Source organism: Euprymna scolopes, chromosome 15 (assembly GCF_053919585.1).
Source record: "Euprymna scolopes isolate OS-2025 chromosome 15, ASM5391958v1, whole genome shotgun sequence".
In the NCBI taxonomy this organism is placed as follows: domain Eukaryota; kingdom Metazoa; phylum Mollusca; class Cephalopoda; order Sepiida; family Sepiolidae; genus Euprymna; species Euprymna scolopes.
This window is the reverse complement of record NC_136496.1, coordinates 67,974,639-68,078,493: the sequence shown is the minus strand read 5'-3', so window position 1 is coordinate 68,078,493 and position 103,855 is coordinate 67,974,639. Positions and strand designations below refer to the sequence as shown.

The 103,855-nt window shown below is 32.6% G+C and overlaps 1 protein-coding gene across 1 annotated transcript; it reads right to left on the bottom strand.

Annotated features, from left to right (window-relative positions):
* Positions 1-15,838: 15,838 nt before the first annotated feature.
* On the bottom strand, positions 15,839-83,046 carry LOC145293865 (programmed cell death protein 10-like). Its single transcript, XM_080140604.1, has 8 exons — positions 82,987-83,046; positions 62,931-63,185; positions 41,660-41,713; positions 36,194-36,320; positions 31,431-31,557; positions 25,665-25,749; positions 20,579-20,661; positions 15,839-16,708 (listed from the first exon to the last, which is right to left on the bottom strand). Exons 2-8 carry the CDS (start codon positions 63,000-63,002, stop codon positions 16,627-16,629), a joined length of 630 nt encoding a protein of 209 aa, XP_079996730.1. The 5' UTR covers positions 63,003-63,185; positions 82,987-83,046; the 3' UTR covers positions 15,839-16,626.
* Positions 83,047-103,855: the final 20,809 nt, after the last annotated feature.

Here is a 103,855-nt window from a genome sequence, read left to right as displayed (position 1 = left end):
GTGTTTCTGTATTCTAGAAAACGCTCTTCTAATCCCAAAATTTAAACAAAATATATTTTCTGTACAAGCTGCCACAAAACAAAGTGCAAATATAAACTTTAGCCCCAATAAATCAAAACTGGTATACCCGAATGGAATTGTATTCGACATTAAAGAAAATGGAAGACTATATTATTTAAATAGCGCAGTCCCATCAAATACCGCCTGCCATGATCTACAGACATGGCATAAAATTCTTGGACACTGCAATATTCCTGATATCAAAAAGTTGCCGACTGTAGTTGATGGAATGCAAATACAAACATCAAAAACCTTCAACTGCGACGTCTGTACGCAAGGGAAAATGACAAACTATCAAAACAAGATACCAGACAAAAAGGCCAAAAAAATCCTATCAATGGTGCATTGTGACTTGAACGGTCCTGTAGAACCGATGGCCAGAGAACATTATAGATATGTGTTGAATTTCGTAGATGACCATTCAGGTTTAATAATGGTTTACTTTTTAAAGAACAAATCTAGCAACTAAGAAATATCTAGCCGACATGGCCCCCTACGGTGAAATCAAGTGTATTCGCTCTGACAACGGTACGGAATTCACCAATAAAGACTTTGAACTTTTACTAATTAACCATCATATCAGGCATGAAACATCAGCTCCTAGATCGCCACACCAAAACGGGACTGCTGAACGTGCGTGGCAGACACTTTTTGAAATGGCAAGATGCCTACTCCTTGAATCAAAACTCCCTAAAAACCTCTGGACGTATGCACTTATGGCGGCAGCCTATATACGCAACAGGTGCTTTAACAAAACACTAAAACTCCATATGAATCTTTCTGTGGTAAAAAAACAAATTTAAGCAGAATGCATACATTTGGTTCAACTTGCTTCGCATATATAGAGAAAAAGAGTAAATTGAATATTAAAGCCGACAGAGGTATATTTCTTGGATACGATAAAAACAGTCCAGCCAATTTAATATTTTTTCCAGAAAAAAATAAAATAAAAAGAATCCAGTGTGTAAAATTCACAGACACGTTTAATTTTACAGACGAAAACCCGTCATATGAAGAGGATGAAATTATATTACCTCAAATAATTAGAACAAATGAAAACAATAAAAATGACGGAGACGAGAGTGTCCATGATGATGATGATGATGATAAAGTCGAAAGATATCCCAAAAGAAATAGAAGGCGACCCGATTTTTTGTGGTCGACAATATAAAAGATTATCAAATCGACTATTGCTATTCAATAGAAAATGCGCCAAAAAGCTTCAACGAAGCAATTAATTAAGAACATTGTGATGAATGGAAAATTGCCATGAAAAAAGAAATAGATGCCTTAACCGAAAATAATACCTATACGGTAGTGCCTCTCCCAAGAGACAAACATGTTATTTCTACCAGATGGGTCTTTATAAAAAAGAGTGCAGCATCAGGCATAGAACAGTACAAAGCAAGATTTGTTGCTAAGGGGTACTCTCAGATTTACGTTAAAGAATACTTTTCTACGTTTTCACCGACCACAAACCTAACGACAATCAGAATTTTACTGCAAGTCACATCACAATATGACCTAAACATCCATCAAATGGACGTAAAAAATGCTTATTTGAATGCCCCAATAGACTGTGAAATTTATATTACCCCTCCAGAGGGATTTATAATGAAAAATAAAAATAGTGTGTGGCGACTTAACAAGTCATTATATGGTCTAAAGCAGTGTGCTCAGTGTTGGAACACAGTACTTCATGATTATATTATTAAACAACAATTTAGACAATGCGCTGTGAACCCCTGCTAATATACCCAACACAAAGACGATAAACTACTGATTTTGGTTTTGTGGGTCGATGATATTTTAATCGCATCAAATTGTGACATAATGTTCACTGATGGTGAAGAACAAATTAAGTAAAAGATTCAAAATGACCGATCTTGGCAAAATATCCTGGTTTCTGGGGATAGAATTTACTCAAAGCAAAGGACTTGTTACGATGACTCAATCGAGATACATCGACAAAATACTATTAAAATTTGGAATGGAAGAGTGCAAGAAACGCTCTACACCGGTCGAAAATGATATTAATAAAAATATATACACAGAATCTGAAATAATAAATGACACACAATATCGTGAAATTATAGGTAGTCTTATATATTTAATGACTGCAACCAGGCTCGACATATGCTATACAGTAACAAAACTGTCACAAAAATTATCACGACCGACAATGAAGGAGTTAAACAGAGCTAAACAAGTCCTACGTTATTTAAAAGGAACTAAAAAACAGAAGTTAGTATTTACAAAATCAAGAAATCCCCTAAAATTAGAAGGTTTTTCGGATTCAGACTGGGCAAACGACGAAGATCGCAAGAGTGTATCTGGATATTTTTTCAGACTCTCAGAAAATGGGCCTATTATTTCATGGAAATCTAAAAAGCAACAGATTGTATCTCTCTCTACGTGTGAAGCAGAATTTATCACGATCACACACACGACCCAGGAAGCACTCTATCTTAAAAATATCCTAAAGACTATTTTAGAGCCAGAATTAATTACAAGCCCTGTAGTAATTAATTGTGATAATCAAGCCAGTATAGTCTTAGCACAGAACACGATAATCAACCAAAGATCTAAGCATATAGATATAAAATACCATTTCATAAAAAACGAGATAAAAAAGGAATCCATTATTTTGAATTACATATCATCAGAACAAAATATCGCTGATGTATTTACGAAACCCGCAACAAGGATAAAACTACGTTTTTTCTCAAAACTTGTTGGTGAATTCGACTAAATATTTATTTTTTTTTCTCTGCCCTGTATGTATATAGATTTCTATATATCAAAAATACAGACCAGCGAAGTTCCACTTATGAGAAGGCTCTTACTTTTTTGCATGAATATCAGCGGAAAACCCTAGGGGTAATGCTCAGAGTATATAGATTTCTATATAGAAAAAAAAAAAAAAAAAAATAGTCCTGGACAAGACGTTAAACTGTATCCATTTTATTTGTATTAACACTTCAACCTACTAATGTGTAACTAATACTTTTGCTTAAAAAAAAAAACCAAAAAAAAACTTTGTAATTTTCCTTTTTGACATTTGGACACAATTAAAAATGGCGTCTTTTTAAATGCTAAAATTCTAAGATCCAAATGATTTCTAATTTTTGTTATGTCTAAGTGAATATAAAAATATATATTTATTTTTGAGCAGAACAAACACAAGGGACTTCCCCATTATAAAAAATAGGGAGGATGTTGCAATATTTTGGTTCTATAATGGGGTATGATCCCACACAGTCGGACGATTCTATTTATAAACGATGCTGCTAAGAACTGACAAATCAAATTAATTCACGTTCTTCTACCAACCAATCAGAAACCAGAATTGCTTCATAAATATTAAACCTTTTCTGGAGCTATTTCACAAGTTCTTTTCCGTCTCAACACGGTAAGAATATTTTGTTCTGTGGAACTGTCTACTACAAACAAGTCACCTCCCAGGACTTTTGTGTAACAGCGAACCATCTGAAACTGTTCTGAAACTCAAAATGGCTTAAAGGAATATATATATATTTATACATATACAAATTTACTTTTAATCATGAATCATAAAAGTCTTCCCTTCCTAATTGTAATATTTAAGTTTTGTATCCCTAAAAACATTAATATATATATATATATATATATATATATATATATATATATATATATATATATATATATATATATATATATCCATTCCCAAACTCTGTAAAACAAAACACTATATAACTCATTTACATATATACTTTTTAAAAAGTTTCTAATAAATTAATATTATGCATTTATAATTGATATTTACAAATATTATTTTATATGTACATGGAACAATTTCATCTATAGTATTATTGTTAGTATTATTAATACAATTAATTTAAGAGATTAAATTAAAAAACTGTAGCATTTTAAAAATATTTTTAACACTTTATTTTCAAAGATGAAAACGTACGTGAAAACTTCCGACCTCAAATGGTGTTTTGGATAACAGTTACTATAATTTAATCTTAGCTAAAAGGCCAAAGAGCCAAATATATATATATATATATATATACACACATACACACACGTGGACTTCTTTGAAGATCATTGGCTGGACTGAAATGTCAACTGCAACTCAAACACAAGGTTAAATAGACAAAGTTGTAAGAACCTCATACATCAAAATCGATGGGGGAGTCCATGGGGTGTGTGTGTGTATATATATATATATATATATATATATATATATATAGCACCTGTTTCATAGCAAAGAAACAATCATAATATATATATATATATAAGGAATGAAAAAATACCAGCGGTGGTTGACGTTATGTTCATAATATATATATATATATTAGACAAGCTGTCTAGGCTCGGAAGGTCTAGTCTATATATAAATAAATAAAGGAGATTGTCTGTCTGTCCACTTCAGTCCTAAAACATATTCTAAATCACTTTACGCAGAGATTTGTATATAGCTCTTTGTTGTAGCAGTGATGGATTTTCAATTGAAACATTGGATTCTAACTTTAGGAATAATCAAGTCTAAGGGAGATAATCTTTTAAAAACTTACTTCTTATAATCAAACATAAGATAAGGGAAAACTAAAACGATTTCATTTAGAAATTATTTTCCTGTAAGGCACGAACATTACGTTCTCAGACAACACTTGGTAAAGCAGGCTAGTTATTATCATTTATCAAAAATAAAAATACAATTATGCTTTGCCAGTGTTCACACCGAAATTCATATAAAATCATAGAATTCCATTCGTAATTTTTCACATAGAATTATCATTTTTGATATCCTAAAGAAAGAAAAATCTCCTACTGTTGACTTTTCTTTATGGCAGGGGATTTCTTTCTGAATTCATTTCAAGCCGTGGGGATTGTCTGACTTGCTATCTGCTTTCCAATGTAAGACTTTCTAATGTTTCTCCTTTTTTCATTTAACGTCATCTTTCCCTTTTCAGTGGTCAGATGTTTTCTGGTATTAAGCAAGGTTGTTCTCCAGTACTCATAATTCAGTTGGTCAGTTGTCTCCAAATTCATTTCTGTGTAGTCTTCTCTAATCATTTGTTTTGAAGTTTTCCTTGACCAGTCAACCTTCCTGTGATTTAAGGCATCCATGCTTCTGCAACGCTCTATCTAGAAGAACGAACACTCAACAGAACCATACTGTTCTTAAGATAACCTCGAAGCCATGGAAGTGTAGTGCTTTCAGCAAATCTTTATAAGTTGAGTTTGATCAGACTTCACACTGCAGATTCATCTAAGCGTAGATCTGTTATTGCACTGCAGTCAGGCAATAGAGGACTGGGTGAGCAATCACTGTCATATAATGACTTTCTTGACACATCTGCTATACAACTTAGCATTGTGAGCTATTCCTTTCTACATCCATACTGTAGTATTACAAACGTATGCTGTATTTTCGTGGACATCAGCAATACCTAATGTGCTTCAACAAGTCATATCTTTTTTACTTGTTGGTCAATTTTTAAAACTTAGCATTGTGAGCTATTCCTTTTTACATCCATACTAACAGAGGCAACAAATCACAAAATTACGCCCATGCTGCCTTCACGCTTGTGCCCGTGCAGATTTTACATCCACCAACCACACTTAGTTACCAAAAAGAGTCTACTACCTCCAGGAAATTGTCATCAAGTATCATCTCTTTGTAGGAACGACCCCCAATAGGATGCACTGCCCCATGCATCCCCTACACTAAAAGTCAGATTGTAAGCATGAGTTATACCCCTTACAAGTTTTTACTTTTAGGTGATTATTTAAAAATGTTTCGGGTTATATAAACATAAAAAACACAAGCCTGTATCTAATTTTACCCTTGTGGTGGGGAGGGCGAGTAAATAGAAATGAAGATACTTTCAGAGATTTGGTCAAAAATATAAAAACACAGAAAACAATCAATAAGTTGTAAAATCAAAATAAATCTCTTATTCGTATAGCAGTTGTAATCACAGTTGAAGGTGTCCACATGACATGCAATTGTGATACTATTGGCGTTCCCCTCTCCCACTGGTCATGAATGTGTATACTAAAACTTCAAATTTGTAAGAGAAAAAAAAATTAAACATTTAAAATGAAAGGCTATCCTTTAAACTCTTCAGCTTAACATTCATGGGCACCATGAGGTCATTGTGAACAGTATATAACTGTTATATATTAGGACCCTATGCCAGTAAGTAGAGATTATGTTAACTAGTATGAATTTTGGCAAGGGTTACGTAAGTACATGCCAGGATAACCTGGCAACAAATGGAAACAGACCAAGCTGTAGTTAGCATGATTAAGGTGGGGGTTTAAAAGTTAGCTCCTTTGACAACATGCACTAGAAAGTCAGGTGGCGAATGATATTATAAAAGAATGATGTTATGTGTTCAGGGAAGAGAACAAGTTTCTGGAAGCAAGAAAAGCGACATGAATTCTGAAAATGTAGAGAGAAACTAAATGAATGTCAACCCGATGATGCCGTTCTGCATTTCTCAATCCCCAAGTAGAAAGAAAAAAAAAAAAACGCGATGAGAATGAGATTGGTCTCTATTCTTATAAACAAACATTCTCTGAATAAAACCTTTGCAAAACAAAGTCTCCATCGTGTTTCCATGCAGGAACAGATTTGTCTGAAGTTAAACAGATCACAACCACAACAACCGCACATGGAAAAGGAACGATAAAAAGAATGAATGTTCAGCGACCGCGCATGTATGTAAAAAAGACCTTTATTCATTTTTTTGATTGATTACTAGTAAAACCCCACAAATGCGCATTTGTTGAAAATGATGTGTGAACGGTCCGTTTAATAGCTTGTTTAATATTTAAAAGGTTGCACAAGAAGTATTGTTTTTTTCTTGTAGAAAATAAAAACAGAAATCTGAAAATGTAGAACTGACATGAAATGAAGTTAAAAATTTCTAGCAATATTTTAATTTTTTTTTTACAACAGAAAAACAACAAAGCCAATCTTTTTTCTGAAATATTTATTTTTCAAATTTCAGATGAACTTATGTCTTATACTCCATTGTTTATTTCTTTATCAAAAAGAAAAAGGATTCTCCATTAAACATCGGAAAAGAGAAGGGGATTCTTTTCTTTATATATAAAATATACATTTTAACTGTGTAACAAGTGATAGTAATAGAACGAGGAGTGGGGGAGGAGATTTATCAAATTGTCATCATCATCATCATCACTAATTGCAACAGAAGAGTCAGGCAGGTAAGTTGCTTTCAGAGAAGAAATTCTTTTCTTTCATCATCAAAATGTGTATGAAAAAGAGATATATAAAATTTACTAATAAATAAAAGAGGCATACTTTTGATTTTTTTTGTTTTTTACTTAAAATATTTTAATCAATTAAAAAAAAAAAAATTAAGGGTTAAATTTTTTTCATTTTGTTTTCTTTTTTATAACTGAGCATGTTAATGATTTATTGCTAACAAATGCTAAAAAATTTTAATCTTTAAATTTCTTCTTTTTTTATTTAGTTAAATAATACAAAATGAAATAAAAAAAAATTAATTTGGAGGCAAAGAAACTAAATTATAATTATTATAAATACTAAAACATGAATACTGTGTGATTAGATTATTATCAAATAAAAAGTATTGACAGCAACATCTATGTTTGACGAGTTTACTTTCGAGAGACTCGTAACGCTCACTTCTCTTATTTTGTCCTTTACTTCTCACATTCCATGAGCGATGTTTCTGACAAAGGGGGAGAATTGCTTTTTTGGGGATCGGAATCTATCCATATAACACTTATCATTGACTAGTTTTTGACCTTGGAGTAGTACTTTCTTTTAGCTCCATCATCCATCAAGTGGCTTCATATCTTGTCTGGAGCGATTTCCCAAAAAAAAAGAAAAAGAAAGGCAGCAAGCCTGTCAAGCAAGTGCATATCAAAATTACATTTTTGTGAACGTTAATAACATTTTTATAAAAGAAAAAAAAAATGAAATTTGACGATGAAAAAATATTCATGTAAGAACTGCTTCGTACAAAATCACTCAACATAATTTTCCATTCAACAATTTTCATGTCTAAAAGAGAAATGGTTCATGCCTTTGATATACATCAGCTGCCGTTAGAATTGAAATTGTTGGTGCTTATTAAGATTAGCACTTATGGTGATAAACAAAAATGAAGAAAATGTCACAGAATGAAGATGGTATATTCCAAAAGTCACAAAAATTGATCAAGTAGTTTTTTTTGTTTGTTTTTTTTTTTTTTAATTTCAAAAAAATAAATTTGCTATTTAACTTATATAAAATGGCCCTTCTAAAATAATGTTTTCATTATTTGTAAATTTTATGTTCTGGAAAAAAAAAAAAAAAAATAATAAAAAATGCACGCTATGTTAATAAATTATTATTTGGCTTTAAATCTTATGTTCCGGTTGTCTTTCCGACATTATCCCCCCCCCCCCCAAAAAATTGAAATGAAAGTCGGTTGTCTGTCCTTAGTTCTTTCATGGACGCTGCCCCCCCCCCCATTGATGCTGAATAAAATTTGATTTTCTTGAATAAAAAAAAAAATTCTTGATCAAATTACATGATTTTTGGAATACTTCATCTTCATTCTGTGGCAGTACGTACATCATACAGACGTTTCTCTATTTTCTTTACTTTTATTGCCATCACATGTGCCAATCTGAATAAGCACCAAGTTGTCTTATGGTTTATTTTGTTGAAAGACAATCATGAAGCAATTTCAGTAACGCAAAGGAAAGACAATTGAAGGAAAGGAAACAGGACAAGAAAATGTTGGAAATGAAAGTGTCTATTTTATTAGAGTAACCCCCAACCCTATCCTACCCTAGATGTCACCCATGGAATCATTAATAAGCTTCACAATCCTCTTTGCAATCCAACCATATTTGGTCCAAATAAGTTCTAGTCTGTGCCTCACTTGTCCACTAAGTTGTAATTACATATGTTTTTTTTTTTTTTTTTTTTTTTACAAAGGCATCACCACATTATCAAGGCCCAGAGGCCACTCAAGGATAAGGGTTAAAGAGTGTACAGTAGAAGTTGGTCAATATAGTAATCATTAGTAATGAAAATTTGGTAAATTTAATAACTTATATGGAACGGCTCATCAAGAACTTATTTACTTTAGACTTGAACAAAACCATATTGTAGTCAGCCGGAAAGCAGGAAAACGGAAGACAATTCCACAGGCGTGCAGTTCTAAGAAAGAAGCTTTGTTCATGGAATCTACGTTTAGGTTTAGGCACAGATAAAGAGTGGGGGAAATTATTGATAGTGTTTACAGCTAGACGAGTGTTTCTTGTGAAAGTTTGGCGAGGGGGGACCATAGATTGAAGCTCAGTTGAACACTTTCCATGAAAATAACGATACATCAGAGACAAACTCGCAACATCTCTTCTGTGAGATAGAGGTTGCAAGGAGGAGAAAAGGACATCTCCTACGAGGCTACGAAGTCTATTTTGAACTCTATCAAGGCAGGACAAGTTCTTTCTAGCAGCTCCTGCCCAGATGTGGCAACAGTATTCCATCCTTGGACGTACCTGGCTCTTATATAGATAGAGAATAGCATCAGCAGTGAGATATCTACTGGATCGATAGAAAGATCCCACCATTTTTCCAGCGGCCTTGGCAACAGATTTGATATACGTGTTCCATTTAAGATCAGGAGTAATGGTCAAGCCCAGAAGCTTGTCAAAACTTGAGGCCTCCTGAAGACGAGAGCCATTCATTTCAATTGATGACAAATGTGGATTAGAATGTTGATGATGTAAAGAGAGAAGCTTGGTTTTAGATGCATTAAAAGTAACCAGCCACTCCTTTCCCCATTGTACTACGTGCTCAAGATCAGAGGAGAGAGAATTGGAGAGAACTTGCTCGTTTACTGTCTTAGATGTGGTACCATAAATGGTAGTGTCGTCAGCATAAATGTCCAACAACGTTTTGTTTTATTGCCATTCAAATGATATGCGTGGGATGCTTCGGTGATTGCTTCATCAGTAGATGTGGTCCTGAATGGGTTTTACACTCACCAAATCTTGAACCCTTCAGACTTTAATTTGTGAGGCTATTTCAAAGCATTCCCCAAACAGATAAGATGGCCATCACAGATCCATGCATCGACAATTTTGTATGTTGTTATCATTGAATGGCAATAAAACAAAGACTGTTGGGTATTCATGATTGAAACTTGGTGGGCAAGTCAGGGATAGGTCGAAGTGTGCTTGTACCAATTATGCAAAAAGAATTGTAAATTTTATTAATGATTCCATCGGAGAGATGGCACTTTTGAGTCATCCTGTATTTGAATTATTCAGAAGATTATTCTAATCTTAAGATTAAATAAATGGTTCAGTTCAAATTTCATACTTCTTGAAATAGACTATTTAAGCTTCTCACATTCAATGGGATGCACTTGGAAAAGGTTGGATGTTGCATCGTCTGAAACGTGAATATCACACCGCAATATGAGAATAGTAGTCGGAATAATCCAACATTAATTTTCATTTAAAAACATCTGAAACATTAAAATCTGCAATTATACTAAAACTATACAATGATGAAGTCGCTGCAATTTCTTGCAAAATACGGAATTAAAAAAAAAAAAAAAAAAAAATTGGGTGGAATTCAGTTTTTAAAGATATCCATCAGCCCCCCCCCCCACCTCCTCATTATTTCATCAGTATGACAATGCTATCCTATTGATATGAAAGACTTGCCCAAGATCTAAAAGCAGGTACCAAAAACCAGCCTAGTGTGAAAATGGATAGTGTGAAATTCCTTTCAATTTTAACTTGCAACATCTTATTTATTTTGGGGGTTATTTTGATAAAATTGGGATGTCAAACAAAATTTTACATTTCCTCTTTATAAAGTGTACAATTTTTTTTTTTTTTTTACCATATTAATGTTTTGCAAATTTGTAGGTGTGCATGATATTGTGTGTATCTATGCATAAAATAATCACGTCTTAAAAAGGAAATGGATCATTCGTCAATATGGTGGGGTTATATAGGGTTTTAAGTTGCCTTTCACAAAAATAAAAGGAAAATGTTCCTGAATTTTTTAGATAAGGATTGATTATTCATATTTGGATTCTTCAGACTACTGTTCTCATCTTGAGTGTTATTTTAACAATGTTTCAGTTGGTGCAACCTTCAACCTTTTTCAGGTGTATCTTTTTGAACTTGGGAATCTTGGCAAATTTTCTAATTTTGAACAAAATTCAAAATCATAATAGCAGTTCAAAGAATCCAAATAATACAACCATTGTTTATATTTTTGGAAAGTTTTTAAATATAATGCAAATAAAATTCTGGTTTGGGATAGCTACTAAAAGGTTATTTCTGTAAGAGCAAACCAATTATGTTGGAAAGGTTGATAAAAGATTTTTCATTTCGAACCATTTTGTTTCTCTTAATCTGTGCGTGATTAAAAATTACAATTGCTCACAGCATCTTTTTTTCTTTTAAATTTTAAACCAAGAAATTTCAACCAGTTTATCATATAGGATCAATTATTGACTTGAAAAAGCCTTCTTATAGAGCACCCAAGAGGAAATACAAATGGACAATAGCAGGCATTTTTACGTTTAGACAATGACAAATTAAAATGACATTTGCTAAAACAAGACAACTCAATTAAAAACAATTTTTTTAATAGATACTAGTAGGGCTACCCAGCATTTCTCAGGTCAAAAGTATAAACTATTTCAATTAAAACTTCTATTTCTCTACCTCTTTTGATCCATATATTTTTTCTCTTTCATTTCTCCTCTATCCAGCCCATTCTGCTCTAGCTGGACAAAAACACACACATACAACTCTTCTTTATATAATAGATTCCCCAAAGAATGGTACGATGAGTCAGCATTTTCTTTCCAATTTAGTACATAATTACACTGAAAAACCCGAGCCCTTTACTATATGTTAGATATTAATCGCCCATGGCAACGCCGATCAAGAATATACCAACTTTGTGGGTCTTAGTTTTGTAGTCTTTAACTTTTAGCTGGACATACATACATACATACATACAGACAACTTAACACAGCTGAATGGGAAAAGATAACAAAATATCAGGACTTAAAATATGATCTAAAACAACATGGTCTCTGAAAGAAATAAACATTTATACCAGTTGTGACGGGAGCAACTGGTCTAATAAAAAAAATCTTCAGAAATACTTAGAAGCAATATCAGGTAGACTAAGCTGTAATGAAATACAGATAGCAACCATAAAGGGAACAACATCTATTCTTAAAAGAGCCTTCGAATATAAATTTAAATCATAACGGAATCAAGTGTTAGCTCCAGGGGAAGTTAGCTCCCTTGATCTCTTAAAACTTACTGAAGTAAAAAAAAAAAAAAAAAAAAAAAAAAAAAAGAGGCAACTGCCCTTTATATAATAGATATTGAAACCAATTCTATATAATATTACGTTTGCTTATTTCTAACAAACACAAATACATTTATGAGTTCATGAAATGCAATCTAATGATTTTCATAGATATAAGTAAAGAAATATAAGTAAAATATAGAGCACTAACTGTACATCATCGCCATTGCTGGGGATACAGTGAAGACATTTTAGTTTTTAATTTGTTTGGACATTCAACTCCTATTATATTCTTCAATTTAAAATATACTGACTTATTTTTAGGTGATTATTCAAAAATATTTTATTTTAGCAGTTGACTGGGCCGGACTAAGTAATCAAAAAAAAAAAAAATAATAAATAAATAAATTGTAGCAAAGTATGTCATAATAACATGGCACAATAATAACAAATGAAAATTGGCTTCTAACAAGTAAAATGCTATTTGGATCTAATTTTGAAAATCTGACAAGATAATTGTTCATGTTAGATATTTGTCACCATTCTGACGTTACACCAATCTCAAACAAAGTGCGGGAAAATGGTCTCTGCTCATCTAGATATATACTATATGCAAACGATAACACTGTTGCAAAAAACAGGGTTCAAGATGGCGATCCCTGAGAAAAGACCAAGAGGATAGATGAAACAAAGGTAGTTCGACACCCTACACCTACAAGATCTTAAGACGAGAGCCGAGCTTCATTCTGACCAAACCGCTGACCTTGTACAAAGGAGAGGGAAATCCAGTGTGAACTCTACTCTACAGGACAAACCCAGAAGAAAATGATAGAAATTTGTATAATTAAAAAAAAGTAAGTATTTCACTGAAAACAAGATTATACTTATCTATAATCTATCAGTGTTGTTATTATTGGTGTTAGTAGTAGTAGTATAATTAAAAATAAATAATATTGAATATCAACACAAGCCCTATATTATTAAGTTTAAATAATACCATAGATTTAAAAGAAATTAATTTCCAATTTTTGTAGAATTTGCTCATTTTTTCAATAGCCATAATATGCATGTTTGAAAGTTGAACACGCATGTGATGAAGGGATATTTCTTAAATATAACATGGATCCTTCACCTGACCATACTAATGTGAATAAAAACACAATACATGTGTGTCTATACATATATATATATATATATATATATATATAGTATTAATAAAGGTGAATCTGCATAGCTAATTCCACCATTATATCTTAATTAGCTTCAGTTTGCGTCTATTAGTTACACCTCTACATTGTATTGCTTTCTATACATTTAAATTTCCTTTATATACACACTAAACAATGATTTAAGCAAACTACATTCATTTATTAGTAGTAGTAGTTATATATATATATATATACATACTGAATAATGTAGTAGTAATAGTATTAAGCAGTTAGAGTAGTAGTGATAACATGAAACTGATATAAATCTTTGGGTGAGTTTTCAGAATAACCAAAAAAAGCAAAACAAGAATGAAATAAAATTATATATATATATATATATAAATTAAATGTTATCAAAGGCAAACTAAGTTACTCTTCTGCCTGGATAAGGTTTTTTTTGTTCGTTTTAACTTATTTGAAAGTGTTATTTTACTTAAAAATAAAGCTAGTTCAAAACCTGTTGAGTCAGAATGAAAAAGAAAATGGTGGTCTTATTCAAGCCCTAGTCGACCCTCAATGATTGCTCAAAAATCAAAACAAATCACTGATAAGAACACATCCAATAAATATCACCAATCATGTAAAAATGCAATGTTTTACTAGTGTTTTGTTTTACTTTTTGAATGATTATAGAGCCCTGACTATTGCTCTAATGAGACCAACATTTTGTTTTTCGTTCTAACTCGACAGGCTTTGCACTAGCTTTTTCCTTAAAAAAAAAAAAAAAAAAACTTTAAAAATAAGTTAAAACACAAAAAAACTTATCCAGGCAGGTAGAAGAGTAATTTAACTTGCTTTTGGTAACATTTTTTGTATATATTATATATATATATATATATATATATATATATTTTTTTTTTTTAATTTCTTTTTTGCCTTATTGGCTAATCTGGAAAATACCAGTCTTTGTTCTAATATTTGGTGAAAGTCACAAATTTCACTGCATACTTATTGAGATTTAAATTGAGATTTTCTCAGCAGAATATATAAAAAAATTTGTAGGAATGGCATTTGTCTAGAACTCCACCCACCTACTCACTATGGAAAAACAAAATAAAAAATCTGTATGATGTACGTATCTGTGATGGAAAGTAAATATTGTACACAAAAAAAAATCATGTAAATCAATCAAATAGTTTCATTTTTAAACAAGAAAATCACATTTCTAAGCGAATTTGAGTTTTTCCATTACTCCCTTCTCCCTGTGTTAAGAATGGCTTTCTAAAATCTTCCAAGTTTGAATTATTGGATGTTATCCCCTTGTTTTTTCAGACTCTTTTCAAAATGGCCTTGTAAGACAGCCATTCTTTGTTTATAGCAATAAAATTTGATTTTCTTATTTAAAAATAAAACTACTTGATTAATTTAAATGATTTTTGGAATATATTTTCTTTCAGTCAACGATGCGTACATCATACAGAGTTTTATTTATTTTTTCATGGAGCGGGGGGTGAGTCTGGACAAGCACCAAATTTGCTATTCAACCCATTTTCATAAGTTACTTGGAGAACAATTTGTACAAATAAAACTTTACAAAAGTTTGCTAAATTTTACAATTTTAAGAAAATTCCAAATTCACACCATGAAAAAAAAAAAAGCATTGAAAAGAAAGATTTTCACAATGAAAAATTAATTTCTTTATAATGCTGTTTAAATGTTCATGATCTTTTTTTAATGTGCTGTGTGGAGTGGAGAGGTAGGGTGGGACTATAACTTATTAAATTTAGTAATTGAACAAAACAAAATGTGGGTGCTTATGTAGATTGGGGATTTGTTAAATTAACACATTTCAGGTTAAAACATTACATACTTATGTGTCATATCAAATTAGTATAAATTCCAAAAATTATGAAAAATGATCTAGTAGAAAAATAATTATGAGTAAAAATAGAATTTATCGAATTATCCAGTTTTATTGTATGTTTTAACGTGGAAGAGTTGTGCGACCAATTCAGCATAATAAACAAGAGAGATAACACTTGATTTAAATTAAGGGTCTGCCACATAATCTCAGAACATAATCATGGATGATTTTTTTCTTAAAAATAGATCTAGCACGTCTTCTACTGTATTATTATTTTGTAATTTTTGGAACTTATACTAATTTCGACATGACTTGTATGTAATGTTTTCACTTGAAATATGTTGGCTTAAAAGATTTCCAATCTACACAAACATTAAAAAATGAATTATATAAAGATGATCTGGGTTGGGTAAAAAAAACTAAATGATGTAAAAAAGAAAGAAAAAAAACGTTTTTAATGGAAAGAGAAAAAAACAATGGAAAACATAAAAATGGAATGTGTTCAGTGAAAAGCAATAATTCAAATTTGTGGTTAGAACAAAGAGAAAAAAACAACAAAAATAAAAACTATTTACAGTTAGACTTTTCTTTCTTTTGTTGATTCTTATCCAGAATTCAACCTAATTAAAAAAATCTTTATGATATACTCGCCATGCAACAAAAATATATTCCAAAAATCATGTAAATTGATCAAGTATTTTTTTTTTTTAATAAGAAAATCAAATTTTACGATTTTTAACAATTAATAATATTTTGCAGCCATTACAAGGCTGATTAAAACAAACAAAAAATTATTGTTGCTTCAATTGTCTCCTTTGATTTTCTAAAACATGGCAGATCCGTTTTGCTTTCTTATAAAATTTGATTTTTTTAGTTAAAAAGAACAAACAAAAATGTACTTGATCAATATACATTATTTTTGGAATATGACATTTTTATTCTGTGACAGATATGTACATCATAATGGTTCTCCTGTATTTTTGTTTCATTTTAATTAGGTTGAATTCTGGACACACACTCTTTTGTTAACATTGTTGACAGTTATTCACCGAGTAACTTGTCCGATATATAAAGATGGGAATTGAGTCTACAATTAGTGAAAATTGTGTCAAGATACGCGAACTGGAAGATGACAACGGTGGAGGCGATGGGATTGAATGCAAGAAGATCCATTCGTGAAAGCCAGTTTTGATATTCTATCCAAATTGTTGCAACTCTTAGTAAACAGCCTTGACCGCTTTCATGATCAGGTTGGTTTGATTGACAAGGTAATTGGCACTCAAAAATACATCCTTTTTTCTGAAAAGATTAAAAAGAAAAAGAAAAAAACATGAAAATGTATTTGCACAAAAATACTTTCAATGGAAAGTTAACAATTTTTGATCAGTTATGAAATCAAAATATGTTGGACTTCTCTCATTTAATAACCGGTACTACTTACCCTAAAAAATCCTGATATGCAGAGGTTAGTATAGCAAGATGGATGTGGATATGTAAAAATAATGTTAAACAGAATTTTTCATCTTGAAATTTAATTGAATAGAATTTGATTACAAGAACTACCCGCCCCAATGGAACATGTTTCTACAGAACTATAAAGCCCTATTTTTCAAGTCAATGTCAACAAATATTTGTCAAGTTGCCTTCTGAATTAATCGAATATTGTTTTCAATGCCATCATGGTACCATTTCTTGGTACTCTTGCATAATTTCATCCGGATCCTCGTAATTTTCCGTCAAGCCCAGATTGGGCGAGACCGGCAATCATTGGTGACAACCGAGCGGTGTAGCAGATGCAGGCTAAGGAAAAAAAGCAAAACAAAACGGGGGAAAAAATTCTTAAAATTTTCAAATAATGACAAGAAACCTACCTTTAAAAAAAACAAATATGTTTATTTAATTTATTGTAATATTTTTTTTTTATAATTATCAACAAGAAGTTTTTTTGTTTTTTTTAAATTTATCTGCAAAAAAAAAAAAAAAAAAAAAAAGGTTGATTACCGGTATGTACAATTTTTTGTTTCATTTTTTTTTTTTTTTTCTTTTTTGCATAATATTTATCAGCAACAAGTTTGTTTGTTTTTTTTTTAAATTTATCTGAAAAAAAAAAAAAAAAAAAAAAAAAAAAGGTTGTTCACCCGTATAATTGTTTGGTGTAAGTACAATTTTTTTTGTTTAATTATTAGTATTTTTTTTTTTTTTTAGTCGAAACGACTGTTGTACCCGGCAGAATATATTCTTTTATTATTGGAAGGAGGGTTTCAGCGTTTCGATTTGGCACGGTGACCAAAAAACCTTCCTAGGATTCTCCCAACGTTATGTTTTCTTCGGTTGAATAAGGATTCGTCAATTTTTACAGTGTGCCCCTAGGCCTCTTACCTGCCGGGGATTCCTCAGGAAATACTCCTGACAAATTTCCCTCAGAAAGTTCTTCCAATCCGTGTACGTGTGTTCAGATATAACACTGCATTCTCTCTTGATATTTTTTAGTGTCGCCATTTCGAAGACCCATAAATAGATTATTTTCACTATAGTTGCAATATCCAAATTGGAACGTGCAAAAAACGATCCTGTGCGCAATGACACCCACTGTCTACACTGACCACTGGTATACTGCCAGGAGAAGACATCCTTTACGCAATTTCTTTTTTTAGTAAACATTTATGATTACATTTGTTGCATCTCATTCTTTGAGAAAGTAATTTCTTTTCCCGACAAAAGGAAATTGTCTGCATCGGCGTTTCCATGTGTTTTTCAAGCATGCACAGATTTATTACCATGGCTGTCATTTTTTTTTTCAATAGTTACTTTCTTCCAATTCGATTGTCGTCTGTTTACAGTTACAAACTAAAGTCGGATTAGCATTTCAACATTTGAACAATGCTCGGCGGACGCCGATGATTGCCGGTCTCGCCCGATCCGGGCTTGACGGGAAATCACAAGAATCCGGGTCAAATTATGCAAGAGTACCCATTTCTTTATTCAACAACCTCCTTAACCCTTATCCCTGAGTGGATTTTGGCCTTGTTAAGTGGTGAACTATTAGTATAAAAAAAAAGTTAAGCAGAGCAGTGGAAAACGCAGCTCTTGTCCAGAATTCAACATATAAAAAAAAAAAAATCCAAAATGCAGAAAAATATTTATGAAGTATGTACCAGTCATAGAACGAAAATGTCATATTTCAAAAATCATACAAATTGATCAAGTAATTTTATTTTTAGCTAAGAAAATTTAATTTTATGAGTAACCAAAATTCGACTGCCTTGCGTCTCCATCTTGAAAAAAAAAAAAAAAAAACTAAAAAAACAAAACAAAAAACAAGGGTAGATAACTCTACAATACAAACTTGCAAGATCAGCCTTGTAATGCTAGCGATTTCACATTAATCGTTAAAAATCGTTTAAAATGATTTTCTTTATATATATATATATATATATATATATATATATATATATATATATAAAGATTATTTGATCAATTTATGTAATTTTTAGAATATGAAATTTTGTGACAGATACGTACACCATAAAGATTTTTATGTATTTTTCTTATTTTTGTATTTAGATTGAACTCTGGATTTGCACTGAAAATTCTATTAGGAATTAAAAAAATTGAATTAACGCTGCATGTCAGGATGCAACCTCATAGATAGTAAATCCTAAGTGAGTCATGTCACAGAAGATAGGCTGATTGGCTTTGGGTATCTTTTGTCCAAACTGTTTCATCTGCTCCTCCAGATGGAAAGCTTACATAATTCTTAGCTTTTGAGTGTTGCTAAAGAAGAAAATATCAATGACCATGAGCCATTGAGCGAGTAGTGGTTTTCCAACCAATGATTGCCATCGTTGAGAGCAACCTACTCTAAAATTCAAAAAAAAGCTTTTTAGTCTGTTCTGAACATCTGGCAAGATAAAACATTTCTATTTCTGTATAAATTTAAAAAACGTGCAAGAAAAGTACAAATTAAACACTAAACTGAATTGATAAAGATAATTAATAGAAAGCAATATTATGCAGAGATGTAATGGATAGACACAAACTGAAGCAAATGAAGACATAAAATGAATTTTGCAAATTCACCCTTTATCAACACTATAATTATTTATTTTTTTATACTCTTATTATATTATATTATTATTTGCATCAATATGGTTTGATAGAAGTTTCGTAAATAAGAATATATAGAATAGATAATAGTTAAATAAATTTATAGCAAAAATGCTTTTACAATTGTTTCAAAGTCAATTTATGCAAAAACCTATATTATAACAGAAAGGATTCTGACTGATCATTCTTTCTTCTCACAAAAGTTTGAAACAATAAAAATAAATTGAAAACTTCTCAGTAGAAATTCCATGAAAAAAATATAATATTTATACAGACAAACTATTGTTACATTTTAACTTCAAAAAATATATTTTTAAAGTATTTTTTTCACCGTCAAAATCCTCATGACTGATTGTTGAAAATCTTATTTTATTTTCCAGTCTAATCATGTAATTTTTATTTAGTTTCCCTTATATAGTATTTTTATAATCATTTTGTATGAAAAGTTTTGTTTTATCTATTGAAACGAAAAAAAAATCTTGCAATTTAATTGAATGGAAAATTTTATTAATTTTTTTTATGCACGTTTCATACTTCTTAGATTACTTAAACTTAATATTATTAATTAATTTTAGTAAGTCATTTTAAAAAGCTAAAAAAAAAACCATATTAATAAAATAGATTTTAATCATAGCAATAATATCCTAAAATACCCGTAAAAGTGACATTAATAAGTTAACATATCTAATAAATGAATTACTAATAATATATATAAAAACATTTCTATGAATATTCCCAAATAAATTTGAGTTAACTATCCCTGATGATTAATACAAATAAATTCGAAAATACCTGGGCTTACATTTACTATGGTAACTATATCAGCCAATTTTTGCATAAAACAATAAAATTAATTAGAAAGTTGGAGAGGATGCAAACCAGATTGAGTAGACGTGAATTGTCTGTGCTATTCAACAAAATATGCTTAAAAGAAAATATGTTGCATATATATATATATATATATGTGTGTGTGTGTGTGTTTTTGTGTGTGGTTTCATACATATTTAAAAAATACAAAATATGTCAAAAATGATAAAATCAAGTAAGAAAAAGTAAACTTACTGGTTTTCTCGAAAGTAATCTTTTAGTGTTGTACTGAAACGTTTAGAATATTTTATGAATTCTTTCTTTCGGTGTCCAAGAGTCTGAAAAAGATTTCAAATGAAACAAAATTAGAACGAAAAGAAAAAGAATTTAAGGTTTTATTCAATTAACAGAATCCGATTTTAAGTTTGATTTCTGTCAAGAAATGAAATAAAATATTTCAGTAAATAAATCATTTGAATGATATACATTTGTATTGGACAAAGTATATCTCTAAAATGTATGTACCAGTCACAGGACGAAGATGAAAAATTTTTAAAATCACATAAGTTTGATCAAATAGTTTTAGTTTTATCGTTATTTCCATGGCAGGTGCTCGTCTGAACTCCAATCTCTGGTCCCCCCCTCGCCAATCTTTCATGAAAAACACCCGTCTAGCTGAATCCACTGTGAAAAATTTCCCCCACTCTATATCTGTGCCTAAATCAAAACGCGGATTCCATGAACAAAGCTTCTTTCTTAGAACTGCACGCCTGTGGAACTCTGTTCCGCCTGATGTTTCCCACCGGACTACAACTTGGATGTCTTCAAGTCCAACGTTAACAAGTTCCTGATGAACCGCCCCCTTAAGTAAACACTTCATCAAATCTCCACACTAACGTAATGTACTTGCAATAACCCTTATCCCTGAGTGGCTTCCGGGCCTTGATAAGTGGTGATCACTGTGTAAAAAAAAAAAAAAATGTTTTATTTAAGAAAATAAAATTTTCCTGTTTTGATGAAAGTGAAAAAAGTGTCCAACAAATTGGTCGACAAGGGCAGACAACTTTAATGCACGTGGAAGCTGTCAAAACAATCACTGATTATCTCACCTTATTATGTTCTCTAATAAAACATAACCTTATTTGTCACTTATCGGTAAAAATCGGCAAATTTGTTTTTCATAAATAAAAAAACCCTCAGAAACAAACTTGATCAATTTTTGTGATTTTTGGAATGTAAAGTCTTCATTCCATGACAAATAGGTACAATAAAAAAGTTTTTCTTTATTTTTGTTTATCATTATACATGCCAATTTGAATAAGCACCGGCCTTAGTTTTAAAGGGGTTAATGCTAAAGGTAGGAAGAAAACAGAAAGAAAAGAGTTCTATAAGTTTGAAGTTCTTGGAGAGAAGCTACTGAAATAAGTATATTAGAATGAGGTATCAATAACATGTATGCGCAACATGTTTTGCTGGTGCATGGGAATGGCAGATTTTGCAGTTATAGATGCTTGACCAATGGAAGTGGCAGAGAGCACTGACAGCTGAAAATATCCTGGCTAGAGTCAGACTACCCAAGAGATATTCTCTTTCTTTAAAAAAGCAAGTGCCTCATTTGATAGAAATGTTACATTAAAACCATTAGAATCGGTCTTTGTGGAGAAGATGGACTCCAGATAAAACCCCTATGAATAGAGACAGTTTGCATGCTATCTTCTGGTCAACCTCTGTGTGGTAGAAATAGTGACCACCAACAAAGGACAAAACCAGTTAATATTAAAGAGATCTCAGGAGAATGAAGGGAGAGGCGGTCAAGAGCTCTCACTCCCACTCTCTGGAAAAGGAGGAGTTGAATGTTGGAGAGAGAGCAGTTGATTTTCAGGAGAGCTATGAGGCAGTTCGTCCATTGCACTCCTTCGGACAGGTTGTATCATTTAGGGCTCTCAGTAAAGGACTGTGTTAACGTATCTCATGTGTTTTGGTCTAGTTAGGCAAGGATCTGATGTTGTAAGTTTATTACTCAACTAAGTAGACAGGTGTCACTTGTTATCTTTAAAAATAATAAACATCTATTATTTATTCATAAGCTGGACTTCTGGCTTTAGTTGCTATGAGTACTCTTATGTAAAACAAAGGAAGACACAATAGATCAGACAATTCTGAAGAACACATGCCATAATATTATTTATAGAAAAGACTGAGACTAGCAGCATCATGTCTCAGAACGAAGTTGCAGAGAAGAAAGAGTGGGTATAATCAAATTACTTTTCTGCACTTTCAAATAATCGTTAAACAAGATCTGAACAATTGAATTTTTTTTTCATCAAGATCCTTCCTCAATTAAAAATAAATTTTATAAATATTTACAAACAGAAATTCAAAAATAATGTTGAAGCAAAAATCTAATTGCTCAACTCTCCGAGGAACCACCCTTAAATCTGGCCCCCATCACACCAGCCTTACTCTTCAGTGGCAATATGCCCTGTGTTAAAACAGGGGGGGGGGGCATTTATGGACTTTACTTTTTGAGGACAAGTTTTTTGTGTTCATTTCTGAAGACTTTCACATGGAACAGGAGGAGACAAATGGTTGTTCGAACCTATTTATAAATTTTAATGATTATTTTTTTTATTTATTACAAAACCTTAATTTTATAAAAAATCTTTTTTTCCCCAGTCATACATTTTCATATAATGACAACTTTTATTTCAGAATTTTCTTTTTTTTTTTAGAAAAACTGTTCATTAAAAAGTTTTGTTTAAAAAAAAGTCATTAATTTTCATGACAACTTTTATGTATTTCAGAAAAAAATACAAAAGATTTCAGTTGTAATTTTTATTTCAAAAATTCTAATTATTCTATAAAACCCTCAATGTTTTTATTTTAATTCAATAAATATTCAGATATTTTGTGTTAATTTAATGTGTTTGTTTTCCTCTTACCCATAAGTTACCTAAAACTAACATTTTCAAAGAAATTATTTTAAAAACTTTAGAACGTTTTGAATTCTTCCCCTGTTCCGAGTGGAAATCTTCAAAAATGAAAAAAACATTGGGTGCTTGTCTATAAATGGGCCAAAAAAAATTTTTTTACAAGAAAAATCTGAAAAAAATCTTTATAATGTACATACTTGTCACTGCATGAAGATGTCATATTCCAAAAATCACGTAAATCGATCAAGTAGTTTTTTTTTTATTTAAGAAAATCAAATATTATCACGTTTTAGCGAAGATTTGCTTCACGCCATCTTGTTTGAGAGCTAACAACACTAACGACACCTGGCGTAAATATGGGATCAACAAGGGCAGACAATCGACTTTAAAATTTTTTTTTTTTCTTAAATGTCGAAAACACTTTTTATAATACAAATACAAAATAATAAATTAACTTATTTAATAAATAAATAAATTGACTTCTTTTTATAAAGAGAATGTCGAAAACACCGGTTTTTTTTTTCATTTGAAAACAGACTAATAAGCGAACATGAAAAATTTAGATGAAAATATACAAGATAAATCAATCAAGTATTTTTTTTTTTTTAAAGAAAATATCAAATTTTCCAATTTTTAGGGATTTTGTCAGGCATTCTTCGTTGTGGGGAGATAGCCAGTGATGAATTTAATCGTTTCAGAATAAGGGCTCATAACCAGTGCACTAATTTGTTTCTTCAGATTTGTATTACGGATATTGAATTCTCTGAAAATTAACCATTTGGATGTAAATGCCATTAATATGGAAGAACTGTGCTATTTGCTTAGGCAGAATTCAAAAGTTGTCGACTTTCTAGAAGCTCCAAATTTAATTTTGGCAATACAAAATTTTTCACTGTGGAAGGGACATGACATTTCAGGCAAGAAATAGACCTGATGGTTTTTGTTGAAGATGAAAGTGTTGTCATGCACGCGTCTCTATACATAAAGGTAGTTTTTTTTCATGTTCAAAAATACCGCTGAAGGAGTTCATAGAATTTTTTATATCTATGGGCCTACAACAATGTAAGCTGCAAAACTCTGAAGAGAGAGTGCAGAATTTTGACTAACCAATCTATATGTGACTGGCGAATGTTTGTCAGGGACATTTGCGTTGAACATTTTTTAAGACAGTCCCAAATAATTGGTGGTGAAGGATGTTTAGTAGAAATTGACGAAAGTCTGTTTTCTCAAAGAAAAAAATCACACCAGGAGACTCACTAGAAAGTTGTGAGTGTTCAGAGGATACGAACACGCTACAAAAGTGGGTTTTTGGTGACAATTCCTGCAAGAAATGCTGCAACATTAATACAATAATAAAAAGACATATTCGGCCAGGCATGACCATAGTTTCAGATTGTTGGTGGGCCTATGATAGACTGGGTGCTGAAGGGTACCGCCACTTAAGCGTCAACCACAGGTACCATTTTGTGGATCCAAGCACAGGTGCCACTACAAACCATGTGGAACGCATGTGGGCAGAGGCCACAAAAAGAAACAAAAACGAGTATGGTACCTGTACACATATCGTAGAGTCGTACCTGGCTGAGTTCATGTGGCAGCAGAAGTTTTCCAGAAATCCACTAGAAAGTCTGTTTTGCCATATTGTGGTAATGTATCCCCTTTAATTGCTTAATTTAACTGTTTTCTATTTTTATAAAAATGACCACTGTGGTAAATTATTTTCTGCAAATGACCAGTTTTGGTACTACTACAGTTTATCGCCGAAAATGCAGACCTCATTTTTTCCGGCACCTGTCGTGAAAATCAGAGAGAGAAATCAGTATTTTAAATTATTAATTTGTTGACTCTTCAATGTTGCTTTAATTCAAAAAAATGTTTCATTACATTCTTTTTAGGAAAAAAGTTATGTTAATTTATCATTTTGTATTTTTTTTTTAATTCAAAAAATGTTTCATTATAAAAAAAAAATGTTTTAGACATTCTTTTTAGGAAAAGGAGACGTTATGTTAATTTATTATTTTGTATTTGTATTATAACAAAAAGTGTTTTCAACATTTAAGAAAAAAAAAAAATTTTTAAAGTCGATTGTCTGCTCTTATTGATCCCATATTTACACCAGGTGTCGTTAGTGTCGTCAACTCTCAAACAAGATGGCGTGAAGCAAATCTTTGCTAAAACGTGTGATAATATTTGATTTTCTTAAATAAAATTTTAAAAAATACTTGATCGATTTATGTGATTTTTGGAATATGACATCTTCATGCAGTGACAAGTACGTACATTATAAAGATTTTTTTCAGATTTTTCTTGTAAAAAAATTTTTTTTTTCGGCCCATTTATAGACAAGCACCAAAAACTGTCCTCAAAAACTAAAAAGTACCAAATTAAAAAAAACAAAACAAAAAAACCTGTTTTCCATCTTGTCGGAGGGTTTCATATGCTGTTACTTCATTCACGGAATCCAATAAAAGCCGTATGGCATTAGCAATATCCCTGGAGTAAGAGAAAAAATAAAAAAGAACATTAATTATCAGTCCAAAATATTTATACAAACTTCTTAATTGTAATATGAAATAAAATGCATGGTAACATCTACCAAATACTCGATCATGGATACAAGTTAATTTACGTAAAAAAACTGATTTGAAAATGACAATTTTTTTTATACGTTGCCTACCTTTTAACCTAGATATTGCTTACAAATGAAACGTTTCTTTGCATCGATGGAGAGTTACAACATACATTGTTGTAGTAATTATAATCTTCATTGACAGAGTCCAACATAGTGATGGTGTAGACTGGAATATGGGGTGACAGAATTATTGGACCATTATTCATTAATAGGAATTTTAACACTAATCAATATCTTGTATTATTTAAATTCTTTGGATTACTGTTCTCATCTTCAGCGTTAGTTTCACACCGTCTTGGTCGATGTAAACTCTGATCTTCTTCAAGTGTATTTTGTTTAAACTCGGAAATCTGTATTAAATTTCGAATGGAACTCTTTATTTTATCAACAGGGGTAGCATGCTCTCGTTCCATTAGCCATGACTTGGTAGAAGTTCTAAGTAATTCGCAATTGTATTTTAAATGTCGCCCACACTGAGGATTGAACTTTCAACTTCCAGAAGAGTAATTTTTAAAACTGAATTTTGGCTGACAGAACAAGAGCATGCTATCCCTGTGGATTAAACAAAGAGTTCTATTCAAAATTACGTGCAGATTCCAGAGTTCGACAAGATACCCCTAAAGAAGGTTGGAGGTTACATTCAAGATGAGAACAGTAGTCTGAAGAATACAAATAATCATCATCTCAAAAATTCCAAAATTTGATAAATATCTGTCCATGTTGCAAGAGATCTTTCTTTCATTGCTCTATGCGGATAGCAACTTCCCAAGCCTTCTACTCTAATAGTTTTTTTTTTTTTTCAGACTGCTAAACTTTAGCATTTCCTCCCTGATTCCTACTTCCCTGACTGTACTAACCTGCAGATGTTAAATTTCACTGTTCAACTCCCCATAGTCCCTTGTTAAACATGATCCTAAATAGTAACCCCAAGAAAGATGAATGTCATTTTCAGATCCACGTAGGACATATCAGTAGTTTCCACCAACATGAATTGTTGTGGTCTTGTGGAGTGGCCTTCCAGATCTACTGAGCATATCCCTACTTCATTTGTAAATTTGGGGGTATTTGTAGTAGATAGTATATCAGAAAAATGTTAAAAAGAATGAACCATCTCAAGCAACATATTAGCAATATCATTGCAAACATAGTTTGTACTTTAAGGTAGTCTTCATCAGTTGAGAACACGCATTAAAATTTGTTTTTAACATGATGCCAGTCATGTAGGACATCTATTAGATAAATAAAAAGATGTTCTTCATATAAAAACGTTTGTTTTTCCTATATTCCTGTATTTATAAGAGTAACTTCCAATTTAAATTCTGTGCAAACAAAAGTTGATTTTTAAACCGAAAACAAATGTTCAATCACTCACATTAGTGAGACAATTTAATTAAATAAATGGAATAATAAAAATAAAACAGTTGAAAGCATTTTTTTTTTTTTTTCAATTTAGCTGTAAATTTGAAAAGATCAAGAAGGTTACGGTTCTCTTCTTTTTTTTTTCTTTTTTTTTTTTAAACTCTTTTTCACCCAAAACAAAGTGTATTGCCACTTGGACATAAGGGGTTATTATTTGGGATGATCTTTAAGAGACTATGGGGAGTTGAACGGTATAATTTAACATCTGCAGGTTAGTACAGTAAGGGAAGGAGGAGTCAGGAAGCGAATCCTAAAGTCTAACAGTGTGGAAAAAAAAAAAAAAAAAAAATCTCTATATTAATATGATAGCCTGTGTGTTATTTTGTGTGTCACGCTAACATCTGGGTCGTTTAATTGTCATGTACTTCCATTTCTTGTCATAAATAATTTTACCACAGATTCTTTATAAGTTTTGGTTATAACTGATAGCACTCCAGTAATCTATTTTTTTTATAAATAATTTTATCAAGAATTCTTCATAAGTTTTGGTTATGGCTGAAGGAACCCAAGTTATATATATATATATATATATATATTCAGAAGTTTTTATTTTGGTTTTGATTCAAGCTAATGCACACAAGTCATATGGATATTGTCTTTTTTACTTTTGAAATCACAACTTTATAATATATAAAAATCGATAGAACATTAACTCCATAATAATATATACAAAATCTGCAAGAATTAAAATATTTAAGCGTACTTTACGACCAGGCTTTGCTGGGCACTTGTGCTAGCTTAGATAAATACTTTTGCAGTTTTAACAAAAAAGCTACAATAATATCAGAGCATCTCCATTTACACTGAACATCTACAAAATGCCAACATCAATATATTACTGTGAAATTTCCATAGGTCCCGCTAGTAATGATTATTAGATCAGAAGGCTGTCCAGCATCTAGCGACCTCAACAGTGAAGGGGTTGGGGTTTTGTTGTTTGTTGAGAGTATGTACATCAAGAAGGTACAAGTGCTAGGAGTTCAGAGCATATTCCACTAAAGTACTTGTAAAACAGGCACAGGGATGCAACATTGTGACGATTGGACAGAAGTTGAAGTTTGGCCGATATTGCGGGATCTATTAGGTTTGAGACTCTTTTTTGGACCCTGTTTAAGAGTGAGAGACTAATAGTAAATGGACCAGCCCAGATGTAGTAACAATACTCCATGCATGGGTGAATTGTGGCTTTGTAAAGATATAGGATACAGGTGTGAGTAGGTCTCTAACATGGTAGAGGGAGCCCACCTATTTTGGTTTTCTTTAACAAAAAGGAATGATTGTCTTATTAGAAGACTAATGAATTTACTATTAATCTTTTAAGCAAACACATTTTAGGTGAAAACATTACATATTTACGTGTCATGTCGTAATTAGTATAAATTACAAAAATTAAAATGATCCAGTCGAAAATAATTACATTTAAAAATAGAATTTATTGAATTATCAAATTTTATTGTATGTTTTAATGTGGAAAAGTTGTGCGACTAATTCAGTATGACAAACAAAGGAGATAACCCTTGACTTAAATTGGAAAATTAAGGGTTTGCCATTTTTAACCCAATGTATTTCAGAATGTAATTGTGGTTGATTTTTAGTTAAAAATACATCTGGCACATTTTTCTGCTGGATCATTTTTTTGTAATGTTTAGAATTTATACTAAGTTTGTTCATGGCACATAAGTATGTAATAATGTTTTCACATGAAATGCATTGGTTTAAAAGATCACCTATGTAAACAAGCACCAATTATCAGTCTTTTTGAAATCATTAAATGTCTATGCTACTAATCTTTAGATTTCTAATTTCACTTCTGTAGTTAAGCCCGAAAAATTGTGCAAAAGCATAAAAACCTATAAATAAGGATGAACAAGACCTCACTTGCAAATTCCAACATCCACATGGGTCATCAGCTCAGTTTCACTGGCCTGGTATAGATGATAAGGGATGGATTCCATTGAATAATCATGATGATCGCAACACCAAATACATCATCAAATGGAAGAACATATTTCATCACAAATGAGGAAAAGAACAAAACCCAGAACTACTTTGATGGATGTTAAAAGTACTTAGACTATTAACTTCTGATTATTTTTGTATATATTGGTTTGCATATTTCACAGTAATGCGAACCATCAAAATTCTCCTGGCATTTAAGATGACAAAGCCAAAACTTCTGCAAATATAGGGTTTTCCACTTGGGTTTTGAAGGGGGGGGGAAACATTTTTCGAACATCTATTTGAGATCCAGGATCCCTTAGGAATTCAGTAAAACAATGTTTTTCAGCTATTTAGACCGAAAGGAATTGTATAAAATTGTTTGGAATCTTTTAAAAGCTTTTTTAAAAGTTGGACAAAAATTTTCCGGCTGAGGTGGGGGACCTCCTGCCCCTTTTTATATTGGGGAAACCCTGAAATAATAGCAGATTTGCTGATCTACAAGCTCTCACTTAACATTCTGACCTACATTTTTAGCAAAGCTTTCTGTGTTTTTGTTCTACTACTCAAGAAGATTACACGAGTCTGTTACAAATATAACAATTTTCTTGCTTAAATTGAGAAATTTTTGGAAAAATACTAAATTTCTGGCTTAAAATACATCAGAATAGTGGTAATGCCAAGAGATATTTTTTGATTTTATTAAAGTTTCATCCTATGTTATTTCAAAAATCTAAAAGTTGTTTCAGGAAAAGCACCACAGTTATCCTTTTTGTTGCTCTGCTTTGGAGGGCAAAACAACCTCTTAAAAAGTGCCACGGTGGCTTATGAATTGGTACAAAATGATGTCTTTACTTTCATTTGGTGCTCTTCTAATTATGATTTTTGGATTCTTCACCCTTAAAAACTTGGGTGAAATTTAGCCCCAAAATTGCAAATTTTCTTAAACATCTATGTTCCAAAATAAGGTGTACCGATTTGTTATTTCTAGACCAAAATCAACCCTCTGAAAAAATGGGTTCATTTATTCAAATATAGCTGAAAATGCAGATTTCTCTTAGCTTTTACAGAAATTTTATAAGGTGTTCATAAGAAAAAATCTGAGGGTGGTGGTGTCAGGTCTAAATGATATGGGCTAGAATGTCCCGTTGGCATCTTTTGGCGAGTTATGTAAGTAGCCAAAAGATGCCAAAGTAAAGACTGTAAGACAATTCAAAATGTGGTGTCCTCACCTCTTCTCCATATTAAGAATGGCTTTCTATTTAGAAAGAGTGAGAATTTGACATTGACATAGAGTGTTGAAAGTCATTTTTGAATTTAAATTTGTCTTCTACATTTGTCTTTTGATAGCTGATTACCTAATCACTTCAGTATTTTCCGACTGCTATGAGAGGATGCCAGTTTGAAGTTGCTGGAGACTGGGTCATAAACTAGATAAGTATTAAATTTTCGGTCATCAGTTGAAAGAGCTAACTTTGAGATAGAGATTATTGGATGTTTCATAGGAGTTATTCTGCAGGTCAGCTGGCACCATTTTGTTTCCATTACACAAATCTGAATGCAATGAAGGATTATCTTCATTAAACGAGCTCTTTCAAAGAAGAAACTTCATTGGTTTGGCCATGCTGAGCACCACAACACAAGAAAGTTCATCCACAAACCAATAACTCAAGAACAACTCCAAGATTGGCAAAGATACCCGAGAGGCTCGCTGAAAATGTGGTTATAGATCTTCCAAGCCGACATTGAACCTAGCTCCGGTCAACAACTCTACGTTGGTCCTGGGACTGGCTGTCTATTACTATCTTGGTCGCTGAAGATTGCAATGCATGGTCTGAATTCATTAGGGATGCTGTGTATTCTATGGGAGGAGTCAGCTTAACCTATTCTGAATGAATGTTGTAAAGTATTGGATATTTCATCCTTTGTTCCATCAATCGGGGGTTGGGAAGTTGATTGTAACGATAAAGCTGAATGAGTCAGAAGAATGCTAATATTTCACCACAATAAAATGTCAGCCATGGAAAAAAACAAAAAAAAAACTTTATTTTTTGACTCTTTATTTGATGAAAGAGAATCAGTCTCCTAACAGCATTAGCATTTTGGTATGAATAAAAGAACAGAGCATGACATCAAAAAATGTTTAAAAATGTTGAAAAGCAACATAATAAGCTTTTCTACTTACTTTATCGCTTCTAAAAATAATTTTCTATCGTATATTTGATCTGGAATTTTGCTGAGGATTTTCTTGAGACCAATTGCTCTTTGATTAAGTTCTCGGAATCTTGGTTCTGGACGGGTTATTTTGAACTCTGAAAAAAAAAAAAAAAAAGAAATTGTCCATTGCTCTAAGTACAGGTGTATAAGCTTTAACTGGCAACACTTTACGATAAAGGATAGAATTTTTTCTTGTTAGATTAGATTAGTAGAAAAATAATGTTGGCTTTTTGCATTATTGAAATTTAAACAAGTGTTTAAAATAATTTTAATGCACACAAAGTTCCCTCTACATATCTCCACTAGACTATCTGTAAAAAGTTAAATATCAAATACAACAGTAAATCCTGGAAACATATACCAGAAAGAAACAGTTGAAAATAAATCACACCATCCACTATGACTATGCAATTCTTACAGTTACATACTTAGAAAACGAAGCTATTAAACCTGATATAGTGATATGAGACAAGAAGAAAGAAGCAACCTTAGTAGAAGTTAGTGTGTCCAATGATGCGGAGTGAAACAGAGCTGAGAGGGAAAAGATAAGGAAATACCAAGATTCATGACATGAAAAGAAACTGGAAAAGAATTTCAAACATGACCTGGCAAATATATCAGGTGAACCAAGTGCAAGAAAGATACAAACAATTGCACTTAAAAGGATGGTTAAAATCTTAAAAAGATCTCTCAGTTGGAATGTATGAGATAACGGGTGAATGCCTGACATCTGATAGGATGCCTCATTCCCAGCTAGAACAAAGAAAATTAGGTACTTGATCTAAAAAACTTTAAATTTCTTAAATTTAACTAAAAATAAGGAAGTTATAACCATTTTTGTGCCTTGCACATTTGGATATTTAAGACAGTATGTGTTTCATCACATTTTTTGCACTAATTTTTCAAGATAAAGCCATGAAATTTTCCATATAAGTGTACTTTTGTGCAAGGAATCTGAATATGGCACTAAAAATCTCAAGAAATTGTTTTCAAGTAATTTGCAGTAAATGCAAATAAATATATTGCAATATCATTAAAATTCTGTGTATCCCCCCCCAAAAAAAGTTAAATAACTCAAAGTTGAATTGTAATGTATTTTATGTAGAAAAAACTAAAATCTAATATTATGACTGTTTAAAAATAAATATATTGTAAGATTTCTTTTATATTATTGTAGATTAACACCTGCTAAATTGCCCTTACCTGCCTCCTCCAAATATTTAAAAATAATTTTTTTTATAAAATTACAAAGGAGGAGCATACTGAAAAACCTGGCAGAAATGAAAAATATATAGAGATTTAATATAAAATAATCTTAGATTTCAGGACCATGTTTTAAGGCAGTTAACCATTTTTTTGTGCGTGCGTGTGTTTTAAGAGGATCTTTGTAGGAGGAAGAGAGTTGCCACTTGGATTTTGGGTTAATAGTAAGGATAGGAGGCAATTACATGTGAACATCCTGAAAACTTGGCAGAAAAAAAAAAACAAGCAATAAACGAAAACAATTATTTTAGAGTGGAGGATTAGTTTCACATATAAATTCAATGCATAGTAATCCACCGTTTTAGAGCAGTTGATTTATTTTTCTATGAGAGACAAATCTTGTGTGGTTTTTAAGGGGTATGAGGTCTGTTTATTTTTTATTTGTATTTAGGTGATTATGTGTGGTTTTAACATGGTTTGTAAATGGAGGTTTGCCACTCGGACTTAAGGTTAATGGTGGGATTAAAGGAGATTTTCCGGGGGGGGGGGGGTCTCTTGTTACTCAGATTTAATTGTAGGATAATTTTTTTTTAATATATACACTAACTTTTCAACTTGAAAAAATATCAAAAGAATTTAGAGTGCTAACGGCTCTAAAAGTCAGAATAGTCAGGAGATGGAGGATCATTATACCTTAAATCTATATGCAAAACTGAGCCCCTTTACTCTAAGTTCTAAATTATTTTTGTTTTAATTTTTTTTTCCACAAAGTATTTTAAGGTATTCACACATAATTGGCTAAAAAAGTAGAATCTTTAAAAAAAGAAATTGGCAGCTAGAAAGTCATTCATTACTACAATTAATGAAAGTTAAGTATATTTGAAAACCAAGATTTCTTGAAGGAACCACTATTTTATAAAAGAACCACAAATTGCATTAATTTTAAACAAAAATGTAATTTTTTTTTCAAAATAAACCCAACAAAACTGTCGTCTATTAAACAGTAAACAGCCAACGGCTGCTGCTGCTGCTTATAGATTATAACTGAGCATTGAGCAATCAAGTCAAATTGTTTACTTTTGTTGAAAATGACTTAATATTTTTTTTTGGGGGGGATTCACTCCTACCAAAAGAAAAATCAACATAGAATTTCCTGATGAACCACCCCCTTAAGTAAGACACGTTATCAAATCTCCAATACTAACGATTAATACAATACTATCCCATTGATTACTGTACACGCAATAACCCTCATCTACGAGTGGCTTCCGGGCCTTGATAAGTGGTGACTACCTTGTAAAAAAAAAAAAAAAAATTATCATTTTAAACATAAAAATATTGATTTATTTATTAGTTGGGGTATACAAAATATTTACAAAACAAATGTCCATCATGTTAGAGTCTTATTTTTAAGACAACAACAAATAAAAAATAAATGGACCAGTTTATTTCATACCCGAACAATAAGTGGGCTTGTAAAAAAAAAAAGTTACAAAAAAAATAAAATAAAATAAAAATTGATGCTTTATAGGGGTTAAGATTTTCATAATTTTATTTGTTCAAAACTCTTACAATATATCATGTTGATTATTATTTATTAAAAAGAATATGAAAGTATATTCATTTCCAAATAAAATATTAGTCTTTTGAGGATTTAAAGTGTTTTGGTTTTTAAAATATGACTATTTTAGTAAAACTACCTTGAAATCTAATTATTCAAAGTGTTTTATAGTTGATGGGTATTGCTATGTAAAACGTGAGGATAAAATACATGTAAGAAGAGTATAGTCTTGATGTAACAATGTTGCATGACTGGGTAACACCAATTCACCTTGCCTGCAGGCTAAGGGTTAGGTGGGGTGTTTGACAAGAGTTTAATAAGTTCATTCTTTTCTCTAAAGTCTGGAATATGTTTTTATTGCCGATATGATAGACAGAAAAGAAATTTCTCAGCAAAGTGAAGTTGACATTGGCAACGACAAGTCTGCCCTGATATCTAGGAAGATATTGCCATTGGGCCACTTGTTTATTTTAAGTGTTGGACCACCTGTAAGTGATGGGGTATTAAACTGAAAGATGGAAGGGCATAGCTGATAAGACAATTTGGAAAAATGTGTTGGAGAGAGAGAAGGAAAAAAAAGGAAAAAGAAAATTAAAGAGAAATATGGTTTACGATAGAGAAAGAAAAGAATAATCTTCAAATGACAGAGGAGGAAATGCTAATCTCAAAGAGATGGTGGTCAGAATTAGGGCTCAATAAAAAACCATTGTGTTTTGGAAATTCAGAGGATTTGCTTGCTGGTATCAAAGAGTACGCATTACCTTGGACTTCCGCTCAGGGGCAAAAAACCTCCTCAGAAGAGCTAAGTTGAAAAGATCTTGCTCCTCTAAAAAGCTGTCTAAACAAACCTAAGTTGAAAACATCCTGCATCATGAAGAAGCCATTATGAACCCGAAAAACTAACTTTCCTTTGCACAAAGTGTACCCTGTATATCTTTTGAATAATTATTCTTGTTTATATAAAAAAAAAATGATCTGAGTTATTAGATTGCTTTGATTTGAAAACCTAGTTAATTACAGTGCTGACAACCAACCTAGACTATGCAGAGAAAAGCGATATACCAGTGACACCAGAGCATCTACCAAAAGGAACACAATGTCAAACTAACAAACGGCCAACCGGCGTGCAAAAAGTATTGCCATATAGACTTATGATCATGTACATTTTGTGTACCCTGAGCATCAGAGCAGTAGTTCCAGTGAGAGTCTGGTCACCCTTGAAAGGTTTACCACTAGACAAAGATAAAGTGTAGCCACTGGGACTTAGGATTAGTGCACATTTTCTTACCCATGTGTACAATGAAGACGCGCCCAGAGTGGTATTATACTGAGTCAAAGAAGAATAATAAAGGAAGGAACTAATGCTGTGTTAAAAAGTTAATTTAAAGCATATGCAGGCTTGATCATCTGATATTAGACAATGTTTTCTAGTTGAAATGAGGGTGTTACAAATATAAATTTTTCATATAAATACAAAATCATTTTATGATACGTCATGGCTTGGGTACTCGAGCTATTACAGATACAACTGATAACAGAAGGCATAATTTCTATATTAAGTGTTTCACAAATTGTCACTTTGCCGACCAACCTCCTAAATTGTAAGGATCAGCAAGTCTCACTTCTTGATTTATTCTTGACAAGCCTGAGGCTTGTGTGACTGATGCTTATGGCCCACTTGGGAATGCTGATCACCTTGCATTATTGGTTGACATCACCTTAAACCTTAGACCACAAACAGAAAAGTCCTTACTTAAAACAACTAGATACTACGAACAGACTGATTGGGAACCTATTAGAGATTACATCACCATTTCTCTTCCTATTGAACAATATGCAAATGAGATAGCTGAATGGGCTAAGGTAGGCATTGAAGCACATAACATTGTGCAAAAATTTTATAGCAAGCCTCACAATTTTTTTTATATGAAAAAAGAAAATTTTATGAATGGAAATTGACTTCTTACCTTCAGATTCGTTAAGTCCTTCCAGTTTTAGTAAAGTTTCACACATATCGATTTTATTATAGATTTCAGATTTGATCAGCAAAGCCTTCACAAAATCATAGGCAAACCCTTGATATACAGCTTCAACCTGAAAAGACAAAAAGAAAACTCCATAATTTCTATAACTTTTATATTCAAATGTCTCAAAATAAGTTAATAACTCTATAAATTAAAAATTATTAGATGCCCTGTTGAGTCAGTATTTTTTTGTATTTATATGATTACATATTTATGAAAACCTTTTGTAATTTCCAAATATTTATGAAACATTTGTGATGATTTAAAATGCTCACAGTTCCCTAAATTAACCAAAACTACATTGATGTTCCCTCTTCATACAAATGCATGCGCGCACACACTCACACACCCATATCAGGAATCGTACACTGTTCGTTTCGTTGACAATTGTATATTATCCGATGTACGATAGATGCAATTCGAATAAGTACACTGGGATATTGTACACAATTTCATTACGTCATAATAGACCTTCTATTTGATGATTTCAAAAAGGTTTTATGCATATTTAAATTTCTATATACCTATGAATGTACCACTACGTGTGTTCCCTTGCTCAACCCCCAACCCCCATTTCCATAGTCTTTTTTTTCAGCTTCTCTTCTGATAGTGTTGCCATCTCTCACATTAGTGGCTGTCAAGGAGGTGCTTATGGGTTCACAAGTATAAAAAAATAAAGCAACTCAAAACATAAACTTAAGAGAAACAAAAACACATTTATCAGTTGGGTTCTGGGTGCGTGTATGACATCAAAGGAAAACAGCTCTCTAAATGCTAAGGTCCACATCTATGTAGTCTGTCAAAGTCCTTTGTTGTGCTTATCTCGATTTACTCTGAGCCACAACCTATCTTCCACTGTCTAACTCACAACTGTCCTCAACTGTTGCAAACTCAAGACTGTCTGTAAACTGTTGCAAAACTCATTGCCACTCCTAAAATTGTAAATATGTCAACCTTTATTGACTGGTCATTTAGTTCCAATCACTGCCACACCTTGATTGACACTCCTATTTCAGCTTTCTTTTGTGTACCTTTGTGAACAACTTCCTCTCCTTTGCCTTTCTACTAAACTGAAGTTCTATAACCTTTGTTTTGCTGATCAATTTATTTCCTCTTTTTTTCTTCTTCCTAATACTAGAGAAGAGGGAAGTTGATAGTATCACATAAAACCCATTTGGTAACTTCAAATATTTATGAAACTGTCATAATCGTTCCTCTCTCCTCACTCTTTCCTTTAATGATTTACATCATTCGATTCCTCTCACCACTTCTCTTATCATTTATTTTTTATTTAACTGATTTGCCCTTCCTCCCACCATCTAAAATATTCATGTATAGTGAAGTGTGCACAGTGACAAGCAAGCAACACATCATCATCATCAGCACCATGATCATCCACATTGTTTTAATAAGATTGCTCATTTGATTGTGCATTACTGTCTTCTTTCAGAAAGTACTTGAAACGTTGTGATACCACACAGCTCCCCCCCCCATTCAGCAATATCGTCACTGTCAACCCCAACATTGTTTCCATGTGTTCTTCTCCTTCATCTTCTCTTCTGGTCGTGCTATTGTCACTCACATTGGCGACTGTCATACGGGTTCACAAATACAAAATTAAAATAAAACAAAACGCAAACTCTGACACATTCTACAAATATCAACTGCTCTCTGGATGTGTGTGTGACACCATTGATCCTCTGAACACTTAGGTCAATATCTACTGTAGAGTTAGGGTTATTTGTTAGTCAGTAGGTGAATTCATTTCCTCATCTTGACTTTTTAAAGATCTATTGATCTTGTACAAGTTGAAACTTGTGTGCAACTGTGTCCAACTAGCAACTTCTCTCAACTCTGTCATCAACTGCTGGAAAACCAAGACTGTCCTAAACCCTCTCCAACTGTCGCATAACACACTACCCTTAAAATAACTTAAAATATATCCAGTACTTTTGTTCCCGTTAACTACCACACCTTGATTAATAATCCTATTTAAGCTTTCTTTTGTGTTCCTTTGTGAACAACTTTCTATCCATTGTTTTGCCCATAAACTTATTTCCTCTGGTCTTTTGTCATACTTTTGTCCCCACTCCTAACACTTAGAGGGAGAGGCTGATAGTATCACTACGTTTAACTAAATATTGTTTTAAAGATGGAATCAATAAATGATCATCAGCTAAATAAACTGCTCATCATAAGACAATTAAACAACTGACTTTGATGGATTAAGAAGATTACTGCCTCGCCTATTTATAAACAAATACAAGCATACGGCTAATTTACTATCTCCCTTATATATTGAAAAAAAAAAAAAAAAAAAAAAAAAAAAGAAAAGGAAAAACAATTTTTTAAAAAAATATTTCACCACTTATCAAATGCAAAAGTCAGTTGAGGATGAAGGTTTTGAAAGAGTTCAAAATAGACTTCGTAGCCTCGTAGGAGATGTCCTTTTCTCCTCCTTGCAACCTCTATCTCACAGAAAAGATGTTGCAAGTTTGTCTCTGATGTATCGTTATTTTCATGGAAAGTGTTCGACTGAGCTTCAATCTATGGTCCCCCCTCGCCAAACTTTCACAAGAAACACTCGTCTAGCTGTAAACACTATAAAAAATTCCCCCCACTCTTTATCTGTGCCTAAACCTAATCGTAGATTCCATGAACAAAGCTTCTTTCTTAGAACTGCACGCCTGTGTAATTGTCTTCCGTTTTCCTGCTTTCCGGCTGACTACAATATGGTTGTGTTCAAGTCTAAAGTAAATAAGTTCTTGATGAGCCGTTCCATATAAGTTATCAAATTTACCAAATTTTCATTACTAATGATTACTATATTGTCCAATTTCTACTGTACACTCTTTAACCCTTATCCTTGAGTGGCCTCTGGGCCTTGATAATGTGGTGAAACCTATGTAAAAAAAAAAAAAAAAAAAAAAGGTTAAGGCAAATGATGAACAATACTATGATAGGATTGAAAACACTGTGTGAAAAAGACAGAATTTGATTATTTAAGAGGACAGATCAACAAGTGTTTGCTGACAGTGCACTTGAAGATGACCATGTTATAGTCAGGAGAAAAACAGTGGCCAGTGGTATTGTGTTCCACAGATGGCAAATTCTATGATAGTTGTAATATTTTTGCTTCATTCATAAACTTCCTTTATACCGACAAAAGGGAAATGATTTTATCTGTAAATCTTTCGTATTCATAAAGATTTATTTTAGTAGTAGACCACCTGTGAACCATTGAGTCAGTATTTGTTGTATACAAATTACATGATTTCTTAACTTTGTAATCCTTGTAATAACATGATTATTACCAAATTTGGAGTATTTTACAAAGTTAGAATGCATTGTGATGTCACAATAGATAGTCTCTCTCACAGCCTCTCACTTTCTTCTTTCCTCTCTCTTAAGTATTCACATCATTCCATTCCTCATGCTACTTCTCTTACAATTTAACCTTTACTCATGTTATTCGGCACTTCTCCCACAATTCAAAACATTCATGTCAGCTATTATCATGCATATCTTAATTTGTTCAACTCACAATTTCTTGATCAATTTTTTTTAATACATATATGGTTATAAAAAAAATAAGATAGCCTTTTCAAATATATCATTTGTATGTGTTTTTATGCATGCGATTATTTTTTTAGAGCAAGATAAAACGGTATTTACTTTGGATTATGGAAAATTAGTTTCAATGGTTTCAACAAGACAGACAATTTCTGACAGGAGCTAACATCACTATGGAGTTGCTGGACTATCATTTTGCAAGTTGACCCCTAAGTAGATGCCACATTCCAGAATGGTCAACACATTTACTGGATTGAACCCCACCAATCAGATTTCTATCTTAGTGTTTTTTTTTTTTTAATTTTTTTTTTTTTTTAATGAAAGATCATGACCCATTTGAAAGTTAATAACTCAGTTAATATTAATGACATTATTCTGTACTTTCCAGGGTTCAAAGAAAATTTAAAAATTATCCAAGAACATGGAATTATCAAAAGGAAAGCCAAGAAAAACAGAGGAGGAAGTTATAAAAATGGTCCTAAGGTCATAGCAAGAACTCGTGTTCTAGGAATCTCAAGCACCTAATAAAATTCTTCAGAGGTCATTTTAATATCTGAAGTGCCCCATGAATGTCCATCTCAAAACGTGGCAAAATCAGACCATTTTGGTTTGGAGGAATCAGGGACCGTCAATAAAGAACGTTACATGATGTTTAAAATTTGGAAGACATTTTGTGTCCGTCATGGTAACAGATGAGAGGAGTAATGATTTCAACAAGATGGAGTAACTCTCCTCACAGAGCTAACATCACTAGGATCGTTGCTTTGTTGGTTGACTTCTCAGCAAACATTCCAGAATGGTCACCACATTCATCAGATCTAGACTCACCAGATTTTCTATCTTTGGTGTTTTTGAAAATCCATGTGTGCCAGATTAATCCACAAGCCATTGTTGAACTCAAAATAGTCATCATTCAGCAGATCCATGGCATAACAATGGAAGTGTAGGTCAGAGTAATTGACAACTTTACTCCATGGCTCAAGTATATCATCAGCAGGTTTTGTAAAATTTTAATTTTGTAACAAGAGATACTGAAAGCACATTCATTTTAATTGCTATCATTTCAGCTTTAGGGAACTTTTGGAGGTTTCATATCTGGTTTCTAAGTTATGAGCGTGTAGATGAGCTATGCTTATACTAATTTGTGACCACACGACCCCCCCCCCCCATCCCCCACTTGACAATACTTTTTGACCCCAACGTTATTTTTATGGTCTTCACTTTCGTCTTCTCTTCTGGCGGTGTTGCCTTGGTGACCGTCGAGAAGGTAAACATGATGGCTCACAAGTGTAAAAAAATTAAACGTAAACTCGAGAGAAATAAAATCTCCAACACATTCTGAATATACCAGTTGGGCTCTGGGTGCCCTTTGAATGTCAAGGTCCATATCTATGTGTTGTCTGTTGAGGTCTCTTGTCTATTAATGTTATTCTGAGTTACAACCTGCCTCCCACTGTCCCAAACTGAACACTGTCGTCACCTGTTGCAAACTTAAGAATGTCTGTAAACTGTCGCAAAATTCATTGCCACTCCTAAAACTGTCCATAAACTAACTTTAAATATATCAACATATATGTCTGATATTTTCTCCCAGTCACCTGACACACCTTGATTAACAATCTTATTTCAGCTGCCTTTGTGAACAACTACCTTTGCATTGTCTTTCTATTAAGTTCATTTCCTATAACCTTTTGTCTTACTGATCAACCTATTTCTGTTTTTTTTGTTTTTTTTTTACTTCCTAACACTTGATGGGGAGGGGGCGACGTTGATAGTATCACACTGTGACACTCATAAAAAAGCAAAGTAACTACATATGTAGAAAGGTGTTTTTACCTTGCAAAAAGCTGCTCGTAAAGTTTGTGCTGCTGCCATGTCTTCTTGTTCCAACTAAGAAAACAAAAAATAAACATTAATATTCAACAACATTTAATTCATTTATTAATTATGCCTTTTTGGCCATCATTTTTTTAATTAATAATCTCACTAACTTTTAAACATTTCACATAATAAATGAATGTAATAAGAAAAAAAAAGAAGAGTTCAAATAAACGTAATATGAAATTATAAATATTTCATCAGATAGACCCTAAAACTGTCCCCGAGGATTATTTTTTTAATTATTAATTTTGAATTAATCAAGTCTATTCTTAAAACGATTTCATTACAACTATTTTTAACATGTTTTTGGTCATGGTGCAGAACTCAAATTTACATATGTTAAGGCCTAAAACTGCATTGTTTGTTCATTTTCACCAGGATTTGACGTCCCCTGGGGATTTAAGGGGCTAAATGGGTGTGGTGGTGCTGAACTTAGTCATTTTTTTTATGCCTCGTTCACTGTGCACTCATGCATGCTTCATTTGTTTTAATGGAAATCGCTCCATACAAAGCACAAAGCCACTTGATGAAAGGAGATTAAAAAAGAATACCCTTTCAAAGTAAAAAACTAGCCAATGTTAGATGTTAGATGGATAGATTCCAACCCAGAACACAGCAATTTTCCCTCCTTTGTCAGAAACATTGCTCATAGAATATGCAGACTAAAGAACAAAATAAGGGAAGCAAGAGTTAAGAGGTTGATGAAACTAAACCAAAGATCCAATTTCTACTTTGATTAGATCAGTGGTTCGAGAAGTATATTGTTTTTTATTTTTTATTACATTTTCACCCCAAACAAGGCACATTGCCACTTTGTTGTAGGGAGCTACTATCAGGGACATAGGCCTCAGGGGTACTGTGTAGGGAGTTGGGCAGCAAGATGTCGGTTCATGTTACACTTGAACTTCTGCATGTCAGTACAGTTGGGGAAGCAGGGACCCGGAAGGGAATTCCAAAGTCTAGCTGTTCTGGGGAAGAAACTACTGGAGTAGAAGGCTCTCTTACATCTAGGGATCTCTACTGTGTAGGAGTGGGATTTAGCTGTTTGTCGGGTTTGTTGTGGGTATTTACGTCGAGGGGGCACAAGTGCCTGCAGTTCGTCAGAGCATTCACCGTTAAAGTACTTGTAGAACAGGCAGAGGGATGGAACGTTTCATCGATGGGATAGAGGCTGAAGTTTAGATGACAGTTCAGGACCTATCAGATCGGTGACTCTCTTTTGAACCTTATCTAGGAGCGAGAGACTAGTGGCAGATGCACCAGCCCAAATATGACAACAATACCCCATACATGGGCGAATGGTGGCCTTATAGAGGTACAGGATACTTTCGGGCGTTAGTAGCTTTCTAGCACGGTAGAGAGAGCCTACCTTCTTCGCAGCGGTCCTGGCAATACTCTCAATGTAATTTTGCCAACACATGTTTCCTATGAGCATTAGGCCGAGAAGTTTAAAAGATGTACTTTCAGATAAAAAGTCATTGCCCATTGCTATTGGTGGTAGAGATTATTGATTTAGTTTTTTTTTAAGTTTCTTTTTGCAATAAATTAGCAGTGATAATAGAGATAGAAAAGTGTATTTCAGATTTCGGAATCCCATTATCTTGCCAGTCTACATTAAGCTACCTTTCATTTTTCTCATTAGTAATGTAATTAAACCCAAGGGTTTCAACCTTTTTATATATATATATATATATATATATATATATATATATATATATATATATATATACATATATATATATATAATTAAGATCCTTTTATTAGTTTAGTCACTTTTGTTTGTACAGCTTTCAATTTGAATATTATACCACAGTTCTCATGCCAACTTAGTGGTGTCCAGGATGGAGTTTATATGACAGCTTATTAAATTCTTTAATACTTTAACAATAACATTTGCAGTAAAAGTCTATCCTTATGAATAGCCAAGATCGACAAAAAGGTTGATTTGCTAATGTGTCAGTGTGCATATTAAAAGTGACCTCTTTTCAGTCTCAACAGACAATAGACACCCTCTGTAAGAGTGTTGCTATGAAGGGTCTATAGTTAAGCAAAATTGCACAATCCCCAACTGAACCAGTATTGTCAGAGTTCAGTAGGATGACAGAAAATGATGTCAGGATGAGCAGAGAAAGACGTGTTATTTTAAAGTTTTCTCACTTCTAGACTAATTGCACAAGCATAGCTTGAGAATCTAGTCTACTCTACTATTTTATCTATAGCTGAAAGATATATGGAATGCAGTAGTCTAAACAGAACTCAAACCTGCCAAATCTTTATCTCTACTATTATATAAAAGTCACTTTGTGTGTGTGTGCGTGTGTGTGCGTGACTTTCTTCCTCATAGGTTCCAAAACGGCTGAGCCTATCTCTTGCAAATTTCACACAAAGCTAATTTATATGTCTGGGAGTGTTCTTAGATATGTTTTGTACAGAAATTCATCTGATGAAAATCGAAAAAATCCAATCTTACAGTCTTTCTCTTTTATAGATAAAAAAAGAATAATTTTAACAAGGGAATATTTTACGTTACACCGGCAAGAGAGATAATAAAATTTCAGCAAATCATTTCTTATTATAAAAATACAGATTTTTATAATCTGGAGAGATAGTATAGTGATAAAGCATTCGACTAAAGATCGAATGATCCCCTGTTCAAGCCTGGATGTACCTCGCCATTTTATTTTATTTTTTTCTTATTAAGGAGTTCAATTTACGATAAAAGAGGTACCATTTGAAATTGCTGCAAATCATTTCTTTGTTTGCATATTTTAAATTTTCTATTTTCATTGTTTTATGTTCATATATATATATATATATATATATATATATATATATATATATATATATATATATATATATATATATATAATTACTGATAGGATGATTCCACTATGTTTACTGATTCTATTCTAAATTCCTGATTCCGATAAAATTACCGCTTCCAATACTCTAAATAATTAAATATAGAGTTATGATATATATATATATATATACATATTTTTTTTATTTGGATTACAGTAAAAACCCATCTAATATATGCATATATAAAAATACACTTGTTTGGGGAGGGGGATCTATAGATTATAGTTTTTCCGGTAGTTTAAAACCAATAAAAATTTAGCACAAGTGCCACATTGGAAAATTTAAATTTTGAACAAAAACAAGTAGAAAAAAAAATAATAATAAAAGAATCGTTTTTTTTGGCCACAAATTGTTCTAATCACAATATGCCAAAAAAGTTTTGATTTTATATATATATATCATATCTCTATCTCTACTATTTTATAGAAGGAATTTTGTGTGTGAGTTTTTTCCCTATGGACTCGAAAACGGCTGGGTTGATTTTTATAAAATTTCACACAAAGGTACTTTATGTACTTGGCAGTGTTCTTAGATAAGTTTTGTATTGGAATGCCTTTGATAAGTATCGATAATTGAAATGATTCGATGAAAGAAGGAACAGGTGATTTTGACTAAAAGTAACACCTTACACAGCCTAACATCAGAAGTGTATTGGAGAAATTTTATTGTAATTAGCATGCCAGGGCAATGCCAAGTAACCTCGTTCATTATTATTAGAAAAATAAACAGATTTGGGCTTAAGCGAGAGGTCATCTGGTTATGTCCTTAGACACAAGACACATGGTTGGGGCTTTGCTGACATGATAGTTAGCAGGCATCAAGCTAATTAGTTGGTGAGAACGTGTTAGCGAGCAGACATGTGGATGACATTGTAAGCAGAAGGGCAGAAAAACAGTGAAAATGTAGAAAGAAATAAGGGAATCCATAAGACGAATAAAGACTGTGCAAAATATAACTTGTTATAACATTCTTTCAGGATTTGGACAAATAAAAAGGTATATGCCTTTTGGTCTGAGACAAGCAGACAAATGTTATCTGCTTGATTGTAAGAAAAGATGTCTATAAAAGTTTGTGCTATGTTAGTTAATTATGTGAATTTGTGAAGAAGTGCTCGCACTGCAACAAACATTTTAATACATGCAGGACACAATGAATTTTTTTTTTTTTTTTTTTTTTTACATGGTGGTCACCACTTATCAAGGCCCGGAAGCCACTCAGGGATAAGGGTTATTTGTATACATGCCTTCATCAGATATCATATACATAGATTATATACAGCACTAGATGATACATGAGCCCATGTAATATATATTGACACATGTAAGAAATGATGATTGCAACGTCTTGTCAGACGAGTGCCACTCCCTCAGACATTTAAAGTCCATGAGCCCAAATGCCTGAGGGAGTATCTATACAAAGATGATGTTACAGAGTCTTAGCTTTGTACGACAGCTAAGTCTCTCTCTCGGTTCAAAATGTTGAGATCCAGCAACAAGCAAGAGCAAGAAAACCAGCAACAAATTAAACTGCAGACCAGCTTAATGCGGGTACTGGTCTCCCGCTTTATGGTTTTTTAAATCAGAGATTTGCTTCTCCTAGAAAGGTTGCCTTCACCACGGCTTACGGGAGCCCTCTCCACCCCAATACACATATATACACACACAAATATACACGGTGCTAGTTGGCCGTTGACCAGAAAAAGAGTTCATTCGCCCTTTGAAAGGTCTTGTTTTTAATCCTCCAGGGAGACTAGCCGCCCTCCTCACCAAACAAGTCTGGTTGGGGAACCAGTTTAGTCGCCAGTGACCCGACCATGAGGCAGGTAGTACTGGGTTACATGGTACCAGTAGCATATGACATGACCTGACATGACATGTAAGAAATACAGACATATATACAAGACATACATGTGAAAAAATTGAAACAGCTCAAAATCTTTTTAAATTTTTTTAATTTGATTAAAATTAAGGAAGTTATGATTATTTTTGTGCCTCACACGTTTGGATATTTTTCCCTCTTTAAGCCCATGAGTTACATCACAATTTTTACACTACTTTTTTCAATAAAAATGCTGTATCTTTGTTAAAACAGAAGATTAAGCAATAAAATTTGCCATGTAAGTGTATTTTTGTGCAAGGAATCAGAATATGCTTCTGAAAATCTCTATAAATTAATGGTTTCCAAATAATCTGCAGTAAATGCATATAAATATGCTGCAATTCCTTAAAAATGACATGTATTCATTAAAGAGAAGTTAGAGAACGCAAAGTTGAATTGAAATGCATTTTATGTTAAAAAACTGAAATCGAAATCTAGGACTGTTTAAAAATGAATATATTGCAATATTTCTTTAGTATTAATGTAGATTAATACTTTCTGTTACCCACCCCTCCATCTGATATCTCTAAAATATGTGATTTTACCTTTGTAGGCAATTACGTACAAACACCCTGAAAAACTTTGAAGATAAACAGAAATTATTTTAGAATTCAATGTAAAATGATTCCCCATTTTGAGCCATTTTAGGGCAGTTAACCATTTTTTTTTTTTTTTTCTATGGGAGATAAATCCTGTGTGTTTTTTTTTTTTCTAAAGATGATTATGTGGAATTATGAGAAGATGAGGAGGTTGCCACTCTGACTTTGCGTTAATGACAACGAAATTATGTGTGAACACCTTGAAGTCTTGTTAGAAACAAAAACAATTTTAGAATTTAGAGTGGGGGTTGGTTTCACATAAATTTAAATAAAATAATTCACCATTTCGAGACCATTCTAGTGTTTTAGCATAGTTGACTAATTTTTTTTTATGGTAGATAAATCATGTGCAGTTTTCTTTAAGGAAAGATGTGTTTTTTTTTTGGTTTTTTTAGCTTACAGAGAAATTTTGTTTGGTGGTGAGCTTGCTACTCTGACTTAGCATTATTGTTAGGGCTAAAGAAGGTTTTAGGAGGAAGCTTGCCTCTTGTACCTAGGGTTAGAGGTAGGATTAAGGGAGTTGTCTTTTTAAGAGGGCGTTTGACACTCATTTACAGTTAGTGAGTCATAATTATTGGCGTTTTAAAATGTCATGCCTTAGATTTTGAACATCAAATTACTTTTAAATATGTAAACTTACGTAAATAAGGAGTGGGGGTGACACTTTACAAAAATTTAGACAAACAGACAAAAATAAATTTTATTTAAAAAAAGCGACATCACTCAAACAGAAAACATGACATTTAGAAAAGTATCAAGTATTTTTACCCACCTATTTAAAACACACAAAAAAAAAAACTTTTGTTAAAGCTGACAATCGATCACAAATTTTGAATGAATTTGATTTTTATTTTCATTAGTGGGAAGTGGGGTATTGCCCGGGTGTGGAGAGGTAGTATAGTAAGGCTTGTGAGCAACCCAGCCCTAAAAAAAAAAAAAAATGTTTCTATCGAGCGAGTACCCGTGTCAGCACAAAACAAACAAATAAAAAAAACAACCTCCTAAAAAAAATGAAAATAGCAGTGAATACCCGGTGAACACAGCAGCTAAATTGAAAATGAAAGAACGGATAAAAACAGGAAAATGTAATCGGGTAGGAAAAAGAAGCACATTTGTTTTAAGCGAAATAACCGTTATTAAAAAAATGAAAAATAATGGAAAAAAATCACATTACTTAACTCAAATGTTTAAACTTTCTTTTATTGTTTTTAAAATTACAAAACAGCCCTGTTTAAAAATACACCATTACGTGTCTTTACGAAAACAAAATGAAAATGAATCAGTTATAAAAATCTAAGTGAAATAAATAACCTTTATAAAAATGATTAGTTAAAAGTAAAAAAAATCACATTACGTAAGCCTCAAAATAAAAATGTTATGGCAAATAAAAAGCTTTTAACCGTTTAAATGTTAAACCTTTAAAAAACAAAACATCCTGTTTTAAAAAAAATAAACCAACAGCGTAAAACTAAAAACTTATGAACCGACCTCGTTAACCACTGCTCCACAACGTTGTCAACGAAATAAAGTTGCTTTTATTTTTATTTAAACCAATTCAAGAAAGAATGCCGGATGCGCATACATACTTATCAGTCATTTAAAAAGGAACAACCCTTCCTTGTTTCAAACATCTATTTCTATAGGAAATAATTGACTGTTTTTTCTAATTTTCACATATTATTTGACTGAAACATCGCTCTTTCAAATGGTACTGGTTTTGACTCGGTCCAATGCATGTATCAAAAGTTATTCGCAGGCATATGCACAAAGAAAGAAAGAAACAAACAGACGTTTGCCCTTTATATAATTTTCAATTACCTTTCAGGTGTTTTTTCTACTGAGTGACACATTATTTCGTTTTTAAATTTTCCAGTTTAAGACGTTTTTTTTTTTATTTCTTAACTTTACTAGAAATTGAGCAGCTACAAATATTTAAATATTGATTTTTGCATTTTTTTTTTTTTTTTGATTATCAGGTAGATTAGTTTCCATTCAATAATAATCTGCTGAAAACATTGTAAAAAAGACGAAGATATGGGGGGGGGTATTATCTATTAATTAATTTGAAAGTATATTAATTTCCGAACAAAACAGTTGTCTTTGAAGACCAAAAGTGCTTTGGTTTTTAAAATATGACTATTTTAGCAAAACCTCCTAAAAATCTGTGATTATCCAAAGTATTTTATCGTTCGTGTGTATTGATATATATATATATATATATATATATATATATATATATATATAGATAGAGAGAGAGAGAGAGAGAGAGAGAGAGAGAGAAACTCTGGCTACATAACATTATTACCATACAAGCAGAAAGGCCTGACATAAAATCAACAGTATGTTCTTTGATATGAGAGGGGATTCAGTCGAAACGATTGTTTTTGTTTAAAGCACAATTGCACCACGATAATTGACTTTCATTTTAAACTTAAATTCAAGTCATTACCACCGCACAAGCAGTAAGGTGAGGCATATAAAATTAATAGTAAGTTCTTTGCTATGACAGGGTCACGTTTGAAATGAAGGTTTCTGTTTAGAGCACAACTGAAGCATGATACTTTACTTTTAAAAAGTCATCATTTATAAAACATTTTATAAAATTAACAATAGGTTCTCTACAGTGCAATGTAGACTACAATGTATTGTAAACTATGTCACTGCGCGGAGGCATATGAAGATTCCTCCTATTGCATCACGATGGGTCCCCAAATAGAGCAGGCAATCAATTGATTTGATTGTAAAATGGGTGATTTCACTGATTTCGATGACAATAAAAATATGGAAGTATGAAACATTTGTTGATCATCATTCAATCCCGGGCAATGTTAGGGTTCCCTGCTAGTATATATTATATATATATATATATATATATATATATATATATATATATATATATATATATCTCAAATGGATCTAAAGAACATGGATAGATTCTTTTTGGGGGATTTATCAGAATATATGAAACTCAACATTTGGAGATTGAGCATAATATAAAAAGAAATCTTTGTATATATATATATATATATATATATATATATATATATATATATATATATATAAGAGCAAATAGTTAATAAAACATGTTAAAAAGCACTTTGAAAAAGAGTTAAAAACATATTTAATCTGAGAAGGAAACACTTAAGTGGATAGTCCTTAATCCACAGAGTTTCAAAGAAATACTTTCCTTCTCATCAGAGGGTAGTAATTAGCAAAATACGGATCGGATTTTGCATACAAAAGTATTTGATGAAACTACAAGTACGTCAAAGATCTTGATAACAAAAAGTGAAGCAGAGGGATTATGGTGAAGAAAAAGGTGATTTCACGTAAATGGATAGTCTGGTGAAAGGTAAAGTATCCAATGATGGTAAAATCCAAAAAAGTAAATCCAAGAAAGTTAATTAAATTTCTATTCGCACAAGTACAATCCAAATAAATTGCGTAATTGGAAGATGATCCAAAAAATATATATATATATATATATATATGAATTTATTTGTCAGTTCAATAAGAAAAAGCACCATATAGAAAGAGTGCTTATAACCCCTCTATATGTTTTTTCCTTATTGAACTAATAAATAAATTCATACATAGCTATATTTTATTTTGTCTCATATTTCTTTTCATACACACGCATATATATATATATATATATATATATATATATATATATATATATATATATATGAATTGTATATATTATTTTAAAAAAATTGTCTTTTCCAAGAACATAAATCTGTTTCTGATGAGTTTGGTGAATTTCCACCATTCAACGAAACATGTGTAAGACTAATTATATTACTAATAAAATAAAATGAGTGCGATATAAATGCATCTTAGGTTTTGTATGTTTACTTTATATATGCTCTGAAAGTGTAAATTCATTTTTATTGAGCTTAATTGTGGCAATTTGGATTTTTTTCTAAATTGAAATAAACACTTAAAGTATATATTTCTTTATAATTGAACATCCATTCATGTGAAATTATTTTTCATTTTCTCCCCACTCCCTCTGCTTTTCACTGCTTTTCATTTTTATGCTATTATGATCTACTTCATACTTGCAGTTTTATTAAATACTTTACAAACAAAATCTTATTTCGTGTTTTGCTAAATCCTCTCCTCTGATGAGAAGGAAAGTATTTCTTTCAAAACTCTGTAGATTAAGGACAATTCATTTTATTTGTTTCCTTTCTGAAAAATAAATATGTCTTTAACTCTTGCTAAAGTGTTCTCCAACATTATATATATATATATATATATATAAGCAACAGCTTTGTGTATGATTTTATAAGGTATAAAAAGAAATTAAATGAGCTTTCATAAAATATTAAATACTCGCATCCAAAGGACACATGTCAGTCTAATGATAGAAAAGCTTAAATGTGTATGAAATAATAACATGTCAAGAGATGTCATTGTAGTTGAGCTGCTTTAAATACTTAATGCCATAAATTAACATTGATGATACGTCTCCTCCCACAACTCTTTCTAGATGGGGATTTAATCACGCTAACTTCTTCACACCATGGACGAAAATTGCTAACAATTTTAATAGTAGTACCTATTTACAATGCCTCCCCACGGGACAGAGTTAGACACCAGGGTCGTTTTTTAACGTGGAGAAAAGGTACAAAAATAAAAAATTGTCCCAGTCGTGAAGGACTGCTCCTCCACCGAAAGAGAACAAGAAATGGAAGTGCAGCATCTGGAGAACAGATACTACACTTTGATCTTGGCCGAAAGTAGTAGTAATATAATAAAGAAATGTTTACAACATGTGTAATTAGATAATTCATTCAGAACTAGAACCACCCCCACCCCACCTACAACAGCATTTAATATATGGCTATATTTTTCATTTTGTTCTAGCTGGGGAGGGGGCATCCTACCAGATGCCAGACATTCACCTGCTACCTCAAATATTTTAACCGAGAGATCATTTTAAGATTCTAATCACCCCTTTAAGTGCAATTGGTTTGTATCTCTCTTGCACTTGGTTCGCTGGGTATATCTGCCAGGTAGTTTTTTTTTAAATTCTTTTTCACGAGTCTGGTTACTCTTATGGTTACTGGAATGATGGGGATCTTCCTAAGATTCCAGTTTCTTTTAATGTCGTACATAAGACCTTGGTACTTAGTAGTGATGGGACGATTCCAAAATTTTTCCTGAAAAAAATTTTTTTAGAGTGAAGCAGAAGAAGCAGAGTCACCAACTGCATTAATTAGCAGTAAGGAGTAAACCGAGATGGTAAGTGGGGGAAAGACTTTAACATTTTCGATATCATGACATTTAAAATTATACAATGTAAGTGCAATATAAAGTCATCTTAACATTAAAATGTTACTAAAAAAAAAAAAGAAAAAGAAACATGGCATTGATTTTGTGTCATTTAATATTTTACTGTTCAAATTTTATTTTTATTTTTGTACTTGTTACTTGTACTGCAATCATCCAGGTAATATCATCAACTTCAAATCATCAGGCTTGGTGGGTGGTTTTCATGAGGAACGAGTAGCAAGAATGTTTGGAGGCAGTTCAACTCACCTCAGGTGAATGCATTTCAAGTACAAGTGTTCTCTATCCAATACTTTCTCCTTCTCTCCTGACTAGATTTTCATGTAGCTTTTGTACAGTGTTTATTTCACTTCTCTTCCATCTTTCTTTCTGCGATCCTTTCTTTCCTCCCTTACTTTCTCCAACTACCTGTAATCTTAAACTTAGTGTCATTTACCAGTAACGTTGTTATAAGACTATTTCAGTGATATCGAAAGTAATATAGATTATCATGTTTCATATGAGTATTATATCGTGTATCATATCAAAGTCAAAATTCTAAAATCGTATTTGCATCATATTAAAGTTAAAATTTTTGATATTGTGGTAACCCAATCATCATTGAATTTTATATTTTGAAAATCATTCAAAATTTCTTGAATTTTTTCCAAACATAGAAGACGTTAAAGTTATTGAAAAGCAAAACAAAATGTTTACATAAATACCTCCACAAATTAGATACAAAAACACAAGTGAAACCTATATTTACATAATGAACGCAGATGTTGAGATTAAAAAAAAGGAAGGCTAAAGCCAATATTGCCTATGGGAGATTTATAGCAGCCATGATTCCAGACAACCGCGACAGCGACACCTTGCAGTGTACGTGTTTAAATGTACCTTTGCTTTATAAGCTCAGTACTGATTAGTGCAAGCATTATATTTTCTTTCTGCCTTGTCCAATCAGAGGCCAGTGAACTGATAAAAGGGCTTAACACATGGCTATATCTTTTTCCTTAGTCAGAATACACTACTGACAAATCCACATGGCTTGGACCAATCCCAAAACTTCTCTATTGGGGTACAACTTAACCTTTCCGAGCCTTTGGCCCTGGGTTCAACTTTAACATGGAGATATATAATCCACTGAATCTTGGCTTCAACACCTGTATACGATACACATACATGAACTCCTTTCTCCTCAAACACAAGTTCCTAACCTTTTTGCATCTGTCCATACTCATCGACATTCCATTACTAACCCTCTTTTCTTTTCCATTCCTCTTTTACTCAATGAAAATGTTAAAGTTGTTTCAAATTTTATTAAATTGACGAGAAAGTTCTTGCAGAATTTTTAATTTAGATTTCAAATGATGTATTATCAAATAAGTTTTCGTTATATTTTTACTTTGTATATCACCTTAAAGAGTGTTTTTTACTCTAATAGTTTAAATTACAATAGTTTTAAAACAATTATGTCCTCTTTTCAGAATGGTGTACACAAAATGGAAGAAAAGAAAATTTACATAATTTTCTTATTTCAATTTAAGCTAGGCCGAAAAGCTGCTGAAATAGCTCGCAATATCAATGAAGTGTTGGACTCAGGAATCACTACTGAACACACAACAAAATGGTTGTTTTAAGAAATTCCAACGATGAGAGTCTTGAAAATGGTGAGCATAGTGGTCAGTCATCAGATGTTGACAACGATCAATTAAGAGCCTTAGTTGAAGTCAATCCATGCATAATTGTTCAAGAACTTGCTTCTGAATTAGATATAATGTATATGACGATTTCCAACCACTTGAGAGAGATTGAAAAGACAAAAAAAAAAAAAACTTGATAAATGGTTGCCTTACGAAGTGAATGACAACCAAAAGAAACGCTGTTATGAAGTGTCATCTTCCCTTCTTTTATGCAACAACCTGTTTCTCGATGGAGTTGTGATTTGCGATAAAAAGTGGGTTCTTTACGACAACTGGCAGTACTCAGCTCAGTGATCAGATGCTGATGAAGCTCTACGACATTTCCCAAAGCCAGAGTTGCACCAAAAGAAGGTCATGCTGACTGTTTGGTGGTCTGCGACTGGTCTCATCCATTACAGATTTTTGAATACAGGCGAAATCATTACGGGTGAAAAAGTACTGTCAACAAATGGATTAAATGCATCAGAAACTTCGACAACAACACCCAGCATTAGTCAACAGAAAAAGCCCAATTCTTTTCCATGACAGTGCCCGACTACACATTGCTAAACCGACCTTGCAGAAGTTGGACGAATTAGGCTACAAAACTGCTTCATCCACCATTCTCTCCAGACCTCTCATCTACCAACTACCACTTTTTCACGCATCTCAACTTTCTGCATGAGAAATGCTTCAAAAACCCAAGCGATATCAAAAACGCCTTCAGTGACTTCATTGCCACCAGAACACAAGATCTTTACATTACTGGCATAAATACATTTGTTTTGTGCCGGCAAAAATGTGTTGATTTTGATGGTGCTTATTTCGATCAATAAATTTTTGCTTGAGTCAAGATATGTCCATGTGAATTTAAAAGTTAAAGAACTTTCTTGTCAACCTGATATGATAAAAAGAGACTGTCCTTCTATTCTACATATTCTGTGAGAATATCTGGGAGAAGACACGACCATCAAGCAGAGGTTTTAATGTGCCATAGAACTTACCACTATCACCCACACACTCTCTGCAAATTCTACACACACACATCAGGTGTACAGAGCCCAGTTCGTCAAAAGATTTTTTGTGTACATATGAAAAGTGTGTACAGTGATAAGCAAGATAAAAACAGTTTTAAGTAATAAGTAAGATTGTATAGTTTTCCAAAAGTCAACATAAACGTGCTATCATTTATTTTACTACTTTTAGGTAAAAGATTTAATTGAATTAAAATATCCAGTTTGAGGCAAAATATAATGCTTTGTTAATGGCTAGTAATAGCTACATCCCACATTTTGTCACATCCAACCCTTGTGGGTGGGTAAGTGAAAAATCAAATAAGAAAAAATACAATTTTTTTAATATTTTAAAAAGTAAAATTATTTATATATATTCTAAAGAAAAAGAATCATTAAAAAAGAAATAAATAAACAAATAACTTTTTTTGAATAAAAAGAAACATTCAGAAAAAAAGTCCTTTAAGGATTTCAGTGTTAAAAAAACTTTTTTTATCCAGAATTAAAAATAAATTTTTTTTTTAAAATACAGAAAAATCTTTATGATGTATGTATTTTTGTGTGTGTGTGTGTTTTTTTTAAAAATTGGGTTGAAGTCTAGACTTTCAACAAAAAAAACATAAGTGAATTCAAAAATAATCTAATTCTCTTGAAACATTTAAGTGTGTTTGAAACTATTTGCATGAATCTAAATCATTGTTTTTTTTTTAATCAATATATTAATGAAAATATCAGAATAAAAGTGTTATTTTTATTTGTTAATTTTATCTAATTATCTTTATTTTTAAAACTTGTAACAATGTCCTCTATTTCATATCATTCTAGTTCAATGATTTAACATTGTTTAAGTAAATACAATGAATTTCACTTATCACAGATAATGTTATCAATCCTGTGTGATCAAAACCAATCAATCACAAAGCATTAAGACACATCAGTTTTGACTAAAATTTGTTTGAATTTTGAGATCATGTTTTGCGTTAATGAATAAAAGTTGTGTTTTTTTATTTAAACTGACCCAAAGATAATGTTATCAATCCTTCTCAAAACTAATCAAACAAATTTTTTTGTTTTTTTAATAAGATTTTCTTTCTTTTTATGATTTTATTTTTGTTCAAATAAAGATAAAAAAAATTTCAACTTGTGATATGAAAGGTGGCTGTGTAGAAATAGATAACACAGCCTGAGGAGCCATCTATACCAAGTTTCATTTACAGACTGGATTCTAAAAATGCCAGCAACAGAAACAAGTTGGACAAAAAAGTTGTATCATATGAATTGACATGTGTCACTACGAATACAATATATCCAGTACAATATATCCAGAGGAAGTTTTTTTTTTTTTTTTTTTACTTCAAATTATTTCATAAAAATCATTACGAAGAAAAAAATAATGTATATATACATTTGCTTTTGAAAATTTAATAATTTTTTTTTTAAATTGCTGTGCAGCATTTACATACATTTTGTTTAATTAGCAATACACATGAAAAAATTTAAATTGCTTAAAATGTCTCAATAATGGCATACATAGATCATCTAAGAAAGAATCTTTTGAAACTTTAAAATCAGAAAAAAAATAATGAAATTATGACTATTTTTGTGTATGGTAAACAAACATCGCCAAGATGCCCAATTTTCCCCATTTCCTGGTCATTTTAGTGTTTTGGGACAGTTAATTTATTTTTATATGAGAGACAAATCCTGTGTGTTTTTTTAAATTTTTTTTTAAAGACCATTATGTGGTTTTAAGATGGTTTGTATGAGGGGGTTTTTACACTTGGACTTAGGGTTAGTAGAAGGTTAAAGGAGTTTTCTTTCTGGAGAGGTGATCTTGTTACTTGAACCTAAATTTAGTGGTAGGGTAATATATATATATACACACACACACTAACTTTTCAACTTGAAAAAATATCAAAAGAATTTGGAGTACTAACTACTCTAAAAGGTAAAAATTATCAGGAAATGGGGGATCATTATACATTAAATTTATATGTGAAACTGATCCCTTCTACTCTAAATTCTAAATTATTTTTGTTGTCATTTTTTTTTTCCACCAAGTTTTTTTTTTAAGTTGATAATCGTCTAAAAATGTAGAATCATTTTTAGTTTTTAAATTGACAGCAAGAAAATCATTTATTACTACAAGTTTGAAAGTTGAGTATATTTGAAAATCAATATTTTTTGAAGAGGCCACTATTTTTAAAAAGGAATCAAACTGTATTATTTTTTTTAACAAGAATTGTTGTTTATTTTCCAAAATAAACCTGTGATCGTAGTTCACAAAACTGTCATCAATTTCAAAGAAAATAACCGACAGCCACTAGTGCTGCTTATAACTAAGCAAGTTAGTCAGTCAAATTGTTTACTTTCACTGAAACTGGGTCAACATTTTAGGGGAAGACGTTACTTAAGAATTGCTGGTACCAAAAGAGAAATCAACAAAAATATTCATTTTAACACATAAAAATAAAAAACATTGATTTATTTATTAGTTTGAGTATGAAAAACATTTACAAAAAAATGTTCAATACACATGTTGAAGTTTTATTTTTAAGACAACAAAATGAATAGACCAGTATATTTCATATCCAGACAGTAAGTGAGATTGACATCTTTTTTCTGATTGTTTTTCAAATTTTATCATAAAATTCCTCATAGAAATGTGGTACTGCTCTTATAAGGACATAGCAGGTTCGTAAAAAAAAAAGAAAAAAAAAAAGAAGAGCATTAAGATTCCCATCATTTTATTTGCTAAAAACTCTTTGAATATATCATGTAGATGATTATCTATTAAAACATGTGAAAGGATATTCACTTCCAAACAAAATGGTATTTTGAGGACTTCAAGTGTTTTCGTTTTTAAAATATGACTATTTTAGCAGAACTACCTTGAAATCTGTAATCATTCAAAGCGTTTTATGGTCAAACAATATTGCTAGTTTAATGCCTCCAATTTGTTGTATTAAATATATATATATATATATATATATATATATGTGCTTTATTTTTTCATTTGTTAACATTGTCTGCAGTTGTATCTGTAGGTAAATGTTGTAGACAAATTTAGCAGTCTTTGCCATAATTAAGCAAATGTTATTTATTACAATGCTAATTGAATTATTTTTAAATTGCACTCAATTTGAAATTTTCGATAAAAGAATAATCTGATTAAAAGGATGAGAAAAAGAAACAATTTCCAAAGTGATCATAAGTGGCTTCTATTGTAATTCCATTCATTGTAAATCATGGGCGTAAGTCACCGAATCAGTAGCAATACCACACCATTTTTTTTTTCTTTACATCAAATAAACTCAAATCAAGCGTTATCGAAAAGAACATAAAAAAAAATATATTATCTTTATTTTTTTTAAATCAGTTCATTAGAACTGGAGTTATGACCATTCAAAGTATCAAAAAAATGCATGGTTCACTGGACATTTTGCCAGTCCTATTCACATGCATATAAGCTTGTGATTGAAAATGAGAGGAAATTTGCACAATTTACAGACTAACCCATCTTTAAAAGCTGTATCTTCAGATCTTTTTATCAAGAGCATTGCCAGGGCCGCTGCAAGGAACGTGGGCTCTCTCTACCGTGCTAAAAAACTTCTAACACCCGAAAGTATCCTGTACCTCTACAAGGCCACTATTCGCCCATGTATGGAGTATTGCTGTCATATTTGGGCTGGTGCATCTGCTACTAGTCTCTCGCTCCTTGACAGGGTTCAAAAGAGAGTCGCAAATCTGATAGGCCCTAAACTGGCATCTAAGCTTCAGCCTCTGTCCCATCGTCGAAATGTTGCATCCCTCTGCCTGTTCTACAAGTATTATAATGGTGAATGCTCTGCTGAACTGCAAGCACTTGTGCCCCCACGACGTAAACACCCTCGACAGACCCGACAAGCTGCAAAATCCCACCCCCACACAGTAGAGATCCCTAGATGTAAAAGATCTTTCTACTCCAGTAGTTTCTTCCCCAGAACTGCTAGACTTTGGAATTCCATTCCAGGTCACTGCTTCCCCAACTGTACTGACATGCATAAGTTCAAGTGCAACGTGAACAAACATCTCGCTGCCCTAATCCCTACATAGTACCCCAGTAGATGTTTCCCCTGATAGTAGCCCCCTACACCAAAGTGGCAATGTGCCTTGTTTGGGGTGAAAATGTAATAAAAAAAATAAATAAAAAAATAACACTGTAAAGGTTCAAAGTGCTGGATTTACAACCATCTCACTTGGTAACTTATGAACTATTAGCATACTAACTAGCATATTTCAATTTCATTTTAAGTAGAAACATCATAAAAGCAGCTAAGAAAAATATTAACTAACGCTTTATCATTGTATGAAGTATTATTCTGATGGACATTATTATTTGTCATTATCATATCATGAAAAATTCAAGATAGCGACCAAGAAATCCAAGATGGCGACCACGATACGATTCAAAGAAATTAACAAAATATGGCTTGTAGCATATAAAATGATAGGAAATTTTGTACAGATTAAAATTATGTTTTTAAGTGCATTATACTAATTAGCATAATTAAGTTTCATTTTAACAGTTTTAAGTGGAAGAATCATAAAAAACAGCTATAAAATGGGAGGTAAGGGTTTATCATCATGCAAAATATTATTCTGATGGATATTACAATTTGTTATCATTACACAAGAAAAAATCCAAGATAGCGACCGGGAAATCCAAGATGACCACCACAACATGATTCAAAGAAATTATTAACAAAATATGGCTTGTAGCATATTAAATGAAAGAAAATTTTGTACAGATTACAATTATAGTGTTTTCAAGTACATTAACCTTAATTAAGTTTCATTTCAATGGTTTAAATTGCCATGACAATTATCAGGTGGGTTTCTACCAATATTTTGTATAATTTTTTATTTTTAAGTCATTGTTAAGACATCAAAGATTTAAACAGACATTGCAGTCATTTTTTATTATTCTCATGTAACATTTGACACTACTTGTTTTTCGAACAGAATAAACATTTACAACACCAAAAATTTATTGAGATAGGTAGAAGAGTAACTTATCTTGCCTTTGGTAACATTTATTTGTTATATATTTATTTTTTGACCACCTTTTCATGTCTCTGGATTGTAAAACAAACCCAATAAATGTTACGATAGGTGGCCATCTCTCTCACACAACTGATGAATATTCCCGTTTAAAAAAGGGGTTAGGGTAAATTTTTAAGAAGTTTTGTCTGTGCATAATGTAACAAATAATTTTCTGTAAAATTTTGCAAAAGGTCCATTCTTGGAGTGTCTATTTCAATTTTTTTACCAAATTCTTAAAGAAAAAAAAAAGTTTTTTTCACAATTTCTTATTAGTTGGGATTCTTTCAAATGAGATGACATAGATGAAATGGATAAGATAGATGACGGGGGGGGGGGATAAGAAACTTTCCTTTGTAATCCCCTTTTTTTGACGGGAATATTGATCGGTCATATGAGAGTCACAATTTTTCTATGTCATGGTCACAAAGTAGGTGTTCAATTTAGTAGAACTTTATAATTGAACTGATCTCCAAGAATAAAAGTCATAAGAAATATTCTTTAAAAAAATTTTTTTTATTTATTTGAAAGTTTGTAATCGAGGATATTAATGTGAAAAAAAAAAAAAAATTGTAAATTGTGGAATTTAGAGATTGGGGACAATCTTCTAAACATCCACCTAATTTTTTAAATTGTTAGGTGAAAGTAAAGAATAGTTACAAAATACCTTATCCTTGTGCTAAGAATGGGTTTCTAAATAAAGCGTTTCAGAAGTTTTGGGGACTCTGTTTTAGACTTGCAGACCCCACCCCCTTTACTTAAAAAGGTACCAAAATTCAGGAAATCAACCAATTTTAATGAAATTTTCAGTATTTATAATATAACAATGACAGAATAAAATATAAACATGTATAAAATTGATAACATTTTTGGGCATCTTATTTGTTGCATAAAACAATCTTATCCTATTTAAACGTATTTTTCATTTAGTTTTATACGAATAAATTTTAGGTACTTATGCACTTACGTTACAGTGCTGAAATATTATTATTTAAAAATCCATTCTTAAGATAGAAGGGGACGGTGTTTTGTAATTAATTATTCTGTATTTTCGCCTAACAATTTAATAAAAAAAAAAAATTAAAAAAAAGATATTGTAAAACTTCAAAATATCATTTTTTTAAAATAGCACGGTAGCATAAGTGCATAAGCACTAAACTCTTTTCTGTACAATTTTTTGTTTGAAATGAATATTTAAAAAAAAAATTTTTATCTGCTAAAATAGAACATTACGAAAAATATTCTTTTTCTGTTCATAATCATAAACCGATGTTTTCCAAATAATTAAAAATAAAAAATGTATGCTTCATTGCTGTAAGCCATTTTGTAAACAGGTGTTTTATGAATTTACATGATGGCATCGCACATCGCTTGTGGCAGATGGCATTAAAAAAAAAAAAAAAAAAAAAAAAAAATCAAATATTGGCACTCACTATCATTTGTATCGATGTGCACATAAAAAGTTCTTAACCAATACTTTTCAAATTTTGTAACAAAAGAAATAAATATATTAGCTATTACATACCGTTTGAATGAAGTTTCTATCTTGATTTATTTTTGTACGAGAAAGCCTCAACTTTTGACTAGAAAGTTGCATGTGTTTTGTTAAAATTCTATGATAAAGACAACTTTTCTCTTATTAGTTTAAAAATATGAAACTTTATCAACTAGTAGAACTTCTGTGTCGAGTATTTATATAAACAGACCTAAAACGCGTGCATTTGAAAAATCATCTACCGCTTGCAGAGGCATGGTAGCATGTTTTGTTGTTAATAGGCAGAATTAAATTGCAATTTTTTGGAATATATATATTCCAAGAAATTGCAATTTAATTCTGCCTTCACAACAAAAATATTAAAATACCATTTTAAAGAAAATTTTATTTTGAATCAAGTCAAGTTTTGTATTGATTAATGTAGGAGAAATCTATTAATTACTGATTTAAAAACTATGACTGCCAGATTAAGTAGCAGAATGTGCCTTGTCCGGTGCTAAACAGCACATCATTTGGTATTGCTAATCATAGGTACAAGCTGCTAGATCATGTCATAGGTACAAGTCACAAGTCATAAAGAATTCATTTGGTGTAACGGGTTTTTTGGAAAAATTTGATCAAAACTAGCAGGGACACTCTGCATTGCCTGGTCGTAAAATATGCTTGAATATATTTTAATTTATGTAGATTTCATATTATTATAGTCGATTATTTCATAGTATCCAATATATTAGTCCTGATTTGAAAAGTGAAAAATTAAAAAAATATGATTATCAATTAGCTATCAGCTAGAACTGAAACTGAAATCTAAACATAAAACAGTTTCATGATTGAAACGACAGCAAAACCCTGGGATGCAGTGGCCCTAGAATACATTTTTTTCAGGTTACGATGTGGAATACAATGTTTTTCTGACCCCTGGTTACGGTATTTGCTCCGCCTTACTATATTATTTATAATATTATTTGATTATATACGTGTACATTGTATACGGTAATGTATTTTGTTACTAATTTTTAATGCTGTATCCCGGGGTTCTACTGTATGTCTACAAATTAAGCAAAGACTGAAGTTTATTTGTACTCAATATGGTTGGATTATGAAAGGAGTGTGAATTTTATTAAATACAAACTGATTTCCATGACAACAACATCTTTGCTAGACAAGATGCGGTTGGAGGGCCACAGAGTTTTAGAATTATAGATAAAATAAAAATAAAGACTGATAATTTCTTTAACAATTAAGATCATTTCATTTTTTATTATTATTATTATTATTGTTTATTATTGGGATAAATAATTTTAATAAAACTTTTTTTTAAAATCTACTCACCCTTTCTAATATTGGTCCAATCACGACAGGAATAGTCATAGCAGCATATAGGGACTCATCACCCATGGTCATATTTAATATTTTTCTAATATCAAATCTCACAAAAATCAAAAAGAAAGGATCTTTTTTTATTTGTTAGAGTTAATCTTATCTCAGCTTGGTATCATGTGTCGATAAAGTAGTTAAGACAGCCGAAGATGATGCTTAATCACGGATGAAGAGCAGCTGACGAGGGTTTTTCGTAAGCAGGAGGATCTAAAAAGAAAACGATAATCTCATGAACAAGTCACAAAATTTATTGAAAATAAACGATCAAACAAATCATTTTTATTTGAAAAAACAAGCAAAAAAAAAAAAAAACGTTTTGATTGATATTTTTGCTAAAATATTACATTTGTTTGAATTGATAAATAAAAAAATAAAACTTTCACATCTTTATATGAAGAAAATTGTGTAACCACTTCATGTGTGTTTCCTGCAGCTACACGGCTTACACATCTTTTTTATTTACAACTAGAGGATGTACCTGACATTGCCCAGTATTAAAGATAACGTTAAATTCCTTTTAAAAAATGAAGTAAAAAAAAGTAAAACGGAAAGAATGTCTGAATACCCTATATACCAAATTTCAAGTCTGTAGATCGAAAATTCGTTGAGTATATTAGGCTGATAATTGTCCTCACACATACACACACCATCTCACTTTTATAGATATATAGATTAGGCATTTGAAATTCAAATCTTCAATAACGTAAACTAAAAAAATTCTTCAATACATTTATTTTCAATTAAAAAAAATTTTTTTTAACATAATATTCAACTTCAGAGCATTGTTTAATATCTAAAATCATTCATGCCAATAGTTCAGATATTAAAAAAAAATTATGCTTCCAAAGTGCTCCATGCAAACATCATGCAAATACAACTAGTTTCCATTTAAATAGTTAGTTAAGTGTATAGGTATATATTTATATGCATAGGATTCACTCCTAAACTAATTTAATCTCACCTGTTTGTTTAAATGTATGTATATAGGTATGTATGTATTTTTGCCTAAAACTTTTGACAGAGGCGATGGATTTTCACAAGATCTGTATCATTTTGAAACGCGACCCTTCAGACGACAAATATAAAAAAATTGGCCAACACACATTAATTCCTTTACCCTCAACTGGGCACTTTTCTACAGGGAGGGGGGGTCGCTTTTTTCACTGATTTCGAAAGCCATTACCTCTTTTCGACTGTCTAGCCTTAATTTAAACCTATGCCACTTCTTGTTTGGTGATGGGTGCAACAGCTAATGCGTCACATTTTTATTTTTCACGTTCTTTTCCTCCTTCGCAGTACAGGTTCGAGCCTGCCTGCCTGCCTGCCTGCCTAATATCACTTTTTTTTTCTTCAACATACACCTCCAAACACCCAGGCAAGTTAATTATCAAATACAGTTATTAGTTGTAAGAATTAGTAATGTTAATTGTATTTCGTTTGATTTAGTTTCCTGCAAAGGTGTTGTGAGATTTTGTGAAATTTGAACAATAATTAATAATTTTATTTTTTTTTTTAATTTTATCATTTTGTTCTAACTGGGGATAGAGCATCCTAATAGATGTCAGACATTCACCCACTATCTCACATTTCAACTGAGAGATTTTTAAAATATTTTAACTGTCTCAATAAGTGCAATTGTTTGTATCTTTCTTACACTTGGTTGACCAGGCATATTTGGCAAGTTTCAGTTTTTTTGGTAGTATTTTAAAAGGTTTTAAGGGCATACATGGACAATTTCGCATTTAAAAATTCAAATATTTTAGACTTGCTTTGAATTTGATCCAAAGTCATTAGGAACTAATTAAGCGCAATTCCCTAAATGTAATGGATTTTGATGAAACTTGATATGAGGATTTTAGTTGTGTATGAAATTTGTTTAAAAAGAAAACATTTTACAGAAAGATGAGACTTAAGAAATGACAATATAACACGAAATACATGTCATAAATTTATTTCAAGTTCAAAGGTCGCAAATAATCTGTATCTTATTTATATTGATGAGGACAGGAGGTTTGGTTTTGTTTTGTTTATTTATTAATGAATAATCACTTATCAAGGCCATTCAAAAGTATAAAGGTTCATGACAGATTGTCAGTTGAATGATAAAGAATATTATGAGAGGATTGAAAATAATGAAATGGGACAAAATTTGATGACTTAGGAGGACGGTTTATGTCAAATGTTTATCAACATTGGATTTGAAGATGATCATGTTGCAGCATACTGGGAAGCAATCCCATGGTAACGTATTTCAAAGATAAGTTCTTGGAAAGAAACACTGTTCATGGAAGTTCATTTGATGTTAGACATATGGAGGAAGGAAAGTTCTTTGCAGTTATAGTAGGAAGACTAGTTTTCATCGTGAATGTCTTATAAAGAAACAGACAATGAAGTTCAAGTGAAAAAAAATTCTATTTTTACTGAGTTTTGACCCAGGTGTGTTTAGCTCTCTGCAAATGAAAAATACACTTGAAGAATGCTGATTGAATTATCAGCTGAAACATAGTAAAAATATAAATACCAACATTGACGATGACAAATTTATTCTGTTAAAGTTATTTAAACTGATTTTAAAATTTTTAGCAATTTCTTGTGTGAAGTTATTTACATCCAATATTTTTAGAAATAGAAATTATAACAACATTAACTTAAAATAATTTTCAAAATTCCATTAAAAAAATACAGATATATAATTTAGTAAAAGAAAGAAAAAAAAAAGAAAAAATTGAATTCAAAAAACTTTTAGACAATGCCAGGTAGATATAGCTAATCTATACATCTATAAAAGTGAGAATGTGTGTGTGCGTGTGTGTGTGTGAGGACAGCTCTCAACCTATATACTCAACAAATTTTGTCTACAGACTTGAAATTTGGTATAGAGGGTATTCACACAAGTAGAAAACTTTTTAATCGGTTTTCATCCAGAAAAAAAAAAAGGACTGTTAAGGAAGTCAAAATTGAAAAATTGGTACTTGCTGGTGTGGAGGGAGGTCATTGGATTTTTATCCATTTGTCAAGTGTTTCACGGCTGTGCATGCATGAATCATTCATATAACAGCTTCCTTATGTTAAAAATAAGTAGGTTTGAAAACACTTTTTAAAAATCATATCAAGCTTGTATTGTACTCGACTCATTGTCATTTAGGTTTTGGTTTCAATCTCAGTTTGAGTATTCTTTTTTATACTTACAAGAAGTGAACAGTTTAGGGAAAATAATACTTGCATGCACACGTCTCAGTTTCTTTCTGTTTTTTATTTTTTAAGAAAGTTAACACTATGTTTAATACTGAGCAATGCTGTGTACATCTGCTAGCATTTAGAAAAAAAGTTTCAACATTAATAAATTAAAACCAAAACACATTGATATGGAAGAGCATAACTGATAAGTTAGATGACACAGACAATCCTTAAATAAATATCAATGCGATGACACCTGCACTAAAATAACAAAATTTCAGATCAATCTAGTTAAAGATAGTTATCACTGTCGACCAAGGGAAGAGTATATCAGGCATAATGTACACAGTGTGAATACATTATGGAAGTGAAAGCCTGTGAGGGTTAAGGACACGTGTTACAATAGAGAGAAATGATATCAGAATGATACAATGAATGTGTAATGGGAGTTCTAAAGGCTAACTTAGTTCTGATGATCTTAGAGCAAGACTAAATTTGTACAAGAAAATGTGTTCAGAACAGAAGACTTTGATGGTATGGACATGTTAGAAGAATGGATGAGAAAGCTTGGGATTATAGATGTACAACAGTTGAGGGAGCAGAGTTAGTTGTCAAGAGAAAAACATGTAAAGTGATAAGAATAAACTTCAGAGAAAGAGAGATGATGATCTGGTTAGTTTGAAAGTCAATTTCTAAAACCGTCTAACACATGTCAGAATGTAAAAAGAAAACATTTTGAAGAAAGAGGAGGTCACTAAACTCGAAATATGGGAATACAATAATAAAATTGATTTTATAAGAAAAAAAAAAATTGAAAATAAATATTTGTAACTAAAAAGTATACACACACACACACACACACACACACATATATAGAAGTCATTTAAATTTCAAAGTCAAACCCAAATATCAATCTATCTCACATCTGTATTTGATTTGGAATCTTCTTTTTTTTTTTCATTAATTTTGCCAACTATATTATTGATATGGACATATTTTATTTCGCTTCAATAATTTTATTTATATTACAAAAAAAAAAAAAAAAAAAAAAAAAAATGCAGTGTCACCTTAAATATTGTGCCTTTCAAGGAGACAAGCGGAGGGTACCCGGCATTGCCCGGGTATTTGGAGGTGTGTGTGGTTTTGGGTAAATCAAAACTCGGGGGGGGGGGGGGTAAAATAATAAAAAAAAGTTTTGGTAGGTGAGTATGAGGATCGAACCCTTGAGGCAAAGTTGGAAATTAAAGTGTGAAAAAAAAAAAAAAACGTGCGACCACTGGGCCACCACAACATACTAACGGAAACGCGTTTGAATTTATTTAATTACTTAGAACTGGCAGGTGCACGTTTTAATGACTTAATGAGGTCAACTTTGACTGCGGGGTAGTATTTTATTTAATGCGGGAATGTTTTTTTACTTTTATTTTCCCAAGATGTTGGGGGGGGGGTACCAACGGGGGGTACCAGCTCCCCTTGTTTAAATTGAATAGCAATTGTCTGATATAAGGAAAATATTTCCACATTGATCAAAGCTGATTGCTTTCGGACATTTCCAGTGATCGCGACTGGAAAACTACCGCCAGAATTAGTGTCGCTTTTATTATACGAAAAAGCCTAATCCACATGCGGCGAGCGAAAAATGTTGAATATTTATCTTCCCGAAGTCGAGCAAAGGCGACCTCCGTTGTTAACTCGGAGATATTATGATTTATATGTGATATAAAAAGTTTTAAGAAGTTGTGAGCCAAACGACCGCTTCTCGGAAAAAAGTCTTTCGACATACACAAAAAGCGAACATACACACATTTTCGCTTTTATATATATAGATTGGATTTTTAAATAGCATTACTTCAAATAGTAAACAGCAATTCACTTTATTTGAAAATCAATTGGAAGTTAACAATTCTGTTGATATTATATTATGGCAAAATATTCTGTCCTAAGACTACTTTGTAAGAAATACAATTTTGAACATTGATACGTTTTATTTGCAAATCGATAGGTCACAAATCTGTTTATACTCTATTATGATAAGTGGTATCTTACAACAAAATTGTTTTAAGGCTCAAAGTAGTAAACACTTATTTTCTTTCATTTGCATGTTAGTTCAAAGTTACAATCGTGTTTATATCATGTTACGAAAATTAAGCAGTGTCATTTTAGATATTGTGTTCTGTGATTAGATCGGACTTTACAGTCACTTTAGGAATACAATTTTAAACATGGATACATATGCTTTCAATAGATTAGATTTTAGGAACATTTGCTTGAAGTCACTAGACATTGGTTGTTGATTTGTTTTTAACAAGCTGTATTTTAAAAAAAAAATTCTGTTTTTCATTGCTGACATAGTTTCACATTTTGGTTTCATTTTTATTATTCTTTTCCAGTGAAAACGGTTTTGTCAATAGGTTTAGACATTATCCTTCATTTCATTTTTTAAATAATCCCTAAAACTAATCCATTAAAAAAAAAAATAAAAAAAATAAAAAAAAATTTTTAAATCATAATTATTTAAATAAATTTTGAGATAAAATATTGTCAGATTTTGGAGCATCGCTGTCATTAGTAGAAGAAAAAAAAATGAAAGCAAATATTAATCTTTTAACAATCCAATATTCAGTTTGGAAGATTTTTTTAGATGATTGATTATTTGTATTCTTTGTATTATTTGGATAATTCAGAATACTATTCTTATCTAGAATATTTTTCTCACAACGCTTTGATCACTGTGACATATCATTCAATAAGTCCTGGTCTGACATAAATGAGACCCACTAATAATAATAATAAAAAAGTTATTTTTATGAAGTACTAGCCTTCAAATGGCACATGTCAACATTTGAGCTCAATCAGATTGTTAGCTTACAGTTATTTAAGTGAAACTAGGCTTGCACAGTTTCAAAAACAAATATTTAATTTCATGTGTTGATAAATCATTACTTTCTGATGGGATTTAATGTTCAAACATTATAATAACTTAATAAGCATTATTTGGACTCAACTCTGACAGAAACAATGGTTAAGAGGTGATATGCTGACTTTAAATATGGCCATACAGACAAAAATGATGCCGAATTCTCAAGTGACCCCAATGTGCAGCTTTCCTGGAAAACAAAAACAAAAATCTACAAACTCATTTTGGCTGATCATAAATTGAAGTTGTGTGAAATAGAAGAGTTGAAGATATCATAAGACAGTGTAGTCACCATTTTTGTATGAACATTTGTCAATAAGAAAACTGTGTGAAAGGTGGGTGCTGCATTTGCTCACAGTCAATTAAAAACAATGCATTGATGATTCAAAGAGTAGTTTTTAACAGAGTCGATGTAATAAAAAGGAGCTTTCATCTCGATATGTCACAATGAATAAAACATGGATCCACCACATCACTCCAGAATCAAACCAACAATCAGCTGAATGGAAAGCAGTATATGAAAGCCAACAAGAGGCACAAATATCAGCAGGCAAGCTTTCAGCCTATATTTTAGAATAGGCAAGGTATTTTGTTCATTGGTCACCTACAGAGAGGAAGGACTATCAATAGTGAATATTTTATGGCATTGGTTCATTTCAAGGAAGAAACCAACAATGAATGACCACAAACCATATTCGTTTTATATCCTGCCATGTGTTGAATGGCTTTAATAAATTGACTTAAAAACTAACCTATTTATTGGCTAGTTTTTTTATTTATCTTTCTCCTCTATAATTTCCAAAATCTTATGTTAGATAACTGTTGTGGTCCCGTAGGGGTCTGTAAGAAAGACACAGCTCAGTAATTTGTAGAGACAAAATATATTGAACAGAAAAGCAAATACAACAAATACGTAAGTTTGACTGCCAAGTGCGCATGACTTGTGTGCTAACCTGAAGACATTCTCTTGGTCTTTATAATAAGTTGAAGAGTTCATTATTACCCATACGGTTAACACACTATAACAATAACATAACTATATTGTATTTAATAGTTTCTTATAATTTTTCAATCCAAAGATTTGACTTTTTAATATGTTTTGGTTTTTAATCATTCGAAATGTTCAAATGCACTAATGATGAAAATTTTTCCAATTCTCTTTCAAAAGTATTGAACAGAGTAGAAAGAGGAGTACAAATTACCGGAATCAAGAATTCGTGTTAAACTAGAACTTAGTAAGTGAGTGAAGCATGCATGATCTCCGTGAGTGCACAGTGAACGAGGCTTTGCTCCCCCCCCCCCCCATTTAACTCCAAAAGTCCCCAGGGGACGTCAAATCCTAGTGAAAATGATCAAATGGTGCAGTTTTAGGCCTTAACATATGTAAATTTGAGTTCTGCACCATGCAAAACAAGAAATGACTAAATTCATCATTTACCCCCCCATCCCCATTCAGACTCAAAAGTCCCCAAGGCCTTAACATATTTAAATTTGCGTTCAGCACCATGCAAAACTGCTAAATAAGACATACACAGAAAATTTTGTACAAATATGGTAAAATAGTCCCAAAAATAGAGTGTTTTTATTAGCCCTAACCCCTGGGGCACACTCAAGAGTTATTGCGAAGTATAGACAAACAAAATTACATAGAAATCAGTTAGTTACAACTTTTTAGAAAGTTTTATAAAACTCCAACGCATCAATTTCTTTTAATAAGCACAAAAGTGTAAATTTTAGCCATTTTAACCCGAAAGTTACCCCTAGGAGGACAACCAGAGTTTTCCTGGAAAATCCATTGTTACTTTTTTACTCATATCATGTTTAATGTTTGTGCAAAATTTTTGTTAAATTCCAAGGCGTAGTTATTGAGAAAAGTGCGGACAGACGAACAGATGAGTGGACAAACAGACAAGGGTGAATTTACAGGTCCCCCCTCATTTTGTCGGGGGACCAATAAAAAGAAATATGATTTTCTTAAATTGTGAAACAGTAAAGAAGATCAGATAAGATTACTTGCCTGACAGAGGACGTAGAAAAGTTATGATTAAGAGTCAACAATTTTTGCTGGAGTCGAGAGTCAAATTCACTATTGGGTCTTTAAAACCAATTCCAGTCACATATGTTTTGTTAGCGGACTCTGATGAGAAGGAGAGTCAGAGAGTCCAGGGTTAGGGCTGTTTTTTTGTTTTTCTTAAAGGAAAAAAACTGTACTCGAAAATCCTAAGTTTTCTCTTTACCTAATTACCTCCATTGTATTTTAAAATAGGTCCATCTGATTGAGCAAGATAATAATCTTGGATCAATCAAAGGCACTTAAATGTGACGAAAACAAAACACCTTTGTACTCTTTTGAATGTAAAACCTACTCCTTATAAATTAGCCTATTCTTGAATCAGACACATTCTGGGAGCCATCCAGTTCAGATGTTAAAGGAACACATTTTCTCAATAGTTGGTCTTTAAATTAAGCTGCTAAGATAATTAATTCTGCAAAGATATTTCTTGCATTATAATTTAATACAGGAGTCTCCAAAGTTTGCAAACAGGGGGCTCTATTGCTGACTTTTTAGAACTATTTGGGCCAAAATGAAAAAAATATTACTTGGACGTGTTTTATATTGTTTTGCTCATTGGCTTTGCTTTTTAGTGAAACTGGTCCTCCAAAGCCTCATTCTTTTAATTATTTTCTGAATAAAGAAAAACCACTACACTATTTTTGTAACACAAACATAAAACATTCTAGTTTGTTTTTTGTTTTTTTTCACTCAACTATTCATATCTACTTTTAAGCTGCTTTGGAAGTTGGAGCCAACTCTGTATCTTCCATCGCCACTTAAGTTTTGCATAGCATTGTTCTTACTTAAAAAGCAAGTATGAGAGATCAATCATTCTACATTAATTTTGAATAGCAAACTGCTCTCCTTGATTATGGTACTTAATTTTCTAAAAAGTTATTTCCAACAAATCTGAAGATAAATTTAGGCTACGCATAATGAATGAATATCCAGAGGATTTCAGTAATTAATGACCGAGATCAAAGTATCAAAAGAGAATCCTCAGTTTATATCAGAAATGGTCGAAGCAATTTACAATCTGAAAGCCACCTCCTTTTCTTTCTAATAAAATTTCCTCATATGGACTGAAGCCACACTAGATGATGTGAAAATCACCTCTTCTCATGTCCGCGATATCATAAAAAGAATTAGACACCTCAAAGGCATGTGGGCCTGATCTCATTCCTGCTATACTAATTAAGAAATGCTCAGCTGAGCTAGTCCCCATACTTTCCAAACTCTACAATAAATGCCTTGCTGAATCTTGCTTCCCTAATAACAGGAAGATGGCCTCTGTGATACCAGTGTACAAGAATTCTGGTGAAATCACTCATCCTCTCAATTATCGCTCTATCAATCTTCTCTCTCTCTGCTAAAATCTAGTCCACCACCTTGCAAAAGCAAATCTTCTCTCAGACAAACAGTATGGATTTAGGCGATGTTCTACTGCAGATATTTTAACAGTCATCTCTGAACACATATACTATGTACTGAATAAGGCAGGCAAAGCCAGGGCTGTAGCCCTTGATAAATCCAAAGCCTTTGACAAAGTCTGGCATGAAGGGCTGCTAATGAAAATTAAATTGTATGGTATAACTGCACGTATACTAAATATGATTAGATCCTTCTTAGACAATAGGACCATCTAGATTGTCATCCAAGCATCAATATTAATGCAGGAGTACCTCAAGAGTCAATCCTTTGACCACTATTATTCCTGATATTCATAAACGACCTCCCTGATAATATTGTGTCCGAGATGGATATATTTGCTGATGATACTACGCTTTATAACATGCATGAGGGAAGAACGGATGTACATAAATCTAAGACAATGACAGAATCGTTAGAAAACGACCTCCAGACTGTAATGGAATGTGGCCACAAATGGATGGTGACATTTAATGCTAGTAAGACTAAGTTGTGCTCCTTTAACAATTACAAGACGCCTCTCCGACCACCAATATCCATGACAAATAACATCCTTCCTTCAAACTTCTCCGTCTAAGATTCATGGGCAATCTGAACTGAAACAAATACATTGAGGACATTGCAAAGGTTGCTGCAAAAAAAGGTGGGTTCCCTCTATCACGCTAGAAGTCTTACACACACCTGAGAGTATCTTGTATCTCTACAAGGCCACCATTCACCCATGCATTGAGTATTGTTGCCACATCTGGGATGGTGCATCTACCCCTAGCCTCTCCCTCTTGGATAGGGTTCAAAAAAGAGTCTTCAATCTAATAGGTTTCACTTTCTTAACCCCTGTCTATCATTGCAATGTTGCACTTCTGTGCCTGTTTTACAAATATTTTAATGGAATGTACTCTGATGAACTTGTTGCACTTGTGCCCCCTCGACATGCATATCCCCAACAAACCCACTTAGCAACAAAATCTTACCCCTTCACCGATGAGGTCCCTAAATGCCAGAAAGCTTTCTACTCTAATAGTTTCTTCCTTTGAACAGCTAGAGTTTGGAAGTCCTTTCCTGTTAGCTGCTTCCCTGACTGTACTGATATGCAGAAGTTTAAACGTAATGTAAACCAACATCTTGTTAATCTTTCCTAGACATGATCCCAAATAGTAGCCCCTTATGTACAAGTTGCGATATTCCTTGTTAGGGGTGAACATTAGTTAAAAAAAGGAAAGAGTATTTTCAACTTAATTTGTTTTTTTTTTTATTTTTGTTTAAAATGGGTTAAATACTTTTAAGTTTAATTTAACTTTTGCATGCTTAGTGTTGTCTGCCTTTTTACATTTTTTTTTTCTCACAGCTTTCAAATTTTAAATTGCTTCATCAGTTTTCGAGACTGCCTCAAGATTCTTTGTTAATATTCAGAACTGATTTTCCAAATACTGAAATCCTCTGCATACCAATTCATTACAAACACCAAAATGAGTTCAAAGTCAGTAAAAAAAAAAAAAAATTTATCAATTATGAAATGCCAAATAGAGATCAGTTTAATAGTTGGTTGATTCAGTTTTACAGCATGTCAACTGTTCATATTATTTGGATTCTTCAGACTACTTACTGTTCTCATCTGGATTGTTATTTTCACAATGTTATGTCTGACGTACTTGTCGAACTAAAGATAGAACAATAGTCCAAAGAATCCAAATAATATGAATAATCAATCCTCATCTCAAAAATTCAGAAACGTAATATGTTAACTATTGTTGGATCATTTTATGCTAAGTATTGACAACTAAGTGCCGACCACGACCCCAAATTGGGAAATCATCGCCCATTAGACTTTAAAGTCATAACCAAAACAATTATATGATAGCAATTTTAGATTAAGACCTGGTTCTATACATGAAGACAGTGTATGTAACAATAAGTGTAATGACCTTATTAGGATAAGTTGACTTTTTGATTGGTTGATTAGTTGTTGTATTTTATGGCATGTTAACCGTGTTAGATCAATTTAGACCAAAATCGTACATGCATGTTTTGTATATGATTGGTTTGTAGATCAATCTGTTTTGTGGGTGGATATTTTGCCAACAAATCTGTAGACGATGTCTATTCAACTTGTAGATTCTTAACAGATGTTATCACTATGGATCAGAGTAGCAACAACTAATGAGTAGCATTATGCTGCATAAAACTCTCAAATTTGGTCCTCACCACTGGATGCCGTTTTATGTCATACAGTTGGAGGGGGGGGAGACACTTCAGCAAATGATAGAGTAGGGAAATATAATAGGCAAAAATAAAAAGTAGAAAGGGCTACGTTTCTGAATTTTTGAGATAAGAATTGATTATTTGTATTATTCGGATTCTTTGGATTTTGAGTGTTATTTTCAGCAACATCCAAACTTATTTAGGTTTATCTTGTTGAACTCAGGAATTTGTATGGAATTTTGAATGAAGGAGTAGCATGCTCTCGTTCCATCAGCCATGACTGGGTAGAAGTCCCAAGTAATTCGCAATTGTATTTTGCGTGTCACCTGCATTGAGGATTGAGCCTTCAACTTCCAGAAGAGTGTAACTTTTACAACTGAATTTTACCAAGTAGTTTATCCATTATGCCATAGGTTACATGGACCAAAACGTGAAAATAACACTTAAGATGAGAACAGTAGTTTGAAGAACCCAAATAATATAGTGAATATGCTATGATTGATTGGTTGTGGAGTTTTACAGCATGCCAACCACATTGGATCGTTTTATAGTGAAATCATAAAGATAGATTTGCGTATGATTGATTTGTAGATTCATTGGTTAAATTAGTGAAACTTACTCATGTTCTGGATATTTCTACAAAGCATTTTTAAACTTATCACTTGAAATAGGTTACTTAGATTAAATGTTTACATTTCTCAATCAGAATCCTTGGATCTTAGAATAGACCTCCAAGCAAGATAGTAATGAATGCAGCAACAACACAATTCGCAATTGGATTTGGACAGGTGCTGGGCTACTATATCCTCTTCTATGTAAATTTCTACAAGCCCTTCCCTATTTGGCAATTGAAGTATGCTAGTTTTATTTTTGTCAAATTAATTGGATTGCAAACAAAAAAAAATTAACTTTTTAACATGTATAAAATTGAACTTTTAATAAATAATCAACTCCCTGTTTGTTTTATAACATTTATCAACTTACTTGAGCCATTGCCTGTTATCTCTGTCATAGGAAATAGACAGTGTTAGTTAAGTTGGTGACCCCCGTCGAATAATGTTCCATGATTTCTTTTTTTGCTTACACACTCAATAAGAATATTAGTAAAGTGATTTTTTTTAATAAATGTTTATTTGCATGTTTTTTTAAATAAATATTTATTTACACATATTTTTTAAATATATATGTACACATATTTTTTAAATAAATTTTATCTACACATTTTTTAATAAATATGTTTTTATATATATATATTTAAATAAATGTTTATTTACACATATTTTTAAAAAAATGTTTATTTACACATATTTTTTTAAAATAAATGTTTATTTACACATATTTTTTTAAAATAAATGTTTATTTACACATATTTTTTAAAATAAATGTTTATTTACACATATTTTTTAAAATAAATGTTTATTTACACATTTTTTAAAATAAATGTTTATTTACACATTTTTTAAAATAAATGTTTATTTACACATTTTTTAAAATAAATGTTTATTTACACATTTTTTAAAATAAATGTTTATTTACACATATTTTTTAAAATAAATGTTTATTTACACATATTTCTTAAAATAAATGTTTATTTACACATATTTCTTAAAATAAATGTTTATTTACACATATTTCTTAAAATAAATGTTTATTTACACATATTTCTTAAAATAAATGTTTATTTACACATATTTTTTTAAATAAACGTTTACATATATATTTTTTTAAATAAACGTTTACATATATATTTTTTAAAATAAACGTTTACATATATATTTTTTAAAATAAACGTTTACATATATATTTTTTAAAATAAACGTTTACATATATATTTTTTAAAATAAACGTTTACATATATATTTTTTAAAATAAACGTTTACATATATATTTTTTAAAATAAACGTTTACATATATATTTTTTAAAATAAACGTTTACATATATATTTTTTAAAATAAACGTTTACATATATATTTTTTAAAATAAACGTTTACATATATATTTTTTAAAATAAACGTTTACATATATATTTTTTAAAATAAACGTTTACATATATATTTTTTAAAATAAACGTTTACATATATATTTTTTAAAATAAACGTTTACATATATATTTTTTAAAATAAACGTTTACATATATATTTTTTAAAATAAACGTTTACATATATATTTTTTAAAATAAACGTTTACATATATATTTTTTAAAATAAACGTTTACATATATATTTTTTAAAATAAACGTTTACATATATATTTTTTAAAATAAACGTTTACATATATATTTTTTAAAATAAACGTTTACATATATATTTTTTAAAATAAACGTTTACATATATATTTTTTAAAATAAACGTTTACATATATATTTTTTAAAATAAACGTTTACATATATATTTTTTAAAAATAAACATTTACATATATATTTTTTAAAAATAAATATTTACATACATTTCTTTTAAAATAAATGTTTATTTACGTATATTTCTTTTAAATAAATGTTTATTTACGTATATTTCTTTTAAATAAATGTTTATTTACGTATATTTTTTAAATAAATGTTTATTTACGTATATTTTTTAAATAAATGTTTATTTACGTATATTTTTTAAATAAATGTTTATTTACGTATATTTTTTAAATAAATGTTTATTTACGTATATTTTTTAAATAAATGTTTATTTACGTATATTTTTTAAATAAATGTTTATTTACGTATATTTTTTAAATAAATGTTTATTTACGTATATTTTTTAAATAAATGTTTATTTATGTATATTTTTTAAATAAATGTTTATTTATGTATATTTTTTAAATAAATGTTTATTTACGTATATTTTTTAAATAAATGTTTATTTACGTATATTTTGTAAAATAAAATTGTTTCTTTACAGACATTTTCACATGAATAATTAATATTAAATGAAACATTAATGTTTTTTTTTTTTTTCATAGAAATAATGAATATTAAAAAATACGAATGTTTCATGCAATAAAAAAATATAAACAAGAAAATTTTAGCTAAACAATTCCAAAAATAAAAATTGTGCGGAAACAAAATGAAACAAACAAGAAATCGTGGAGAATAATTGGCTGAAATAAACATATTTATTTGAAAATAAAAATCAGTTTACAGATATTCTTATTTATTATATTTAACGACAATATTGAAATGTAACAAACAAGAAATCATAGGATTGGGCAGAGTTGCGAAATTGACTAACACTATTTTCAATGGCACGTCATAACGTAGACAACAAGCAATGGCTTTAGTAAGTTGATATGCATGATTGCCCATTTATTTTGTAACCAAATAGTTTGTAAATGATAGTTTCTATTTGACACATAGATGGGATTGACGAGTACTACCACTCCAGGTTAGAGTGGATTTGGGAATAATCTATTACATAAATGGCACTCGTGTGTGTGTGTGTGTGTGTGAGGGGGGGGGGTCAGCTAAAAGTAAAAATAAAGCTACAAAACAAACACCTACAATGTTTGTATATTTTTATCAGTGTTGGATGAATAATATCTAAAATCTCTAAAATGCATTCATTCTTTATGGGTCAACTGAGCCAGATTTAGTCAAGGAGGGGGGGGTAACCATTTCTAATGTTATCTATTACATATATAAAAAGAAAAGTTAAACGACTTACTTTATTATTATCATCAATATATTAAAACAAGAGAGGAATGGGCTGGACAGAGGTGAAACAGTGTAAGGGAGAAAGGGATGTGGAAAAATGGGGAAGGAGAAGGGGAGAAAGAGAAACTTATTGAAAGAAGTAGAGAGGAGTTTTAATATACAGATATTACACAAACAATTCACTCTCCCTCCCTCAGGGAATGCCAGACAGCTTTGTTAGTGCTAACTAAGGGATAAATCCCCAAAACTCTTAAATTGACACTTTACTACCAGATGCATTTAAGGTTATCCTCAGAACGGTTGAAGTTGGGGGTGGGGTTCTCGAGTCGGCAATAGGGTTGGAAAATAGAGCATGCATAAATAAAAAGTAGAAAGGGATCATCATCATTATCATGACGGGCTCCTTGCCCGGACCAATGTGACTCTTCCTCTCCAGAGTTTCCTGTCTTCCATCAGCTGCCTCAGATCTTCAGGTTCACAGTTGGCGTCGTGTGCTATTTGCTGGATGTACGTGGATTTAGGTCGTCCTTTGCTTGCGCGTCAGTGTCGTGGAGTCCATAGCAATACATCACTCATCAATTCATGCTTGCTCCTCAAACAATGACCAGCAAATCGTAGGCATCTTTCTCTGATGGTATTAGATATGGTAGGTAGGTTGCCATAAAGTTGCTGCTTCGTGGGATGATTTTGCCAAGATATATTTAATACTGTTTGTAGAAAGGGTTTGGGACTATAAGTTTCGAATGATGAGGGGGGAGATGGGCACACACCTTGCTCAAAGGAGTTTAGTGTCCGGGACAAATTGTATTTAACCACGGCCACTGATTAGCCGTGATTTAACCCTGATAGGAACCTATCAAATACTAATTTTTTTTTATTTTTTTTATTACATTTTCACCCCAAACAAGGCACATTGACATTTTGCTGTAGGGGGCTACTATCAGGGACCTAAGCTACAGGGTTACTATGTAGGGAGTTGGATAGCAAGATGTTGGTTCACGTTACACTTGAACTTCTGCATGTCAGTACAGTTGGGGAAGCAGGGACCCGGAAGGGAATTCCAAAGTCTAGCAGTTCTGGGGAAGAAACTACTGGAGTAGAAAACTCTCTTACATCTAGAGATCTCTATTGTTTGGGGTGGGATTTAGCTGCTTACGTATTTATATTGAGGGGGTACAAGTGCTTGCAGTTCGGAGCATTCACCATTAAAATACTTATAGAACAGGCAGACTAATACTCAGGGTACAAGTAGATTTCAGACTAACAGTAACTCTACTCTCTCAAAATGGGTCCCTCACCACCGGACATTCTTTAAGGTCATACCCAGAACATTGCTGCACTAGTAATAACTTACGAAAAAAGAACACTTTCATGAGAAGCCAATCAAGGTAATATATAGAATTGCTCCAGCCAGAATCCATTGTTTTTTTTAATTTATTTTCTTATTTATTTTAGTGCTAACAATCGTTCTTCGGGCATTTAAAAACTTCATAAAAATCATAAAACACCAGATTAGAGACGGAAGCAATTCTTTAAAAAAAAAAAAAAAAATCAGTAGTGTCGTAGGTGTGTCAGAAATTTCGTGAAAATAGTGAATAATTCCACCCCATCTTTCCAAGCTTATAACTCCTCGAAAAATGTAATTCAAGCCCTAATTTTTTTTCAATTAAAGGAGCAAGGACCAAGGTTTCATTAAAAGAAAAAAAAAACAACAAAAAAAAACGACGTGGTCTTTTTTTTAAAAAGGTTTTAAACTTCGGACTTTACAGGTAAATTTCTAAAAAACAGTTCTTTTTTTTTGTTTTAAATTTGAATATATTATCTATTGACCTTCTCTCTTCAATTTGTGATATATAAGACTTTGGTACATAAATTAATTATTTACTTTTTAATAGACATTTCAAAATGGGAGGCGTGAATTATTCGACCCTCTGTCTTTCCAAGCTCGAAAAATGTAATTCAAGCCCTAATTTTTTTTCAATTAAAGGAGCAAGGACCAAGGTTCCATTAAAAAAAAAAAGAAAAAACAAATAACGTGGTTTAAAAAAAAAAGAAAAAGGTTTTAAACTTCAAACTTTACAGGTAAAATTCTAAAAAACACTACGTTTTTTTTTTGTTTAAATTTGGGGTTTGTATTACTGTACACATAGATTCGAAAAAGTTGTCAAAAAAACAAATATATAACAAATAAATGTTATCAAAGGCAAGATAAGTTACTTTTCTACCAAACTGGATATATTTTTCGTGTTTTTATTCAATGTAACATGTTTATTCAGCTCGAAAACCATACAGTGTTTACCGATGTATTCGAAAATTCAAGATGGCGTCTCACACCCTCTTTAACACCGTAAGTATGGAAAAAGGTGTTATAAATAAAAAACTATACAAAATACTATTAAAAATCCGCCGAATATATGTCAACCTATGTCACGGTAACATATATTGAGCGAGTTTTTAACAGTATTTTATCCGGTTTTTTATTTATAACATCTTATCCCACACTTACTGTGTTAAAGAGAGAATAAGACGCCATCTTGAATGTTCCAATACATCGGTAAACACTATATGGTTTTCGAGCTGAATAAACATGTTACATTGAATAAAAACACGAAAAATATAAATATATCCAGCTTGGTAGAAAAGTAACTTATCTTGCCTTTGATAACATTTATTTGTTATATATTTGTTTTTGACAACTTTTTCGAATCTATGTGTACAGTAATACAAACCCAACAACCCACTTTTAACAGAGAAATTACGAGATTTTTATATTTTATTCGCAGTTTCGTGCTAGGGGTGTCAAAAATTCCCACAAAAATTCTGATACACCTAGACTGTCGTTAGTTGAATTATATATAACGTAATTTTTTCTTGTATTAATTATAACAACAACTTTCAAAGTTAATTTGGTACTTATGCAGAATACGAACCTTACTGAAATAACATTTAGAAACCTATTCTTAACATAGGGAGGGGGGGATTTTTTTTTTTTTTTTTTTTTTTTTTAATAGATACAATTCTGTACTTTCACCTGACAATTTAATAAACAAACGATACCATAAGATTTGAATTTAACTTGAAAATTCTATCTAAAACCTAGCGCGGTCCATATTCTGCACAAGTTCCGTTGCTTAAAATTTTGAATTTCTAAAACTAAGCACAAAAGGGATTTTTTTTTTAATTCGATCTATTAAGAAAACGCTTTTTTTTTTCTTTTCTTTATTAATGTGGGGGGGGGGTACTACTACAATTTATCGCCATTTTTTCGGTCACCTGTCGTCAGAATCAGCAGAAGAAATCAGTACTTTAACCTATGATCGAAGCAAGCATGAAATAAATAAATAAAAACTAACCCGACAGTACCTCGGAAAAGAACTAATTACTACGTACCCCCAGCAACGCTCTGGGGCCCAGCCAGCGTAGTATAAACAACTCCAACCCCACCAAAAGAACTGCTTTCGGAATAAACACCCTTAACCGCGAAAGCCATTCTTAACATGGGGAGGTTGGGGGTGTTTATACTACGCTGGCTTTCCGGAAGTAATCATTACCTAGCTTATTTTATTTTTTTGTTATTTATTTCATGCTTCGGACATAGTTTAAAATACTGATTTCTCCCTCTGATTTTGACGATAGTGCCTAAAAATAATGGCGTCTCCATTTTCGGCATTAAACTGTAGTAGTACCCCCTTTTTAACTCCATATTTTTAGATCTTAAGAAAAAGTAATGTCCGTAGAATATAAAATGGAACACTATTTGTTAAGCTTATATATATATATATATATATATATATATATATATATATATTGGGACGGAATTTAAGTTTAAAAAGATCGAATCACTCACGACTAAATTTACTAAGATTTATAAAGAAAACGCAACTAAATCAGTGGTGTGAACAGAATTTACAATCAAGAAATGATTAAAGAATAAAGGACATAAAAATACACAAATACGTTTGTTTATGATTATTGGGAGTTATGCAATCCTTGACAAGCAAACACTTCGTCACAACTAGAAGAAAGTAAACGACTTTTAAAAGCAAATCAAAATAAACAAAAGTTTGTTTTCTTCGTTGATAAAACACTTGAAAAATACAAAATAATCAGTTTAATCATTGTTTAACATTTTTTTAAAACTGAAAGCAAAAATTCCGCACCAACAAAGTTTAAAGAAGTAGTAACTGATGGAAAAAGACATCTCGAACGATTTAAGGCAAAATGCGTCAACCTATGTTTATAAAACTTTCTATAAGATATATAAGATAAGATATTGATATATATACATATATGTATAAATAGATATTGTATAATTACTGAAATGTTTCGTGTTCTTTCACGTTGCGACTGAGGATAGTTTGCCAAAAAGACAGGATGTATATTTTCATAAGGGGAAGTGAGCAGGACGAAAATACGTAGGTAGGTTTGACATATTTTTTGTCCGAAATCTACCTCGGTGGAGTGAAGCTCCCCCAAACATAAATAAATGAATGGTCAAGTAGATGACCAATAACATTATTTCCGTATCTTAATAATAGAATTGGAAATGTAAAAAAAATATTCGAGAGAGAAAAAGACATTAAAGTTTACCTGTGAGACCAGACACGTCCAAAACCCAGCTGACACCGATTTTTTCCTCCTTCAATTGAAGAGTTCTTTATTTATTTTTACTGACGAAAACAAACGAATCTATATTTTTACTGTATCAATTTTGATTATGATAAATCTATAATTTATGTTTCGGAATATTGAGATGGGATTATTATGATAATATGGATTATTGGAACTACTATTCTGATCTTGCTTGTTATATTTTCAACGTTTCGGTCGATGTAAACTCCGACCTTCTTCGGGTGAATCGAAATCACTGAATCATTAATAATCGAACATGGGAACCCTTTTTTATGCCGAACTCTGGATTTTTTTAAAAAACCCAAACAAGTTGTATTGCCACTTGAATCTTAAGGCGCTACTATTGAGATTGTGTGAAATGTCTGTTCACATTACATTTAAACTTCTGCAGGTTAGTACAGTCAAGGAAGCAGGAAATAGGGAGGGAATTCCAAAGTATAGCAGTCCTCGAGAAGAAACTGTTAGGGTAGAAGGCTTTCTATCATCTATGATCCGCAACAGTGAAGGGGGGGGATTTTGCTGCTTGTTGGGATAATCTTTTCTAAGAGGCAATGTAGATGCAATCGTGGCAACAATACTCGATGCATGGACGAATTGTGGCCTTGTAAAGATATAGGATACTCTCTGATGTGGCGGGAACTTTGATTGAATTTAGAATTGAATCCTTTGTTTAATACACAGGAGTAGATTGTCCTTATTCTGTCAGCCATAATTGGGTAGAGGTATGATCCTTAGTTATTATCGCTTGTAGTAAGGATTAATCATTATACAAGACCGTTACTTACAACTGCTTGTTATTCAACTCTCTTAACTGTTAGGACATGGGACAATTCAAATACGGAACCTTAAACTTAAAGCTGTCTAGATGTTTAGCACTTACAATTATTACTACAGAATTTGGAATCCATTCCCTGCTCCTTGTTTTCCCAACAGTACCAACATGTCAAAATGTAAATGTAATGTTGCTGCCCAACTCCTCACCCAGATTGCTTTCATATAAACCTGGCCTCTATAACAGTAGCCTCTTACGCTCCAGGGGCTATATGCCTTGTTTGGGTGTGTGTGATGTCTATGCGAGTATAAATAGGACCCGCTCGGTTGAGATGGGAACTCTTCAGTGTACAGCAAACCTGGCAACAAGGATGTAAATATTTAATAAATTCCGAATTAATGAAATATTACCCCTTCAACAACAAAGATAAAAAAGCTACTGGAATTCAACAAGTAACAAAACTTTGAAAATAACAAATTATTTCAAAAGACATTAAAGTTAAATACACGATTAAACCCGGTTCTCCAACTTCCAACGTAGCCCCCTACTACCATGTCCCCTTCTCCAACATCAGAGGTCTACGTTCTAACCTTCCAGAGGTTGAAACCCAATTACAGGAGACTAAACCAGACCTTTTATTTTTAGGCGAAATTGGCATTGGACAGGCTATTTCCCTAGAAGAATTCGCAATTAAAGGTTACTCTAACTTAACTTCTAAATCTGACCCCCTAGATCGCCATGGGCATGGAATATGTGCTTATATTAAAGATGGCTTTCCATGTGGTAGGGACATCTCCAGAGAAGATCCTAACTTACCCAATATGTGCTTCCGGGTTGCATTAGCTCACACTACTGCATTTATATTTACTCTTTATCGCCCCCACAACAGCGGAGTTACTATCTTTAAAAGCATATCTGAGAAAATTGACCAAGTCCTATCTGCTTATCCTTCAGCTAACATTCACATATGTGGAGACTTCAATGTTCACAATGTGGAATGGTTAACCCACTCAAACAAGACAGATGATGAGGGGAGGTTCTGTCATGATTTCTCCATTGCTTATGACCTCACTGAGATTGTTCACGAACCCACCCGTGTGCCCGACAATGACGGCCAGTATGTGAGTCTACTAGACCTTTTTCTCACAACTTGCCCTGAACTATATTCAGTTTCTGTTCTTTCTCCTCTTGGATCTTCCAACCACTCTGTTGTATCAATTAAGATAAAAATGAAATGTAATAAGTCCCCAGACGTACCTCTCCATCATACAGTATATCGATACACTAAGGCTGACTGGGATAGCTTCCACACATTTATATCGGATCTACCTCTGCGTTCCATGTTTAAAAAGGATGTGCCCTCTATAGTATCAGACCTGACGGAATGGCTAATTGTAGGTATAGACCGTTTCATACGCTCGAAAAAGTTCCAGCAAAAACCTAACAGCCAGCCATGGTTCTCTCCAGAATGTGCTACTGCCATTGCATACAGAAATCACTTTTTCCACTGCTTCCAAGGTAATAGATGTATGGAAACTAAAGCCACTTTCAGGACTGCCAGCAACCATTGTAAGAAAGTAATAAAGAACGCAAGAGAGTTGTATGCTCAATCCGTCAAGTCCAAAGTAGCTGAGCAGCGGCTTGGTTCCCACCAGTTTTGGCAAATAGCAAACAGAATCCTGAACAGAAGTGTGTGCTCTATCCCAACTATCATCAATGGACCTGAGTTAATCTCGTCAGCATCAGACAAAGCCAAACTTTTTGCCAAGAACTTTGCAGCTAATTCTAACCTTTGCGACCAAGGCCGCCAACCCCCAATATTTCCTCCTGTATCAGAAAACATGCTATGTGATATACATATATCTGTACGTGATGTTGCCAAGCTAATCAAAAACCTTGATTCCAGTAAACCAACTGGCCCTGACGGTATTCCAATTATATTACTCAAAAAACTTCAATCAGAAATAGCGCCCATACTTACAAAACTGTTTAAACGTTGTCTTAAGGAGAATAGCTTCCCATCACCCTGGAAAATCTCATCAGTATGCCCTGTATTTAAGAATTCAGGTGATCACTCATCCCCCTCTCAGTACAGGCCAATAAGTCTCCTGTGCGTCATGAGTAAGTTGCTGGAATCTGTGTTAAATACAGAAGTAATCAACCATCTCAACAAAAATAACCTTCTTAGTGACACTCAATATGGTGTCCGTTCTGCTAGATCTACAGCAGATGTGCTTATAGTTATATCTCATAGAATTAGCAAATCTATCAACGGAGGCAACCTTTCTAGGGCAATTGCTCTTGACATATCTAAGGCCTTTGATAGGGTATGATATATAAAGGTTTACTTCACAAAATCTCTAGCTATGGTATAGCTGGAAATGTCTTCTCAATTATTAAATCATTTCTTTCTGATAGGTTCATAAGAGTAGTAGTTGAGGGGCAAAAATCAGAAGCTCACAGTATTAATGCCAGTGTCCCTCAGGGGTCCATCCTGGGCCCAACTCTTTTCCTGATCTACATTAATGATCTTCCAAATCACACCCTTACATCATTTGTAGACATTTATGCTGATGACACTATTATTTATGGTAGCACATCTAAGACAGTAAACGACAAAGTTCTCTCTGATTCTCTCCCCTCTGATCTTGAGCACGTGGTACAATGGGGAAAGGAGTGGCTGGTTACTTTTAATGCATCTAAAACCAAGCTTCTCTCTTTACATCATCAACATTCTGATCCACATCTGGTATCAATTAAAATGAATGGCTCTCGTCTTTAGGATGCCCCAAGTTTTGACAAGCTTCTGGGCTTGACAACTACTCCTGATCTTAAATGGAACACGTACATCAAATCTGTTGCCAGGGCCACTGGAAAAATGGTGGGATCTTTCTATCGATCCAGTAGATATCTCACTGCTGATGCAATTCTCTATCTATATAAGAACCAGGTACGTCCAAGGATGGAATACTGTTGCCACATCTGGACAGGAGCAGCTAGAAAGAACTTGTCCTGCCTTGATAGAGTTCAAAATAGACTTCGTAGCCTCGTAGGAGATGTCCTTTTCTCTTCCCTGCAACCTCTATCTCACAGAAGAGATGTTGCGAGCTTGTCTCTGATGTATCGTTATTTTCATGGAAAGTGTTCGACTGAGCTTCAGTCTATGGTTCCCCCTCGCCAAACTTTCACAAGAAACACCCGTCTAGCTGAAAACACTATCAATAATTCCTCCCACTCTTTATCTGTGCCTAAACCTAAATGTAGATTCCATGAACAAAGCTTCTTTCTTAGAACTGCACGCCTGTGGAATTGTCTTCCATTTTCCTGCTTTCCAGCTGACTACAACATGGTTGTCTTCAAGTCTAACGTAAGCAAGTTCTTGATGAGCCATTCCATATAAGTTAACAAATTTACCGAATTTTCATTACTAATGATTACTATATTTTCCAATTTCTACTGTATACTCTTTAACCCTTATCCTTGAGTGGCCTCTTGGCCTTGATAATGTGGTGATGCCTGTGTAAAAAAAAAAAAAAAAGAGATGGCTTTCTCCATCACTGCGAATAGAGTCCATAAACTGGGAAGACTCCAAGTAGGAGCAAGCATGGAGAGAAGGGAGCGAACATTATTGAAGACACATTTACAGCGTTTGATATAACAAATGATAAATGACAACTATCAGTCTTTCGATTTTATGGTGGACGGGGGTGCTGAAAGATATCCTCAAAAGCTTAATACCAGAGATACCACCAGGCCATGTAGAGCCTACATACAAAAAATAAAAAATAAAAAAAATAGCACTGGACGAATATTTCATCCAGAAAACAAATAAAGTCTTTGAAAGACATAAATTCAGAATGCTAAGTCAAGAAAACAGAGAGTCAGCACACGATTATTTCACACATCTACACATCTATACATACAAGGAGTAAAATGCAACTTTGGCAAATACAACCTGGACAAAGATATAAAAAAGACCAATTAATAGAAAAATGTTTGTCAAACAAATTACGTTGCGCACATTTGAAAGAAATTGCTTTAACAGTAGAGGAAGCACTTCAAATAATTTGAATCCACTGAAACACAAGCTATGCGAATAGAAGAGAATGAAAGAGAGACCTCAGAGATCCACAAAATTACAACAACAACAACAACAACAACAACGTTACAAGCAACAACAACAATGTTACAAACAGCAACAAACAACATTACAAACAGCAACAACAGCAATGTTACAAACAACAACAACAATGTTACAAACAACAACAACAACAACAACAACAACAACAACAACAACAACGTTACACACAAATAACAATAAACAATGTTATAAACAACAACAACAACGTTACAAACAACAACAACGTTACAAACAAATAACAACAACGTTACAAACAACAACAACAACAACAACAACAACAACAATGTTACAAACAACAACATTACAAACAAATAACAATAAACAACGTTACAAACAAATAACAACAAACAACGTTACAAACAACAACAGCAACGTTACAAACAACAATGTTACAAACAAATAACAATAAACAACGTTACAGACAACAACAACAATGTTGCAAACAAATAACAACAACAATGTTACAAACAAATAACAATAAACAACGTTACAAACAACAACAACAACAACGTTACAAACAAATAACAATAAACAACGTTACAAACGACAACAACAACGAGATAACGGTGGATATAGGAAATAATCCAATACAACAACTCATTAAAATGTTACAAATGTTACGGGTGTAATGACTCCGACCGCATAGACGGTTAAACAAAATGTCCAGCATTTGGGGAAAAATATAACTACTGTGGAGTAATAAATCACTTTGAAAAAAAAAAGATGCGTAAATAAAAGGAACAGTATTAAAGGGAAAATGAACATATCAGACAGCCACAATTACGTCCAACCAGTATCAACGAATCCGAATCAGGCATTTGTTTTTCAGGTGAAACCTATCCATTCAGTAGATAGCAAAATTGTCCACATCAACGATGTACCAGTCGAAATATTGATAGATTCTGGAGCAGACATCAATCTTATTGATGGGAAAGCATTTAAAGAAATCCTTAAAATATGGCCAAACTTAACATTAAAAGAATTAAATTATAAACCAAAAGCCTATGGGAATATTCCAATACCATTAAGAGGAGAATTTTTCACAATGCTGGCGAATGGTCCCAGAAGAAAAGCCCACAATATATGTTTCAAAGGCATATCAAGGTGATAACCTATTAAATAAGTGGGTCAGTATCAAACTAGAGTTTATCACCACTCCGCAACTGAAATTGATTTCAACAAAAAATATCCCCAAATCAACAAAAGAAATTCTAGATCGACACTTACTCTCGTTAGAAGGATTAAGAAGATTGAAAAATTTCCAACTCAAAATCAGAATAAACAACGTTATACCTGTTGCACAACCGCCAAGATGAACACCATTTCATATTGAACAAGCAGTAGAGAAAAAAATTAAAGAAATTCTAGAAAATGATATAAACAAAGGAGTGGAAGGACCCACTCTCTGGATCTCACTGTCAATAGCAGTACCGAAACAAGACAGAGAAATTAAAATATGTGCCAACTTATGCATGGCAAATAAAGCAGTGAAACACAGTTGAACACTTACTGAGTGAAATTGGCAATGCAAACATTTTCTCAAAAATTGAACTAAATTCATATTACCACCAAATTGAATTTAGATCTCGAATCTAGGGACATCATTACCTTTTCATGCAACTCCAGAATTGATTGATATAAAGTACTGGCAATGGACATTACATCCACGGCTGAAGATTGCTCCAACAAATCCTTCAGAAAATCCCTAATTGCTACGGTTGATGACAATCTAATCTGGGGCAAAGACATAAGAGAACATAACAAAACCCGAGATATGGTATAAGGCACATTAAAAGAAAACGACCTCACAATTGCACAGCATAAAAATATATTCCATTGTGAAGAAATCAAATTCCATGGTTTTATAGTGTCCAATACTGGGATCAAACCTTGAAAATAAAAGCAATCAGAAATTTCCAAAAACCCTGAAAACGTTCAAGTTATACATAGTTTCTTGGGTCTAATCAATTACCGCACAAAGTTTCTTCCATGACTGGCATCACTCAGCGAACCATTAACAAAGTTAACACAAACAAACATAGAATGGTCGTGGACAGAGTAAGAAGAATCTGGTTTTCTCAAGCTGAAGAATGCAGTTATTCAGAGCAAACTGCTCATACACTTTGATCCAAAACTGCAAACATTTGTTATAATAGTTACCAATCCTATGGGACTAGGAACAATAATTTTGCCAAAACAATACTCATCCCCATCAGCTAAGTATCCAGGATTCTAACTGAAGGCATAGTACTGTCAAATAAGCCCTAGCAATTGTATGGGCTTGCAAAAAATTCCACTTTTACCATTTTGGGAAGAACTTTCTTATAATGACCAATCATCAAACATTAACATCTATCTTCAATCCTAAAGGTTACCCCTCTGCTCGAATTATGCGATGGATTTTATGTCTACAACAATATGATTACACAATAAAACATATTAACAGTAAAGATAACTCGGCAGACAGACTTTCTTGGCAATCTATGGAGTATCAAAAAGTAGTCTCGCCCTAAGAAGAAATTGCCAAAGGATTTTGCAATTTCTTAGTTATAGCTAACAGCATTCCAAAATCAATTACCTTATCGGAAATAATGGAGCAATCACAACAGGATCCAACCATCACAGCAGTGAAAAAGGCAATACAAAAAAAAATATGTTAACAGAACCTGTTAATGTTAAACATGTGAGGAATGAACTGACAACAAAATGGCGCATAGTCATACATGGAGCCAGAACCATCATACACCAAAACCTACGGAAAGAAATCTTAAAATTGGCCCATGAAACAAATATGAGGATAATAAAAACAAAGGCCCTACTCAGAACTAAGATACAATGGCCCAATATAGACAAATACATAAAGGCTGCCTTAAGCTGATGTATTCCGTGCACAACATTGGACACAAAGGGAAACCACCGTTCGATTCATATGGCCGAAATGAAAGGCTTCTGAAAAATACTTCATGTAGACATCTCTGGGCCTTTCCCTAGCAGGGATTATGTAATCAGAATAATTGATGTGGAATCAAGATGGCCTGAGGCATTTTTTATCAAATTCACCAGGGCTGATACAATCGTATCAACAATCATGTTTTTATACACATGGAATTCCAGTGATTATCATTTCAGATAATTGACCCCAGTTCATATCCTCAAAGTTTAAACACTTCTGCAAAGAGTGGAGTAGCCAACACTGAAAGGTAACATCTTATCCTTTTCAAGCTAATGGAGAGATTGAACAGTTCTTCGCAACCATGTTGAAAGCCATAGAAGGAAATGACTGGATATAACATCTAGGAAAATTCCTAATGTATTACCAGAATAGTCTACATGCCATAACGGGAGAAACTCCAGCTAAGCTACTCATGGGTAAGGAAGAAAACATCAACATACCAGGATTACAAAAGAGGCCTTAAACCCAAGCTTGGAAAACAGCACAGCAAAAAGACAAAAAAGAAAAAGATAGATTGAAAAATTGCACAGATCAAAAATATAAAGCTAGACAAACTAACATAGAACCTGAAGATGTCATACTACTTAAACAAAGTAAACACAACCACCCAACACCATAGAGAATAAAATCATGCAGAAGGCAAATCTGCAATTATACCGCCAGTTTTTTATTTTTATTTTTTTTTACATAGGCATCACCACTTATCAAGGCCAAGAGGCCACTCGAGGATAAGGGTTAAAGAGTGTAAAAATTGAACAATATAGTAATCGGTAGTAATGGAAATTTGGTAAATTTGTTAACTTATATGGAATGGCTCATCAAAAACTTGTTTACGTTAGACTTGAAGACAACCATGTTGTAGTCAGCTGGAAAGCAGGAAAACGGAAGACAATTCCACAGGCGTGCAGTTCTAAGAAAGAAGCTTTGTTCATGGAATCTACATTTAGGTTTAGGCACAGATAAAGAGTGGGAGAAATTATTGATAGTGTTTTCTGCTAGACGGGTGTTTCTTGTGAAAGTTTGGCGTGGGGGAACCATAGATTGGAGCCCAGTCAAGCACTTGCCATGAAAATAACAATAAAGCAGAGACAAACTCGCAACATCTCTTCTGTGAAAAAGAGGTTGCAGGAAAGAGAAAAGGACATCCCTACGAGGCTACAAAGTCTATTTTGAACTCTATCAAGGCAGGATAAGTCCTTTCTAGCAGCTCTTGTCCAGATGCGGCAACAGTATTCCATCACTGGATGTACCTGGCTCTTATATAGATAGAGAACTGCATCAGCAGTGAGATATCTACTAGATCGATAGAAAGATCCCACCATTTTTCCAGGTGATAAATTGATTTTATGACACACATCACAAATGAAAAGAATCCCTAAAGACAGGATTTGCCAATAATCAAAGGATGATGGCTTCTCTTTTGATGACGACCTTATGGATGGGGGGAAGGGGATAGAAAGATATAGAACATTAGAGAAAAGAGAGAAGGAGAAGAAGGAAGAAGCAGACATCCCTATAGCCCTAAGATGAACGAAGTGCCACATAAGAAGACCCGGAAGGTATGCAAGCAGCAGTTCGGAAAAATAGGGAAATGATCTGAATAAAAAGGAAGGAGGAGATGTGATGTCTAAATAGAATCTGCTCAGTTGAAGTGGAAACACTTATGCGTACAGCAAAGAGTGAAGAAAAGTAAAAACAAAAGAATTAATATTATTTTTTTACTGGGATTATTTACATTAATATGTACTAGCATAATGGTTAAGATTGCTTATTAACAATGAGTTACCCTTTGTCCATTTCATCATCAGCATCAGCAGCAGTGGCAGGCAGTTTAATGTCCATTTTATATGTTGGCATGTGTTGGGTAGCTTTAAGAAATTGATTTCCAAGCTAACCTATCTCTGGTCAGATCTTTATTTATTCCTCTTTCTCTCAAGTCTATTTGCATCATTTCTTCCCATGTCTTCCTTGGCCTTTTTCTGTGAACTGGACCTGCTATCTCAACTGTTCTACATCTACCGATTCAAGAACTCATCCATTCTTTGAACATGGCCATATCATTGAAGTATCTTTTTCTGCAATCTCCTGATTTTATTCAGATTTAATCTTCCTCTGAAGTCATCAGAACTAAGCCTGTCTTTAAGACTCGCATTATACATCCATTGTATCATTCTCATATCATTTCTCTCCATGAAACGCATGTCCTCAACCCTCACTGGATAGATTTCACATTCATATATAAATATGCCTGATAGACTTTTCTCTTGATAACACTCTGCTGGTTAGTAATGGCAAAAGTTGATATAACAGGTTTAGTTAGAAGGCCAAGGAAAACGCAGAAGGAAGTGATAAGAATAAACTTGAAATAAAGACGGATAAATAAAGACCTTATTAGACCTTAGTTTGAAAATCAATTTTTATAAGCCGCCCGACATATGCCAGCATGTAAAACAGATGATAACCCGAATACGATGATGAGCATCATCATAATCATCATGATCATCATGATGAATGAGTGAGATTAAAATCTAAGTAATAGAAATTACTAAATTTAAAAAAAAAATGCATAAAAAATTACAAAAAAAGTCAATATACATTTCATAGTTTCATTTCTAGTTTCAGATCTGATTGATAACTACTTATAGAAAGAAAAAAAAAGCAAAAAAAAAAAAAAAGCAATATAATATACTCTGGAACCAGTAAAACATTTATGCATACTTCTGTGAAGTTGCCTCAGCCGATCGGCAATGAACCAAACTCTCCTCTAAATCTGCCGCTTTGAGTCATACCAGGTTAACGATTGATTCTGAATGAAAATAGTATAAGGGAGATAACTCTAAGAGGAACGCAATCATTGTTTTAAAATAGTTTTCTTTGTTTTGTTGTGTTTGTTTTTTGGCTAGGAGCAAATTAGTATACGTTCTGATATAACAATTTTTCTTTTCTGCCCTTGGTCAGTGAAAGAGAAATCCTTCTAAACCGAGGCAATTTAAATTTTTGTTCCAATCCAGAGTGCCTCTTTATGGGAGCTGGATTTTTCCTACATTAAAAACTGACCTTGTGTTTAACTCTGCCCTTGTGGGGAGGCAAGTAAATAGGAACGAAATTCTTAAAATAGATCAGCAGTTTTTTTTTTTGTTTTTTTTTTTTAATTGACCATCCAAGATGTAAATCAAATGTCTATTCTCAATTTATTTTTAATTTCTAGAAAGAAATTTTAAATTTTAAGAAATCGGAACACCTCAAAAATATATACCAAACTTGAAGAATTTATTTAATTTATCTATTTATGTACATACTTTGAACCACCTGGACAAGCAGCAAAATCCTACCCTTTCACTATTGAGGTCCTTAGATATTGGAAAGCCTTCTACTCTAATACTTTCTTTCCGAGGACTGCTAGACATTGGAATTCCCTCCATGTTTACTGCTTCCCTGACTATTAATATGCAATAGTTTAAATGTCAATGACACTTTCATCTCCTCAATTGTCTCATAACGGCAGCCTCTAAGGTTTTCCTTGAGCTTAGGGAATAACCAAAAGTCACAAGGAGCAAGGTCTGGACTATAGGGAAGGTGAGGAACTGTCTTGATGCCCAACTTGGTCAAATAGTCTGTGACAAGGATGGACTGGTGTATTGGGATAAACTTTGCGCAAATCTTCTGCGTTTTCAGTTCCTTGTGAATAATTGTGTGTACAGTTTCCACACTGACATCAAACTGTGCATTTATTGTCTCTATAGACGCACAATGGTCCTTATTCATGAAATTCTTTATTTGACCAATCAACTCTAGTGTTCTGACTTTTACTCCTCCCACACCTCTCATCATCTCTCACTAACTCCCTGCCTTCCTTGAATCTCTTATGCTATTCAAAAACTGATTTTCGATTCATACAAAATAGTCGAAAAGCAGTCTGAAGCATTCCATATGTTTCCGTGGCAATCTTTGAAGTTTAAAACAGAATTTTACTGCATATCATTCTGCTAAAGTGTCCTCGCGTCCAAATTGCATTTTTGAAAATCACCATGGAGAGAAATGATATGAGAATGATACAATCTGGACAAGAAAATTCAGACAGTGATGAAAGAGATGGACATCAGAATGATGACTATGAAGAAAGCGCTTGAACAAGGATTTTTGCTACAAATCTAGAAAATTTTTGGGTCTCCACATTTGAAATCAATAGTATTGACAACGTTTATTCTTTAGTTTATTTAAAAATAATATATCATAATCATATTCAGTTTATTGGCAATTTTACAAGCCAGCATGTGTTGCACAGCTTAAATTTTTTTTTTTTTTTACTTTCAAACTAATCTATTAACCTATCTCTGGCAAGGTCTTTATTTATCCCTTCTTCTTTCAAATGTATCCTTATCACATCCTCTCATGTTTTCCTTTGCTTGCCCCTTCCAACTGACCCTGATACCGTAACTGTTCTACATCTAGAACCCCAACACTTCGCATCCATTCTTCAATGTAACCAAACTAATTAAGTCTCCAGTTTTGCACACATCTTATACTGACCAGGTTTAATCTTCCTTTAAGGTCATAAGATTTAAGCATGTTTTTAACACACACATTACACATTCAGTGTAACATTCTTCATATTATTTCTCTCCATGCAACGCATGTCCTAAATCCTCAGTGGCCAGGTTTCACTTCCATGTATCATCATAGTGCATACACATACTGATAGACTCTTCTCTTGGTTGATAATGGTAATGGTCTACTGGTTAGTAATGACAGAAGCTTCCTAATTGAGATGGAGTGGAATCATAGCAGATGTTCTGACTGTGCAATCATGTGAAATGAATATGAAGAAAATGCTAATAAAATGATGTTCACTACTTCTCATACAGGAGTCACAATAGCAACTGCTCACCATAAAGGCCCACAAGAGTTCCTTACAAAAGCAAAAGAGCTTTCCAATAAGTTCAAATATCTAATTGAGCTGTTGATGTTCTGCTTCTTCTTGGGGCCAATTATGCAACACACAGAACAGCAGGTGGAGAGACAACAGTTCTGGATAGATAAAGTCCTGTGTTTCATAAAGAGCAAGCTCTCTCAAACTATGATGACCTTTGGGTGTGTTTTAGCAAAGACCATAACATGCCACCCCACTGCTTTGAAAAGATATTACATTTCTGACATACCATGTTCTTTCGCAATCAACCTCATGGACCTTCTAGAATTACTATGTACTATGAATAGTGTTTTGTACTTGCCAAATAAATTATGGTGTTCTAGTACAATCAATATGTCTAGAATATCACTTGAATTTTGATAATAGGAATATCTTGCACCTTTAATTCTTTGCGAAATTCTTAACTGAAAGATAAATCAACTTTTTAAAATGGTTCTATTTCTAAATTGCTATATTCAGTTTTCATAGTCATGATAACTGTGTTCATTTGTTGTGTAATTATAGCAGCTGCAATTAATACTTCTGTAATATATAATTTTGAATTGAAAGCCACTTTTGGTTTCAGAAGAAAAGAAAAGATCTTGTTCCAAACAAAATTGGCACATATCTTTGAAAACGGATTCAGACTCAATTCAGATGACTATACTGAGTTGTTGTCCACTGTTGTCAAGTACTGAGTGAAGAGGATAACTGCAGGAAGGCCATACATGTAGCAACAGGACTTGACTTTATATCATACTTCTGACCAAACCCAAAGAATGATGTCTGACTACAAAGAAAGTGCTGAAAGAGGAACTTTGCTTCTCATCCATAAGGCATAACAGCCAACTACTCATCGCTAAAAACCAAAAGAAAAATACCTTTACAAAACCCCAAACATTTATTAACTTGATCAAACATCCAGCTGAGGCAAAGATGATTTGATTTTTCTCGTTGGATTTATTTAGGTTATAGATACGAAACTAACTCCTTATTTTTTAAAACCATATCCACAACCTAAATAAATCCATAGTAAATATTACTCCAATTAACATACTTTAGACAATAATTATTAGTTAAAATAAAATAAAATTATTACATAATAATTTTTCATAGATTAAAACCATTTGGAAACATTATTTAACTCATACGTAAATTAAGATTTGAATAGCTTTACCCTTAAAACTAAGATGGCTAAATAAATATGCAATGAAAATTCTTCTATAGAATTTTTTTCTGACAATACATGGTCATGCCTATTTCATTCTAGTAAAAGGGAAACATGGAAGTAAGTGGCAAAAATGAGTTTGAGAAGAAAGAGGGAATAATAAAAGCCAAAAATATGTTAGTTTGGAAGTCAATTTTCTAAAAGCTGTCTGACACACTACAGCATGTAATAATGGATGTTAAACTGCTGCTGCTGGTAATGATAATGATAATGATGATCTTCTCTGATTCTTCATAAATTTTCTTTTCTTTTTGCAATTTTTTTTAATATAAAAAGTTAAATTAACTTTGATAAATCAAAGGATACTTTCAATTTAAAAATTAATTCAAAGCTAAAGTATTCTTTATTTTTTAACATGTATCACTAAATTGTTGATATATCCCTGGAGGAATAATAATTAGTATAAATTAATCAGATGAAATAAGACTCAACACAGAGTAAGTTATAAAAAAGTTTATTGTACAAGGGTAAAATAAGCAATTGACATTTGAGTGTCTTTTGACTACTGGAGACTCGAGATTAGTTTACTCTCTCCCATTGGTTACTGCTTTCTAGCATCTTTTATAGACTGAGTAATTCACTCTCGAGGGTGTCAGGATCTTCCATCATATTAATTATTTTCATTTTTGTTATTATTATCTTTTTGCTTATTTGTTGTTGTTTTTTTTACTTGGAAATTCACTTTTTATGAATAACCTTTGCTTCATTTTTGCTGAATACAAAAAAAGAAAAAAAAAAAACTGGTTGCACAGTTTATTATCAGCAGCAACATGGTTTAATCACATTGATATCTGTGTTGCCTCGGAATAATCTGAGATCTCCCTTGAATTATTCTAGCAACGTTACGGAAATGTGCTTTAATGCCCGGAAATAATAAAACATTCGTGTATGGAAATTAGATTTATTCCTTTTTCTAACTGAGCTTTTTAAGTTATTGGACATTGCCCGACTGACTGCCCACTTTGGCATGGCTTTCACAAACATTGGTGCTAGTCATCTAGACTCCCAGAACATCACAACCGACACAACTATAACTTTGTACATTCTTCTCCTATCTTCGTTTATCTGATTATATTGGGACATTATATATTCTCTCTTTAATAATTAAGTTTCTGGTTTTACCCCTTGGTTATATCATCATAAGGTTTTGTAGAATAAGTTAGTTACGCAAAAGCCAATCAGTCAATCTGAAAATAGAAAGGAGATGATGTATTTCTACATCTCCCCCTGGCACTAAAGTTCCTTTAAGCCAGGTTTATTGTACGGCTGTAAATTTTTCAATGCCCGCGGCATCTTGGGGCTGCCACCAGGTACATAAGCTGTGTTGGGGGTATTGCTGTCTGGGAGTGAGTTCGGTATTGATGTGTTTGTCAGACCAGTTAGAGGCAAGTGTTGTGGCGAAACATTGTTGTTCCTCATTGGATGCTGGCTTCCGTCATGAGTTATTGCAGTTGGTATAGGGATTAAGCACCTTTTCAAGAATCGTCTATTCTGCAAAGAAACTCTCCCAGAGTGGTGCATTCGGATTCGGTATTGTCGGTGTGGTAGAGCCTCGACGATAGTGCCTGATTTGAGCCACTTGGCCTTCTTCTTGCGCTCTTGAACCCACACGTGGGATCCGACTTCCAAGGGCAGCAAAGTTTTTACATTAGTATTGTATTGCTTTCTCAAGGCCTGATCACGGACAGCAAATTTCTTCTCGCGTTGTTCAGCAGAAATTATCCAATTGTGATGGACCTGGTAATGTTGGGGGTTTGAAGGGATACTGTCCCGCAATCTTCGATGAAACAGAATCTGTGCAGAACTTAATCCTATCTCCGGTATAGGTGTGTTTCTGTATTGAAGGATGGCATGAGCTGCTTTGTCATTATTGAGACTGGTCCTGGATAATGGATGATTCCCTAAATGTGCGACCTTAATGGCAAATGTCACATAACCAATTATACAATTCTGGTCATTAGCTTCCCAATGAGCCTCCATTTGTTAAATTCTGATCAACAGTCACTGAGATTTGGAACTTATAAAATTGCCAAAAAAGGTTTTAATAATTATTAAATACCTACAGACACTAGTATTTCATCCTTTCAGGAATCATCAGTGTAGGGTGTCACGATTAACACCAATCTATAAATTCAAACCCGGCAACAGAAGCCATCTCTGGCTTCATTAGCAAGGATCCAATCCATTTGGCTACCGTTAACCACAAGAAATGCTGTTGAATTTAAACATTTATTTTTTAAATGCTTTTTAATGTCTGTCAGAGTGATGAATATATCTATACTCATAGCCAAATTAAATATTGAAATGCCCATACATATCTTTGGTTCTATGAGAAGAAATAACATGAAACTTTGCAAACTTTTTGAAGATTATAATACTATTCTGTGGTTAAAATTTTATGACAAATGGTAAAAAAGGACCTATATTTTCAAACCAATAAAATATGCCCTAATTTGCTTGCATTTGTATATATAGTGTCATGGTTGCTTTTGCAATCAAAAATGGCCTAGCCAACAGACTCACAGACAGCCTTAGTGGCGTCTCCGAAAGGATAATAACACTGTAAATCACCACATCCCATAACCGTAACATCACCATCAACAACATCTATGCACTGACAATGATCTACTCAGATGAGGAAAAGGAGGCTTTTTACTCTCAGCTGAAAGACAACATAGCAAATGTCCCTGCAGTGGATAAGTTAGTTCTTGGTGACTTCAATGCCAGAGTAGGTCATGACTACAATACATGGAGCACTGTTCTCGGAAAGTTTGGAAAGGGAAATCCCCATTCAAATCGAGAACTGCTGCTCTGTTTGTGCATGGAGTTTGAGCTGGCAACTACAAACAGTTACTTCCAACATTCAGATAAGCATTACTACTCCTGCGAATACCTCATCTCTAGACTATGTTATCACAAGAAGAAAGAACCTCAAAGGTGCCAAGAACACAAGAGCTATGTGAGGATGAGATTGCCAAACAGACTACTACCTAATCAAGACTACCTTTAAGTTCACCATAAAACCTGCAGGGCGACAACAAAGCGCCAGAGATAAAAGATGGCAAGATAGACTACAACTTGTAATCAACTCAGCATTGGAAGAAATCACTGATGATTCTGATTGACCAGAACAAATGTGGAACTCGCTAAGCAGGCCTGTATTCTCTGCTGCAGCAGAGGTACTTGGCTACACAAAGAAGTGGAATGTGGACTGGTTCAATGAAAATGACCAAAAAATTACAGCTGCAATAAATGAAAGAAACCATGTGTTAAAATCAAAACTGACTAGAGCAAACCAGAAGAAGCTGAAAAAAGTGAGGGCAGAAGTCCAGAAAAAGCTAAGAGAAATGGAAAACACCTGGTGGCTGAAAAAAGTTGAAGATATGCAGAAGCAAGCGGAGGAAAACAATTCTGCAGGTTTCTTCAGATCACTGGAGGAAGAGTATGACCCGAGCCCAGATAACTAACATCGTCTTATCAAGATATTGAAACACTACACTGACCCAACCAAAACAATTAATTCAAAGATGGCAAGAATGCTTTAGCACCCTATTGAATGTAGAATCCAACACGGATGAGGAGATCTTAAGCCATGTAATAGTCTTCCCCCAACAGATGGACGTAAATGACACACCAGCTCTTGAGGAAGTAAGGGAAGCAATTAACAAAACTAAAATGGACAAATCTCGAGGAATTGATGGTATATCAGTTGAAGTGTACAAGTTCGGCAGAAAACAACTCATAAGAAAACTTCACCAACTAATGCTGGCAACAAGGAATGTTGCCACAAGAATTCAAAGATGTCATGATCATCCCAAGCTATAAAAACAAAGGTTACCACAAGGTAGCAACTACCGAAGTATATCCTTGCTGACCATTTCCGGAAAAATAATAGCTAAAGAGGTGCAAGCTCAGCTAGCAAGACTGGCAGAAAGGGTCCTAACCAAATTACAGTGCGAGTTCAGGCGTGAAAGATCTACAATAGATATCATCTTCAGCCTACGGCAGATCCAAGAAAAAGCCATTAAACAGTACAGGGAACTCTACATAGTCTTTGAAGACTTTTGCAAAGCATTTGATATGGTTAACCGAAAAATGCTGTGGAAAGTCCTTAAAGTGTTTGGATGGCCCAATTACTTTGTGGGAATTATCAAACAATTTTGTGAAGGAACAAAAGGGAGAGTTGTAGTAGAAAGCGAATTCTTGGAAGTAAACCACAGCACCAAACAAGGATGCATACTGGCCCCGACACTGTTTACCCTATTTCTGACAACCATCCTAATGCTGTTTCATCAAAACATCAAAGAAGGTGTCTTCATTCACACACGTTCACACACAATGGGGAACTGTTCAACCTTGCAAGACTGAAAACCAAGACTAGGAAGGAGCTGATAACAGAACTGCTGTTCGCAGACAACACTGCTCTGATAGCTCATAATCAAGCTCAGATGCAGAGGATAGTTGATACCTTCTCTCAAACAGGCAGGAAGATTGGCCTACAAATGAACATAGAGAAGACAGAAGTGATGTATCAGCCCTCACCAGATAACAACGACCCTCAAGAGCCTATAACAATCAACGGCAAGGTGCTAAAAGTTGTTTAAAACTTCAAATATCTTGGAAGCACTCTAAACACTGACAACCATGTTAACAAAGAAATTAGCTGCCGAATCTAAAGCACATGTGCCTCCTTTGGTAAGCTAGAAAAGCAGCTCTGGAAAAGGACTGAAGTGCAGAATCTACAAAGCCGTTGTCCTGCCAGCCTTGCTGCACTCAGCAGAGATCTACACTCTGTATAGAGAACACATCAGGAAACTGGAAGCTGTCCAACAGAGATACTTGAGAAGGATCATGAAATTCAAATGGAGTGATTACGTATCAAACATGGAAGTTCTCAGGAGAGCAAACCTAGACAGCGTGGAAGTTACCCTTGCTACTATGCCAGAATGGAAGGCAACCAAATTTCAAAGATGATCTTCTATGGGGAACTGGAAAATGGAACTTGCAAGGTAGGAAGTCAGAAACTTCGCTACAAAGATGTAACAAAGCGGCACCTGAAGGCGATGAACATCAATGTCAAGAGTTGGGAGGAACAAGCCAAAGAAAGGAGAAGCTGGCAGAACAGTCTCCACAAAGGGAAGGAAGAAATAGAGAGAAAGATTGGAGAAGCCTTAGAGCTGAGACATTATCGACAACACAACCCCGGCACCCACATTATCTACAACACAACCCCGGCACCCACATATGCAGTGCCTGTGACTGGATGTTTCACACAGAAAGAGAACTACAGCAAACACCACACTGTTTCCATTACCTCCTTCTCTTCCATGTCCAATTTTGGCCGTGTTGTCGTCTCTCACATTAGCAGCTGCAATGGTAACAAGTATAAAAATAAAATAAAATAAAACAAAACAAAAACAGAAACTGTGACACATTCTGCAAATATCAGTTGCACTCTGGGTGTGTGTGTGACACCATCGACCCTCTGAATGGTAAGTTCCACATTTACGTCTTCCGTGTTGGCCATTTACGTCAGTTGATGTCAGCTCATCTTCAAACTACGACCTGCCTTCTACTGTCCCAAACTGGCAACTGTCCTCAACTGTCACAAACCCAAGACTGTCTGTAAATTATCTCTTACTGTTCTCAACTGTTGCAAACTGAAGACTGTAAAACTCACTGTCACTCCTAAAACTGACCTTAAACTAACACTAAATATATTGACCTCTATTGTCCAATCTTTGCCACATTACGGCCACACCTTGATTAACAATACTAATTCAGCTACCTTTGTGTGCCTTGATAAACAACTTCTTCTCCATTCTCTTTCAACCAATCCCACTTCCTATACCTTTGAACTGCTGATAAACTTATTTCCTTTTTTATTTAAATTCCTAACACTTTATTTGGGGGGGAGGGCGTCGATAGTATCACATCGTCATCCTCAAAATTGGACTATTTATAAAAAACTAGACATTTAAGTCCGTTAAAAATGGCAAAAAATTCTGGCCTCTTAGAATGAGTACTTTATACCAAATTGATGGTTGAATATGGTTAAATTTGTGCTCATTTTTGCACTAAATACTAATCTCTATTAATCCTTAATTGTTCATCAATTAGATACCATATTACTTAGTTCACTGCACCTTATCATAAGAAAGACCTATAAAAAATTTTAGCCAGATCGGCCAGTAGTTTTGGAGAAAACTTCTAGAGTAAATGTGATATTGTAGTAACTAATAACTATTAATCTCTAATTCTGCATCAAACGGATACCATAATACTTAACTCACTGCACCTTATCATAATGAAAGTTCATACAAATTTTCAGCCAATAGTTTATGAGAAAAGTGGAATGGACAGACAGACAAAGAGAAATATAATATAGATAGTATGGCACACTTTCTGTAGTGGCAGGATAGACTTTCTCCCAGCAACATTAAAGCAAGTAAGTTTTCTAGAGACCTTTTCTCACAGATGAGACGTTACTAGTCTCTTTCTACTCTATCGTCATTTTCATGGAAAATGCTCGACTGAGCTTCAATCTCTGGTTAATCTTTGTAAGACAGTAACAGCAAAATTCTACTACAATTGCAAAGAACTTTCCATTTTTTCTTCACGTGTTTAACATGAAACGGAATTTCCACGAACAGAGTTTCTTTCCAAGAACTTTCCATCTGTGACACACGTTTTTTTTTACTAACAAAGTCATCTGACAAGAAGATTAAACACAAGGTCAGAAAAAGGGAATTTGCCAAAAAATCAGCACCTTGAAGGAAGAGTACTCTAAATGAACAAATATTGCTTGAACAACTTTGTTGGCA

Excerpts from the sequence above, each read along its gene's own strand:
- LOC145293865 (XM_080140604.1), bottom strand. The coding sequence starts at position 63,002 with ATGACCATGGGTGATGAGTCCCTATATGCTGCTATGACTATTCCTGTC. Across the intron at positions 36,321-41,659 it reads TACGAGCAGCTTTTTGCAAG|GTTGAAGCTGTATATCAAGG; the intron begins GTAAAAACACCT and ends TTGTCTTTTCAG. Across the intron at positions 31,558-36,193 it reads AGGACTTAACGAATCTGAAG|AGTTCAAAATAACCCGTCCA; the intron begins GTAAGAAGTCAA and ends TTTTTTTTTCAG.